At 44.8% G+C, this 111499-nt stretch overlaps 3 protein-coding genes across 3 annotated transcripts; all 3 read right to left on the reverse strand.

Moving 5' to 3' along the window:
* Positions 1–1739: 1739 nt before the first annotated feature.
* Positions 1740–64693, reverse strand: met (MET proto-oncogene, receptor tyrosine kinase). The gene is made up of 20 exons (XM_068603053.1): positions 63467–64693; positions 40983–41186; positions 35450–35578; positions 34553–34729; positions 33232–33389; positions 32644–32758; positions 32413–32549; positions 31324–31488; positions 30182–30281; positions 20434–20643; positions 17201–17350; positions 13501–13654; positions 12913–13047; positions 11429–11689; positions 9043–9123; positions 6602–6783; positions 6371–6480; positions 5736–5901; positions 5502–5638; positions 1740–2844 (listed from the first exon to the last, which is right to left on the reverse strand). The coding sequence occupies exons 1-20, from the start codon at positions 64691–64693 to the stop codon at positions 2496–2498; spliced, it is 4347 nt and encodes a 1448-aa protein (XP_068459154.1). The 3' UTR covers positions 1740–2495.
* A 13766-nt stretch (positions 64694–78459) lies between these two features.
* cav1 (caveolin 1) lies at positions 78460–87150 on the reverse strand. Its single transcript, XM_068603672.1, has 3 exons — positions 86799–87150; positions 85758–85925; positions 78460–79507 (listed from the first exon to the last, which is right to left on the reverse strand). Exons 1-3 carry the CDS (start codon positions 86832–86834, stop codon positions 79166–79168), a joined length of 546 nt encoding a protein of 181 aa, XP_068459773.1. The 5' UTR covers positions 86835–87150; the 3' UTR covers positions 78460–79165.
* Positions 87151–89818: 2668 nt separating this feature from the next.
* On the reverse strand, positions 89819–94669 carry cav2 (caveolin 2). Its single transcript, XM_068604017.1, has 3 exons — positions 94346–94669; positions 94053–94240; positions 89819–92014 (listed from the first exon to the last, which is right to left on the reverse strand). The coding sequence occupies exons 1-3, from the start codon at positions 94514–94516 to the stop codon at positions 91864–91866; spliced, it is 510 nt and encodes a 169-aa protein (XP_068460118.1). The 5' UTR covers positions 94517–94669; the 3' UTR covers positions 89819–91863.
* Positions 94670–111499: the final 16830 nt, after the last annotated feature.

Below are 111499 nucleotides of genomic sequence, written 5' to 3' on the forward strand. Positions count from 1 at the left end.
AAAATGGCTTAAGCCACATTGCCTTTTGACTTAAGGCAGGTCTGAGCAGCTCGTCTTTGAGAAAGAGAAAGAAAAGGATGATGAAGCTCTGATCGTGTAGCTTTATTACGCTGACCAAGTTGATCTGACGTTACACAGGAACATGTACCTTCAGGATTTCTTATATATGTACAACAACATCACACACACAGTGTCACACACAGCGTCACGAACAGACAGAAGTGGCGTAAGAGTCACATGATCAAAGTGGATCGTCAGCGAGAGGCCGATCCCGCTCACACCCGTCGCTTCATATTTACAGAGATGGCAGTGGTTTCGTCCGGGAAACAAAAGAAGATTGATTATGTTGGCTTCTGCTCGTCGATGGCGTTCTCTTCTCCTCTCGCTGCTGGTCTCCAGGTCCAGGTCTCAGGAAAGAGGCTCGTCATCGATACAAAAATATAAAGTACAGCGATTTGTCTTGTCATAGCAAACATTCATACCTGTCCGTCAAATGGCAGCGGTCACATCAGCAGCCATTCAGATGAAATACAAATAAAAAAAACATAATCCGCTGCACAAAGCAGACACACAAAGAGGGCGGGGCTTCGACCTCAGCAGAGATTTGAAAGTTTTAGCACGTTTTGCGACCGTTTAAATTTGCATTACAGCGAACACATGAAATTAAATCAGGATTCGAAGGTTTTTGTGTTCAAAGCAGCCGTCAGTTTCCATTCATTTCCATTAAATATGACGATGTGTGTTGATGGTTATGTTGCATTGTGGGTAATGTAGACTTCGGCGACACAAAAAAAAATTCACAATCACAATATGATTGCGATATGTACAGAGAAAAAAAAAAAATACTGTATATATACATTGCATATACTGTATATATACATACATAGGCATGTATATAGACATACAGTATATGTATTGATGTGAATCTGTAGTTTTAGGATTTTAGTAGTAGATTACTACAAAGTTATGCAAGTTATGACACATGTTGATAATAATGATAAATCCTCAGGGGGTCTATGTCTTTTGTTTTTTATGTTTACATGTGATGAAGTCGTATATTTTCATATTGCGCAGAAATGAATGGAAGTCAACGGCCGCCTGGAACTGAGGAAAAAGAACTGTAAAAAAAAAATATGGTCAGCAAAAGTGCAACTTTTAACACAAGTTTTGGCTTGAGAGGCACATTTCTTTTTTTGCAGAAACACAGTTGGTACATGAAAACTATTTCGGCGCCATAAACATACAGTGATTATACAGCCGAGAGTCACATGACAACACGCTAGCAGATGAACACGGGACCCTTTGAGGTAAAAGTTCAAACATGAAGCCATCAGTGAAAACTTTACGGGACGACGAGCTCTTTGTTGGAATTTTGACGAAAAAGTTATTTAATTAATGAAATGTTAAAGGTGAACTTATAGGTGTCAACCTGCATGTTGTCTGTCAATGAAATGCAAGTAATCTGCCTAAAAAAATATATGTGTGTGTGCACGGTGACTTGAAAGTATGGAAGCCCATTCCCGTCACAAAAAAATAAATATTTTGTTTATTTTTTAGTGGCGGAAATGGGCTTCCGTATGATTGGGACGTTTCAGATAGTAAAAGAAAAAAATATAAAAAAATAAAATAAAAAATAAAAATAAAAAATGAAAATAATAAAAATAAAATTAAAAGAAATAATTAAAAAAAAGAAAAAAAAGAAAAAAAAATAAAATAAGAAAAATAAAAGGCTTGTGAGTCTTCTCACTCGGAAACATCAGGGGTCACAGCGATGCCGCCGGTTTACATTTTTTGGCCCCACAAGCACATCAAAAGGTAAACGTCCCAAAAATGTAATTACACAAACAACGCATCCAGTGAACTGCACACGAGGCAGCGGGTTTTTGGCTCACATCCCACACCTCACACCTACGCTGCCCTTCCTCCTGTCACCAGCACAAAAACGTCCACCTCCACAGCGCCTCGGCTCCACCCGCCCGAGGGTTAGAGCCCAACGCGCACAATGCGCGACCCATTCGTCAAAACGTTCTGCATGACACACGAAGGCGAGAAAGAAAAAAGGGTCCAAGCCCACGATGCCACCCAGAGAGCGGATCCTCTGCCCGTGTGGGCGCAGCGGCAGGCGATGAGATCTCTTCTCTTTTGGTGGTGGTGGTTTCTCTTCTATCCGCAGGGAAGCTTCGAGGAGGCGTTTTTTTAACGCAATCGTCTTGTGGGACGGCTGACCTCACGCTCCCCGGGGACGAGGAAAAGAAAAGGTTCAAGGAAAAAAGGGCCAGAAGAGTCGATGAGGTCGGCTCTATTGTTCACGGTGGACCCGAGTCCTTTCAGGTCAAAAGGTCAGACGATCTATGTACATTGGGCGAACAGTCGACGTGTTTTTCCTCAGCATACAGCGGTCCAGTGTTTTTGGAAAGTTCCATACAGTAGTTCTTCTTCACCTCACTGCTTCCTCCTTCGCTCGCGAGTCTTTTCCACACCTCCGCTCTCCTCCCTCAGGTGCAGCAGTCTCGCTCCGATGGGCAAAAGAAGGGGGAGTGCGGCGGCAGCGACGTAGTGGTGGAGGGGACGGACGAGGAAGACGAGGAGGAGGAGGAAGCGGTGCTGGTGGTGCGGGCGGCGCGGCCGGAGCGGCGGGCGCCGGCGGTGTTGGTGTTGGCGGTGGAGGAGTTGAGGAGCGAGGGGTACGGGCTCATCTTCTCGATGTTGACGTAGGTGGTGTTGAGCAGGACGTAGTGCTCCCCGCTGAAGCTGGAGAAGATGGCGGAGATGCAGGTCTCCAGCTCGGAGAAGGAAGGGCGGCGCTCCGGCTTCGGGTGCCAGCACTCGATCATCACGGTGTAGCTGGAGGGAGACGGGAGGAGGCGTTGTTTATTTAACAACAGCCTCTCAAGCTCAATTTTTAGAGACAATTAATACAAAAAGTAAAGCCCAAGGATAAGCTGGACATTAACGGGTTCATATCATGCTCAATTTCAAGTACATACATGTATTTTAGGTTTCTACAGGAACATATTTACATGCTTTTATGTGTCATACTGTCTGTCTGAATATACCTGTATTTATCTAAAATGCTCCCCTCCAATGCTTTCCTCCCAAAAAAGCTAGAACAAGTCTGCTCTGATTGGTCACAACTTTTCTATTTATACTATTTCACTTTTCTTTTTGAGTGTTTTTGCGGTAGCATAAAGTTCTGTTCCTCCTCTTGTAGAGTTTCTTCATGCAACAATAAATGACCTACGAGCCGCCATTTTGAACCCCGGGAAAGAAAAACAACTAATGTCTTTAACTGTAGCGCAGAGGGGCTTCATTCTGAAACTATAGATATTAATAGTTCCTTTCACCACTCGGTAGTCCACCAACACGCCGTCATTCCTCCCTCTCAAGCGAAAACCTCTTTGTTATTTCAACCTGTCTCGAAGATAACTTTCACACAGACGGTCTCACTTGGCAGAGCCACCGTCTTCATTGTTGAAGACGAAGAAGAATGGCCCCATTACCACACGGCGGAGGCATCTGCCAGCGGCCGCTATCACCAAGAGAACGATTGGGAGTGAAGGATTGCGGGAATGTTTGCCCCCCCCCCCGATGTCTCTGTTTAACTTACAGCTCGGGACCTTCGGGCCTCTGCCTCCCTCACCTGAAGCCTCCCACTCGCCCTGGAGTTTGCTATCGCACCACAGACACGCAGTGGCCCTCGTCATGCTGTCGGCACGCTGTGAGATCGCGCTTGGCGTTGGCTTCGCTGTGGCGGCGAGGTCAGAGTTTAATGGACGGGCAGTTCAGTGAGTAACACTGAAATTGATGCAATATTTTGTGTTGTTTTGGTTGCACTTGAGGCAGAAAAGCCCACAAAAAAAGTTGTGACTGAAGTTCAGTTCAGGAGAGATCTTGTCTGGCAAACTCTCATGTGAACAGATCCAAAGGAAATAAAGATAGATATCAAGAAAAAAAGAGTAACAGAAGAAATAGAATAGGAGAAGACGGCACATTGAAAGAGGGCATTGGTTTAAAAGAAAATTCACTTGTTATGTGAGTGGGGTCTCTAAGAAAGTGAGCGGATGGCTAGCAAGCTAGCTATCTAGCTAGCCGTCCATCCCCGCGTTAGCAAGCTAGCTTGCTAATTCCACTGTGTTCTAAATGCTACACTGGTATGAAGGTATATTTGTGTCTTTTTTACTCAAGAAAATGTCTTGTTTTTTAAGTAAATTATCTCTGAATCTTTGCTCTCAATTCAACCCCCAGACCTCCAAAGAAAAAACGCTCTCAAAACATCTAAAAAAATCAACAAAAAAAGACAACACTCAAAAAAAGGGCTCTAAAAAAAAAAAAAAAAAAAACGCTCTCAGAACACAAATTTGCACTAAAAAATAAAAAAAAATGCTTCCAAAAAAAAATTTGCCAAAAAAAAAATCTCCACAAAAAAAAAAACTTTTTTGTTCTGACAGCATTTTCTTTTCGAGAGCGTTTTTTTTTTTTTTTTTTTTTGAGAGTGTTTTTTTTTCCGGAACAAATGTTATTTTTAGAGCATTTGTTTATTTTAAGATTTGGAGATAATTTAGTGACAAACAAGAAATTTGCTCGGGTAAAAAAAGACACAAATCTACCTCCATACCACTGGTGACCAAAAAATATGTCGATAGCAAAGTGAGAGTAAATGAAGCATTAAGTTGTCACAACACAATGTTACTACTTAGAGTTAGCAAGCTAGCTCGCTAACTCGTGGACGGATGGCTAGCTAGATAAAAAATGTAACCGCTGTGACTTCTGTTTGACCCAAAAGCTGCGACGAGACGCGACGCCCGACCGCCAGAGTGTTTCAGACCGCTCGCTGATGATGGATGATCTCAACTCGAGTGGTTTTTATTTATGACTCCAGTTGCTTATTCTGCTCTTTCTTTCACCTCCACCGGTCCCCCCCTCCACCCCGACTTCAGACTGTAGCTCTTTCCCCGTGATGTGTTTAAGTGCAGCTCCACAGTGTATATCACTCACACTAAGCGAGCCGTAGCACTTTGCTAGAGGAGGCGGATGACAGGTGAGCGCTAGTGTGTATATATATATATATATATATATATATATATATATATATATATATATATATATCAGGGGTCTCCAACCTTTTTTCTTTTTGCCATCTGAGAGCTAATTCGACGAAATAAAAGTGCAGAGAGCTGCTCATAGCGCCCAGTTGCACATCTGAAATAGCAGGCGTAACTTTTGTCTCGCTTTTATGGCGCTTTAATAGCGCCCACGGACATCACATCTTATTAAAAATCACTCAATTGGCGAAGGGATTGTTGTGTTTAAGACTTTCTCGCTGTGCTGACTTTTCTTTGTGGGTTTAGGTAAACAGAAATGTTTTTAGCTTTTCTATTGCTTCTGTTTGAAGACGAAAACCTGACGGAAAAGTCCCATGAAAAGCTGCTGTGGACCTTCGTGAAGTTTACATTTGTCATTCACAAAAGTGTGTGTGTGTGTGTGTGTGTGTGTGTGCTTACAGGGCGTCGGGGCAGAACTCGGGCTGCAGCAGCCTCCTCCCCTGCAGCAGGAACACGGTGATGTCGAAGGAGTTCACGTCCGAGTACGGTGGCGCTCCGCGGGTCATGAGTTCCCACAGCAGCACGCCGAAAGACCACTGCAAGGGGAAAAAAAGAAACAAGAACATTTAACTCTCTACTTTCACCCACGTTATTTACATAACGCTGCTTTTTATTGCTGCCGAGAGCCCTCACCACGTCTGACTTGGTGGTGAACTTGTGCGTCTGCAGACTCTCCAGAGCCATCCACTTGACGGGCAGCTTGACGCCGCTCTTGTTGTGGACGCTGTAGTATTCTTTGTCGTAGACGTCTCGAGCGAGGCCGAAGTCGGCCACCTTCACCGTGTAGCTCTCGTCCAGCCTGCCGGGGGAAAAGAAGGAATAACTTCTTATTATACTATAATTTATATAGACTTATATACAACCAGAGGAGTCACCTCCTGGTGGTCAGGAGAGAGAATGCAGCTTTAACACAAAGTATAGACTTCTATACAACCAGAGGAGTCGCCCCCTGGTGGTCAGGAGAGAGAATGCAGCTTTAACACATGAAGCATAGACTTCTACACAACCAGAGGAGTCACCCCCTGGTGGTCAGGAGAGAGAATGCAGCTTTAACACATGAAGCATAGACTTCTACACAACCAGGGGAGTCGCCCCCTGGTGGTCAGGAGAGAGAATGCAGCTTTAACACATGAAGCATAGACTTCTATACAACTAGAGAGTCGCCCCCTGGTGGCCAGGAGAGAGAATGCAGCTTCAACACATCAAGCATAGACTTCTAAACAACCAGAGGAGTCGAGGAGTCATGTGACAGATAGACGTGAACTCACATGCAGTTCCTGGCAGCGAGGTCTCGGTGGACAAACTTCTTGCTGGCCAGGTACTCCATCCCTCTGGCCACCTGCAGCCCGAAGCCCATCAGGTCCTTCACTGTCGGGTTCTGTTGGTTGAAAACCACCAATCAGAGGACTGGGAGGCAAACTGTACGATGTACACATATATGTCTGTATCAACGTCTCAATACGCATTTCAAGAGCACGCCTCCATCTTTCTGTACATACGTGTCCTTCGTCGCGGATGAAGTTGCGCAGGTCGCCGTGCTTCATGTAGGGCAGAACCACCAGCGGCGAGCCCTCCGGCGGCAGGCAGATTCCCAGGAGAGAGAGCACGTTCGGGTGGCTGAAGTCCTTCATGATGATCCCCTCCTTCAGGAACTGGGACACCTCTTCCAGATCCGTGATGCCTTTCATGAAAAAAAAACAAAAAAAAACATGAATAATTTGTCCGTGAGGAAACGGTGATGGCGTATTGGGTCATTGATGGTGGACATTTATTTTATAAACTACGGAGTTAGGAAAGGCATGGGCTAATAATCAGAGAGAAAAACTCATGATTTCTGAAATTAAAATACCGTAAAAGTCGGGTTACAAGCCGCTACTTTCTCTGGTGGGTGTCCCCACTAGTTCCCCTCTGTAGCCAGCTAGCGCTCCTGCTAGCTCTCCGCTAGCGCTGATGCTAGCTCCACGCTAGCTCTCCGCTAGCTAGCTCTCCGCTTGCTCCTTGACAACCACCGAAGGGGGCAGCAGCAGCAGCAGCAGCAGCAGCAGCAGCAGCGGGGACAACCACGGAAGGTAGGAGCGGCTTGTAACCCGACTTTTACGGTATTCAATCTAGGACACTAATATAGTTCATATATTTTGCACTCGGCTCAACATTGCAGTGTTTAACGATGTGTGTGGTGTGTTTGGGTTTATCCAACTTTGTAAAGCTTCAGCTTAGAGAAAATGTAAAAAATTAAGAAAAATTGGAAGCTGACCACCCATTTTTTTTTACCTAATGGTTTACGTGTCCTAAATAAACAGGTATTTTATTCTAGAGCAAGTAAAGAACAAGAAGAGTTGGCGATGTGGGATATATTATACATAGACATGGAGCAACTCTGCTGCATGGAAGTCATTCCTTGTATACCTTATGGGGGGAAAAAAGGATGATGATGGTGGTAATCAAGCAAAAAATAAATAACATACCCTCACCCGGACCTGACCCACGCCAAACTCCCATTTGCCAATTGCATCCCTGCCCCTGATGTCCTGCACTTTAGCCCCACTGACTCTGCTGTAATCTGGTTAGAGATGGAAGCTCTTTATGCCTGGAGAAACCAGCTGTTTGGCCTTCAGCCCCCCCTCACCCAAAGACAGAAAGAGATGACGTTTGATATCACAGCCACCATTTGAAAGTAAAAGAATGACGTCATATCATAGAATAATCATTCTGGAAATGCGTCTTTGGCTCTTTTACTTTCAACAAATCGTCTTAGTAATATAGATCAGGGTCAAAGCATCAAACTCAACGTCTCAAATCACTAAACTTAATAAAAAAAAGGTCCAAATCCCAGAGGACGAAGCCCCAGCAGGCCGAGCTCATCCCATCCCACGCTGCCGGGCGGCTCTGTGAGCTTTTCCTCCGCATCACTCCGGCATCAATCTCCCCCCGGTGCGACTGACAGGTTACACGATTAAGGGCGACCCTAATGCCGTCCTCACCGCGGGACGCTCGTCCATCACCATCGGCCCCGCCGAAAAATGAAGGACGAGATGAGATCCTTTAATGCTATTGGAGCGCCGTGATATCATACAATAAATACGCATTATAAGCAGATGGAGGATGGAGAATAATTACGGCTGGATGGGAATATGTTTGGACAAGGAGAGAGTGTGTTGACTGGGTGTGTGCGTGTGTGTGTGTGTGTGTGTGTGTGTGTGTGCTCTCAGGTCCCTATATAAGAAACAAACAAAGAATAAAATGTTACGATAAGCCGGACGTCAGGAGCGTTTTTGTTGAACTTAAGCTCGTGACATGAATTTTGGAAAAAAAAAATTTTTTTTAGCACGGCGTCATTTAAAATCTAAACATGGACGCTGTTTTCACGCAACCGGAAGTTAGCGTTGACTAATGTTCACGTACTTAAATTACAAAACTTCCATATTTATATTTAAATCCAACGTTGACTTATTTGTAAGCTTAACTTCCAAACTTAAGTAAAGTTGCCATGTTGCGCCGCCATGTTGCGCCACCATGTTTCTACAGTAGCCCAAAGAGGACAAACCGAACACTGGCTCGAAAGCGAAGCCTTTAGCGCCATTTTTACGTTACCCGGGGACTGCCGCTGTCCTGCGGCACGCATGTGAAACTCGTGTAACGTGAGCTGCAGCGTGCAAACACGGTTGCTACTAATGCTGGTTATTATGGGATGGATTAAAAAATTTAATTGGAGGTATTCATGATGATCAGAAATAATTCTACTTCATCGACCTTTTCAACTTCGAACCCAAATGAAAACTTCAATGCTCTTTGCTTTGTTAAAAGATGCAAAAAGTGATGAATGGGAGGCTGGGCGTGGCTAAAAACAGGTACATACACTCTTCTTTGTGAAGTGGAAAAAGTGTGATTTTGCTTACTTCTAAAGGCTGTTTTCCCTCGTAAGGTCAGGGTTCGTACTTACGGTTCAGGGACTTGACGGCACAGTGCTGCTTCTCTCCGTCCGGCTCCAGCAGCGTTCCGTGGAAAACGCAGCCGAAGTGACCTGCAGGTTACAACACGACGAGTCAACCTCACCTAGTCAGAATCAGCCCATACGAAAAATAAAAGCCTCGATGAGGTCATTCAGGTGAACAATGGCAACCAGGAACAGCTTGTGCTTTGGGGTGTGAACCGACGATTCCTTGTCATTAACGTAGGAAAACCCTCAAGGTATCACAATACATCAATCTGGATATTAATAAACATTTATTCAATGAGCCAATATCATCGCCGCAAAGGGAAAACATTGATAAACAACAAAAAAACCTGAAAAAAACCATCTTCACGCACATTTTTCCACTGGGATATTGCGCAAGACTTTAATCCCATTTTGGCTTGTTGGAGCCCTTTTTAATAAAAAATACATAAACAAATTTCATGACAAGGCCTCTACGATTGAGCCAGTTGGCTCAGGTGAAAATATCTCTCCCTGAATGTTTAGAGGCGTCAAGGTGACGTCATATGTACACAAGTGAAACTGCTAATTCAGATTCTTGTAGCCCTTAAAGCCCTAAACCTAACCCTTAATCCTATTTATGGTTTGAGTTGTGTTTAGAGGTTGTACATGGAGATTATATATTATTTTAGGCGTGATTTTTATGTTTAATTTGATACCAAACATGATTTTTTTTTTTTTATGGGATTCCAACCATGTTTTTTTCTTGATTTGTACTATGTGACCTGATTTTACAAGGTTCATACACATGTTGACCAATGGATTTCCATGACTTTTTTCTTAACTTCAAACCAAATTTCCAGGGCTTTTAACCAAATTTTCACAACTTTTAACCAAATTTTTAGAACTTTAAAACATATTTCCATGATTTTAAACCCAATGTCCATGAGCAAACATTGTGTGAAATGTGTGTGTGAACAGTAAAAAGTGATAAAATGTAGTATTTAAACTAACAATGAGGATTCAAAGCATACAGTAAACCTTAAATGACTCAAATGAATGAAAGACAATAGTTTGATTAAAAGAATAAACATTTCTACAGATGCCTGTTTGTATGCTGCTGATATTTTGAGCCTCTTTCTATTATTATTATATTTCTTTTCAAGGACTTTTCCAGGTTTTCCATGACCGTATGAACCCTGTTTTAAGTTACTTCGCCCTCACAGTGAATCTGCCCCCTCACGTAACCCAGTATGGAGCTTTACTCATGAATGCCCCCACGCCGGCTATTAGCCCAACCTCAACCCCAACCCCAACCCCCCTCCGGACTTTTTCTGCATTTTATTGAATTATATCTCATAAGACGTGAGGGTTTCACCCCCAGACGGGGAATAAAATGAGCGCGGCGTTCTCCCATCACGTCCCCGTTAAAGGTCCGAGGGGGTCGGGTTACAACTCCTCAACAATGGAGGCTGGGAATACTAGCTGTGAACAAATCATCCTACACCACCGCCACCAAATCCAGGCTCTCTTTTCTTCGGGGGGATAATTCAGCCCTCTGGGGGTCTCCCAAGGTCTTTCACCTTCTTGATGTTGAATTTGATCCGTGTCCCTGACTCGCAGACTTTAGGGCGAGCTGATTTTTTTGTGTCTAGCGCTTCAAGCTCGCGATTTTTGATTGAAGCAGTCAATTAAAGCTCCATGTGGGCGACTCTCTTTTTGCAGACCTTTACGTCAATCTCAGATTAAGATTTAGGATTTATCTCAAGCTAAATCCACCATGAATTGTTTACGTGACTAATAATCCAAATCCTTGATTCACGATAAGAATGGGAATTCTTATCGTGGGATGATAGGAATGGGAAATTAAATACTACATTTAATCACTTTTTCATGTTTACGCTCAGATTTCACTACATGTTTGCTCATGGACATCTGGTTTAAAGTCATGGAAAAATCCTGGAAATGTGGTTTAATCCTGGAAAAGTCATGGAAATTGGGTTTAAAGTCATGGAAGAATCCTGGAAATGTGGTTTAATCCTGGAAAAGTAATGGAAATTTGGTTTAAAATCATAGAAATTTGGTTTAGTCCTGGAAAGGTCCTGGAAATTTGATTTAAAGTTGTGGAAATTTGGTTTAAAGTCATGAAAAACTTCTTGAACTGATTTAATCCTGGAAAAGTCATGGATATGTGGTTTGAAGTCATAGAAATTTGGTACAATCATGGAAAAGTCCTCAAATTTTGGTTAAAAGTCGCGGAAAAGTCATGTACATTTGGTTTAATCCTGGAAAAGTCCTGGATATCTGGTTCAAAGTCATGGAAACCCATTGGTCACAATTTGCACGAACGCTGTTTGAAAAAAAATCTATTTTAACAGAGCAGGAAGTGTGTGTGTGTGTGTGTGTGGCCGACCTCTGCCGATGACCTGGTTGAGGTGCAGCAGCAGCTGCTCCCTGGCGATCACCACGTGCTGCACCTCCGTCAGCAGGTCCGGGTGGAGGCAGGCCGGGTCGATGTGGACCGGCGCCGTCAGCAGCGGGGACACCAGCTCGCCCTCCATCCCCAGGCTCAGCCCGCCGCCCAGCCGCCTCAGCCGGGGGGACAGCAGCTCCCCGTTGCCCCCGTACACGGGAGGGGCGCCCCGGCACGTCTCGGGCCTGTCGGTGCCCTGGTCTGGAGGAAGCAGGGGGGTCAAAGGTCAGCGACTGTACCAGGGGTCGGTCAAGGTGTGTCACATGACCAGAGGAAAGCTTGGCGACTCGACGCTGGGAGAAAAAAACTGAAGTCTCAGATTTCTCTCCTCTGCTGCCGTCATCAGTGGACGCTTTAAAGCGACGGCGAAGAAGCTAAAAATATTAAAAAATCTGTTTCCAAAGAAGGGCGGACAGACGTAGCGGTGAGCTCAGGTACAACGTTACACATTTACAACCGCAACCCCCCCGAGGACGAGCGGCAGCTCATTAGTAAGTCTATCTACTCAGATTTTAAACCTTTCAAGGCACTTTCTTTTAAACACTAGAAAATTGCTTTGCCGATCATCCTCAGGGTCATAATACATGGAGACCCCCTCTCTTCCTCCTCCTCCTCCTCTTCCTCACGCCCTCAGGACTCAAGCTTAAGAAAACGAAACCACAGGTGACTCTTAAGATTACATCAAAGTTTTGGGCGGACCGGCCCGTTGGTCAGTTTACGGTTTATTACCAGAAGGTTCCTTTTGGTGCTGGCAGAGCGTTAGATGAGGATTATGAGTCGTTGAGGATGTTTTTTGTGCTGAATTCTTCAGAGAGATGTCAAGAAAAGAGTTTTTGAAGAAAATAGTTTTTGAAAATAGCTAAAACTTTTTAAAAAATTATTAAAAACTCAAAATTAAAAAACTTTTTTTTAAATCATTAAAAAAAATCATTTAACTTAAAAGTACCATGAACTAAAAATAGTTGATTTTTTTTCTAAAATAGAATAAATAAATAAAACAAAAAAAACTTAAACTTTACTCAAATGAAAAAACTTAGATAACTTTAAAAAACATGAATAAATTACACTTAAAAAAGCTTCAAACTTAAAATAATAATAATTAAAAAAAATCATTGTTTATAATTGTTCATAATTGTTTAAAACTTTAAATAAATAAATAACTTAAACTTTAAAACTTAAAAAAGCTGAAAACTTTACTTAAAACAACAAACTTAAAACTCATTTGTGTTATGGACTCTATGCTACACGTGGAAAAACAAGCAACTAAAACAAGTAAAGCCTGTTGTTAGTTCAGAGCATGCATCGCTAGCATAGCGCTAGCATAGCATTTAGCCCCACAGGAGCTAAGCAGGTAAATGGAGGGGGGGCGGGGCTAGAAGATGTCAGGTGAGCGGTTGGGGGAGGGGCTTATCCGGCTGACGTACCCTCCATCAGGGTCGTTCTGTAGTCCACCGACTCGTGGGAGACCATTTCGTTGGTGGGGCTGACGCTCCTCGCGTTAGCCAGCCGGTCCAGATGCTGGATGTGACCCCGGCCATCGTACCACACCTCCGACAGATCTAGAAGAGAGGGAGGGGGAGTGAGAGAGAGAGAGGGAGAGAGAGAGAGAGAGAGAGAGAGGGGGAAGGATGAAGACATAGAGAGGAGAGTCAATTAAATGAACGCTACAACGAAGTGCAAACAAATCTCTTTGCTGTCATATATAACATAATGAGTTCACTGTGAAGACGGTACTTTATTTTGAAAAGCATAAATTGCCGCATTGATGCAAAAAAAAAGTAACCTTTTGGAGGACATCATACGGATAATCGAGACATTTGAAAACGTAACTTTTATTCCATTAGGACTTAAAAAATAGTTCCTTTTCTGGCTCAACGTCGCCGGCCTCGACCCGGCTGGAGAGTCTCACCAACACAATATTTAAAAGCTAGATAACGCTACAAAAGGGAGCTCGTGAACCTCAGATGAAAGGCTGAAACCCTGGGACCCGGCGGCGTTCCCGGCGCTCCTACCGTCGATGTGCTTGTTCCTCCTCCACATGAGCAGCGAGCCCAGCAGCAGCAGCAGCAGGCTGACGCACACGCAGCCCACGATGAGGCCCGTGTAGTCCGGCTCCTGAGCCAGCAGCACCTTGCCCAGGTGCCGGATGGAGTCCGCCTGGCGCCACTGAGAGAAGAAGAAAAGGAAGGGGTGAAAAAGGATTTTAACAACTCTTGATAATTACTTATTCATCGACCCTGTAGGTCCAGTACGGAGGTCAGAGGTCAGACGCTGAAGATCTGGGTTCAAGATTCAATGTGCAAGTTTGAACCCCAGCTCAGGACGTCGTATAGTAACACGTGGGGCACACACACAATCATTTAAAAGGCATTTAGATATATAGCACACACACACACACACACACACACACACACACACACACACACACACACACACACACAGTCTGGTTCCACAGGCTGGAGGCAGATTACATCAGTGATATTGCTTCTGCTCTTATTAGGTTTAGTGGAAATGAGGTTTCTACTGCTGCCTGCTGCTGCCGATGGGATGGTATGTGTGTGTGTGTGTGTGTGTGTGTGTGTGTGTGTGTGTGTGTGTGTGTGTGTGTGTGTGTGTGTGTGTGTGTGGAGCTAAGGGATATTGGCTGACCATCCCCTGAGATACAGGCTTTTCCTCTGAAGGGCGGTTTCACAAGTCAACAGCGATGAGGCCGATAGCGTCCGGGGTCTGGAGGCCGGCGGCCGCCGGGCGATATCTTTAAGAGATTACAGCGTCTGAAATTAGTTTGATCATAAAAGTTGGACGTGTCTCTTAAACTTCTCTCTCCTGACCACCAGGGGGCGACTCCTCTGGTTGTATAGAAGTCTATGCTTCATGTGTTAAAGCTGCATTCTCTCTCCTGACCACCAGGGGGCGACTCCTCTGGTTGTATAGAAGTCTATGCTTCATGTGTTAAAGCTGCATTCTCTCTCCTGACCACCAGGGGGCGACTCCTGTGGTTGTATAGAAGTCTATGCTTCATGTGTTAAAGCTGCATTCTCTCTCCTGACCACCAGGGGGCGACTCCTCTGGTTGTATAGAAGTCTATGCTTCATGTGTTGAAGCTGCATTCTCTCTCCTGACCACCAGGGGGTGACTCCTCTGGTTGTATAGAAGTCTATATAAATGACTCTACTTCTCTCTTGATGTATTCCCTCAGTAAACATTGTAAACATGAGTTTATGTCTTAATCTCTTCAAGTCTTCTTCTATACAGCATGATGTTCATTTAGTACATTATGGTCTGTTAGAGTCAAACAGACCATAAAGCAAGGGACGCTTTAGGGGGCGGGGCTACAAGCTGATTGACAGGTCACTTACCAGTGATGTCTACGACGCGGACGTCAGACAACGACCATAACTCAAGATAACTGCGTCCACTTCTTATAAACAGACGCGTTTGTTGTTCACGCTCACAATGACAAATTTGGGGGCGTGGCTTTGTCCCTTCGTACAAAGCCACGCCCCCAAATTTTGTCCTGAAGGGAGGGGCTGTCAGTGCAAAGCGTCTCCCGAGTTTTATTTGCTGCTCGCTACAAAAAGACTTGGTAAGAGTGGTTCATTTTGGATAAATCTCACGGCCTCTCGCTCATTAATCCAGATTACAACCCCCGACCTTCCAGATGATGGACACGCCTTCCAGAGAGAGCCCCAGGTGCTAAACGTCTATCCCGTCTAAACCCTTGTTAATAAACGACAAAGGCGAGCGGTGAAGGGGGGGGGTCGGGCCCTCGGACATTTCTGCACTGTACGCCTCCTCCGCTCAGTGAATTATAGTCAAGTGACAAGACAGCTGGTTGCTGAGCTCCTCTCACTCAACACACCGAGTCATAAATTCTCCCCCCCGAGCCGGTTTCTCTTTTTCTTTCTTTTCCTTTCCCTCCATGCGGGACTCTGCGCCAGGACTCCAGGGTTGTGGAGGTTTTGCTGTAAACGATCCGGAGCGCTGGAGGAATGTGGCGTTTCCCATTAAAAACATGTTTCCTAGATTGAGAACCAACAGTTACTGTGAGTAACTTCCTGTTTATAATGAGACCTGAGGCTGTTATAAATGTATATTTTTATATATATATGTATACTTCCATGCATCATCACCTTGTGCTTGCTCTTCCTTCTTTAGAATACGATGCGGGATTGGATGAGATTCCTTTTATTGCTGAATCCACCAGTGGGGGTTTCATATGAAGGCTTTATGGATCTCTGGTGTCAGAGTGGATGTTGGAGACGCAACATCTCGTCTGGACTTCAAAGGCTAGCTCGCAACTCTTTACCGGCTAACGGGAATATTAGCGCTCGTAGAAAGAGGACTTAGGGTTATTAAAAAAATACAAATAATAGATATTACATTGAAGCTTCCACAGTTTTTAACTAATATTGAGGCAATGCTTGTTTTTGTGTGAGAAGTTTTCTTAAATATGTACATTTGCATATGCAAATGAGGCATTTTCTTTTTAAAATATGTGCCAATTTGGATGCTTTTCCAGAATTATGCATATTTAAAAAATATTTGTATTTAGAAAAAACAAAAAAACTTTATTTTTTGCTTTTTTACAGTGAACAGAAAAACATATATACAGAAAAGAAAAACAAACAATGATAACTACAATAAAAAGTGGTCTGGTTTGCTGTCATTCAAGTGGTTCTTCTCTTGTTCTCTTGTTGACGCGTCAACATCGTCTGTTCCTCCCACTCGTCACCACGTTGCTCCTCTCGAGCTCTTATTCTGAAGGGTAACAGTTCCATCTTACGTCACAATATTCATCCATCTTGTGTGCCATTTCTTTGTCATATTTTCCTCTGTATAAAATGTTTTTGCCTGTAGAGTCTTTTCTTTTGTCTTTAGAACAAAGGACAGAATCCTATAAATGCTGTAAATTAATTCCACGAGTTTCCAGCGCCGTTGACGTTTGTTTTCAGAATTTTTTATGACTAAAATCGATGTGCCGGTGTGAAGAAAATGAACGATTGAAACGTGCAAATTAGATTTGGATGGAGGCGGGATGATCTCAACGTGTTGGTGTTTCTTTCCGAGAGGTTTTAAAACTCAAACGCCGAATTCATCACTTCATTCTTTTTACAGCTGGAAGAGAAACCTGTTCACTGTGCTTCAAAGAGATAATGAGCTAATCCACCGACGTCTAATTAAAGTAATGTGAGCATCAATAAAGAACACACACACACACACACACACACACACACACAACTTCAAACACACACTAAAGCTTTTCTCTGCTTGGAAGCTAGAACAAGATGTCCATCGGTATTGGTATGAGTAAAGAGTGTGCGTGTGCGTGTGTGTGGGTGTGTGTTTGTGTGTGTGGGTGTGTGTTTGTGGTCAACTGGGTGTCTTTGTTGACTAACTGTTGCACAGGCGATGAAGAGTCGCTGTGTATGTTTGGGTGTGTGCATGCGTGTGTGTGTGTGTGTGTGTGAAGGTGTGTGTCTGTTTATAGGTGTGTGTGTGCCTGTGTGTGAATCTATAAACGTCTTTGTACTGCGTCGTGTTTGAATATGTTGATGTGTGTGTGTCTACACCTCTGCTTGGAGATTCACGACAAAGTGTCAGAAGTTAATCGCAGGAGAAAAAAAAAGGAAATAAAAACAATAAAAACATTCAATTAAAATAGAAACCAGACTGCTGCAAACGTTCCCGTGTTTCTGGGCGTGGCCTCACCTCCACCTGCAGCTCCTTGGCGGCGGCGGCCTGCAGCTCGGTGGGGACGGTGCACTCCAGAGTGTTCCCGATCAGAGTCAGACTCTCGCAGCTGTGGTTGGAGACCGTCAGGACTTGACACTTCATGGCCTCCCGGTCCATGTGGTGACCCTGCAGGGAGAGAGAGAGAGAGAGAGAGAGAGAGAGAGAGAGAGAGAGAGAGAGAGAGAGAGAGAGAGAGGCATTATGGGATGGAAAGCCACGAGGAAAAGGATGGACGTGATGGAAGGAGGAAGCAGATTGAGATGCAGAGGGAGAGGGGGAAAAAAAGAGGCGAGACAAATGAGGTCAGCGGTTGCAAAAGGCTCGAGGTCAAAGGTCGGTTGCTTTATCACATGAAGCTTAGACTTCTATACAACCAGAGGAGTCGCCACCTGGTGGTCAGGAGAGAGAATGCAGCTTTAACACATGAAGCATAGACTTCTATACAACCAGAGGAGTCGCCCCCTGGTGGTCAGGAGAGAGAATGCAGCTTTAACACATGAAGCATAGACTTCTATACAACCAGAGGAGTCGCCACCTGGTGGTCAGGAGAGAGAATGCAGCTTTAACACATGAAGCATAGACTTCTATACAACCAGAGGAGTCGCCCCCTGGTGGTCAGGAGAGAGAATGCAGGTCGAAGACATGAAGCATAGGTTTCACTTCAGATCTAGACGTTGCTTCCTCGTTGATCCGCAGATGGAACAAACAAAATATTGAATTTCAAAATAAATTGGCAAAAAAACTATTAAGAGTGCCAAAGAAAATGTCAAAGTGATGGCTCGTTTTTTTCAGGATTTCAAGGTGAGAAGACTCACGGCTTTGATCCGTCACATTAAAACCTCTTTCTACTGCTGTCAGGTGAAGGTGTGTTCAATGCCTGCGGGAACAATCGGAAGCAAGGAGTGCCCGGACTAAAACTGCAGCTATGAAACAGTGGGCAGCAACGATCCTGCAATTAGGAATACCGGGACGCACAATGGGAAGAGAATGAGAGCAGCTGGAGGGGGAAGCTCTCTGTTATTCGCAGGCTTACGTAGAACTATATTTAAAGTTACGACAAGGAACGCTTAATTTAATACGGAGGCCTCTATATGACCTCCGTACACAAGCGACAAGTCTGGCTATTTCTAATCAGAACCAGGACACGACTCAGACACCTGCTGCAGTCAAATAAAAAAAAATTAAAGTTGTCAAAACGTGCGATTTTGGTGTAAATCAATCGCAGGCCACACACACACACGTGTGCTCGCTGCAGTTTTATAGGCCGGAGTCCTTAAAAAACATTCACACTCTTCAAAAGGTTCTTTTGAAACTATTTATAGGGCTCTTTAAAAAAAAAAAGAGGGTTGACAAAATAATTTGAGTTTTATAGCCCCGGAGCCGCATTTTAGTAGCGACCTCGCGGCTCGTTGAGGACGGATTAGAGATTTGAAGCAGCGGGCTGCTCTGTTTTTTTTTCTGCCGAGAGCTCGCCGTGACTCACAGCGCGAGCAGAAAGCTGTAAGCAGAAAGCTGAAAGCAGAAAGCAGTACGACTCTGCGACTTGTTGAAGGCGACAACGAAACCTATTAGCGATCGACTCACGTGAGTTCTGACGGGAAGCCGAGAGAACAACGAGTCTTTTTACTGACCCCCCCCCCCTTTGTTTTTTATGTTCTCGCTCACGTTTTTATCATTCCTCTGATGCCATGTCTCTCTCTTTCTCTCTCTCTCTTTCCCTCTCTCTCTCTCTCTCTCTCACACACACACACACACACATATAAACACACTTGTTTGAGTGCACTAGAAGGCAATAAAGAGAATGATCACATTCCTTGCGTGACAGCTTGGGATTTTCCAATTTGACACAGAGTAGAGGCTCACACCTGTTCCTCTCTCGCTCTCTCTCTCTCTCTCTCTCTCTCTCTCTCTCTCTCTGTCAAACACACAAACACACACACACACACTACAGCGCAACAAAGACCACTAATTCACTTGCTTGCAATTAAGGACCCACACTAAGACAAACTGACACACACAGAGACACACACTGCGTAAGGAGCATCCTTCATGCAGATCCTGGTCTGCGTACCACACACACACACACACACTTAATACATTGCTGCGACCGCAACATGGAGGCGTCTTTGTGATCTCTGGCCTCGCGCCAACACCAGCAGCCCGGTTCCTTTAATGCGCTGCCTGCTGCCGAGCTGTCAATCACAGAGCATATTCTTGAGTCATCTGATGGTAAAACCCCTTCCTGCTCTGTAAGAAAGCTACAGGGGTTCATCTGGGACGAAGGGGGGTAGAGGTTGGTTGGATTTAGCAGCGAGGCCAAGGTCATGGAAAAGAGAGAGAGAAGAAGAAGAAGAAGAAGAAGAAGAAGAAGAAAAACGGATTCCCTGCTGGTTCAGCTGCCACGAGCCGTCAAGCTGCAGTCAACAAAAAAACGGAAAGAAAGAAAGAAAAAGGTAGAAATATGTTTTTCACAGTGTTGCTGAAAAACATCCTCGGGGGATTGTGGTGGTGGCTTGTTTCTTCTATACAACCAGAGGAGTCACCCCTGGTGGTCAGGAGAGAGAATGCAGCTTTAACACATCTAACATAGACTTCTATACAACCAGAGGAGTCACTTCAAGATGGTCAATAGAGAGAATGCAGCTTTAACACATGAAGCGTAGACTTCTATACAACCAGAGGAGTCGCCCCCTGGTGGTCAGGAGAGAGAATGCAGCTTTAACACATGAAGCATAGACTTCTATACAACCAGAGGAGTCGCCCCTTGGTGGTCAGGAGAGAAAATGAGAGTAAATCTGGAATAAGAGAGAGAGAGAATAAGAAAAAAAGTGATTCCCTGCTGGAGGTTCAGCTGCCACGAGCCGTCGAGCTGCAGTCAACAACAGAAAAAAGAAAAGAAAGAAAGAAAAGGGCAGAAATATGTTTTTCATTGTGTTGCTGAGAAACATCCTCGGGGGATCGTGGTGGCATTAATATGTCAAACGCTTTGACCTCGGGCCGGCAGAACAATGCGAGTCTACGGAGAGAGAACGCACCGCGAGGTGAGCGGTGCAAACGATGGGAAACAGACTCCACTTCCTGTTTTTCTTTCAGTATCGTTTCCTTCCCCGTTCGACAACCGGACCGGGTGGAAGTTGCCGTGCACGCGAAGCGTGAAATGCGCGCCGAGGGAGCCGAGAACCAAGAAACCTTTTTTTTCTACTCGTTACCTTGAGCTCCACGATGCTCTTGTTGTCCTTGGAGGTGAGCTTGGGCCCCTGGAACTGGGGGTCCTCCACGTAGATCAGGTCCCACTGGTCCGTGGAGTAGCCGTCCAGGACGAAGGCCACCTTGGTGACCACGGGCGGCTGCAGGGCCAGCTTGGCCAGAGACGGCGTGGTGCACTGGATGGACGTCCGGTTCTCGCCGTACACGCAGCTCTGGAGCGAGAGGGGCGGTCAGAACGGTTAAATGTTAAAACGTTTATTGAGGAAACACAGAAAACATCAGGCTTCATACACATTGTGACCTGTTCATTTCCATGACTTTAAACCAGTCAAATCTGTCAATTTTAACCCAATTTTCATGACTTTTAACCAAATGTTCATGACTTTTACCCAAATTGTTATGAATTTTAACCCAATTTTCATGACTTTTAACCAAATTTTCATGACTTTTAACCAAATTTTTAGGACTTTTAACCAAAATTCATGGAAAAGTCTTTTTGACCAATACTTTTCTATGACTTTAAACCAAATGTCCATGAGCAAACATTGTGTGAAATGTGTGTGTAAACAGTAAAAAGTGATAAAATGTAGTATTTAAACTAACAATGAGGATTCAAAGCATACAGTAAACCTTAAATGACTCAAATGAATGAGAGACAATAGTTTGATTAAAAGAATAAACATTTATATAGATGCCTGTACGTATGCTGCTGATATTTTGAGCCTCTTTCTTTTAAAAGCAGATTCAATCTTTCAAACTCAGCGTGAATGAACGTCATGAACACATGAATATAACACATTTACAGGACTTTACCCACTTTGGGGACTTTGCTTTCGGTTGCATTAAAAATGAGTGTAAGCCGACAACTTCAGCTGGAACTTCTCTTGTTCCTCGCAAACAACGAACCAGACGGATAACCCAGATATGTGAAGTCGGTCCGACACCTGAAATAGTGTCGTAGGTTTGTGCACAAAGAGACACCGGCACACCTCAACCTCCGGGCTTCCTGCAGGTCTTCCCCTCGGTCACAATGGAGAGCCACCGGCCGGTTATCCTCGGCTTGGCAGCGTCTCTCGTACTCGACACCTGTTTTTCTGCAGTGTTTACGCGCGTGGCCCGAGGCCACAACAGAGTTTAATCCCACGCTGGCTCACTGAGAAGCCTCCAGTGAGAGACAGAGCACTGTTTTATTGAGGCGTTGGCAGAGTTTCATTAGGCCGACTTCTCCCGTTACCTGAGATCTAAAGCTCGAGCGTCTGCACGGAGAGTTCGGATCAGCCTGTAGAGGAACGTTCAGTCCGTGTTTAATGTTCTCACACCAGGGAAATGAAGTCGTGCAGAAGAAGAAGAAGAAGAAGAAGAAGAAGAAGAAGAAGAAGAAGAAGAAGAAGAAGAAGAAGTGTGGTGGAGGTTTAAATATAAGAGATGCCAGCAGCTCAGTGTGGAGCACCTTCATTATGGCAAAAGTCATAGTCAAGATTATTTTTTGTCAGTACTGATTATTTAACACGATTACGCATTTAGAAACATGATGCATTCTTTTTTTAAAAATTTTTCATGACTTTTTAACTGCAGGTTTTCTTGGACTTTAAATAGAATTCAACAACAAAAAAAGATTAAAAAAAATAATGAGAAAATAACAATAAATAATCTATAATACTATGAATTTATTATGACGGCAGATGCAGTTGAGGTTTTTAAAGGATGTGCATTTCATTAGATCAACAGTGGAGAACCGGTGCAGCGTGGAACAGAAACCGTTTAAATCCAGATGAAAAGCTTTAAGTACAAAAGAACTTATTGTTTGCAAAGTAAATAAACAGCAAAGCCATCGAGCTGTCCGGCCTTTCACAAACTAATTATGGGACAGAATATTTGAAGAAAAGAGAGAGCATCTGAACGGGAGAAGTTACTGGGATCCGGATCTGAGGAATATATAACAATATAAATACTTATAAAATAATTGGGTATAATTATGGGAGCACTAACGGATGGGAGCGGTCAGGTCAGGAAATTATCTCGTCACCTTCTCGTTCTGCCTGTCAAAGAGCTTCACTTATCACGGAGGTTGTGTGTTTATTCTCAGCGAGCGTGTGGAGGAGGCGTGAGATTCCCCCACGCAGGTGCTCGCAAACACACCAGACTTGTTTTCGGCGGTACGCCGGGGGATCGATGCCCCGTGTTTGTTTGTTTATCTTTCTGGGCGGCGACAGCAGAGGTGTCCTTGTGGCGCACGAGGGGCCGCAGCTCAGTGGTTCATTACGGTCGTTTGCAATGCTCTTCAGATGAAATCTTCACATAAACGCATACCGTTATGTGGCCTGGGGCACACCTGCTCACATACATGTATATGTGGTCTGGAGCACACCTGCTTACATACCTGTGAATGTGGTCTGGGGCACACCTGCTTACATACTGTGTATGTGGTCCTTGGCACATTTAGTCACATACATATATATGTAGTCTGGGGCACACCTGCTCACATACATGTATATGTGGTGGTCTGGGGCACACCTAGTCACATACATGTCTGTGGTCTGGGGCACACCTGCTCACATACATGTCCTCTGAAGTTAGACCAGCCAGGAACCGGTCTGTAAATTTTCTAACACCCCTGAAAAAAAAAACTACAAAAAAACCCCATAGGCTCAACAAACTGGGTTGATATGAAGCTCTGCAGTAGCAGCAGCGCTGTCGCCGCCACTTCCTCCTACACTTCCTAATCCGCCTCCCCAGTGGGCTTCAGCGGCCCAGATGCACACACACACACACACACACACACACACACACACACAAATGGACGCATTTAAAAATACCCACATGCACGGTGAGTGTGTCCATGTCTGTGTGTGTGTGTGTGTGGGTCGTCTAACAAAAGCAATCCAATTAACCTCCACACACCAATATGGAGCGAGTAGAGCGGGACTGTAGGGTGACCCCCCTCTCTCTCCCCCAACACCCCCACCCACTCCTCCACCCAGTCTCCCACGGGTGCGGCGCGGTCGGAAAAAATATCCTGTGAATTAGTGGAAAAATCAGTCAGTTTCATTGTTCGACGGACGTCTCCTCTTGTTTAAAGGCAGAGGAGGTGAAGGGCTGCAGGTCGGCAAAGCAGCTGTAAATACAATCGCTCGGGGAGCCGGGGTGGTGTGTGTGTGTGTGTGTGTGTGTGTGTGTGTGTGGAGGTTTTTCACTGCGGGGTGATGAGAGAACCAGCGTTCACGTAAAAAAAAAAAACCCTCCGTCGTCCCTGAAGGATCATTAGTGTAACAGCCTGCGAAAAGGGCCAAGTCATAACGGAGCTGCACGTACACAAGTGCCTGTCAAATCTAGAGTGATTTATACCAGCAGTGTTTCTTTTCTTCTTCTTCTTCTTCTTCTTCTTCTTCTTCTTCTTCTCTCTCTGCAGCGTTTCCTACCACGCTGCGTCGTGTTATTGTTGACTTTGGCCCTCAGGCCTCCAGCTCAGCTGCGTCTTTGCTTTATTATCCGTGTTCATTTCGCTCTTTCTTCTTCCTCTTTTGCAACTGCACAAAAATGTGGGTATTTTTTTTTTTTGCATCTTCCCTCTTTGTTTGTTTTAACCGTTGTGGAATCGACCGGCGCCAAACTGCAATCATTAATCATGTAGTGACGCTTCCCGAGTAACTGATTGACATCTGTTCATACAAAACCCCTCCGGCCTTTTTTTAGACTCTCATTTAAGTGAATAAGTAAGTTGGACCAACGGCGCGTGGACACTTTGAACATTTAAAGGTTCACTACGCAGCAATAAGAGAATTCATTTAATTGAGCTCTTTCTCTGTGTGCGCCGTCATCTTAGCTGCTCTGTGTTTTGCTCATGTGACCGTGCAAGCTAACGTTGATGTATTTGTCAAGTAACTTTGTGTTACGGTTATTTTAACTCATGCCATAATATTTTTTAAACCCTCATAGAGTAGTTTCGTGGTCTAAATGTACCGTAAAAGTCGGATTATGTTACCTTCGGTGGTTGTCTCCACTAGCTCCCAGCTGTAGCCAGTTAGCGCTGCTGCCAGCACTCTGCTAGCTCCCCGTTAGCTTCCCGACAACCACCGATTGACCGACTCAGGCAGCGGGGATGCGGAAAATAGCAGCAGCGGGGAGCTAATAGCAGCAGCGGGGAGCTAACCGCAGCGCTAGCTTCCTACAAAGTGGAGCTAGCGTGAGCGCTAGCTTCCTACAGTGGGGAGCTAGCAGCAGCGCTGGCTTCCTAAAGCGGGGAGCGAGCAGCAACACTAGTTTTCTAAAGCGGGGAGCGAGCAGCAGCGCTAGCTTCCTAAAGCGGGGAGCTAGCAGCAGCGCTCGTGAGCTACAGCGGGGACAACGACCGAAGGTAGTAGCGGCTAATAATGTGACCTTTTACAGTAACTGAGTTGTTTCCTGTAAAGACGGAAGTTTATTTTTTAAAAGAGGAGGAGTTAGTTTTTTGTAAAAGATGTAGAGCGTGAGGACAGGTGCTCTGTCAGCCATGTTGAGAGCCGTGTGGAGGCAACGGACCTGCTCACAGACACAAAATGAGGCGTTCAGGTGTCAAAGGGGGAGACGGGAAAGACGCAAAGACCGGGACGAAGCGAGCCGATTGGTGGTTGAGGTAACAGGTGTGCGGACGCGGTCCATCCAGAGCGAGAACTCCACTCCATCTGGTTTGCGAATGATCTGTGAACGTTCACTTTTTTTTATGCATCCCCCCCCCGCCTCCTTTGGCTTCGTGGCAACGCCAGCTTTTCACGACGGATCGTAAAAAAAAAAAGAACCTCTTTCATGTGTGTGGGAAAGCCGAGATTGGCTGAGACCCGGCTTTACTGGAGATCTGAGAGGCAGATATCAAGTCAACACTGGGTGGTTGTTTCTCTCTCTCTGAGACCCCCGAACGTCTTGGGTTCAGGTTCAGAACCCGCAGAGTTCCCCCGTCCCTCGGACCGGAGAACTGACAGCGCCGGCCTGTATTTCTTCGGAGGTTGACGAGGCCGATTGAAAACGTTGGGTTGTGTGTCTATTTCGAAAAGGGGTTAAGACAATAAGACACTCATACAGGCTGAGCCTCAACTCATCCCGTTTACTGGAAGGAATTTAACAGGCGACAGCTGGGGCCTAGCGGGTCCTGATCCCGCCCTAAATCATTAGGAGCGATGGCGGCTTTCATACAGGGCTCTCTTTAGGAAGCTGTTTACTTTGTCGTTCCTCTCCGTTTCTGTTGTTCCAGCTTTCAACAACAGTAAAACGTCTTCGGTAACGCGAGAGCCGTTTAAACTCATCGCGTCTTAACGGAGAAGATAAACGCCCACACCACCCATCCGCTCCAAAAAAAAAATGTTTCGGCCGGTTTGCACGTTTTTTTAAAACGACTTGAAAGCGAACTGGAGCCTGACCGCTGGTGTAGACGCCACAGCGCCAGGTGACGCGTAAAGAGCCCTCGAGCACGCACACGAGTGACCCGCTCCTCTAGGATTACAGGTGACTTTACATCCACTGAACCCGCCTAAATCCTTCAGGCACGACCCAGGGAAAAACAACGGAAAACATGTTTTTGGTCCCTTTTATATTTATCATCCTGAATAAAAAAGTTATTGGTTTCAAAGAGTTAAACCGATTGCAAACAAAGGATTATTTATCACGACTATCCACTGTTTTTCGGGGTAAAATATGTAAACTTCATGCACACTACACTACTTTCTGCACTTTATCTATTGTTTTAATTTAATTTCCAAAATGAATACACTCTGTTTCGGTGTGTATATTGAGTTTTACTGCATATATCTTTCATTCGTGTTGTTTTTGATTGTATTTTTCTGATTGTAAGCTGCTATGACAAAACTAATCTCCCCTTTGGTATGAATAAAGTGTATATCCATCCATCCATCCATATATGTTTAAAAAAAGCACTTTCACATTCAAACAACGCTGTGCTACAAACCTGCTAACATACTAATCTTTGCTTCACAATAAGATGACAGAGCATGTCGTTGCAGCAGCTAATTAAAACTTTGTTGTATTCCAAATTGGATCAAAAATGCACCTTTTCCACTTTTTTTGTACAAATCTTGGCATCACAAAAAGACTTTAAAAAAAACGGGGCACGAAAAAAAAACCCCGGTGCACCAAAACCTCCGGTGCACGAAAATAAAAAACGATGCACGGGGGAAAAAAAACCCGGTGCACGAAAAATCTGGGCAGGAAAAAAAAAAAAAACCCGGTGCACGAAAACCTCCAATGCACGGACATAAAAAACGGTGCACAAAAAAAAAAACGGTGAACGAAAAAAAAAAACGGTGCACGAAAAATAAAAAAACGGTGCACGGAAAAAAAACGTGTACAAAAAAAAAAACGTGTACGAAAAAAAAAAACGGTGCACGAAAAAAAAAACACGGTGCACGAAAAAAAACAACTGCACAAAAAATTGGGGCACGAAAAAAAAAACGGTGCACGGAAAAAAAAACGTGTACGAAAAAAAAAAAACGTGCACAAAAATAAAAAACACGATGCACGAAAAAAACAACTGTGCACAAAAAAATCGGGGCACGAAAAAAAAAACGGTGCACGACAAAAAAAAACCTCGGTGCACGAAAAAAAAACCCCTCGGTGCACGTAAACCCTCTGAGCGCTCGGCTCGGGGTGTCGGGTGAATCGGGGATCCTGCGAAGCGGCAACGCTCGGATCATGAACCTGATCACAGAGCGCTCCGGCTAACGCACGTTTGTGGCGTAACGAAGCCCCCGAGCTCTCCAGAGGCCCATCGAGAGCTGACCCCGAACACAGGTCAATGACCAGGGGAAGGGAAGCTGAAAGAGGAGACATTGCTGGGAGTGTGTGTGTGTGTGTGTGTGTGTGTGTGTGTGTGTGTGTGTGTGTGTGTGTGTGTGTGTGTGTGTGTGTAAAACAGAGAGAGAGAGACAAACAAGGGGAGGAAAGACTGATTGAAGATAAAGCGATGTAGTGAAGATTTGAGATAGAAGTCATACATGATCTGTATCAGCTCACGTGTGTGTGTGTGTGTGTGTGTGTGTGTTTATCCAGCGTGTTATGAGCTCCTGACTGAACCTGCAGCGGCGTGTGACTCAGAACGACAGATAACATCATTACAAAGCTCTGCTTGTTCTCAAACTGCCTGCCGGAGGCAAACAGGACGCCACGCCTTCGTCACCTTGACCAGAGATATTATTCAGAAGGTGAATCCAATTATTTTCATGTCTTTAATTATATTCATTTTGTGAACCACTTTACACACCGCAAATATTTCGTGGCCAAAAAAAGTGACGTCGTCTGACCAGCTCCACTCCTTCTGTTCTTACTTTTCACAATAAAAGCCCTGGACGTATCCACAGAGTCAATGTTTACCAAAGGAAAAGTCAATAAAATGTCTTATAGCTTCGTCTACACAACGGTCAGACGCTGCTCGGTTCCGGGTCGATGACATCCTGCTGGTTTTTACTCCGAATGCATTAATCTATTCCAACCTTTTAATGGAAAAGTGCATTTTACATCTTTTGTGCTGTTCCTTGGCGGCGTGACCCCTTCAAAAAAGGCCTTCAGACCAGACGTTATTAACACTAACCGTGACTATATCTATATTGTTGACAAGAAAAAACACCAGACAATAATGTAGTTTAAAAAATAAAAATGTTTCCCAAAAGAAAAAGAGCAGTAATAACAAGGATTTTTTTTCTACAATGCAGCAGTTTCCCACAATGAGCAGTCAGGAGGACTTAATGAGTTAAAGCTAACAGTGACAAACAACAGCGGCGCGGGAGAAACAAACAATTTGGGCGAGAATGAGTGAAATGTTCAATGCAATCTGATGACCTCGGCGTTTTTATTGACTAAAACTGGACTTATCTTAAATCTAAAATGAGATTTTGACGTTCTAAAAAAGCAGAGAGACAGTTAAGTGTAAAATCAACGACAAAAAAACGTAAAAAACGACTAATGTGAGCGAACAGGTGGCGTCGACCACCTTTAGTCTGAAAGAGGCCCCTCCCTCTCGTCCATATTACAACAAACGAAACCTTTAAAAAACTTTACCACTAAAACCGAGCCCTCTGACTTACGACCTGGACGACAGTTTACACATTTAACATCAGTTTTGAGGCCCTTATATTTAAACTGCTACTACGTTTGACGACCTGCAGACAGCGCGGGAGTAATTTAAAACACCTCCGGGTCGTCGCCGCCGCCGCCACCGCCACCAGCGGCAGTCTGAGGGAGCGATGACACGCTTCCAGCATCAGGATCGTAAGTGGAATAAAGTCTGAGAGCGTCCGCGAGGCCTCGCTCCAGTCAGAGGTGACAGCTGGACTTTTCCACTTCCTTTTGTTCTCCAGTTCGTCTGACACTTTAGCACTTATTCCAAACTCTTTTTCTCCGTTAGCTTGTATGATGACAATACCATGTGCGCGTGACAGCGAGGTATTCGCCTGCTGTTCAAACATGTGTCTAATACCTGCTGGTGTTCTTTTTCTTAAGCAATCCATAAAAGGAGACACAGGAAACCAAACTCGGTTTCCCTTCAGAAGACGTTCTTGGTAATTTGAGTTCTTATAGGTTTCCCTTAAGCGCGTCGTAGTCTACGCTTTAAAGACCTGCGAAAGATTTGGCAAATTAGCTTGCCAACATATGACGTGAGACGGGTTCAGTTTTTACTGCGAAGGAATGACTTTCAGAGGAGGGAAATGAAACAAGGGAAGTCTTCTGTTAGTGTTTGACGGCTTCGTATTTAGAAGATAAGGACGACCGGTCAAATTGTGTTTGACATTTGTGTGAATCTGTCACATTAATTCTTGATTCATGGCCAACAAAAGAGTTTTGTGAGATCACGGTGACATTTGACCACCAAAAATCCGATCAGTTCATCTTTGAGTCCAGGTGGACTATTTTTTATCCTACAGATGCAATTGATTTATGTAAAATATATATATATATTTATATATATATATATATATTTATATATATATATATATATATATATTTATATATATATATATATATATATATATATATATATATATATATTTATATATATATATATATATATATATATTTATATATATATATATATATATATATATATATATATATATATATATATATTTATATATATATATATATATATATATTTATATATATATATATATTTATATATATATATATATATATATATATTTATATATATATATATATATATTTATATATATATATATATATATATATATATATTTATATATATATATTTATATATATATATATATATTTATATATATATATATATATATATATATATATATATATATGGGGACAAATTGCATTCATTTTCATTGTTCAAAAGGCAAAATTGTCAACGATGCAACCAAAAAAAAACACTCGAAAGCAAAATTTTTAAATTCCCTCAATGCGATCCGGAGATGTTGGACATTGGACAACCCAAAGACAAAATTCCTACGGCGACGCCTCTTCAGGGAAACAGAGATAAATGCTCTTCCCTCATCCTAAATCGATACCAGAGGACTTCCTTGTTTTATGAGTGAAGCGGCACCGTGTGTGCGTTGGACCCATCAGTGACGGTCGTCCAAACAAACACCCTCATGAGTTCCTGAAGGTCCTACCTTACTTCCAGAAGGTCCTGCCTCCCAACGAGGGCTCAGTGGACGTCAATGTACGAAGACGCAAACACTCTTCCTTTGCTTCAACCTCAAGCTCAACTCCACACGACTTGCATGTCATCTTTCTCGTACTCACCACGTGGAAGACCTCGGCATCCTGACCCGTGGTGAGGACCATCTGGGGCTGCAGGCCGGACTGGAGGAAGAAGCCGTGAGCCGACACCGTGCATCCGCCGCTACGGTGAAGTGGGGGAGGGAGGGGCGAGAGCGGATGTTAGCGTTAGCATCGCTGACAGAGAGACACAGTAAATCCCCACTGGGAGGGAACTGCTGTTAGCGTTAGCAGTTTAGCCACTCGTCAACTCCCACTCGTTTCCTCCTGCTGTAAAACTCTCTATCTCTTGACGTTGACGAATATCCAAACCATTTTGGAGAAATCCAGACGTGTAAGCGGCTCATTGCTCACAGATGTGGAGGATCCACAATGGAACTCTATAAAAAAAAATGTGGGAACATTTTCTTGGGATTATCTGTATAACATTTGCAGGCCATAAATATACCTTTGACCAATGAGATTTGAGGTTGATCGATATGAATAGATTTCTCAAATGTATTTTCTATCTCAAATATATTCTTCTTCTTCATACCTTCAGGTAGGTTGCTGGCAAAATGGAGGAACGTCTTATCAATTTGGTTTCCCAACACCTGAATAGTTTAAGAGAAACCACCAAAGAAAGGACGACATGCGGCTTGAGGTCGTTCAGCAGACAGGATGCGATGAAGACGCCAATGAAGCTATTATGCTAACATTGTGTAGTTACCGTTAGCCGCCGAGACGTTTTCCGTCTGGACAGTTCTGTATGTGTATACATGCAGGATTTACCTGCACTGTGTTTTTCCAGAAACAGTGTCGACCATTTTATTCATACATTGCACTGCTTTTGTGAAACTAAAAGCCTTGGTTAAACTATTTTCCATCACCAAAATCTCAATACCATCTGAGTAAAGTTATGTTTTCACAAGAGATATGAAGAATTTCCAAAAATCAAGATTCCATTTTTTAGCATTAGAGTCTTATTTTGCCTTCACACGTTTGCCTCATGACAATGTTGCCTCAGTTTATAGAGAACTGAGATTGTTCTGCAATGTATGATGTAACACATGGGTTTGTAGCTTATATGAAAGTGACTTAAAAGGTGAATTTAAGAAATTGACCTCAGGGTCGTGAGGGTTCAGACAGACGCCTTTTTCCCCCCAAATTGAGCGACTATAACCAACCTGACGAAGGAGCGTGAGGGCTGGATGCTGTTGATGATGGGGTCCTGGTTGAAGGTGAAGGGCACGGGCGCGACGCGCTCCACCGAGTCCACCGTGAGCTTCACGGGCTGCTTGGAGGGAACGGCGTGCGGGGGAGTCTTGCAGGTCAGCATGGTGGACGACAGGCTAAACACACAGGACGTGTTGTTGTGTTAGCGTGTACAGTGGCGGCCATTGTCCCCCATTCATACATTGCATTAGTCACGCAGATAATTCCCGATTGAGCGGACGAGGAGACGGGACGAGGGGAAAAAAACAGCAGCGAGAATGAAGAAAGACCTTTGAACCGACTTTGACCTCCGGCTCACAGGAAGAAACTTTCCCAGTGAAATGACAATTTAATGTCGCGACTCGCTTTGAGTTGGTTTAACCGACACAATCCCTCCGCACAACATCATGCGCTGCATTGTCAAACTTGCCAACCTTGAGAATCCCAAAGCGTGGTTCAGTGGGCTCCTTTGTTCGACTTTGCTTCCTGCATTCGGACTTTTTAAAGAATGGAAGTAAGTAAACCCTCTCAAAAACAATGGCACCACCGCTGCGACCTTTGACCCGTCGTTACAAATGTCTTGCGCGAATTTCACGGCCAACTCCCGACCAGAATTCAGTGTGTTTTTGCAGTTTGTTTTTCCGCAGGCGATGACGGCTAAAACGTCTTGATCGCCCCCCTGGTGGCCGGATGTGAGCTGTGCAGCGAGCGAGCATTTCTTTTTTAAACGTCGAAATCACAGTTTTATTGCGATAAGTAGTCAAATGTCGTGATCGCGACTTGTATTTCGATATGTTGAAGCCGTATCGTTGTCCCGAGTGGACACAATGATGCACACGGTGACACCGAAAAGGTGTGAAGATTTGTCGGAAATCGGGAGAAATACGAGCTAATGTGGCGGTGCAGAGTATGCGTCCTGTACAACCTTCGCAATTAATTTCTGGGAAAGAAATAAATAAAACAAGGTAGAGGAAACTACCAGTTTGACATGCATTATTTTCGAAGAGCTTCTTTCCTGTCATGCAGCAAAAAGAGAAAGAAAGGATGAAAGAAGGACTGACCTCTGGATCTTGCAGGCGGCGTTCCCTATCGTCACCTGCCGCTTGTTGCCGGCGTCCAGGAAGGCCCCCCTGATGGTCAGCATGGTGTTCCCGGACTTCGGCCCGAACGTGGGGAAGATGTCGTGGATCGCGGGTTCCTGGACGGACGCAGAAGGACGCGTTCAGAAAACAAACAGCGCTTTGTGACATTTCTCTCCACAAAGCGGGACCCGAAGGGGTCGGCATTCTCACCACGAGAGCGAAGCCCTCCATCGTGGCGACCTTGTGGCCGCTCGTGACCTTCACCGCGTGTCCCGACGGGGTGAAGTTCCCAGTGAACACGGGGGAACACTGCAGCTCAGTCCACCTAAACACACACAGACCCCACATTATACTCCAGCGCAGCCGTCCAGCATTTACTCTAATTCAATGATGATCCACCGCACAAAGAGCCAATCTTTTCTTTCTCCCCTCCAACAGTTTGTAATGCGGTTGTTTGTAGGGCTTTTGAATGGGACCATTAGCTCCAGTGGATTTGGGTGAGTGGAAAAGTTCGGATTTTTTTTTTCCCAGCAATTTTTGAGTTAGGGAAAGTCATGTGTGGAGAAAGAGAGAGTGAAAGGGAGGAGGAGGAAGAAGAGGAGGGCTTCTTAACATTCTTCTTCCAACACAATACCCCCCCTATTAAACTCCTGCCCCGCCCGTATAAGACGCCAGCGTGCGGGTCCCTTTATCTCGTAAACACCCGCTCAAGACGCCGTGGGACTCATTTTCTAAAAAGGTCTGACATGCACACTGACGTCCACAAAACCCACAACACACACACACACACTCACACACCTGTTGACGTTGTCCTGCCGGCTCAGCCTGCATGGAGCTCCCGCCGCCTCCACCGCCACCAGAGAGGCCTTGAAGCTCTCCGTCCTGTCGAAGCCGAAGAAGCTGCCGCACAGCGTCACGAGCGTGGAGCCTCGTATCGGGCCGGAGGACGGGAACACCTGAAGCACGAAGAGGAAGAGGACGCTGACTCTTCACTGAATACGATTTTCACTTCTTTTCCACCATTTTGAGGGTCTTTTGAAGCCGCTTGATTGATGAAGAGCTGCTCTGTAAATCTAATGTATCTTTGATTTGCAAAGGGGAAACTAACAAACATCACCATGAAACTTCACTCATTTTGCAAACATTTCCAAACCTTAAATCTGGTCGAGCGGTGTCGATAACCACTCAGGTTTGATCTCCTTCACATATTTCCTCGAATTACGACTTTTTTCTGCTTTATTCAAGCGTCAGTGTGAAGTGATACGGACGAGTCGAGAACGTCCTGACGCGAGAATAAAGAAAAGTGAACTGTCACAGAGAAGGTAAAAGTTGTAGAAGAAACATCCGAGCTAACTTTCTGCAGAATCCCTCAGAGGAAAAAAGGTGGGTTTCTTTTCTCGTTTCATTAACCTATTTTGTTGAATTTAGGGCAGCGGAGGTAGCCTGGTGCTTTTTTATTTTATATATATATGGAGACAGTCTGACAGCATGGGGTGCAACATTAAAGTGAGAAAGGAATGAACACCACCCACACAGAGCTCAGCGGGAAATAGGACAGTGTTGCTGCTACAAGGCCGCTGACACCGTCGAGACGAATGCTTTTGGAAGGAGGGCAGCGAGTCTGTAAGAGGCGACAGGAAGTCCAGAGAGCCACGACTCTGGAGAAACATATTTTACTGACAATGTCAACTAAACATAACCGAGAAGTTTTGTTGCCCAAACTTTAAGTGATGCCAAGGGATCCAAATCCTAAACTGTATACGTTGTCGTCGGTTTTGAAGCCTTGAATTCTGCATTTTGGCTGCAGCCATTTTGTTTTTTTTGCAACCAGTGAACGTAGTCCACCATATCTATAGTATACATAGACTTCTATACAACCAGAGGAGTCGCCCCCTGGTGGTCAGGAGAGAGAATGCAGCTTTAACACATGAAGCATAGACTTCTATACAACCAGAGGAGTCGCCCCCTGGTGGTCAGGAGAAAGGATGTAGCTTCAACACATGAAGCATAGACTTCTATACAACCAGAGGAGTCGCCCCCTGGTGGTCAGGAGAGAGAATGCAGCTTTAACACATGAAGCATAGACTTCAATACGACTTCTATACAACCCCCGGTTTACCTTCGTGATGACGGGCGTGCAGTAGTCCTGGGTCCAGAGGGAGGAGGCGGGACACTGGTGGGCTCGGCTGCAGCGTCCGTCACACCAGCCGCATTCGGTCACCCGCGACGACAGCAAACAGGAAGTGCAGGTGGTCAGCTGATCACAGCCGGGGCCAATCAGAGGGACCTTGGTGATCTACGGGGGAGGGAAGAGCAAAGACGTGAGGAAAAGTCTGACAGAAATGAGGAAAAACACAACGACACTGCTTCCTCTCAGAGGGAAGTGTTTGGCAGCAGAACCTGCAGGTGAGCCTCCAGGAACACGATTCTCCTCCATCTGCTGGCTCTGATCCGTCTCGATGTTGGTGTTCATCGTCTCAGTAATGGGAGACATTTGCAAAGGGCATAGGCCTTTTTCTCAATTTTACATAATCTCTTTAATTCACCTTTTAAAGGCACTTGCATATAAGATACATATCCATGTGTTACATCTGAAATTGCAGAACAATCTCAGCTCTCTATATAATGAGGCACCATCGCCCTGAGGCACAAGTGTAAAGAGAAAATATGACTCTAAAGCTGAAAAATTAAATCTCGATTTTGTAAATTCTTCATATCTCTTGTGAAAACATAACTTTACTCATGTAGTCAAACTGTTTTGGTTATGGAAATTGGTTTTCCAAAGGTCTTAGGTACACAAAAGCAGTGAAATATATGAATAAAATGGTAGAAACATGTAAATAAATGTCAAAAAACACATTTTTATTATTGTTTTTTGAGTAAAAATGTGGTCTTTCACTTCTTGAATCTGTTCTCTCCGTAGCACAAACCTCTTCCTGGTCTTGTTGATTAAAGAACCTCCTCAGCCCCGCCAGCCCCACAAAAAAAGCTGCATTTTGGTGGTTTCCAGGCTCACCTTGTTTCCCGTCGCCATCAGCAGGGCTCCGGTCGAGCCGTCGGCGTCCAGCAGCGCCACGACGGCGGAGACGGGTCTGGAGTCCAGGCGGACGTTGACGTGCGGGGAGGCGAAGCGGGAAACCTGCACCTGAAAGAGGGAGGAGACTTTAAGGTGATAATCAAAATGCTCCAACAAGAACAATACTTTCAGACTTCGGGGTAACTCGAGTACTGATCTACAACCTTCGATCGCTTATGAAAACAGTGAAATTTGAACGATCGAGTCTCCGAAACATCTCCAGGGAAGACGACGAAACTCGCGCTAAGAAATGTTAGCATCCATGTTAGCATCCACGAGGGCAAACCGAGCTTCCAGGAGGAAAAACTGGAAACCCTTTTGTTTTTTTGCCGCGGCGCCAGCACACCTTGGAGTTGTTTTTCAAGGAATACGATCCAGGATGGTGTCATCGCTTCTTCTTTCACCGGAGCCACAATGTTGCAAAACTACAAACAGTGTTGCACATCTTTCAAACGGGGAATCGCAGAGCGGCAACGTGGTGAAGAAAAATCTTCAAAATGAACCGGAATTGTTTTATTATTTAAGTGCAAACTCTTTTTAAACGCAGGAATTACAATTCCACCATAAAATGTGTAGAAACATAGAATTCAAAATGAGCAAATAGGTCCAGATTCACCGATCCAGACCCGAAAAACGCCTTTAAAATATGTCCAGAGTGTATTCAGTGGATTTCATGCCGTTTGCATTCGACAGATGTTCAACTGCCTGCAGGCACAAATGTCTGACTTAATTGTGTTTCATTAAAAATAAACACAACGTCTTATTAGAACTTAAATAACTCACACCTCTCTCCCACAGTTGATGGTGAGATGACAGACGAGAGACTGGTCTGGCCAGAAACATTGTGTCCTCTGACATGTTGGTAGGTGTTTCAGAGACACACACACACACACACACACACAAACACGCAGTCAACACCTGGAACTGCAATTATCATTTGCGGTTACGCTGCAATTAAAAGCCTGGAAGAAAAACAGAACAGAGTCTCTGATGGGACGAGTTCCAGTTACACCGAGCACCCGACATTACACCACACACACACACACACACACACACACACACACACACACACACACACACACACACAGACACACACACATGCACAGACGTACACACAAAAACAAAGCAGTGACGGGAGTATTGCAGTAGATAACTCCGCATTGTGAACTTTTAAATGTGATTTTTGTCGGTTGGTTGATACCCTGCTCGCTCGCCCCCCCTCCCCTTGGAAAAGGCCTCGCTTTCTTTCAGCGTCGTTCCTCCCACTGCTCGAGCCGTCACGATCAACGTGGGCTTTGTCACGGCGAGCATAATGGGCGGCTTTCCGCTGGGGACGAGGCCATACAACAGGCATCTCTCTGGAGGTAATAGCGGTGTAAATTACAGCTTATTGTATTAAGCAGGCCGGTGGAGGGGGGGGGGCAAACACGGCCACTGTGTTATTCCCACAGTGGCCCAAACTGAAGCCGAGGGAAACACTTCCTGAGCCAGAAAACAATTTCTTTCCCCCGTCTGGACGCCACGGTCCCGCTTGTCTCGTCCCGCTGGGAGCGACCAGGAAGCACAAGCACATGGAGGGTTGACAGGGTCTTTATTTCAAGTTTTTTTTCGCGCCCTGAGAAGGAAGCGAGACCAGCGGCTCACCTCTTTATCGTGGATTATCTTTGGGGGGAGAACAGGTGGCCGGACGAGCGGCAGTTCAGAGCAGAGAAAGTGACCGAAACCGCTCGTTGCGTTATTCCAGATAATCACAACTCGCGTCTTTTGGAGGCATTTATATCCGTTAGCATCAGATGTTAACCAACAAAGTGCCCGTTCATAAGTAATGCAGCACCAAGAGGCGCTCGGTGGGGATAGGAAGGTCCAGAAACACCGGACTTTCACCCAGGAGACCGTCGTTCGTGTCGTTGGGGGAAAGTCAACGTTGGCTTCAACGTCACAAGTTCACCCAAAAGCACGATCATTTCCTGAAGCTAACGGAGTCGTTGTCTTGCCTGAACGGTGATTGGTTAGTTGGAGGTCAAACCAAAATGGAGGCCGTCCCTGACGCGTCCAAAACGCACTGGAGACGGGTACATGATGCATGATAAGATCAAAAGTTAAAAGACTGCAGTTCTACTTGGAAAAACACAACGCTGATCTGCACGAATGAGGATGATGTCACTGAAAAAGAGACTGAAGATCAAAAACAATCATTTCCCTCCAATTCCTTCCTCTGGCTCCGCCCTCTTTCTGTGCACTCTTTTCTAATTGCAAAGTAAAATCTGATCAATTACATTCATATTAGTTTTACCTGTCAGACAGAACCTTGTGCATCGGAAAATCCTGATGCCGCCGCCGGCATGACAGCGTTTGCTAATAACTAATCGCTAATAATGAAAGTCCATAAATGTCAGCTGTGTGCGGTCCAAATTTCCATGACTTTCTACCAAATTTCTGTGACTTTTAACCAAATTTCTGTGACTTTTAACCAAATTTCCATGCCTTTTCATGACTTTAAACCAATTTTTTTTGACCTTTTTACCAAATTTTCATGACTTTTTACCAAATTACTGTGACTTTTCCCCAAATTTCCGTGCCTTTTTATGAATTTAAACCAGATTTTTATAACTTTTAACCAAATCTCGTGTATTGGAAAATCCCCAATGCCGCCGCCGGCATGACGGCGTTCGCTATTAACTAATCGCTGATAATAAAAGTCCATACATGTCAGCTGCGCTCGGTTCCATCACATCTTTGTCTCTTGTGCTCCTCGGTCAGACGATAGGCAGAACATATTTGATAAAATGCAGAGTTTTGCAGAGCAGCTGCTAAAACAATGAGCCTCCTCGGCCAATTCTGCCAACTATGAAAAAACAACCCCAAAAAAAATCTAAAAAACGGAGGCACCCTGAGTGAGGGGTCTGTGTGTGTGTGTGTGTGTGTGTGTGTGTGTGTGTGTGTGTGTGTGTGTGTGTGTGTGTGTGGTGGAGGGGGTGATGGTGGAGAAACACACAGCAACAGCTGCACGGGGACGCTCGGCGAGTAGAAAATACCGTGCGAGTGAACGTGTCAGCGGAGCCGCCGTTCACCATTAACGTGCCGTTCTTCTCGTAAGCCCCCCCCCCCCCCCACGCAGCTGTTGGCTTCTTTTTTCTTTTTTTCCACGTCTCTGTCGCCTTTTTCTTTTAGTCTTTTTTTTCCCTGCGTGTCTTTTCATTCTTGTGTTTAAAAAAAAAACACACACGAGGTGATTCAGTTTTCGCTTTACACGTTTTTTTGCACCGATGTGCCGACGCGGCGCGACTCGCGGCACTTCATTCTGCAGCCGTGTACAGTAAAAACTGTAAAAAACTGCAAAGACAGCACATAAAAAAGGGCGGGAGAGAGAGTGAATCACTGCTGACACGCTGCCTCGTCATCCTGAGGTCATTAAGCGGGACGCCAACATGCTAACGGTCACTCTGATGACTCCTCGAAACGACATCAATGCAACTAACAGACCGCCAATATTTAAACTGCCGGTGCAGAAGCTGCACATGTCTTTCATGTGCCAGGTTAAACACTAATGCCTGCACTTTTTTTTGCAGAAATTCATTTTAACTAAGTAACAAGCAGCAGCCCTGTTTCAAATGTAGTTCAATTACAAATATATATGTTAAAGATCATTGTATGAATAGTTCAAAGAAACTTTTCAGCCTCATTTTGACATCTTTTGACCTACAAAGTCAGAAAATCTGTGCTTACTCGGAGGTCAAATACCTGCAAAAAGGAGGCGTGATCGCTAACAAGACCTGCGTTTCTCTATGAGATTCTTGACCGCCGGCCAAAAGCTCCAGAAAGCGGGTTTTAATGTCAGCGCTGCAATTAAAAGATATCTTGCGATCAAGGCCAGCTGCATCAAGGATGCATATCTTGGAGTGTCACCAAGAGAAAAGCTGCATGTTGATGATGGTGGAGGTGAGTCTGAGTCTAGTTCAGTCTCACAAAAGTAAACTATGGAAATTTCCACTGCTCTTTCATGTATTTTTTAAAGTATTTTATGAGTTTTCCTCAAACTGATCTGTTTCGTTCTCTTTGGCGACACCTGTGGCGATACGCAGTAATTGCAGGTGTGTTTTTTAAACGTGGAAGTTAGGTTCAAAACTTAATATATATAATATACATATACTTGAGGAGGTATACCTTTTAATATTAGCACCTTTTATTATATGGATTGAGCAAAAAATAATGGATTTTCTTGAGAACAGACTGAGGAAACTGAGCTGAACCGGAAGATTAGACCATTTTTATTCCTGTGTCAAAAGTTGATTCCAATCCTGTACTTTTACCTTCTAATATTCATATCCATTCATTCTGTTTTCACAAGTCTTTCTTTAGGGAGGATAAATTTGCCTTGAGGCGGCACTGACAGGTCACGTGTGAGACGTTGAAAGCAGCTGACAAACGATCAGGAGCTCGTAATCCGCTGTTGGTTTGTGCAGCGATAGGCCGAACGGACTGTTTGCTCAGATGGCAGACTGCAGCGCTGGGCCCTTTATGTGGAGGCTCGCTGAGCCACAGGTCAAAGGTAAGCAAAGTGTGCAAACAGAGAGATCCTGGCGCCCGGGTCAGAGTTTCCCACAACCTGCCCTGCTTTAGCGGAGCGGCACCTGCGCTGAGCCTCCAGCAGCTCTCACCGCTCGCATGCCGACATCCTGACGAATTTACATGAGCAATGAGCAGCGAGGGGGGAAGCCTGCGGCCCTCCGCTTTACGCCGAGGGTTTCCCATGCAAATTTTGGTTCCTGCATTGGACCCATTACCTAAATACGTACAAGCAACCCACAACCGTTCGTAACATTGATATTTGAATGATTATCAATGAGGCGATCTAGCGGCTAACTAACAGCACCAGTGAGTCTGATTCAAACAACTACAATAACACAAAATCCTATTTTTCCTCCATTTTTTTAGGGTGATAATGAAAACTTCAGTAGAAGCTTCGAATGTGTAAAACAAATGACATTCAGTACAGCCCCCACAGGGCACCTTTTCAATTGTTTTCATTTAAACAGGGTTTAGTATCCAGCTAGCATTGCTGCTAGTGCCTCGCTAGCTTCCAGCTAAAGCTCCCCGCTAGCTCCTGCTAGCTTCCAATCGTCGAAGGTAGCGGGACCAGCCCCTGGTCAACGGGGACGCAGGCAGTAGCTGCAGCAGCTAGCTGGGAGCTAGCGGGGAGCTAGCAGCAGCGCTAGCTGGCTACAGCGGGGACACCCACCGAAGGTGGTAGTGGCTTGTAACCCGACTACGATATATTTATATAAAACAACAACCTAGGGAAGAAAGACTATATAAATGAACAGTATACAAAGTACACAGTACAAAGTAAGAAAACTCTTTCCTCTGGCGTTGAAAAGAATCATATTTGCGCCAATATTTCACATCAAAACAAAGAAGATGAGGCCCTGCCCGCCCGCTTTGCCCATGCAGTGACCCCTCGTGGTTCCTCTACCTGTATGTGGCGTCCGTCGGCGGTGCCCAGGTACGCCACGGCGCGGCCGTGCACCGACACCACGGCGATGGACGTGACCAAGGTGTCCGTCAGCTCCTTGTGCCAGTACTCCAGTCTCTGCACGAACTGGGTCACCTGCAGCCGGTACTCGCCCTCCTTCCCCTCGCTGGTTCCCTCGTGTGGGCCGCAGTCGTCCGACGAACTCTGCGAAGAGAAGAAGAAGAAAAGGCATCACAGAGAGAATAACACAGGGTTCATACACAGTATGACCAATGGATTCCCGTGACTTTTCACCAAATTTCCATGATTTTCTGTGACATTTAACCAAATTTCCATGATTTTTTACCAAATTTAAATGACTTTTCATGACTTTAAACCAAATTGTTATGACTTTTAACCAAATTTCCATGACTTTCTGTGACTTTTCACCAAATTACTATTGCTTTTCATGACTTTAAACCACATTTGTATGACTTTTAACCAAATTTCCATGACTTTTTACCAAATTACCGTGACTTTAAACCAAATTTCCATGACTTTATACCAAATTTCCATGACTTTTAACCATTTTCACGACTTCAAACCAAATGTCCATGAGCAAATATTGTGTGAAATTTGTGCGTAAAAAGTGATAAAATGTAGTATTTAAACTAACAATGAGGATTCAAAGCATACAGTAAACCTTAAATGACTCAAATGAATGAGAGACAATAGTTTGATTAAAAGAATAAACATTTATATAGATGCCTGTATGTATGCTGCTGATATGTTGAGCCTCTTTCTTTTAAAAGCAGATTCATTATTTATAACTCAGCGTGAATGAACCTTATGAACACATGAATATAACACATTTACAGTACTTTTATTTTTATACTTTTCCAGACTTTTCAAAGGTTTTTCATGACTGTTTGAACCCTGATAACAACATTTACAGCATGAATAACAGCGAGTAGAGCTTCCTATTGCGGCTGCCGGCGTGACATCGATATGATTTAAGGCGCAGGCCAAGAAATGTCAGCAGCGTCGTGTTTTACATCGAAGAACATCCACGTTGAAGTAGTGACTTTTATTTTTTTAACTGGTAATCGCCAGCAAGATCCAGATCTCCTTCTCCAAACACGACCCTCTCCTAAAAAACACTCGTTATATAAGATCATGTTGAGCTATCTTCTTTCATATCTGGCCCCAGCTGGAGGGGAGGGTTAAGAACCGAACCCCTCCTCCTCCCCATAGCTACTCTTTCATCAGGCCGAGCTCGTAATGGAGGTCTCTCGGCGTGATAGCACCTCAGGGGCAAGAGCACGCTTTGTTGACTAGAAGTTTAAGGATTTCATGGGAAGCAGAGAGGAGACTTTCATGGGAGGAAAAAAAAAAAACCTACACCTCGACGTTCTCACTTGAGTTTAGAAAAACCCCAAAAAACCCGTCGGCTCCCTTCTTTGGTCCTCAAACGTCGCTGGGTTGTGCAGATTGTTGTGTCTGGAGCCTTTGGAGCATACAGTGAAAGCACAGACTGGAGCCAGAGCTGGATCAGGGCCTTTTCTACCCCCCCCCTCTCGCTCTCTTTCGCTGCCCTGCTCCGGCTCTTTTTGTGTTTAGTCATGGCCTCCTGTCCCGCCTCAGGTTTCATTAATTATTAATGACCCAGAGGGTGCCGGGCCTCTCGTGGCTCTCAAGGTCCTTGACCTGGCAGCCTGACCAGTCCTGAGCTTTCTGTTGTTTTCTCAGCTTCAGTGGATGATGACCTCTTCAATGGAGGCACACAGTGGTGGTGGGAGGACGAGGAGGACGGAGGGGTGTACAGGTAGAGTCGTTATGAAGACCTGTGGACGGCTTCTTTCAAACGCGCCTCACTGTGACTTTATTGCATGAAGGTTGAGCAGGAAAATACGTTTGTGACCTTTAGTTCTGACCTTTTGTTGTGACTTAAGGGCCTTGACACGCAGACAAACAACCCCCGAAATGCAAAGGGAAAAAAATGAATTATTCAAGTCGAGGGCTTTTATTGTGAAAGGTGAGGACAGAAGGAGAGGATCTGGCCTGTGCTGCCTTTGTCAAGGTTGAAAGGAGTAACATAGTTTACCCTTTAGTTTCAGCGTACAGAGCCACCCTGAATACAGACGCAACAAAAAAAACAATCGGCACATGATTGGTCGATGCCTTTAATCTAGAAATATCCAACTCTTTCAGGAGGAAAAAAAGTACCTTGCTATTTCAGCGTGTATTATTCACATTCAGTCTGAAAGTAGAATCCGAAAAAATATATTGACGTGCAAAGAAACCCCACGAAAGAATCGCCTTCGCTCTTTGAAGGGCGTTAAAGGGACAGTTCACACCCCGAAATTAAAGATACATATACATACATACATAGTTGCCGAGTTTTAAGAGATATCGGCTGTAGACGTGTCTTCTTGTCCTCCGGTATAACTGGACTATAAGGCTCGTGGAGTGGAAAGCGCTGAAACTAATGGTTTCTACGGTAAACAGCTCACAACGAGGTCTGTGCATTATTTTGAGTTTATGCCATGATTGCTTCTGAAGAGACAAAACTGTTGATTTTTGCATTTGGCACCGTTTGCCGAGAGAAGAAAATAGAGTTCGGTGATATGGGATTGAAAGCAGACACACACACAAAAAACACCAGAGGTAAGAGGATAAACATGCACTTTTAATTCTGTGGTGAACTGGCCCTTTAAGGGTAAAAACCGATCTTGTTGCAATAAACAAAAAATGGTTTTAATCCCCGCTTGTGATCTCTTTCTACCTCTGAAAACCCAAAGCACCGCCTCGGCAATAAGGACATCAAATGGTGGTTTCGTGTGCTGCACCATTTGTTCGGCGTAGATCATAAGGCTTTGAAGAAGAGGAGAACAATGGAGCAATAAATCAGGAAAGTTTCTTCCTTGTCGACATCACACAGCTGGGGGAGGAGAAAATCAGAAGCAATCCAGCTAACGGAGTAGCACACTTCAATTTAAACCCAATGTCCTCAATAAAATCAGAAGCAATCCAGCTAACGGAGTAGCACACCTCAGTTTAAACCCAATGTCCTCGAGAAAATCAGAAGCTATCTAGCTAACGGAGTAGCACACCTCGGTTAAACCCAATGTCCTCGAGAAAATCAGAAGCTATGCAGCTAACGGAGTAGCACACTTCAATTTAAACCCAATGTCCTCAATAAAATCAGAAGCAATCCAGCTAACGGAGTAGCACACCTCGGTTAAACCCAATGTCCTCGAGAAAATCAGAAGCTATGCAGCTAACGGAGTAGCACACTTCAATTTAAACCCAATGTCCTCAATAAAATCAGAAGCAATCCAGCTAACGGAGTAGCATTCCTCAGTTTAAACCCAATGTCCTCGGGAAAATCAGAAGCTATGCAGCTAACGGAGTAGCACACTTCAATTTAAACCCAATGTCCTCAAGAAAATCAGAAGCTCTCCAGCTAACGGAGTAGCACACTTCAATTTAAACCCAATGTCCTCAAGAAAATCAGAAGCTCTCCAGCTAACGGAGTAGCACACCTCGGTTAAACCCAATGTCCTTGTGGCCATTGGCAGCAGTTGGGGGACACAGCGGCGCAGTCCAACCCGGGAGGGAAATGTGGAGGAAATTGAAAGCGGGCTGTCAAGGTTGGATGTTCTTAGCGAGTTGGAAGCAGCCAGCTGATCTGCAGTGAATTACTTCGCGGGGTCAAAGAGAGTGCAAACCGGATGGGAAGCGACAGCCTGTGACTGAAGTTGGATAAAGATATGGACACGTAGGACGAGTCGAGGGTCTGATAGAGCCTGAGACGTCTTCACACGTGATGGATGTTTGATGTGCGGAGGACACCTTTAAAATGTCTACCTCCACCCAGAGCTCCGGATTAAAATACAATCCATCGTAACTTTACACTTTTCAGGGCAGAATAAACCCCCTTCACCCTCTCACCTCCTCCCTGAGAATCTGCCAAAACAGATAGAGGCGTCATGGCCGGTGGAGATTACGCCACGCGGCTCGATAAACAGGCCCTGGGCTGATTATTGTCAGAGCAAACAAACAGGACTTTGGGGGAAGTTGTTGGGTTGAAGCGGAGCGGGACGATGATGGGAAGCGGGGCTGGAAAAGGTCTCGGAGGCATTCGCTCTTCGTCTGAGGATCAAGGCAACGGGATCGGGACGGCGGAAAGGTTGTTTTGACGAGACGGAGAGCGAGTTTTAGAGGAAAAACAAGACTTTTCCAGAAAGCAATGACGACCTCAATCGACGCAACAAACACGTTCACAGTGAGGGACGAAATGGTTGCAGAAAAGAACAAAAATAAATATAGTATATTCTTTTCGATGACACAATAATACCGGTCATTAGTAGGAAAGTACCGATCCGACTTTTTCGGACCCAATACGAGGCTTTGTCAGCCGATACCGGCGTCCCACCAATGAGATTATGCATCACTTCCTGGGATCGATCTTTTACTACTTCACTTTGGAAAAATAATGAAATTAAATGTACTGAATTGCTATTTATGGAAAAATACTGAAATACACAATAAAAAAACTAAACAAATCCCATGTGCTTTCACAAAGACTTTTTTAATACTGTTTGCATTGTATTTTTTGGCGGCAAATATTATTAATCCCTGAAGATCTGTCTCAACATTCTTGTCTAATCCTATTTATTGTTTGAGTTGTGTTTAAAGGTTGTACATAGGGATTATATTTTATTGTAGCCCTGATTTTTATGTTTAATTTGATTTATCGCATGTTTTTTTCCTTCATTTGTACCTTGTGACCTGATATAAAAGGCCCCTCCATTTTTCAAAGAGTTAATACCGATTTGAAGTTGACTTTCCCTCTTTGCATTTCATTCGCCTCCTGAAAGATTTACGGTTGTTGGCAAGTGCCCCCTGATGTTCGACTTTTTGTGAGCGTGTCTTTCAGCCGTAGAACAGGCACCGTGGGGCAAATACGTGAAACATCGCACACCTTTTGCCCCGTACTTAACCAGCAGCCATTGTCCCCAAAAACAACGGCGTGGCGATAGGGTTTCGGCGTCGTGGGGCTCCTAAAAACCCCTCGCGGCGCGGCTACGACCAGTCGAGAAGGAGGGTCGGGGGGTGTTTGAAAGGCGATCCGCGGGGTCTAATGTCGTTTTCATACTCTCACTGTGGCCCCTGGGGTCCCGTGTGTGTGTGTGTGAATAGACACACTAACGCCTGAATTACAAACCGGGGGCTGGGTGACTAGCGACCGAGCGTTTTGGATACAAACACCGTCGAAAAATAGCGGCGAAGGCGCTGCCGCTAACGTACGGAAATACACGCGTCGTGCGGCCGAGGCTTAGCCCGAGTTAGCGGACTCACACACACGCACGCGAGTGTGTCTCGCCGTCGAACTGCTCGGCTGGCTCCGCCCACTGGAATGACTGACCTTTGACCCCCAACGTCCATGGGTGGGGGGGGCGCTCGTGCGATCGCGACATCTCCGGACAGCGGCGAGGTTCGGTTGTCGTCGGGGTGTGTGGAAATGCAATTTTTATTTTAGAGGCGAGAGAAAGTGAAACGCAAAGGAATGCGGAGTGCAGAAATAGGTCTGTGTGTGTGTGTGTGTGTGTGTGTGTTGTTGCAGGACACACAATAAGAGTGCTCCACCTGGACTCGGGGTGCACGTACCTCTGCAACCTGACTCTCAGTTGTTGTAATGACCGTGACATGTGTGTGTGTGTCTGTTCGAGTACGCAGGTGTCCGGTCGCACCAAGTGCATGGAGCCATGTGTTAATGTGTGTGTTGTGTGTGTGAGTTGCTGCAGGGGGCTGTCAGGGTGTTAGGGACAGTTAAGGGAGTGAGAGAAGCTGACAATAAGGCGAGGACACATTCGAGTGCCCCCCACACACACACACACACACACAGACACACACACACACACACACACACACACACACTCACCCTGACAGACGCCAGCCAGGTTCGTAACGGCCTCACACACAAACAGGTCCGACTAACACGTGTGTGAGATTACAGTGAAATTACACTTTGGGAAATGTGACGCGACTTTAAAAAATGACTAAAAAAAGTTAGGAGTGTGCGGAAATTTTCATTCCTTGACATCTGGACATCGGCGTTTTCACGAGCTTGTGGTGATGTCGTGCTGACAAGGTCGATAAATAATCGACTCACTTCATTCCAAAGTTCAACAAAAAAAACACCAAAGTATTTGTAGGCCATTTTTCTCGAAAATGTCATCCCCAAATTAAAAAAGTGTGTATCTTTGCAACCACTAGAGCTGTTTGAATAATGTTGTGTTATAATAAAAGGTACACATTAATATCAGTCTATATGTTTCTGGTTAAGAGGAAATGAAGATGACACACAGGAAGAAATGAAAAGGTTTCAGGTTTGCTTTAAGGTCCAACTCTAGAAAATAGTACGCAGACTGGAGTAATTCTTTATGTTTCCAACAGAAATCACTTCCTCCTGACCAACGCAATAATTCTCACGCATCACCGGCAGAGAGATATTCTCTTGTTCACCACAGAAACTGAGGATAAGTTCATAAGAAGTTGTTGAAAGACGCTCCTGCCTCTCCTCCCGTGAAATGTTCCCCTTTGCCCACCTGCTCCAATTCTTCTCTTGAAGAACCACCTTCCTCTCTTCTTCTCTGTTTCCTGTACCTCCCTGCACACACACACACACACACACACACACAAACACACACAACCCATTCTAACACTTAACTAATCTGTCTATGTGTGTGTGTGTGGCTCCTACCACACAGGAACAATGCAGCTTCCAGTCTCTCAGCGCCACTAAATCACCCGACCAGACTGTGTGAAGGACAGCTCTGCATCCTCCGTCTCCTCCGCCTCCAACCAGAGACTAAAAATATCATCTCTGAGAACACATAACGGGTATCAGCATCATTCTTCACCACCGCTGGTCTGGATTCATGCGATTCAAAACACGGTGGAAGAAGGATGGCGGCTCAAGACGAGCTTTCCAGAGGAAAAATCTGCACATTTTTGGGTCGGACTGACACAGTAGCTGAAGCTACGCTCTGCGGATCAAAGGGAATTAGAGCGAGCTCGACTCCTTAATGCGTTCTTACATGCACAGGTTGAGGTGAGGTATGAGGAGGGAATATTTTATCACGAGGGGAGAAGGTTTTCGGAAGGGCCAATTTCTGTGGTATTCGCTTTACAGACGGGTCCTTTTTTTTGTTGTTGTGATGATTGATATCGGGTTTCATCCATGCAGCTTCTTCCCCGAGGTGTTCCATAAAAGCTCCTGACATATGAGACACGTTACACCGCATAAAAGCTTCGTCAGGCTGCGCTTGCATTTTTTCTTTTTCCTGCATTAAAAACGTGCAGCAAAGTGTCCTCACGGACTCGTGCTAACCCTCCCCGGCTAACGGAGTAACACGCCGTTAGCTGGAGGGAAACCCAATGTCCTCGCGGGACTCGTGCTAAGCCTCCCCGGCTAACGGAGTAACACACCGTTAGCTGGAGGGAAACCCAATGTCCTTGCGGGACTCGTGCTAAGCCTCCCCGGCTAACAGAGTAACACGCCGTTAGCTGGAGGTAAACCCAATGTCCTCGCGGGACTCATGCTAACCCTCCCCGACTTGTGGATCAGGAAAGTTTCTTCCTTGGCGACATAACACAGCCGGGGAGGGGGGAGAGAAAATCAGAAGCACAACAGAAGCAGCTAACGGAGTAAAACACCGTTAGCTGGAGTTAAACCCAAAGTCCTCGTGGCGAAAACGCTGAGGGTCACGTTGACAGTTGTGACGTCTGCCGCAAAGGATGCTGCGGCAGAGACCCTCGTGATGCTTCTGACAGCCAGACATTTCTATTTTTAACTATCACGATTATATTATGTCATGTACGCCTTTTTTTTTGGGAAGCGTTAGCTAGCATACGTGCCCGTTTTGACCGATTCCAGCAACGTGATTGCGTGTGATGGCATCCGGATACGATTTACATTGGAATAAAATCAAATTATTTCTCTTGAATTATCATCCAGTCATCTGTCAAAATGTAATTTTCCACCACCAGGAATTAGGGATACGTGTCATTCGTCCTCTGACTCACACACACAAAATAAATGTATTTTCCTCACAGTGTGAGCCTCAGATTATATCTCCAATCTCAATCTCAAACTACCTGCATGTAGATAGGCCCACATGCGCCGGAGAAAGCGTGTTTTTGTTCACTCGCGTGAACCCAAACCTTTAAATTGAGAATGTTTACATTCACACGAGATGACCGGCGCTGATAGAGCTGCTTTTTTTAAAAAATATATCGTTCCCGAGGGGTGAGCATGACAAATATGGACGTAAACAGCCTCAAACGCCATAACTTAAGACTTTCCCCACCGCTCTGGCGCTCAATGAGTTGTGACTTTTCAGGCTGCGAGTGAGCGGCAACGTCTTCCTCTGCTTCCTCAGCCGGCGCATCACTCAGTCAGGACGTTATTGTGCAGCATTAATGTCTTCCTGAGGTCAGATCCATCTCCGATCTGGCAGCAAAGCGCCGCGATCCGTCCTTTCTCGCTGCCCTTCATACACATGCTCTCAATTACAGAAACACACACATGTGAAAGGGGGGGAATTTAGCGTTGAGGCTGCTTAGCACCAATCATCTATCGCATGACTTTGTTAGCGTTAGCGTAGCCCTCTCCCATTGATTGCTACAGTGTTGGGAGGGGGTTAAAGGCGCAGCTGTGAAATGATTGTCCCTCCATGCCAAAGAGGACTGCATTCAATTTGAAGCTCACGCAATGTGCAGGTATTAAAAGTGACATGATACGTACAACCTTTTGCAGAATCTTGCTACCAATTTGAAGCGTCTGCCTTCACGACGAAAAGCGTCTTTTTCGCCCCTTTTTTTCCTTCTTTTTGCAGATCCAAGGAGCAATTTCATCCTTTTTGAAAACAGATTGAACTGCAGGGGCCTCGCGGAGAGGAGGGGGGTTTAGTTGGGACAGCTGGAGAGCTCGCAGCCCAACAGCAGCCGTTGAGGAACAGCCAGATAACCTCGGGTTGTAAACGGCGGCTTATCAACCTGAGGGCCAAAACACGAGGGCCGATAAAGACTGGGCGTGGATCCCGGATGAGAGGAGGTCACCGGCGGGAAACTTCTGTGCTTCTCGCGGGTCTCAGATCGGAGCCAGACGAGAGAAACGAAGCAAAAATAAAAAATGACCCTCACAGGGAATGTGTTTTTTATTACTTTTCATATTTGTCCCCTTTTTTTTTGCATGGCACAAAAAAAAGAGAAGCAAATGTAATATTCCTGCAGCTTTGCATGGAAATCAAACGGAGATAAATATAACGGGGAGCTCCCGCGGACACGCAACCAGCTCCCGAAAAACCTCATCAAAACCTCTTGAAACCTCTTTTTATAGACGCAGATCTTTATGAACTCGCCATAAAATGAATTCACTGCGTGTCGTGACAGCTTGCAGGTGGCGGAGCAAACAGATTGCTCTTTTTTTTTCCTCTCTTTACAAGAATTGCGCTCCGTTTTTTTCTGCAAACTCCTGGAAGTTGAGCTTCTGGCGTTCGGCGGCGCGTCGCTCGACCTCCTCCTCACTCACGGACGCACAGACATCAGGAGGTCTTCAGGGGGGACCGGGGCTCTGAATAATTTTGCTGCATCTGCTCGCACTCGCTTCCTGAGCCAGGAGCCAGAGTTTCTATTACCGACTTCTTGATGTGGTTGTTTTTTTGCTTTGGAAAGTGTGCAGGCGGTGCAGCCGCACTGTAACAAAAGGTTTCTTGACCTGAAACAAACTCCTGATCCTTTTCCCACCAAAAGAAATACACAACTTCTGCCTGCAAACTGCAGAAAAACTGATTCTGCGTTCAAATTAAGTTATTTTAAATTGTTTTTAAGCCATCTTGGAGTCCAGCTGCAGACAAAAGAAGGTTTTTACCGTAAAAAAAACGCAGCGTTCACTTCCGAGAAAAGCCAGTCATTCCTCTCAGGTGTGAGCAGGATGATTCAAGACGGGATCACCGACCAGGAGGTTAAGATCAAAGCCCGCGGAGACAATATCTGCCGTGTCGCGGGCTTCGACTTGATAGCCTCTCTGTTTTCTGGGGCATTGTTCGGAGCGGACATGGAGGGAGGGAGGCTCTTCTCTCTTTGCCTCCATTACTTGAGTACACAGTCGGGAGCAATCCTTTGCAGGGCATTGTGTGGGGATTACTGGTTGAATGGGGAGCTTGGGGTGGGGGGGATTAGACCTCATCTAAGGTGAGACCTTGCCCAAGAATGACGCTTTGTCCGCTTCCATTTGGTTAAGAAAATGTAGGTTTTCTGTGTGTTGGAACGGTTGATAGAGACGGAAATGTGACGGAAAAATGTCCATGAGAGGAAAAACTTAAAGGGCCAGTTCACCCAAATGACACTTAATCACTTCATTTGGCTAGTAAATAAACACGATGGTTTCGGTTTCGTTTGTCCAACTTTTGAGACGAATACAACGTAAATCAAGCTGCAGAGATTTGTTTTGTTTTGCCCTCTTTAGGGTGATAGCAGGTCGACAGGGGATGCCAAGTAAAAAAAGAGATGTGAACATTATTTTGCGATGCATTTCAGTCCAGTATGTCAACTTTTTCCGGTTAAAAATTATTAGCTGAAATAATGGCGAGGGATTAATAAGCTTGTTTTCTGGGCTGATAGCGTTTGTTACATAGATTTTGGTGCTAAATATTAAAAATGTCCACCCGAAAATGGATTAAAATGTGCAGTTAGATGGTTGAAACTGCCCCTTATTGTCTAAATATGTAGAAAAGCCTACAACCCCTGAATGCCACATGTCTCTAGGTCTTTTTAAAAATATCCACCAAAGAAATGGCCTCTAACATCATCACACGTGAATATAATTGGGCTCATTGGATCTCAACTTTCCAGTTATACACAATTTAAGCAATTTCAAGACTGTTTTGTTAAGAAATATTCAAATACATCAATTCCAGAATAGGTCAAAAACATCTCATTTATACTTCATGCAAAGATCTGCATGCTTTCTGCCCTGAAACCTGCGTCGTAAAGCGTGCATGCTTGTGAAGCGGAGACTCGTGTGAACCAGAGAAGCTTTTTTCCTGAAGCGAGAGATCAATGGACCCCTGTGAATGCGGCCATTTCCAGGACATGATCGGTACCGTTCGGATCCAACGGCGTCACCCGGCTCATCGACCGGCACCTTCCCTCCTCAGAAGTGCAACAACTCGAGAAGTATGGAGATGAGGTAAGACTTCCTCGGCGTCCGCAGCCGGGAGGCCCCGCCGGGACGATTTGCCGCTCCGGTGAGCTTCGTGGTTACGAGCGTCGAGGGGCCAGACTGAGAGACCTCATGACCGAGCTGCGAGGACCCGGAGCCAAAAGGAAATGAGAGCGATCTCGGGGTCGAGGTGAGGCCGCCGCTCGGGACGGCAGCGGGGAGGTGGAAGGAGATTGCTTTTTTTTTTTTTTTGTCCTCCTTCATTCGGAGACGACGGATAAGCATCCGCACGCCTCGTTCCAGTAGCAGGATATCACCATGTGGTGAAATAGAAGAGGAGGAGGAGGAGGCACGCCGCTGATTGGGAAATAGCTCGAGGTGGTGGGGGAGGGGGGGTTCGGGGGGGGGGGGTGACTCATAAGCTCAGCGGAGCGAAGCTCCTTTATATTCAACACTAAAACAAGTGCGCCGCCAGTAGCTCCTGGCTCTGCTGGCAAACGGCTCCGTGCCGGCGAAGGAAAGCGTTTTAGGAAATCCAATCAGAGACGAGACTCTTTCATCGAGCTCGCCCTGAAAAAAAAAAACGCCTGGAAGACGTCTGGAAGATCTCGATGTGTGTCTCTGCGTCACTGTCAGACTGCAGAGTGTTTGAAGGCTCACCTATTTTGAGACCTTTATAAAAAACTTTTCAGGGAGTGTTTCTGCAGATCTTGCCTCAGGGAATTACCCACAATTCATAGCAATGCGACGGTAAAACCCGGAGTCACCAGCCGGCACGTGGGTGTTCAGCCTGACTACACAGAAACATTATAGGGATTAAAGATGGGACATAAAACACAGCAGAGATTATATGAGACAGATTATCCATCAAACATTTCACTTGGTTAAAATGTTTGAATCGGGGTTAAAAAGTATAAAATAAATAACCACAAGTGTACATGAGTGCTGTTCAAATGGTATTTACTCCATTTTCCAGGTGACGTCAGTATAATCCATGAGGGTTCAGGGTCTAAGGCCTTCGGGGAAACTTTGGCGATCGGGCCAAAGTTTATTTATTCACCGGCCGACCACGGGCGGAAGGATCGATTTCCAAATTCCCCAACAGAAGTTTGGATGTTTGCACCTCAGGAACTTCCAAAAAGAGGCTTAGTTGACATTTTTCTGTCCCGTTAACACTCAAAAACGCCCCAAAAGATAATCAATAGCGTTGATGCAAAGAGAAAAGCCGCCGTGATGGCGTTTATCTGCGAGGTGGGAATGTATCAGCATTTGGCTGCTGGTAGTTTCCCAGCCGGCTGCTCATTGGAAGACATCTTGCAGGCGCTGGCTGGCGGTTTGCATGTTTACTGCTCCGCTCTTTATCTCGGGAACAAAGATAAGATGTGCACACAAAAGCTTGTGCAAAAGGATTTACACACACTTTCAACTGGCTTTCAACCTAAACAACAACCCCCAATAAACAGAAAACGGACTCCCGGGCTAATCATTAACACCAATATTGAGTGAAAAACCCGTCCAGGAAATGCCTGCAGGCACCGAGCTGCGTTAGCTTCTGTTGTTCCGTTAGCTCCAGAGATTAGCGATGTTACTGAAACCTCCCACACGAGCGCCACGACGCCGAGCAACAGCAAGTGTGTTTGTTCCTGACGCGCCGCGTGCAGCTGGATGATGCGCTGACCGAGCCGCTCTCCTCACGCACAGGGGCACGCCCGGACACGCCCGACAAGGTGACGCAGCCGCACACCTGAGGGCGAGGAAACTTCGCCTCACGGGGAGTCGGACTCTTCCAGGACGTCGAAACATGCAAACAAGTACTCGCTCCCACTGAGGAGGCCGATGTTGCACCGAAGCAACCAGTTGCATCATTATTATTATTATTATTTACATTTCAACAAGAAATGAACCATGCGTCTGGCCAAGAAGGGCCGTAAAGAGAAAAAATAAAAATGGTACGTTTGACACGATTTTTTACTTATTTACTTCTTGATTTTTGTTTCCCAACGTTGAAACTCTTCTCTGGACTCCAGATTGGACAATGAAAACCATATTTAATGGCAGAAACAATGGCGTCATTTCAAGACCATTTTATCCCGCCGATACGATGACGTCATCGTAAAATAATGCGAGCGCACCCTTTAAATTTAGTTTCATTCCTATTCTACTGTTTATTTCTATTACTTGATTTTTATCTTTATTTACTTGCTGCTGTAATCCTGTCATTTCCCCACTGAGGGATTATCTTATTTTAAGAGCAATATCACTTTTAATTCATTAAAAAGTGACCACACAAATAACATAAAAGGTAAAGATGGACCCTCGGCTCTGTTGACAGGAGTGTGTAACGTCTGCACGCTGCTCTAATAACGGTGTGTATTCTGGCATCAACAACGTGTTCATGCAAACAACACAACGTCACGTCTGGATGAGTCGACAAAGTCACCACCATCACGCACGTTAGACACCGCAGTGCAGTCAATGAATTGTCAGGTCACTAATTTAAACATTTTGCATTAATTGATCATTAAAATCTCGTGTTTATTTTCAGTTAATGAAGTCTTGGATTGAATCAACTAATTGTTTCAGCTCTAGAATATTCAGCTCTGCTGTATGTGTGTGTGTGTGTGTGTGTGTGTGTGTGTGTGTGTGTGTGTGTGCACACGTGTGAAGCGTGTGGTACAGATGAGATGGATGCAGGTTCATAAAACACAGCAGATCTGATCTCCTGACAAACACACACACACACACACACACACACACACACACACACAGAGTAAAACAAAGGTTAAAACAGGACGAGGCGGGACGGGAACATGGTGTTTTAGTTCTGCGGGTTCTGGGGCTCACAGGTTCGGGCATGTGGGACATAATCTGTGGTGGAAAGAGACGGCAGCGCGTGATTTTCATTATTTTTATGTTTGTGTCGATTTTATCTGAGGTCGGATTAACTTCTAGGACATCAAATCTGACAGATTATTTCACCGAGATATATATATATATATATATATATATATATATATATATATATATATATATATATATATATATATATATATATATATTTGTTTGTTTTATTTTTTATTTATATTACATATATGTTACATATAGTTTTTATTAAAGAAATATTTATATATATATAAATACAAATATTTATTAAAAATACATATATATTTAAATATGTTAAAATACATATATTTACATTAAATGAATATTTCTACACACATATATATACATATATTTGTATATTATATATATATACAAATAGAAAAATAAATATATGTATATATTTTTTCTTTAAAATATAAAAATATATATATATATATATATATAAATTTAAAAACATCTATTCACATACACATATATGTACGTATATATAAATATATAAAATAACTGCCTGATTTAAAATCAGGTAATCAAGGACTATTTTTATATCACTGAAAAACAGACGTACATATCGGATTACATATTTTATTATTTTTTATGTTTTGGAATAGTAATAGTTCATACGTGACAAATATTTTTACAAAATCCTGTTTTTTCTCTGGTCTGAGTGCAAACACGTGTGCTGCACGTCAACCACGTCATGTTCCTCCATGCTACTGCTACTTCTACACTCTCCTGTCACTCCACATGTATCCGTCTCCCTGGAGAAGGGAAACAGAAAAACAGTTTGAGAGCTTAATCGACCGCAGTGAAGTGACACAATCAGTAGATTTCCAGTGATGGCATGTTTAAATACTGTATCATATCATAAAGTACAGCCTACAAAGCTAATATTTGTTTAGCGGCACCAAAAAAAAAAAAAAACGAAAAGGAAAAAAAGAGGGGATATAAATATTCGAGGTGTCGGTGTGGTGTTGGCGCTGAGCACCTGGCTGCAGCAGGAGAGTTGAAAGCGAGCGCATACCAGCTCGGTGATGGCATGAGCAGGCTCGGGCACGCGGCTGAAAGACATGACGTCCACAGCGGGAACCCGTTGAATCAGCAGCTTCACCCAGACTCTCGCCTTCTCCCATTGTCACCCGGCCGCTGGAAAACTACCACGAAATGCGTAAAATATGAGGGAATTAACGGTGAGGATGGACGGATCTGTAATCGGTGTTATTACTGCACATCTCTGAGTGATGGGGGGGAATTATGTGTCGTAAAGACAACTTATGCAAACTCCTGCATGTCAGAAAAAATAGTATAGCGATGAAGCAGCGTGACCCGCGTGGTATTTGCGTGACACGATAACTTTGCGCATGTTTTTATCGCGAAGCTCCTTCGCAGTCGCCATTTTGAAAAGTGCACGGCGAGAAAAGTCGACTCTAAAAATTAGAGAATAAATACACAGAAGTTCTTTTGACGCTTTTAGGGGCGCTTTGTCCTTTTTACCTGACCATTAGAAGGAGTTGGGTTTAAAAAAACAAAAGCTGCAACCAAGTCATTTCCCGCGTGGTATTTCCGTGACACGATAACTTTGCGCATGTTTTTATCGCGAAGCTCCTTCGCAGCCGCCATTTTGAAAAGTGCACGGCGAGTAAAGTCGACTCTAAAAATCAGAGAATAAATACACAGAAGTTCTTTTGACGCTTTTAGGGGCGCTTTGTCCTTTTTAACTGACCATTATACATATAAAGCATCTGCGTTAGTAGGATTTAAAAAAACAAAGCTGCAACCAAATCATTTCCATTTGTGGTATTCCCGTGAAATGATAACTTTATGCATTTTTTCATCACAAAGCTACTTCGTAGCCGCCATTTTGAAAAGTGCACGGCGAGTAAAGTCGACTAAAAAGCTGAGAGTAAATGCACCGACATACAGAAGTTCTTTTGACGCTTTTAGAGGCGCTTTGTCCTTTTTAACTGACCATTAAACAGACAAAGCATCTGCATTAGTAGGGTTTTTAAAAAAAAAGCCCTTTCAATGCATCCTGTGAAACTCCTCATGTGCAAGTAAATTTAAATCATATCTTATGTTTTGACCGAACAACTGAGGCAATATGTATCTTGGAAGTCACATTATCTTTTTTATTGCGTTTCATAATCAGAAACTAGAAGGAATTCTTGAACACGATAGCATAAAATCAATGTGCAACTATGGCTGCTTTATTTTAAAAGCGCGTTCATTAAAAAAACGGCGGGCTGATTATAATGGCCGTCGGTCAAAAAGCGCCTCCCGGGCTGGAATTATATTACGCGCGCCGCAATCAATCAGGCCGAAGATTCGATTTAAAAGCAATCAGCGTTTGGTTGGTTTTTCTGGAATCGATGGTAATCCGATGATAATTTTGACCCGTGACTGATCTTTATTTTATTTTTTTTGGTCTCAAAATGTTCCCGCCGCCTCAGTAGACGGACGGGAATGCGGGCCGCTACGCTAACCGTTAGCCGGGGGGAACGCCGGCCTCGCTCGTCCTCCTTTAAGCGACGCCGTGGAGCCAACGGCGCATGCAGGGAGGTCGCGGTCGATAGTTTTAAAAGAGCGCTTCGGGATGCGAGAGGGAGGTGAGCTGGAACAGTTCACATGAGCTCTGACGGTCGTGCTGGGAAAATATTTAGTGATCACACTGGAAGAACTCTTGTGGTCTTTGGAGGGAACAGAATGGATTCACAGAATGGATAACTAAAATCAGTTCTCCTTTTGCTCAAAATCGACAACTGATACCTTTTTTTTTTTTAATTTTAACCATAGGAACTACTTTCCTTTTATAAATGCTGTTTATCTCAAAAGCAAAATCATTAGAAATACATGAATAAACTGTTAACTTCACTTCGGGAATCAGTCGTCACGAGGATTTATACACATTCTGACCAATGGATTCCCATGACTTTAAACCAAATTTTTATGACTTTAAACTAAATTTCTGACTTTTAACCACATTTTCATGACTTTTAGCTAAATTTCCATGACTTTTAATCAAATTTTCATGACTTTTAAACACATTTTCATCACTTCTAACCAAATTTCCATGACTTTTAATCAAATGTCCATGAGCAAACATTGTGTGAAATGTGTGTGTAAACAGTAAAAAGTGATGAAATGTAGTAATTAAACTAACAATGAGGATTCAAAGCATACAGTAAACCTTAAATGACTCAAATGAATGAGAGACAATAGTTTGATTAAAAGAATAAACATTTATATAGATGCCTGTATGTATGCTGCTGATATTTTGAGCCTCTTTCTTTAAAAAGCAGATTCATTATTTATAACTAAATGAACGTCATGAACACATGAATATAACACATTTACAGGACTTTTACACAACTTTTGGGATTTGTTTTTGTTTTTCAATGACCTTTCCAGGCCTGGAATTAACCATTTTAATAATGTCTTTGACTTTTCCAGGTTCTCCATGACCGTAGGGACCCTGACTCACGCTCGACGTCTCACGGTGAAGAGCAGAAGAACGACTACGTCTTCATTTTCACGCTCCACAGCAGATTTGATCCATCACGAGACAGCCGGAAAAGAGAGCCACTCGTCCTTACATCATTTATCATATCTCACTGCCTAAACTGGAGTTAAGAGGCCCGTCTGAGCCGAGCTGACAACCACCACTTAAAAGAAGAACTTCAAACTTCAAACGGGCTCTTAACGCTGAGCTTTCAACCTCTTCCAGCTCCCTATTGGGAGCTTTCCGTCAGAAACACACACAGTTTCATGGCGCGAACGACCAAAATAACCTCCTGTTTGCCTTTTTTTTCCCCTCCACCTTTTATGAATTTATGGCCACGTTTATCTCCGGCAAAGCACACGACAGCAGAGCGTACAACCTGCCATATGCCGTCGAACATGAGTCATAAATCTATTAGGAACGGCTATGATTCGATCGCTGGACTCTCGGGCAAATCAGACGGACACTTGTTCAACGGTCTCCAGGCGCTGGAGCTTGTTTCTCAAACCCGCCAGCGGAGGAAACACGTCAGCAATAAAAGAGAAGTTTGGAGAGAAGGAAGAAAACGTCTTCACAGTCGAGATAAAAGCTCTTTTGGCTAGGCAGCACTTGACCTGCTGCGTGTTTGAAGGGGTTCAAACTCAGACAAAATTTGAAACAGAAGTTTTTCTTGTTGGCCATTTGTCCTGCGGAGCAGACGGTGGGGAGGGGGGGGAAGAGAAAGACAGCGGTCTGTTTTGGTTTTGAGGAACTAAAAAAGTGAGGCTAGAATAAAAGAATGAAGTCAGCTTTTAAATTGCACTGTTTGCAGACACATCAAAGCTGCTCAGAGTTGCCGTGCAGAGTTTTCAGGAACAGAAGGAACTGTACGGTACTAATACAGCGCGGAGATGCTCCTGCACCTCCTGCAGAAAAAATAACATGAAGTCATGCCTCACGCCGACCCGGCAATCAAGTGAGTCAGGAGGAAAGAATGTCAAATAATGGAAACACACTCAGAGGGATCAAAACAATAGTTTTCATACCATCAGACGATCAGTGTTTGGGGTTTCAGGAAAGAACGGATTTCCCAGCGTTCGTCTATTTCTATGATACCGCGCCGGCAGTCTTTTTTTTTGGCAAATGACAACAGAATATTACATTAAAGGAGACGAACCGCTCTGAAGTTGTAGTTCACAAAAGCGCCGTCACTTCATCTTATCAGAAAATTGCGTTTAGTTGTCGTAACTTAACCCCTTCACTAAGCCCCGCCCCCCCCCAACACTGTCGCTAACTGCATTCAGAAAAGGTCCACAGTAAGTGTTGTATCATGTGGATGTCAAAACTGATTCAGCAAAGGAAACTCTCTGCTAGCACTAGCTCCACGGGTTGTTTTATAAGCTAGCATCTCCTTTCAACCGCTCCAGGGTCATTAGCATCACTGTTACACAACGTTTAACCAGGACGAGCACCAAAAACAATCCCCAGCACCAGCCTGAACACGAAGAAAAACTGAAGCAATTTAACGAGAGAGACGTCGGAGCTGACCGACGGCTCGCTACGCTACGATTGGCCGGTTTGCCTTCGATGGGCGGGACTTCAAAAGAGTTGACTGGGAGCAGTGACCTTGACCTTTGCACATAGAAATATAAGCAGTTCTTCCTTCAGTCCCGTTGCACATGTGTGCCAAATTTGAAAAGAATTCACTCCAGTTGTTCTTGAGATTTCATCTTCACAGGAAATGGACGCACAACCCCCAAAACCTATTAGCATTATCAGTATTATTCTACTCTTTCTACTGTTGCTGTGATTTTTAGTAGTTGTAACTTTTCCATCACGCGTACTACTTTCATCTCAAGAGTTTCTGTCATATGCATTGGATGTACAACATGAATTAAATTGAACATAAATATTGTCCTAAGAGATCGAGGCAGAAGCTCATCGTACAAAACCTTTTTTTCACCGAGCATAAGCTAATAAGCCGCTCATTCACCACTGGGTTTTGGATTTTACGAAAACATAAAGTGTTATGACAGTTTGAAGCCGGAGAATGAGGCGTCAGTTGTCTGATTTCCAACGGGATGATTTGACACTTTGATCCGGCAGCTCAACAGGCTCTGAAAGTAATCAGTTTACAGCTGAGGACACACACACACACACACACACACACACACACAGACAGACACACACTGCCCGTGAGCACAACATGTGTGTCCTGTTAAAGAACCACACGAAACACAGAGCTTCAGCATCTGTTCATCTCACACGCTTTGAGCCACAAAAACTTGTCCACCGGCTCTAATTTGTAAGAGTTTCGGTAAAAAACTCGCGCCGTCATGTCAAGTGGCGATGCCTCGATGAAAACCGCTAGAAGATCAAACTTATTTGACGCTCTTTGGCACTTCTCCGCGACTTCCACTTGTTTTTTCCCACAGGTGCTGGTAACAGGTGGAGGTCGTGGGGAGCGGAGACGATGAGGCCCTTCGCCCAGCGTGGCCGGCTGCCACAGCGGGTTGGGGCGTGGGGGGAGGTTGGGGCGGGTGGGGCGGGTGGGATCATCTTCCGCCCAGCTGCTGATGCCCTGTTATCCCCGAGCCATTCATCACGGCTCGCTGAGAGTCAGATATGCGCTGCCCTCAACCCCAACCCCAACCCCAACCCATCTCAAGCTCCCAGCATTCCTCACTTTCCCCTGTGGATCTCCGGCCGCTGATAGCTGTCAGGGCTGTGCCGTCGTACCCAAACACCCACCCACCTTGTATTCTGCGTGTATTTGCTAGGGGCTGCTTTTGAAACCACACGTCCGTCGGAGTCTCTGCACGTACTCTTGCGCTTTTGCCAACCAATTTGCAATGCATGCCGCACAGTTTTAGATCCGTATGGTCTTTGCACGCAGCCAATATTTTCCATTATGTTCTGTGTAGTTAGCTTGAGTTGCGCTCATCCATCCAGATCCCAGTTTATTCTTTCTCTTGTGTTCCAGGAAGATACACAAGCGCCCTAAAGCGAGGACATATGGGTCATGCTTTTCCACTTATTTCATGGCAGTAGCTCAACAATAAAGAAAAGCAGGGAAGAAGAAGAGATCCGGCCGATATGCATACATCTCACTATAAAACTAGGAATCTTTAGCTGTCTGTCTCCTGCGCATATCTCGGGAACCATTCCTCCCACCGACTCCATGTTGGGTGGGTGTGTTGTCGGGTACGCAGAGGAAAGAGACGTCAAATTTGGTGCAATTTGGAGGTGCAAAGCGTTCAATATCAATGAAAAAGTACAACGCTGCAGCTGAACTCTTCCTCACCTGGTTTGAAAACCGAGACGCTTTTCTAGTCCAGCGGTTGTGGTGCACGCATGTGATCTGCTGCCAAGCAACAACAGCAAATATATGTTCCAACAATGAAGGCGCATGCAGCAGTGTTTAAACTAGTTTCTAATACAAAAACATTGTAACACACACACACACACACACACAGTGTGTCTGTGTTTAGACAGACGTGCGCTGGTGCTACTCCTGTATGTGCTTGCCCCTTTGAAAGCATATTCAGTGTATTAAAAAAAAAGACCACGCTAATCTGCTGCCTGACTGATGCGGAGGTTAAGTAAAGATGAAGTCAGAGGTGGGCGGCGGTTAACTGCGTGTCATTATTGATCAGGTGATTCAGCCGATTGATTGAGTCAATGTTGATGGATTGGAGGTAAGTGACCACAGGCGAGGTAACAACTGCGGCAGCAGTGTGTGGGGGGAAGGTTACTTCAGAGAAATGCTTATGATATTTAACACAAATCCAACAGCAGAGGTTTGCGATCTCCCCCCCCTCCCCCCCCCCGGTGCTACTTAGATCATCTTAACCTTCAGCATGTTAAAACTGGAACCCATAATGATCCGTTAAATTGAGGTCAGGTGACCGCCTCAACCAGTCAGGACTCTCACCACCGGTCTAGGATGAGGCTCTTTGTTCGGATACTTGTCCAAATATGGATGTAAACGGCCTCAAATTGGAGCTGATAGTCTGCTCTCTAACCTCCAAAGGCACTGGTCCATTTTGTGTCCGACGGGCCGAGACGAGACAACCATGAGAATGCAAAACAGGCATGTAAGGATCTTTGAAAGCACCTAAAAAATATATACTAATCCCCCTACGATCAGGAATTTGGCTCCTCACATCTTGTACGAATGCTCTGAGGGGTCAGAGGTCAGGAGCAGGTCACGCTCCATTGTCTCGCTCAAGGACACTTCAACACAATGGCACAAGGACACAAAAGGAGTGCAGTAGACACACACCGGTTGCCTGGATCTGGAGACCGACAAGTGCCTGAGACTGTTTCCTAGCCAATAAATAATCATGAACATCCGAGGCCTGTAACTTTAAAAGATGTTTAAAAAAGCAAGCCATGCATATACAACAAGCCGACTGTCAGAGGCTTATTTTATGTGTCGTGAAACCACATCACGATGACACTCGAACTGTTTCTGATCCACAGAGACTGTTGACTGGTACTCGATGAACATCCCTCTGACGTTGGAAATAATATAAGAAACATGGAGTGTTGGATATTATTTTTTCGCATGCTGAGATTAACCCAGTTATTTCATTTGCAAAGCTATGCACCATCTCAGCATCAGTAGTGCTATGATATTGGATGTTATATGCATTATAATAGTTCATGCATGTGATTTACTACTAAAATTAGATTTGTAAAAATACCGGCAATCCTTAAAGTATCGCGATACATTGTGATGTATTTTATCGTCGCCTCTGTATCGCGGTTCGTAATCGATACGCTGCCCTTTAAGATACAGTCTTGACCATCTTTCTTGCACACAGTCTTCTGGTTTAAATATAACGTTTCTTTTGACAATGGCGCCCTGTAAACGACGCCCACCCTCTCTTTCCCCCCCTCGGCTCTTACCACATTGTAGCAGGACTTCTTGTCCGATCCAGTGAAGTGATACGGGTCGATCGTGCTGCACTTATCCATGTAGTTCTTGAACATGAAGTTTATGTGATTCAGGGATATGATGCAGACGGCGGAGTTGGCGGTCGGCTCCGGGGAGTTGGGCTTCCCCCGGGCGAAAGCGGCGAACAGCACGTCATCGTCCTTCTCCACTTTCAGCTGCTTCTGCAGCTCCACGTTGTTGCCCACCTTTGTGACGTGGGCCGCCTGGAGGATGTTGAACACGTTCACGTCTTCGGCGACGCGCCGCCGCCGCCGCCTCTTGTCGGTGCTGATGCACTCGAGGGGCATCTCCACGTAGCGGCGGATCTCGAGGTCCGCGGAGCACATGCGGACGATGCGGGTGTGGTAGGCCTCGGATCCGCTGCTCACCTGCTGCACGGTGAGGAAGTAGGTGAAAGGCCCGCTGTGGAAGGAGTAGACGTAGCGCAGGTAGTAGCGTCCGCGGAGGGACGGGATGAGGTCCATGTGCGAGCGGGCGGAGAAGAAAGTGAAGCCGTTCTGGCTCGACTTCATCTGGTGCAGAGCGAAGGTGTGGGGATGCGGCGCGGCGCCCGACGCGTTCCCTTTGCCCGGGATCTCCGAGTTCCCGACGAAGAACTTGACGAGGTTGCTTTCCACGTTGAGCACCTGAGAGTCCGAGGTGCTGACCACCACGTCCGAGTCGCTGGGCTGACCCCGGCGCTGCCGCGGCCTGTCGCCGAAGCAGGACACTTGTTCGTCCACGGTCTTGGCGCTGATGTCGTCGTCCAGGACGTGACGCCGGCAAACGCCGTTGTCCGCCGAGCCGCAGCTGAACAGCCCCTTGTCGTAGAGGTTCTCCACCACCAAGGCGATGTTGTGGTTGTCCACCCTGCCGCCGCCGCCGCCGCCCCCGCCGGCGATCGCGCCCGTCAGTTTCTGGCCGCAGGTCTCGTTGGCGAGCAGCGGGCCCGTGCGGTACTCCGACAGCTTGGTGAGGTTCGGGGCCAGCGCGTAGATCCTGTTCACGGCCCCGACGTAGATGACCCCGTCCAGCGTCACCATGTTCTGGATCGGGAAGTCGGCGGCGAACGTCGGGAGCTCGTAGGAGACGGAGAGGTCCAGCGCGACGGTCTCGGACGATCGGTCGCACTGGGCCCGAGCGCCGGCGCACAGAGCCCACAGCAGCACGACGGCGGCACCGAGCGAGCCGAGAGTCATCCTGTGGCCGGGAACAAACAAGAAGACGTCAGAAGTCAGTTGGGTGAAACATCCACGCCGGGAACACAGAGAGAATGATATCTTTTGAGTAGGTGCCCTCAATTGTCTGGAGTGGGAATGTGTGGGAGAGAGAAGGCTGTGCTGAATAGGAGCCGCGGAGGAGAAAATAGAGGGCAGGCACAATCCCTTTTTAGACTCATAAATGAAACTGTGTCAGGGTTGGAAACCAGGCTTTCCACTCACTCCACCACAAGCAGTGAAAAGCCATTCATACTGAAGTGACTGCAGCCTCTGCGGTCGCACAAAGCTTTAGCATCGGCCTCCTAATCATCAGCGCTGCAACTTCTGACTCCACTGACCCGAGACAAACCTCCAGAGCCAGGGTGAGCACTTCTGCGTCGCTTCCCCCCCCCCACCCTCAACCAAAAAAAAAGAGCGACCACAGCGGGAGGCGGAGCAGCAGTGAATCACCCAGAGAGCAGCATCGCCCGCCACAGGACTAAGTTTAGACAGCGAAAAGGGCCCCGAGGGAGCACAAGATAAACGCAATTAAAACAAACGAGGCTTGAGGGAGAAGGCGAAGGAGGGAGGGGGAGCATCCTGATGATAAATAACACCAGCAAGCTAAATGGTAATCCACTGGGAGATGCTTTTAGTGGAGATGGGATGGGGGAGGAGAGCAATCGGAGAATTTGCAAAATGTGCATTTGCATGCTTTAGGGAAGCATGTAAATGCACATTTTGCAATTTACATTTCCCTATCCGCATGCGGTTACACCACGATCACTTGCAACCAAAACAAGGCGAGTGCATGCACACAGTGGGGTTGTTGGTTCTTCATGCATGCAGCACAGTGGAGTTGTTGGTTCTACATGCATGCAGCACAGTGGGGTTGTTGGTTCTTCGTGCATGCAGCACAGTGGGGTTGTTGGTTCTACATGCATGCAGCACAGTGGGGTTGTTGGTTCTTCATGCATGCACACAGTGGGGTTGTTGGTTCTTCGTGCATGCAGCACAGTGGGGTTGTTGGTTCTACATGCATGCAGCACAGTGGGGTTGTTGGTTCTTCGTGCATGCACACACAGTGTTGCATAAACTCACTGAGATTTAATGCGCGCACATCTGACTTTATTTTGTGTGTTCTAGAGTTGTGTTTTGTCTTATCAGTGTTTCAGGGAGAAGATATAGAGACAGACAAACAGGTGTTTAAAGGCATAAATCACTAATATGTGCCAAAGACGTAACATGAGCTAATAAGGCAACACTTTATGGAGATAATGCTGATATAGTGGAAAGTAAAAAAAGTCTAAATTTGGAAGCCAAGTGTATGTAAATGAAGAATATATGACGCGTTATTTTTTGGTTTAATAAAGGGTATGGTGAAGGGGGTTTATGGTCTTATGAGTAAGAGAGGGCACATTGTTGCACCTGCAGCCGACACAATACATCGCTGTTGTTCTCAAACGGGACAAAAGGCGGGTGGGAAACTGTGGGCATGTTGTCGCGTTTGAGAGGAAAGTGACTCATGAGTCCGAAAGGTCTCCGAAAACACAACGATGTGGAATTGTGTTCAGGGGCCAGAAAGAAGAAGAAGAAGAAGAAGAAGAAGAAGAAGAAGAAGAAGAAAAAACACGTTTCAAAACTGCAGGAGGAGGAGAGGAGGGAGCTTTAGGGTCTGCGCGTTTTTACGCGTGGAAATGAGATTGAGTGAAATGTGAAATTAAAAGAGAGGGAAGTTGGGATAAAGTAGAGGTAACACAGCTCACCTGTTCGCGGTGTTTGTCCCCTCTCGGTTCAGATCATGTCCCGCTGCTCTCTCTCTCCGGGAGCGGGACGGCTTGACTTTCTCATCCAAACCCAAACGGGACGCTGCGGGTTGGTTTTTCTTTTTCCTCCGTGAGAGGGAAAGAGAGAGAGAGAGAGAGAACAAAAACTAAGAATAAGTCCAAGAAAGAAAGGAAAAATAGTCCGCGTTGCTTCCCCCTCTCCTCAATCTGTTCATCCAGCGGTTACAACTCGTGTTTTTTTCCTGAGCGACTCAACACGGACTGACTTCATCCAGCAGGGACACGCTGCTGCGCGCTGACATCTCTCTCCCTCTCTCTCTCCCTCTCTCTCTCCCTCTCTCTCTCTCTCTCTCTCTCTCTCTCTCCCTCTCTCTCTCCCTCTCTCTCTCCCTCTCTCTCTCTCTCTCTCTCTCTCTCTCTCCCTCTCTCTCTCCCTCTCTCGCTCTCTCTAAGCCCCGCCTCTTTCTCTCCCCCCGTGACGCGTCCAGGTGCCGCCGCTGCGCAGGTGAGGCGCATTAATGATGAGCAGTTCCAGGTAATCACGACGCTCAGGAGGTGAAATTACAACAAAGACTCCCACGACGCGCTGTTTCACATTTTATTGTTTTATGTAATGCTTCAATTTATAATGACGTCATAGAACTTGAATCACTTTGTTTGTTTCGTGTTTTGCACATTGATATCCCTTTTTATGTAAATGCATATATATATATATATATGTGTGTGTGTGTGTGTGTGTGTGTATATATATATATATATATATATATATATGTATATATATATATATATATATATATCATATATATATATCATATATATATATATATATATAATGTAGATTTTCTATACAAATTATGGACAACTTTTTCAAATATTTCATGGCAAAAGAGTCATAATATCTATAATAAATTCATATGCTTATTCTACGTAAAGAAAAAACAGAACCATTAAATTTGAATTAACAAAAGAGCACGTAGACATGAAAGGATGGATGTAATGATGCCTTTCAAACATTAAAGCGCCGGGCCCCTCGTGTAATAACATCACACCGCCGCCCTGAAGCATTAATATCACATATTTTAACCATCACAACTCCATAAATGTTAAAAAATAAATCAAAAGGTCACAAAGGGAAAGTCTGTCTTTCTTCACCTGACTCCTGCGCTGTGACTCAGACGGATGGTTGTCGTGTTGAAACGGCTCACTCGGCCTTAAATAATTAGCTTTTAACGGCTAACCCAACTCTGTGTGTGTGTGTGTGTGTGTGTGTGTGTGTGTGTGTGTGTGTGTGTGAGTCTCAGCCATGAATAGCAGTGGCGAGCACGAAAACATTTCTTTTGTCCCACTTCCTGAAGGAGGGCAGCAGGAATGAGGACTGTAAACCCTGATAACAGAGTGGATGTGCCGCTGCCAGCCGGCTGCTAGCCGGCTGCTAGCCGGCTGCTATCCGGCTGCTAGCGCTCGCGTTCTGCCGCGTAAGGGTTTGACGAGACGCCGGCGGGACCTGTGACATCTTCCGTGTGAAGCTGTGGACATGTTGAAGGAGAGCTTCCTGTCATTAACGGCTCGGCTGGTTTTCACACGTCTGCCTCGGTCGTCTTTGGCTTCTTTTTTTTTTTGTTCTGGACGTGCGGCTGAAATGCTTCGATGTTTTTCCGCTCTCAACGCGGCGGCGGCCTCTGACATCACACCAGAGGGCCTTCAAGCGTCCGCCCAATCGACGAGGAATCTTTATGTAACAAACGTGATGAGCTGCAAAACACAAGAAACTGCTGCAAATTGAAATCTGAGCACTGATTCATGAAATCAGAAGAGGAAGAGATCGAAGTTTATTGACTTTCTTGCCTTAAGAGTTTGTTTAGTTTAGCATAAAGACTGAAAACCTGCACAAAGAAACATGAAACCATAACAAAAAGACACAAAACAACTACAAAGAGACACAAAATAACTACAAAGAGAAACAAAACAACTACAAAGAGACACATATCAACCAACAGGACAGGTGGTGGGGCCTTTGTCTGTGCCTCTCCTTGACTCCTTCCCTCCTTCCCTCCTTGACTCCTTGACTCCTTGACTCCTTCTCCACTCCTGTTGGACTCACATGGGATTGAGAGCATCAACTACACAAAAGTAAAAGCACTTAAAAGCTCAACTTAAATGTTTCACTGCTGAACAACACGTTGCACAACGCTTGCTTTTGCTTTACCTCGGGGCACTTCTGACACGGTTGCCAAGGAGTTGTGTCTGACACAGGGTGTGTGTGTGTGTGTGCGTGTGTGTGTGTGCGTGTGTGTGTGTGTCTGACTGTAGTCCCGATGGGTGTGTCTGTGTGGCTCCTGTGGTGGTAAACTACATTTTGGCTTTGAGCCTCTTGTCCTGACGGGGAGGAGGAAGAAGAAGAAGAAGAAGAAGGAGAAGAAGAAGAAGAAGAAGAAGAAGAAGAAGAAGAAGAAGAAGGAGAAGAAGAAGAAGAAGAAGAAGGAGAAAAAGAAGAAGAAGAAGAAGGAGAAGGAGAAGAAGAAGAAGAGGTCGTGTGGTGAACCTCTCCCTGACCTCAGGGTGTGACTCGCTGCAGGAATGATCTGCATCCTGCAGCCACAACACCTGCAGCGGCCGCCATGTTTACTTCCTGTGAGCAGTTGTGGGTCAGGGAGGAGTTGTGTCTTTAAAATCTCTCTGCAGCAGCAGGGATCTGACCCCTGGTGGCGCCATCCAGTGGTGCACGAGGGGAACGGCACTGTGAGTCTCCAGAGGGAGGCGGCGGCTTCAGGTCAGCTTTACAAACTACTCGGAGGGTTGAAGAAAGAACTTTGATCGTTTATTTGAGTAAAAGTTGCAGAATAAAAGTTCAGAATATTAGTTATTATTTCAGTGGTTCATAAATGGGATCTAAAAGTGAAACAAAACAATTCCCAAAGTGCCACAAAATAACTAAACTGATACCACTGACTGCTTTTAAATCTAAAAAAAATATATTTTATTCAATATTTATTAAATAACAAAGGATTTTGGGTAAATTGTGAAAATACATCGTCCTTGAAATGTATTTTGATGTAAAGTAACTGAAACTGTCCGATGGATGTAAAAACAAAAAGTACATTATTCCTCTCTGCGACGTGGAAGTATGAAGTAGCAACTACAAAGAGACACAAAAGAACTACAAAGAGACACAAAACGACTATAAAGAGACACAAAAGAACTACAAAGAGACACAAAGCGACTACAAAGAGACACAAAAGAACTACAAAGAGACACAAAACGAATACAAAGAGACACAAAGCGACTACAAAGAGACACAAAAGAACTACAAAGAGACACAAAACGACGACAAAGAGACACAAAACGACTACAAACAGACACAAAAGAACTACAAAGAGACACAAAACGACTACAAAGAGACACAAAGCGACTACAAAATGATACAATACATGAAAGTGACTCTGAAGCTCGTGCTCGCCGCTCCGCTGGAGGTGATCTGTCACCGGCGGGTCGATGCAGACGGTTTCTGCTGACGGGCGGTGAACCTGACGGATGCTCTGAGCTTCATTCCCTGGATGGACTCTTCTACCTGTGAGCAGCTCGCTGGTGATGGAGCGTGTCGTCGTGGTGAGCGTGTCATCGTGGTGAGCGTGTCATCGTGGTGAGCGTGTCATCGTGGTGAGCGTGTCATCACTCAGCGCCTCGTCAGCAGCATCGTTACAGCTGCTGACGGCTCACAGGAGGTCACATGACAGTGATGTCAGAGGAGGCGTTTTGTATTATATGTATACGAGAGAGAGAGTTCATGATCAAGGAGAAAAACTATGATTGTTCTTCTCGTGGGAAAAGATGCAGCGGCTGCATTGCATTCTGGGTATTCTTGGTTTCTGCTATCAACTTCTAATATAAGTAAAACTGCAAAATAATATAAGTAACTACAAAGTGATACAAAAGAACTACTAATAGAAACAAAACAACTACAAAAAGACACAAAAAAACTACAAAGTGAAACTGAACAACTACTAAGAGACAAAACAACTCTACAAAGTTTCTAAACAACCACACAGTTGGTGTATCTTGCTCCTACAGGACAGGTGGTGGGGCCTTTTGTCTCATTGCATTCTGGGTATTCTTGGTTTCTGCTCTACAGGCGACTCTTCCCGTTGAACAAGTCGACGGTTGAATATTCGCCAAGATGGCGGCTTCGCTCTTTTAACTCGAAGCAGAGATACACCTGACCTTTAAATCCACGAGGTCAACACAACCCCTCTACACAACCCCTCTACACAACCCCTCTACACAAACCCCTCTACACAACCCCTCTACACAAACCCTCTACACAAACCCCTCTACACAACCCCTCTACACAAACCCCTCTACACAAACCCCTCAACACAACCCCTCTACACAAACCCCTCTACACAACCTCTCTACACAAACCCCTCTACACAAACCCCTCTACACAAACCCCTCTACACAAACCCCTCTACACAAACCCCTCTACACAACCCCTCTACACAAACCCCTCTACACAAACCCCTCTACACAAACCCTCTACACAAAGCCCTCTACACAAACCCTCTACACAAACCCCTCTACACAACCCCTCTACACAAACCCCTCTACACAACCCCTCTACACAAACCCCTCTACACAAACCCCTCTACACAAACCCCTCTACACAAACCCCTCTACACAACCCCTCTACACAACCCCTCTACACAAACCCCTCTACACAACCCCTCTACACAAACCCCTCTACACAACCCCTCTACACAAACCCCTCTACACAAACCCCTCTACACAAACCCCTCTACACAAACTCCTCTACACAACCCCTCTACACAAACCCCTCTACACAAACCCCTCTACACAAACCCCTCTACACAAACCCCTCTACACAACCCCTCTACACAAACCCCTCTACACAAACCCCTCTACACAAACCCTCTACACAAAGCCCTCTACACAAACCCTCTACACAAACCCCTCTACACAACCCCTCTACACAAACCCCTCTACACAACCCCTCTACACAAACCCCTCTACACAAACCCCTCTACACAAACCCCTCTACACAAACCCCTCTACACAACCCCTCTACACAACCCCTCTACACAAACCCCTCTACACAACCCCTCTACACAAACCCCTCTACACAAACCCTCTACACAACCCCTCTACACAAACCCCTCTACACAACCCCTCTACACAAACCCCTCTACACAACCCCTCTACACAAACCCCTCTACACAAACCCCTCTACACAAACCCCTCTACACAAACCCTCAGGAGGTTTGTTGGATGGCAAAAAGGAAATAAGTAGACTTGTGTTCTTTATTAGAAATAAAACTTTTTTCCATATTGTTTCCTGTATCGACTGAAACCTTTTGTCACTTTTCCTCGTCCTCGTCCTCTCAGGCAGAGCTTCCTTTTCTCCGGCGTGTCGGACGGCGTCGCTCCGTAATGAAAGAGGAAATCAAAAGATTAGCATCTCGTGCTTCACAGGAAATGGTTTTCTCTCTGCAGACGGCCGAGAAACCGTCCGGCGATGCGTCCGAAGCAGCAAGTCAGACACCCCGAGGCCGGAGGAGGAGTGTGATAAGAAAACAGGACAACACACACACACACACACACACACACACACACACACACACACACACCTGTGATGGTTACAGATACAGCAGAAGATTTAATGAGCTTTAGTTTCTGTCTATTAGACGCATGATTAATATTTGAATGAGGAATTCTGACACTGCAAATCAACTTTCAGAAACATCTGGCCATGTTTTATGGAGCAGATTTCATCATAAGACATCTGATTTGGAACATTTGGAACAACTCGCCGACACATTTACGGTCTTTGTCTTTGACCCCGCTGCCCTCTGAGTTTATGACGTAATCAAATATTATTCTTCGCTAGAATAAAGAAGTCTCGGCTCCGTTTCGCTGTGTCATCCTGGTCTTGATCGGTTTCGTGAAGCCCTGCAGAGCTCCCAGACTCTCCGGTTGTTTAACTGTGGAGAAGCTTCGGCTAAGATAAACCAGTGAAGTGTCTTTTTGTGTGCAGACTCTATAAACTGTGTGCGTGTTGTTAGCTTCGAGCTCGTACTGCAATTCTGTTATTGAGGGATTGTCTCCACGTGGCTCTCAACATGGCGACGGCAGAGCAGCCAGCGAGCTAACGCAGCTATCGGAGCTAACAGTCGGTCCTGTCTGCTTCCTGAGAGCTCTTTGTGTTTAAGATACGATGAAACAGGATCAGATTAGTTTAAATTTGTCTCCATCGATCCCCACGGGGCCGAAATGTGTCCAGATACACAAAAGATCCACACAAACAAAGAGTAGAATACAAAACATGGATTGAATGTGACGCACAAGCGCAGGCAGGACTCGTGCTGAGCCGTGTGTGTTCCTGGAAACACTCGTCACGTTTCCTAGAATGAATATTCTTCATGGGGTTAATCATTATTAATATTTCTGTTGAGCAGAGCGGCGGCAGGAAGACAGAAAGACGTCTGAAGGTTTCAATCACAGAGATCGATGGAGCAAAACTACATGTCTGAAAAACGCACTTTTTAGTGAATAAAAAGTTTATTGTTTTCCTGCAGAATGCTGTTTTCTTTAAGGATACACAATACAAAATACAAAATAATATTAACAATGGAAAAAATAAAAATATAATAATGTTAATTTTCTTTTTGTAATTAGAAAATACAAAAGTATGTATATATATATATATATATATATATATATATATATATTATAAATAAATAAATGAACAATAAATAAATAAATAAAAATAACAAAATAATTATTATACTTTTTTTACATTTTATATATTTTTTTATAAATTTTATTTTTGTATTTTTTCATATATTATATATTTTGTATTGTTGAGTATTTTATTTTTACCTAATATTTGTTATTTTGTTATAACAAAAATGACACAAAAAATAATGTAAAATAAAATACAAAATATATAAACAAAGAAATACAAAAATAAAATATATTTTTAAAAAATTAAAATGTAAAAAAATAAAATAATAATAAAACAATAAAATAATAGAATAAAAATGAAAACCTTCCCTGGATCCTTTGCAGACAGGAGGTTTTGCACTTTGACCGTCAATGTGTTGTAATTGCACTGGACGGGTTGCCTGGTTGGTTGGTTGGTTGCTTGGTTGGTTGGTTGGTTGGTTGTCTCTGAGCCGCCCAGCAGGCCAGACCAACAAAGGGAAGATGTAACAACACCGTGTTGTGTGTTGTGTGTTGTGTTACACGTCTGCAGCAGAAGTGGTGAGCGTGACGCATCCTGTCAAAGAGTGAACACGACTCACGCAGAACCAGGTGCTGCCGACGAGGAACATCTGGAAGAGGAACATCTGGAAGAGGAACATCTGCCGGATCCGAGCCACACGTTGTCATTACGTCACCACACAGCTGACAGTGAGGAGCAACCTGTTGGGAACGCTGCGTTGGGGTTTCCCTCTCAGGTTTCTACTTGTGTGATAAAGAAAGACTCACTTTTAAAGGGTCCTCTCTGGAGAAACATGGCTGACCGTGTGCAGAGGACTTTCAAGCTAATGAAAGCACAACACTTCTTGGTTTCAGGGGATCAAACACTAAACTGATCCCTGGAACGCTGCGCGCTGGCCCTTTAAGAACGAGAACATACAAAGAAGCAGGTACAATAAACACAAGATAAGACAAAGATGATGCTTTCTATTGATTTCTGTGTGAAGTCAGACACGATGGCCTGCAGGCAAACAGCCCCGTGTGTGTGTGTGTGTGTGTGTGTGTGTGTGTGGGTGTGTGAGCAACATGTCCCCCGGCCGTCCGTCTGTTCACCGCTCGGCTAGAAAGCAACAGTGGGGTCAGAGGTCGGGCCTCTAAAAGGCTTCACACAGCTCACAGGAGCCGAGGTGACGCAGACGTGATCCGTCCGCCATCTTTTAAAGAGGAAGCTGAACGACGTCTCCTGACGGCGGCGAGTCTCACGGAGACGTCTCATCAGCCAGAGGAAAAACATCTGCCGGCTGGTTTTAAGAGCCACGATGTTCACGTCACCTCTGACTTCACCCTCCTCCTCCTCCTCTTCCTCTGACGCCACCTGAGTCACTAACATCCAGATGTTGGGCCTCACCTGCCGGCTGCATCTCCTGTCACGAGACGCTTGTTCAAAGCAAACGAGTTCACGTGTTAGAGAAGCGTTACGTTCAAGTCCAGAGACGCCAAATAAAAACGCTCAGAGGAGGAGAGGACACGCAGTGAACATGTCGGAGTTGATTTATCTCCGTTAAATACAGGAAAACCCCGTCAGGGTCATGTGATGCAACGCAGCGACGTCACAGTCACCTCCAGCGACCTCCATCGACCTTCAAGTACATGAGACAAACAAGGAGTTAAATACATGCACAAAATAAATGTACAGAATAGTCGGGAATGTGATGGCTATATATATATTTATAAATATGTTAATGAAAATAAAACAAGTCACATGTCCTGTAAGTAGTAAACAATACACATAGTGCAAAGAAATACATATTTAAATAAATAAATAACAATTTTTTTTATCATTTCAGATACATCTTCTGAATTAAAATATGTAAGATCTAAAAGATTGTTTTACAATCTTAATAAAATACAAATAAATTCATATGAAATACATATATATATATATATATATATATATATATATATATATATATATATATATATATATATATATAAATATATATATATAGATATAGATATAGATATATATAGATATATATTTAAAATCATGCACTTCTCATCCCTGCCCACCAGAGGGAGCTGTTGCATCGCCAAAAAAGACTCAAAACCGGCTCAAAAAGTGAGTCAGGAGAACTCATAAAAGATCATTAATTTGTTCTATTCATATTCACATGATGGAGGAAACTTTCCCAGCATGCACCTCAGCAGAACAACACCTCGGATAAGCCCCTCCCCCTGGATCAGACTCAGCACGCACGTCTCAGACTGTGATATTCTGATTTATCACCGTCTCACAGAACATGCGAACACAGCAGAGAACACGATGGAGTGAGAACACAGACGTGTATAAAACAATAAAGAAACACATGAACATCTTACTGCGCATAACAACGAGAGGCTGCAGGAGAGATGCGATCCTCTGAACGCAACAGCGCCCCCTGGAGGAGCTCTGCGCTGCTGCAGCTGCTCCTCAGGTCGCATCAGGTCACCGACCGACTCACATGGAGGCGACACAGCGTGGCTCTCCTCCTGTTGAGGCTGCTTCTTCTTCTTCTTCTTCTTCTTCTTCTTCTTCTTCTTCTTCTTCTTCTTCTTCTTCTTCTTCTTCTTCTTCTTCTTCTTCTTCTTCTTCTTCTTCTTCTTCTTCTTCTTCTTCTTCTTCTTCTTCTTCTTCTTCTTCTTCTTCTTCTTCTTCTTCTTCTTCTTCTTCTTCTTCTTCTTCTTCTCCTCCTCCTTCTTCTTCTTCTTCTTCTTCTTCTTCTTGCTCTGAGCATCGCCTGTCAGGGTCAAATGTTTCCTTTTGTTTATGACAAAGTGCTTCTTCCTTTATGACTTTATTAATAATAATAATTTCGACTTTTTAAAAAAATCTCATAATGACTTTTAATCTCATGATTTTTAATCTCATAATTTTAATTTATTATCTCATAATAATGACTCTTTATCTCATAATTTATGAAGGTAGATTTGTGTCTTTTTTACCCGAGCTAATTTCTTGTTTGTAAATAAATTATCTCCAAATCTTTTTGAATTAGAGCAAAAACTTACAAACAAGAAATTTGCTCGGTAAAAAAAGACCCACCTTTATAATAATTATGATTTTTATCTCAATTTCGACTTTATTATCTCATAACTATAATTATTTTTTGTGGCGTGAATGGGCTTCCGTACTTGACTTTATGTATTTGATGTGCACATCGTGGTTTCATTGCACACATCTGTGCACAAACAAACAGACGCAGTGTGTTGAGTGTGTACAGACACACAACTCATATATATTCTGCTCAGCTGGATCAAAAAGCGTCGCAATGACCACAAATCTATTTTTAATGTGCAGCAGATGGATCATCATTCATATTTTTTAGACAGAAGAGTCTTGGACACACACGTTGTGTACTTATGTGGCCTCAACACTTAAACAACAATATTCTACACAACATACTACCTGACCGGAGCAAAACCCCTGCAGTCTGGGGAGGGAAACCCTGCGGCTTTTCAAACCCCGTCCCATCTGGTTGTGGGTTTCTGTGTCGGTGCCCGCGTACTTTTTTACACATTTCCCGTGACTCATGAGCCTCATAAGGACTCGGCTGTTGCTTTAAATCGAGTTACCGTCCCTTTGTTTCTTCTTCCATTGTTGCCTCCGTGTCCTTGAGTCGCCCTTGAGCAATAAACAATTAAACAATGGACGCAGTGTCCAGTCGACTGTTACAAGTGTTACAGTGGAACGTACGAGAGAGAGTCTGCTCCTGGAATGAAGTCCAGAGACTCGACTCCGGTCTCGTGAGGCCCGGCTCAACATTTTGATGTGTTTATCGCGTGGCCATGGAGACGTGGTACCCGGCGCAGGGAGGGGAAGAAGAAGAAGAAAAAGAGGCCGTGAGCAGCACTGAAGGCATTCACGGGCTGGGATACCACCACCGCTGCTGGAAACCACTCTTTTTTCCACCAACACATGAATGAAAGCAGTCAGCGAGCGTCCACAGTGAGTCACGACACCGTGAGACGCTGTGACTCAATATCACAAGTGAAGAAGTGAAAAAGAACAAAGGACCTTCTGTCCAAGAAACAAACAAGATGCACACTGGATTATATTAAATTTTAATGTGCACAGCGTGATATTGTACAGTAAAAAGCAAGGAGTGGGGCGGCGGGGGGAAAACACATTTTCTTATAAAAAAAACACACACATCACCTTTGGAGCTTAAAAGCACTCGATTCAAGGAGCGAGCGCTGTGATGTCACCGTCACTGTGATGTCACCGTCACTGTGATGTCACCGTCACTGTGATGTCACCGTCACTGTGATGTCACCGTCACTGTGATGTCACCGTCACTGTGATGTCACCGTCACTGTGATGTCACCGTCACTGTGAGGCGGGAGGCGACGGAGTCAAAGCGGAGCGTCTCAATGACGCGAGAGCATCAGTTTGATGCCTTCAGGGTCGTGTCCACAGTCAAGAAAGCGGGCGGCACAAATGTACTTTAAGGTGTGTAAAAAACAAACAAGAAAAGGATGGATGGGACGCAACATGACGACCGGATAACGGCAAATAAAATCACACATTTCCATCTCACATTATCTTTATTCCAAGGCATTAACCTGTGCAAAGTATCGCGGCGCGTAAAGAAACATCTCCGCAAAGTAAACTGCTATAAATCCTCTGCAAAGACACAACAGACTTTAGTGCTGCTCTCTCTCTCACGATACTTTCCCAGAGGTCATTGCGCTGGAACGAGGCCTCGGCTTGTGGAGTCGACTCCCGCACAGCACACACACGGGACGTTAGAACAACGCGTACGAGTTAAAACCCCTAAAAGTTCTTCATATTCATAGTGTAGGAACAATAACATGTTTATAAAGCATTCACTATGGGACTGTGGTGCATTCAAGAGCTTCACTGGAAACAATTGGGGGGGAAAAAAAGGCGAAGTCGGTCGTCGGAGTTCACAAACAATACTTATTTTTGGTAAAAAAAAAATACAATGCTAACATTCTCACTCACACACACACACACACACACACACACATGAGGATGATGGTGATGGTGATGGTGATGGTGGGAGATTTGAGGAGGAGGAAGCAGGAAGCAGAGCGCGGCGGCGTGAGGCGGTGGCGGACGGCGAGGCGACGCAGGTGCATGCAGGAACGAGGGCGAGGTTCAGTGTGTCAGACTGCTGGGAGGCCGGGTGGAGGAGGAGGGGTGGAGGGAGGCGGGGAGGGGGGGGGGGCGGAGGTCACGGGCGGCGGGGGGGGGGGGGGGGGGGTCGGGGGGTGTTTTTCAGCTTGTGGGATTGTTTGGATTTTGCTGAGTCAGATAGAATTTGGCAGCACTCACTCGTTCTCATTGACCCCCGAGTGACCCCCGCCCTGCCCAAACGCTCCGAAAACACACACACACACACACACACACACACACACACAGACAGACACACACGAATAAGCGCGAGAGAAGACAGTGATGCCCCCTGACATCCCCTCTTCACATGAACCACTCAAAAGTGAGAGAAGCTCTCCTCCGCAGGAAAAGAATGGAAGGAGTTTTACATCGTTTGGCAAAAAAAAAAAACAACACAAAAAAAAAAAAACGGAAACGGTGCTCGGTCCGGCTCGCTCGGTAAAAAAAAGAGAAAAGAAAACACAAACAAAACAACAACAACAACAACAAACGCGTCGAGAAACGACCCTTTAGATTTCCCCGTGCCCGCCCGTTTGTTAGCGGCAAACACTGGAGACAAAAAAACACAAAAAAAACAGGCTGGTGGACAAAAAAAAGAAGGCGGGGCCAGGTGCCGTGTGACCACGCCCCCTCACGCCCAGCTCTGGAAAAGTCTCACCACTCGTTTCCCAGACGTCTATTTGACTTCTTCTTCTTCTCTGATGTGACGTTTCACCCTCCCCTCTTTCCGTTAATCCTCCTCTTCTTCTTCTTCTTCTTCTTCTGGTTCTTCGGCGGCGGGCCGCGCCGCTACACCCCCTTGGAGGTGCTGATCCGGACGCTGCTGAGGCACTTGCCCATGGCCTCGAACAGCGGGTCGCAGAAGGTGTGCACGCAGATGGAGTACACGCGGCTGACGCAGTGGATATCGATCAGGTAGCTCTTGACGCACGGCACCACGGCCCAGATGTGCAGGAAGGACAGGATGGCGAAGAAGATCCCCCACATGAGCGCCAGCGGGATGCCGACCAGCGCCGTCAGCAGCCGGTAGCACCAGTACTTGGTGACGGTGAAGGTGGTGAAGCTGGCCTTCCACACGCCGTCGAAGCTGTAGGTCCCTGCAGGCTCGGCGATCACGTCCTCGAAGTCCACCTGGAGAAGAGGGAGGAGAAGAAGAAGGGTAAGAAGAGGCGGGCAAAGACGGCGTTTTGTCGGCCGCCATCTTGTTTTTCTAGAAGAGACACGAGAGGGCGGAGCTGAGGACGAGCAAATACTGGAGAAGACACTTTTCGGCGACCAAAAATGTGTGAACTAACTTTCATAAACTGAAAGCACACAGTGCACGGGTTAAAGCGACCGCGCTGTTTTAGAGACCTGTCAATCACCTTGTAGCCCCGCCCCTAAAGCATCTAGCCCCGCCCCCAAAGCGTCAACTGCTTTATGGTCTGTTTGACTCTGAATGACCGTAATTTACTAAATGAACAGAGAGAGAATGCAGCTTTAACACATGAAGCATAGACTTCTATACAACCAGAGGAGTCGCCCCCTGGTGGTCAAGAGAGAGAATGCAGCTTTAACACATGAAGCATCGACTTCTATACAACCAGAGGAGTCGCCCCCTGGTGGTCAAGAGAGAGATAATGCAGCTTTAACACATGAAGCGTAGACTTCTATACAACCAGATGTATTTTTGCAGCCGGAGGTATGTACACAGAGACAGTCAGCACCACCGTGTTCACATCAGATTCTTCGTTATGACTCGTTGAATATTTTCTCCCTGATGCAGGTTACACACACACACACACACACACACACACACACACACACACACACACACACGCTATCGTCTTGTCCGTGTTATTTCCACATAAATCAGCTTCACTCCCTCAGAGCATGTCAGCACTTTCACATCTCTGACTGGTACAGTCTAATGAACACACACACACACACACACACACACACACACACACACACACACACACACTATATCTCTGGTATCTCCTTCTCTATCTGCAAAAAGGATTTTTGTCTCTTTGTTTCGTTTCTTAAAGCTTTTAGTCGTTGTAAACACTCGCTGTGTGGTACGTCTGCGTTCTTCAGAAAGAATTCTGCGGTGCAAAGGATGTGATGTGTTTCACGTGTGTGTGTGTGTGTGTGCGTGTGTGTGTGTGTGCGTGTGTGTGGAGTAAACAGAAGTAAAACTTGTACAGTTAAAACAACCTGTAGAAACTCAGCGTTCATCTGCAGGAAAACTGAAAGACGGAGAACATCGTGGCTCTCTGACCCGTCAACGACATCTCTCAGGCTTTAATGTGACATGTGACAGTACCTGCAAGTGCCTGTGACCTGGGTACTCTCTCTCTCTCTCGCTCTCTCTCTTTTTATCCCTCTCTCTCTCCAGAGTCAATATTTATCTCACTTCCTTGGAGCCTGTGTCTCGTCTAACCGGCTGGTTGAGACCGACGTTATTCAGCGTTTCCTCGACGGCGAAGTGGAAAAGTCCGAAGTGAGATACGAGCCACTGTTTGGACGACGTCGCGCCTTCTTACACAAGCTAACAGGTGGCGTTACAGACCAGCGCGCCACGGTGGACTTCATTTTACCATTCGAGATCTCGGAGAAATAACCAGATCGTTATTCAAAAGGCTAACTGAGCCGTTAATGGACGAGTTGGACGTTTCGGAAAGGAACGCTCGTTTACTTTCTTGCCCAAAGTTAGAGGAGAAAGATTAAGATAACTCTCAATTAAATGCTAAGCTGCTAGCTTTGCTTATAGCGGCATGCAGCCTGCGGGTAACACGCGGCTAACGAGCTAGCTCTGCCTGAAGGTAACCAGCATCTCTCTAACACAAATGAACAGCTAGCTAGCCGTGTGTTACCCACATGCTGTATGCTGCTACACGCTAAGCTAGCTGGCTCTGCCCGAAGGTAACCATCATCTCTCTGACACAAATGAACAGCTAGCTAGCCGTGTGTTACCCACATGCTGTATGCTGCTACACGCTAAGCTAGCTGGCTCTGCCTGAACGTAACCAGCATCTCTCTGACACAAATGAACAGCTAGCTAGCCGTGTGTTACCCGCATGCTGTATGCTGCTACAAGCTAAGCTAGTTTAATAATATTTTATAGAAGTTGTACGTCGATCTTCGGACCAGATTTCCCAAATAAAATCAGGAAAAACAAAGCATTTGAAGAATCTTTAAGATGTGAAACAAGAAAGAATAAAAGAGGTAGCTTCACTAGAATTACGTGCATTAGTGTTCACTTAATAAACACTTTTAGGAACAGTTTTCCCTTGCAGACTATGAAATCACTTTCGTCCGGTTGTTTACCCTGGAAGAGTAAATATGTTGTTTTTTTCAACCCTGGATTTCCTATTTCGTGCCGGCGTCTCTTCACGTTTGCTCCATCTGAGTGAGTCCTCAGCTCCTCGACTCTCAGCAGCATAAAGCTTCTCTCACAGCAGCAACTGGCAGCACTCTCACGACAGACCCCGTAATATAAACCTGGCTGCGGTCCACAAACCCAGCGCGGCGGCGGCCATTACATTTTTCCACGGCTACAACATTTTAAAGTGGAGCCACTCCGCTGCAGTTTCCTGCACTTTTGATTGCAGAGCGGCACAAACACGAGAGAGCGCCGACTTCATGAGAGTCAAGCTGCTTTTGAATAAACAACAACAAAGTTTTCTAAAAGGTTTCTGTTTGCAACGATTTAAAGGAGAACCGTGAAGTACCGTTAGCTAAAGTTTGGCTAAAGAGACGCATTCAGATTCTACTGTGTGGTTTGATGTTTTTTTCCCGCTACTATGGAGGTCAAAGGGTTTTATTTTGTGACGCTAACATAAAGAGTATCACCCAGAAATGACTGTTTTCTTGCTTTTGTCTTCATATAGCCTTCATTACTGGTTTGCAACAAATTATAGGAGAACCATGAAGTACCGTTAGCTAAAGTTTGGCTAAAGCGACGCGTTCAAATTCTACTGTGTGGTTTGATGGTTTTTCCCGCTATAATTTCTGCTTCTTTCCTCCAAATTGTGCAGTTTCTGAATCAAGAATTTTAATAATTTAGACCCTCACAGTATAAAAAGTACCGTTAGCTAAAGTTTGGCGAAAGCAACGCATTCAGACTCTACTGTGTGGTTTGATGGTTTTTCCCGCTACTTTAGACTTCATCACCCAGAAATGACTGTTTGCATTGTTATAACAACACAAAAGTCCTCAACTTCCGCTTCATTCCTCCAAATTGTGCAGTTTCTGTATCAAAAACTTCAATACTTCAGACATCTACTGTATAAAAACACTAAATACTGTGTACTTTTTGCGGCAGCGGCCCGGTTACGCCGGGTCGACGCCTCCATCAGAGGAGTCTCGGGGTCGGCATGTGACCGGACGGCGAGGCGGCCGTATGATGGAGCGAATGAGGCTATTTCCAGATCTCTGTCTTCTGGCGGTCGTCTGTGCCTGAATGGACAAAGCGGGTCGCTGGAGGAGGAAGAGGAGGAGGAAGAGGAGGAGGACGAGGATCAGAGCGGAGCTCATTAAAGGACTCCTCTGTTGTGTGTGAGCGCTTTGGTGTTTTGGGTTTTGGTTCAGGAGAGATTACGGTGATTGGACTGCAGGCGCATGTCACTCATCCACGAACTGAAGAAGAAGAAGAAGAAGAAGAAGAAGAAGAAGAAGAAGAAGAAGAAGAAGAAGAGCGAACTGCCTGATGTCAGTATGGAGCTGGTTTGATGTGGCCAGGTGATTGAGGCCAGCTGCAGCGGCAACAAGAGCTCAGCTTGTGTTCCCTTTCTTACAGGAATGCAGAGTGTGTGTGTGTGTCTGTGTGTGTGTGTGTGTGTGTGTGTGTGTGTGTGTGTGTGTGTGTGTGTGTGTACTGCATGCAGCATGTTTGCATGTGTAGGCGGCGGTTAGCTGGAAGGGATTCCCTGCGTGTGCTTTTCATTGGGGCAACGAACACACGCGTCCAAGTTGGCAAAGACGATTCAATGACCTCAAAGCACCTCAGTGAGGCTGCACACAGCAACACAACACACAGCAACACACAGCAACACACTGTAACACACTGTAACACATCAGAGTTAACTGAGATCTCGAGTCAGTGAGCATCTTTGTGTTTTTTCTTTGTTTAGAGTTGTGGTGGGTGCAGTTTTCAGAGCCTTTACTTACTTTCTTTAGTGTGTCATCACATGGAAAAAAGGAATAGTTGTGTCTTTGTAAACTTAGAATTTTATTTCTACATGCTATACTTTTCTTAAGTGGTCGCAATCTGCAACTCCACCACCAGATGCCGCCAGATCCTGCTCAGTAGAGCTTTAAAGGGAACTGTGAGGCTTGTTTTCAGGTTCATAACTGTACTTTTTTTAAACAAAATGATTAACACGCTTTCATTTTTAAAAGAACAAAAACATTTTCTCAAACTGTTTGAATACATCTGTAGTCGCTCTCTCTGAAAAGCTCCGCTTTACTGCCTGTCCTTTTAAGCCCCGCCCCCTTCTGCTCCGATTGGCTGACGAGAACAAGATGGTGACCCTTTACAAAGGTTCTTCTCTCTCAAGCCAGAGAGAGACTCAGAGATCCAAGACGTGAGGTTTTAAGATACACTTAAAGAGTCAAAATGAAAAGTGTTCATCAAGTCAACAGGATGAAACTTCAGTGTTTTATCGACATTATTGATCACATTGGATTCTCACCCATGATGCATTGCGTTGTGAGGGCTTAGGGCGCGGCTACACTCGACAGCTTCGAGCTACAAGGTCACACGCTTCTGTGCACAGAATAGAATGAACACAGAGAGCTAGCAGCTAACGGCGTTAGCAGCTAACGGCGCTAGCACAGACAGAGCGAACAGTAGTCGAGATGGAGCTTGACATCCCGTCAGCTGCTTTTAAACCAACACCATCAGGATGCATTGTGTCTAAAATGCTTGTTTTAAAGGAGACGGATGAAGTTAAATGAAAGTAAAGGCTCTTTCCTGAAGCCTCAGGCTCTCACACATCCCGCCTGCAACACTTTTACAGCGTAGACGCGCATGTGATTTGGATAATTTCGCCAGCCTGGTTGAGTTGATTAGAAAAGGGGCGGGACGAGCGCGAAGCTGCTTTCTATTCTGAGACTGGAAGGAGAGTCTGACTCACTGTCACACTGCAGGAGAACGAGGGAGGGAGAGAAGGAGAGAGAGAAGGAGAGCTGGACGAAGCAGAGGCAAAGTCTCTTTGGTGAAACTGCTCATGTGGCACAAGTGGAAGAAGGATATCCCACATGCCTTGTGGGGCATTTTCTCTGGTTTTCATACTCACAGTCCAGGAAATACTTTTCCTTTCCAATAATAGAAAAAGAATAGAACATTTTCCACATATTTCCCTCGTGGGAAAGAATTTTGATATTGGCACACGTGGTTTTTGGAGACGCGTTCACATGTCGGATGTTTCAGATGACAGCGTTGCACGTTATGATGTCACCTTCAGGCTCACGTGGGCCAGGAAACAGGAGCGTTGGTTCGAATCTCTGCATCTTTCTCCAATCAAACCAGTTGAATAATGTCAGACAGACAGAGATGATCTGGTGTCTGAGGCAACACGTGCTCTCACACAGCCAAAGGCATGTAGGGAAGAAGTGAAGAAGAATGGGAGGAAAGGAGGGAGGAGAGATGAAGGAGTGGTGAGGGATCTCCCCCGCAGACATGACCACCACTCTGGGGTGTTTCCCTTGTTTTAACAAGGCCGAGGTCAGAGGCGTTCAAAGAGACGACCACTCCTGTGCCCACAGAGAGAGAGAGAGAGAGAGAGAGAGAGAGAGAGAGAGAGAGAGAGAGAGAGAGAGAGAGAGAGAGCAGCTCATGCAGCTGCTGCACCAGCGTCAGGTGGCTTCCATGCCCACCTCTCTCTCTCTCTCTCTCTCTCTCTCTCTCTCTCTCTCTCTCTCTCTCTCTCTCTCTCTCTGCGCTAAACTCCATAAAACAAAAACAAACCCTCGCGCTGCTCCCTCATGGAAAGAACTCCAGACTTTCCCAGCACAAAGTCATTCGCAACATGTGGGGAAAGTAGCGTATAGCCTCTCTCTGCTGGTGGAGGACACACACACACACACACACACACACACACACACACACACACACACACACACACACACACACACACACACACACACACACGCCAAGTCTTTTCCTTATAGGGCCAAGTCACCGAGGGAGAACGCACAATGCCGCGCGCAAGGAGCTGCCGCGCGTAATGGCACAAAAGCGCAGTTTCAGTTGATTTCAAAGTGCAAACTCTGCAGCAGGTAATCTGGTGGAGTTCATGGGTTCGGTTGTCCCCGTAAAAATCGTGGGAATGCGCTCATTGTCTGCACGTTTAACCCCAAATATCTCTATCTACACCTTGACTGTGGGACTCACCTTGACCACGTCGTCGTTGATGCGCTTCGGGTCGCGGTTCACCAGGTCGATCTCTTTGGTGTGAACGTCCTCCATCGTCTTCTCGTTCATGCTGTCGTTGTCCATGTCTTTGTTGTTGGGTTTGTAAATGTTCCCTTGTTTTCGGATGAACGGCGAATGCAGAAACTCCTGCGGAGGATCCGGAGGAGACAGAGAGAAAAAAGGAAAGAGAGTGAAGAGGAGGAGGAGGAAGAGGAGGAGGAGGGAGAGGAGGAGGAGGGTTAGCGTGCGGCGCGCTCAGAGTGGGAGAGAGGACTGGAGCTGTGCGTTACCAGCCTGCCTCACAAACAGGGATGGGTTAAGAATGAAGAGAGAGAGTGGAGCGCCACACCCACTCCATCCAGCCGCAAGGGGTGCTCACCACCCGGAGAGGAAACTCTGATGTCCCGGCATTCAACGCGCCCTGAGGGCACGGCGACGTTTTTATAAGAAATGCGTCAAGGAGAATCCTCCAAACGTGAAATACTTCATTAAAAAAAGCTTTTTCTAAATATAGTTGTTCTCTTTGTTGTTCAAAAATCAATGATATCAACCATATTTGCTGTTAACACATGGGCACTGAGTTACGTTTCCGTGTCCATTGTGTGCGTAAAAACACCCAACTGTCCCAACAGTACTCTGACCTCAGTGCATCTTTAAGATTTAACCTTCTCACTTTGACATTGCTTCATTATTTAGTGTTAAAATATGTTCAGGATTTTTTTACACTAAAATCTGACAAACAAGGTTGTGGGTTTCCTCTCCACGGCGCTTTTACGCACGAGTCCGTGGTGCGTAAAAGCCATTCTCAGTTTGTGTTGTTTTTCCAGGTTTTTTAGCAGGTTAACTCTCACACCCACGTGCTAATGCGCCCTCAACAGTCCGTCACATCCCCGCTCTGCGTGTGGGAGAAGAGTTCACGAGTAGGTGCCAGAGAATAAGTTAAAGAGAGGACGAAAAAACCCCCACTAAGAAACCAAACGTCCTTCACTGAGGAGAACACTCGGCTGAGCCATACTGTACCTCTTCTGTCTCGCCGTCCTTCAGTCCTCCTGTCATGCTGCTCTCACGTGTGAGCGGATCAGCGCCGTGGAGGAGCGCAAGTGGAGACGCGAGAGGAAGCGGAGCAGGAGGCGTGGAGGCGGAATGAGAGGACCGGGGACCCGAGTGTGCTCATCAGACTCCTGCCCTCTTCCCCTGGACGTGACTAGAATGTTAATGGAAGGTGGGGAGGGGGGACCTCGGTGTTTTTTGCCTCTCTCTTCCTTAATCTCCGGATCTCCCAGAGCGCGTCCCCGCGGTCACCTGTGAGCAGAGACACGCGGGGTCCCGCCCGAACTGACGCGCGCTCGAGCTGAAGGAGTGGAGTGACTTCATTCAGGGATCGAGGCATGGAGCATAATCACCTTTCTGTTCATGCCAAATGTGGGCGTTAATTGGGAACGACAAGGTGTGTGTGTGTGTGTGTGTGTGTGTGTGTGTGTGTGTGTGCCTGAGGGAGACGCGTTCAAGTAGCCGAAGAGAGCGAGGGAACATCTCAAGAGGAGTGAATAAAGAAGGGAAGTAGAGGAGAAAACTGAGCCGATGTATTGAACTAGTTCTTTGAAAGCCTGTCATCCTCTCAGCTGCTGCTGGTCACGCTGCTTTGTTTACATTCCTCTCAGCTCACCTGGAGGGACAGCAGCAGCGCGCGCAGCTGTTTTCTGTCTGTGACGAGGGCACGTGATGCGTTCAGGTGTCAGCTGGAAAAGCTTTTGGGGTTTCAATGTGCTTTTTTTATGATTTGAGAGCAACCTGCAGAGAGGTTGTGTTGGTGTGTTGTGAGCTTTGTGTTGGTTGACGACTCTGGTGTCACGTGGGAGCTGAACCACGTGACACCACGTGACTTATGACATCTTAATCTGCGTTTCTATTCTCTCTAAACCTTTTTGCTTTAAAGTCGTTGAACTGTAAAGACCTGGAGCTGCACTCTGTGGACGACTTCGGCCAACATACGTGTGCGTGTTCGTCTCCTCCTGCAAGTCCACACACGGACACTGAGCTCGCTGGAAGCTTTAAGACTCTAATGGTCTTAGTTAATCTCTCTCATTCTGCTGGTTTTAATGCAGCAATTAAATAACAAAGAAATCCTTTCTAGTCAAGTGATCTGTGACATCAGCTCTTGAAAGTTGCTTCATTCGTTATAGTTACTCGTCTTTACTTTAGCAGGTGTGGCTCTGATCAAAAGAACCAAACAGAAAAAAACCTGTTTCTAACAAAGATGTGTTGCTGTCAGCAGTTTTAGGACATTCTCTGTTTGAGAAGCAGCAAATGAAACAGCTGAAGGATTCAAAAAATGTGGGAAAAGTATTTAAAAAGTGTCTAAATGTCAACATGTGACTTCTGCAGAGGCCTCGACCTGCTGTGTGTGTTTCAGGGCAGATTCTGTCAGGCTGCAGGACGACGACCGCTCGACACAGAGACGACCTTTGTGACCTTTGAAAAGAGCGACGCCTGCTCTTTCAGAAGGGATACCCCACTCCTGAAGTGTTCACTCATATCTCAATCACTCGCCTTTTGTTACCTTGAATTAGTGAAGAAACTCATGGCTGCACAGAGGAAGCGTGAGCCGCGTCTAACAACAGCAAAACAACACAGCTGTAGTACAACATAGCTGTAGTACAACATAGCTCTAGTACAACATAGCTGTAGTACAACATAGCTGTAGTACAACATAGCTGTAGTACAACATAGCTGTAGTACAACATAGCTGTAGCACAACATATCTATAGTACAACATAGCTGTGGGACAACTTAGCTATAGTACAACACAGCTGTAGTACAACATAGCTGTAGTAAACATAGCTAATATATAGTACAACATAGCTGTAGTAAACATAGCTAATATATAGTACAATATAGCTGTAGTAAAACATAACTGTAGTACAACATAGCTGTAGTAAACATAACTGTAGTACAACATAACTGTAGTACAACATAGCTGTAGTAAAACATAACTGTAGTACAACATAACTGTAGTACAACATAGCTATAGTACAACATAACTGTAGTACAACATAACTGTAGTACAACATAACTGTAGTACATCATAGCTGTAGTAAACATAGCTGTAGTACAACATAGCTGTAGTACAACATAGTTGTAGTAAACATAACTGTAGTACATCATAGCTGTAGTACAACATAACTGTAGTAAAACATAACTGTAGTACAACATAGCTGTAGTAAAACATAACTGCAGTACATCACAGCTGTAGTAAAACATAACTGTAGTACAACATAACTGTAGTAAACATAGCTATAGTTCAATCAGGAGAGACTTGTTCCGAATAAACAATGCATTTATTACATTTGATTTAACAAAAATAGTGCAGAGTCTCTGCTTCTTTTGGCGATCGGACTCTATCCTGAACCAGGATCAACAGGCGGCAGAGACTCTGAGTTCTGACTCGGCAGATTCCCCCTGGAGTCCGGACTCTGGTGGTGGTGAAGAAGAGAGTCGCTGTCGTCCATCGATGACTGAGGATTAAGACTGGCTGCTGCCTGGTGGTGACTGAGGTGGAGGAGAGTCGCCTTTGTTTGCTGAGAATGACAGCGGACAGCAGCAGAGCAGAGCACACGTTTAAACTTTGACAGCAACGATGTGATTGGCTTAGAGACAGTGATGCTTTTGGTTGATTGCTTCCACTGGGACGCCCCGAGCTCAGCTGCTACGTCATGTGATTCAACTGATATATATGAATAACCGGTAGTGTAGGGTCTTCCTTCTTGAACTACCGCTTAAGCTCCATTACAACATAGCGGTAGTCAACTCACCGAGCTGTATAAAATCTACCGTTAGCTAGTGACTGTGCGCTGAGCGACAGGCGGAGAGGCGTTGGAGCCTCGGGTCACGCTCGCTCGACCCCACAACTCATCTCCGCGGAGGAAAAAGTGTCTTCTGCAATCTGGGCAACGTGATTTACGAGGCGTCTCTGTGAATCCCCAGAGCGTACATCTTCCTTGTGACAGAGGACCAAGAAACCACACGCAGAGCAACGAAACCTCGAGGGGGGAAACAGCTTTATTTTTGGTCACGAGGAAAAAAAACATTAAGGGTTGAAAAGCTCCAAAAACGAGTGTGTCCACAAAGAAGAAACAGTTGAAAAACGAAATGCAGACAAATAAAAGCATTTTACAGACAAATATACATGTCACGTTGGGATTTATTTGCCTTAATGGATACGCTGCGGTTGATTAATGGTTGTTCGGATTGCCGAGGGCAGAAAAAAGATCCGGCCACACACCAACTGTTGCACAACCAGCACGAACTGCTGTTTTTTTCTGCTGTAAAAGTTCAGCGGCTGCAATGTTGAGTCACTATGAGATTGGATGTTACTTTACAGCTGTAATCCCGCTTGATTTGCTCCTTTTTACCTGGAAAGTATGGATTAGAACCATAACTACATGCTGTAACTGTCACAGGCTTTGTGCCCACTTTGGGACAATCTGAGTTTCACTTTCCACTTCCTGAAATCTTACGTTGGAACAACACCCAGCGACACGAGACGTTGAGTCATGAAAATTCATGCAGCGGCGGCTCGAGTCATGAGTTCACACACCGTACGCTCGCAGCGATGAACGTGCTAAAAAAGCAAGTAGCTAACGTTGTCTTGCGGTTTATCAGAGCTCGTTTTTCCATAGAGCCATAGATGTCTGAAGCGGCGGGCGGCGGCCATTTTCAGAAACACAAGCTCTGATAAACCGCGAGACAACGTTAGCTACGAGCTTTTCTTTCTTTTATGTCTCTCAGGAGTGATTTAGGATGATGGAAACACTTCAAGACGTGTGTGTGTGTTCATCAGAGGTGGGTTTGCATTCATTTATGTGAAATCGGTATGATTGTGTTCCCGACTCTCATCCCCGAAGTTGTCACACTTCCTGTCTTTATAATCGCCTTCCAAAAATTTCAGATTGTACAAACGAGTGTGAACCGTGCAGGCTTTGTACCTCAAACCCAACTAAAATCAAAATCTAATGCAAAAGCCCCGAAATAAATCCCCTCTGGCGGTAGAAATGTTAAACCTAGCGTGCTAACTAGCATGCTAACTAGCGTACATGTACCGGAGTCTCAGCTTTAAGCAAGCACAGTACGAAATGTGAAAGTTATTACATAGCGGCTAATGGTGAGAAGTGTTTGTTGCATAAATAATAAATTAAAAAGCCCCTCCCTCCCCTTCCCCGTCGAAAAATATCTGACTTTTTAAAACAACTATATTGCGTTCGAATGCCCAATATCATAGCCGATGCACTGTGACATCATCACAGCAGATTAGAGTACAAATAAGCCTGGAAATGTGCAACAAGCTGCATTTTAGCGTTTAATAATCATATGAAACTCCTCTCAGACTCGGTTCAATACGTTCAACCTCGAGCCGAATCTCTTGCAATATATACAATATATGAAAAAGCAGAAATATTACATCTCTCAGCAAGTCAGCGGCCACAAGGTTTAGTGTTTTCACAACTCTATTTTGCATGAGCTTTTCAAAAAGTCACAAATGGTTTCAGGAACATTTACTTTCCTGTAGCGATGAGACTAGTAAACCCTGAAGGCCGCCGCTTAAGATTGAACATTGAAATAGACGTCTTTCCCCTGCAAATGATCAAATTAACACTTAATGCAGACCGAAGCTCATGCTTTTATGTCTTTAATTTTAACCCAGTTGTCTGAAATAAAAGTTAATATTGTGGGTTTCTGCATGCAACACAACAGGATATGTTTCTGACCCCAATTTTTTGTGGAGGTAAATATGTTTCATATCAGCAGAAACGCACAATGACGTCGTGTTTTAACGCTGTGAAGCGATTGACAAGGTTTACTTTTGGTTTCCCGCAGGACACACAGGTCTCCTGGGTGAACGCCTTGTGTCCTGACCCCCTTAAAGGACTGTAACTGTCATACCAAATATGAATTCAAAGCTATTATTATTCAGTACTTTTGTGCGGCACTCTTCAGGGTTTCACATTGGACTTGATGAAGAGCTCATGTATATGTTTCCCACTACAAGTCGCTCCTTTCGTCCTGCGCTTGCATGCAGGAGTCCTCTTCAGCACTCGGTGGTCTCCACCTGGACCGAGGACAAGCTCTTCCCCGCGCTGAGGGAGAGCGGCGCCACGAACATGTCCATCAGACTCCTCCACACCACCCGGGCCGACGGCAACAGCATCACCAAGCTCTGGATCAGCGGCATCACCAACCTGTTGGGGGCGAGGTGGAACGGTCACTTCAGAACAGACGCTGAGAAGTGATGCGTTCGGTTGTTTGATTTGGACTTTTCTATTCGTGTGAATCCTCTTTCCTCGTTACACCTTTTGAAGATGGACTTAGTTGATTTTCAGGTTTATAAAGAGTACAATCAGTTTGTTTCTGCCTGATCCATTGAGCTCTAATCTGCAGGGCAACTGAGTTTGCAGGATATTGAGATGCAGAGGAGGTTCTGCATTTTACAGCCTAGTGGCCAGAAAACTTGTAGCAACTTTTATGTAAAATAAGTTGACGTAAACGTGACATAAACAACTTTAAGGTACAACTACTTTAACGAAAATCCACTGAACGTACAACAACATGACGTACAACAACTTTATCATAAAACAACTTGAACGAAAATCCACTGGACGTACAACAACTTTAACGTACAACAGCGTGACGTTCAACAACTTTAACGTACAACAACGTAATGTACAACAACTTTATTGTACAACAACTTTAACGTACAACAACTTTATCGTACAACAACTTTATCGTACAACAACGTAACGTACAACAACTTTAACGTACGTGACGTACAACAACTTTAACGTACAACAGCGTAACGTACAACAACTTTAACGTACAACAGCGTAACGTACAACAACTTTAACGTACAACAACACACTTTTTTCTCTGGAGACCGGGCTGAACTCTAATCCTGAGAATCCGGTCAACAGCTTCTCCGTCAGCCGCTTTAACTCTTATGACTCTGTGACTTCACTTTCATCCAGTTTCATGGATTCGCTCTCCTCACACTCGGAGCCGTTGTGCTGCCGTCTCTAAACGTCTCGTACATAAAGAACTGGATCACGTGGCTTCATTCCTGCAGCTCGTTCCCTCTGATGCATGACATGAAATAAAAAACAGGCGTGTTGTGAAAGCTGCGTCCTCCTTTGAAGCAGCCCCTCTCCGTGTGTGTGTGTGTGTGTGTGTGTGTGTGTGTGTGTGTATTGACCATCGCTCAGTCTCTTCTATTGATACCTGCGGCGGCTTGAAGGAACCGCCCCGAGCTCGCGACCTCACCTCGAGGTGAAAGGTCGCTTCTCAACCTGCTCCTAAAGAATGTCTCGCTCTCTGCAAACAGGTCTGTTGCCGCCAGATATCCAGATATCCAGATATCCAGATATCCCCCCACACACTTTCCATCGAGCGTTAATGAACAGACTTTGTGGGTCCTGGTTTCACTTGATGCAGCCGCGTGACATGACATGACATCACCGGCCAAATCAAAGTATAAAAACAAGATTTTTTTTACGTCATACTACGCTTGCCTGTGAAAATAACTTCAGTGTTTGCCTAAAAGGGCCAGAGCGAGTATGCTGGCAAGAGGGGGAAAACAGTTCCCACACACTTTCGTGCACAAAAAAAGTGCCATTTTTGTACTGAAATAGATTGTTGCGTCACTGTAATATAATATGATTGTTTGAATTGGGGCATTCATATATTTTGTATCACAATATGATGTTTATTGGAGTTTTTAATCTTCTGACTGTGCCCTGTACACACATTTTTATTTCTACTAACATTTTTAAGCGGTCATTACTTTTGATAGTTTCATGTTTTGTCATTGCTAAAGTGAACTAACGATTTTGAGTAAAGTGAACTAACGATTTTGAGTAAAGATTACTAAACTATGAATGTAGACTTTTCTATGTCTACTGCAGCACTTGAAGGTTCTAAGTTGACCCAACTCGACCTGTTTAGTTCTTCCGGGAAGTTCTAACGGGTTTCCACGGAAATTCAACTAGTTCGGGCTAAAAGTGATGTGTTTATTTTGTACTAAAAAAAGCACATTTTATGTCATGGCATGCCTAGAATATGATATATATGAGTGCATATACCGTACTAAATATTGTCCTTAACAATGAACAAGTATTGAGATGGACAACATTTGGCACTGTGCCACATGCAGAAACGTGCAGGTCGAGGTGTGTGTGTGTGTGTGTGTGTGTGTGTGTGTGTCTGTGTGCGTGTGGGTCTCCATACCAGATGTGGATGCAGCTGAGCACCGCGAACACCAGCCCGAAGATGAACGCCATGGGCACGGCCAGCAGCGTGGTGAGCACGCGGTAGAAGAGGAACTTGACCAGCTCGAAGGCGGCGTGGCTCCCGATCCACACCGAGTCGAAGCTGCGCGCGGACGCGGGCTCCGCGATGACGTCATCGAAGCCGACCTGTTTGGTGGCACGCAGCGAGCTTTTTGTTTTTAAGCAACACAACAACGACACAACGCAACAACTACCGCGCGTATGGTTTCACTTTCGGACGGAAGACTTTACCTTCAAGTGCGCGTTGACGTCGTTGGGATCTCGGTCCGGCGCCTCCACGCGCGCGCTTCCCTCCTTTTTCTTCTTCTTCTTCTTCTTCTTCAGCATCGGCTCTATCGACCTGTTGAACTCGTCCTCGTCCATGATGATGCTGGTGTCCGATTTTTCCCTCTCCAGACCCATGTTGTTGTTGTTGCTGCTGCCTCTCGGACGGGACAGGCGGAGCAGCAGCAGCCGGTGACGGAGCAGTCAGTGCGCGCTGCCGGCGCGCCACCCCGCCCCCAGCGTATGGAGAGCAGCGCAGCGTGGGGCCGCGGACACGCACACAGAGCTCCAAGTCACTAACTCGGGGGCCCTTGGTGATGATGACTAGATCCACTGTCACGGGGCCACGGACACCCAGGAGCCCCCCAGGGGGCCAATACACCAAACCTCCTCATGTGCTTTAGCGTGATTAGAACTCAACCTGCAGGCTTCCCCCCTATTTTCACCACTAACAGGGTTCTTAAGGTCATGGAAAACCTGGAAAAAAAGTCATGGATTTTTAAACTGGTTATTTACAGGCCTGGAAAAGTCATTGAAAAAAACATAAAATCCCCCAAAAGTGTAGTAAAAGTCCTGTAAATGTGTTATATTCATGTGTTCATGACGTTCATTCACGCTGAGTTATAAATAATGAATCTGCTTTTAAAAGAGGCTCAAAATATCAGCAGCATACATACAGGCATCTATATAAATGTTTATTCTTTTAATCAAACTATTGTCTCTCATTCATTTGAGTCATTTAAGGTTTACTGTATGCTTTGAATCCTCATTGTTAGTTTAAATACTACATTTTATCACTTTTTATTGTTTGCACACACATTTCACACAATGTTTGCTCATGAACATTTGGTTTAAAGTCATAGAAATTGGGTTAAAAGTCATAGAAAGCCATGGAAATTTGGTGAAAAAAAAAGAAATTTGGTAAAAAGTCATGAAAATATGGTTTAAAGTTATGAAAAGTCTTGAAAATTTATTGAAAAGTCATAAAACTTTGATGAAAAGTCAAAAGATTTGGTGAAAAGTCAGGAAAATGAAGTTTAAAGTCATGGAAATTTGGTGAAAAGTTATTAAAATCTGGTTTAAAGTCATAAAAATCCATTGGCCAACATGTGTGAACCCTGGACTAATCTTTAAAAACATCTTTTGACATATATCATGAATAAATAGTGATGTTTGAACCCCCGCTCAGGCATTTAGTTTGTGTAAAGAAACACCCAGATGTTTATTCTCACAACAGCTTGACAGTTTAAAAGCTCAATATTGTTGCTGTGCAGCTGCACACACGTCTACCTGTTGAGAGGATTTACAGTTTCTCTGGCTGCTTCGTGCTCTGAACACGACAGCCGACATTGTTGGAATAGCTGCAGGTCCTCAGAAGCCAAAAACAGGAACCACAACAGGAAGCCATTGTCATCGAGCTGCCCGGCCCGGTCCATGGACAACACAACTTGTGAGCAGTTTAGGGTTGATGTTAACGCACACTTGTGAACACGATATGCAACCCCTCATCAACCTCTATGCAGATGATGTGTGTCAACATGAGACGTTCTCGTTGTATCAAACAGACTGTGTGAGGTCATAAGGTCGCCATACTAAATGGTATATTCTCATGTTTGTGCTTGACACATGCAGAATGAGACGTAGTGAGAACGTCGTCCTGTGTGATGTCATCATGTCATGTGACATTAAACTGTGTTTCCCTGAAGTTCCTGAACAGTTTGGAGTTACTCCCACGTCAATGTCATTGTTACGGCTCTCATTTTGTATTCGACGTTATTAAAAAAGTCTTTAAAAAAATGAAAAACAGGAAGTACTTTAACAGAGATGAACAGAGAAGACCACGCCTCTTCATTGTTTTTCTATTATGTAAAATACAATACATATGTAAAATAAAATACAAGCGGCTCAAGATAATAGAGACGTGGAAGCGTTTTCCACAAAGACAAACTTCACCTCCACAAAGATTTTCTGAGGACAAATTGATGAAGTTTTGTCTTTTTCACATGGGGATGACCGTTAAAGTTAAAGTTACGCCTCACGGTAGTTAGTTACCGGCTCACGGTAGTTAAAGTTACGCCTCACGGTAGTTAGAGTTACCGCCTCACGGTAGTTAGAGTTACCGGCTCACGGTAGTTAAAGTTACCGGCTCACGGTAGTTAGTTACCGCCTCACGGTAGTTAGTTACCACCTCACGGTAGTCAGTTACCGCCTCACGGTCGATAAAGTTACCGCCTCACGGTAGTTGAAGTTACCGCCTCACGGTAGTTAGAGTTACGCCTCACGGTAGTTAGAGTTACCGCCTCACGGTAGTTGGAGTTATCGCCTCACGGTAGTTAAAGTTACCGCCTCACGGTCGATAAAGTTACCGCCTCACGGTCGATAAAGTTACCGCCTCACGGTCGATAAAGTTACCGCCTCACGGTAGTTGAAGTTACCGCCTCACGGTAGTTAGAGTTATCGCCTCACAGAGGTTAAAGTTACCGCCTCACGGTAGTCAGTTACGCCTCACGGTTTTTAAACCTCCGCCAAGCTGTTGCATCCGTGTCCGTCCAAAAGAATCCCATTACTATACAAATAGCTGACGCTTTTATCCAAAGCGACTCGGAAACAAACTCGGAACAACAAAGAACAATTTCTTCAAGAAAGTCAAACTACAAAGTGCTGTCAGTAAAATAAAGATGATATTTGTGATAAATTATCTCCAAAATCTGCCACAAACAACGACATGAAGAGCAGTTGCGTTTGTATTTATTCACGTTTCTTCCAGTTGGAGCTCTGTTTGCTTTACATGTTTGTGTTTACTAAAGAAAGGGCCGGCCCGCGTGCGACCCCCGTGACCTCCGCGTCTCATTTGTTGCCGCATCCTGTAAACAACAGCGAGCTCTTTTGTGTACGCGGCCGTTGCCCTGGATGGACCCACGGAGACAAAACAAGTGGGTCAGGACGTGACGAGTGACAGCGAAGCAGAAACGCAGCGGGGCAGAACAAGAGGCTTTTCAGAGCCACCGGGCATCGGACCCCCGGGATCCGAGAGCGGCGACAATACAACGACACAAAAAAACACTCCTGGATTAACGCACAGAGAGAGATTGTGACGGACGAGCATCCAGCCGTTAGGGGTTCATTTTTTAACCGAACGACAGTTTTTTTGACTGAAACTGCTTCCTAACAAACCAATACGTTGATTTATTGTGAAGCCTTTAAGGGGAATCTGGCTCATATCATGTCAATTTTATTACATATTTATATATGTTATCACTTTTTTAACATATTTATATTTTAATCATAACTATGAACATCCAGTTCATACTTGTGATCAAAATATGTTATAAAAGTGTTTTTTTTTGTTGAAAATCTAAAAAAAAAATCTGAAAATAATATAAAATAACACAAACTCATTCGGGGTTCATAGAACTACTTGAACATGAGAAACAAGAGGTACAGGAACCCCAGAAGGTGTATGTATATATATATATATATATATATATATATATATATATATATATATATATATATATATATATGTATATATATAGTATATACATATATATATATATACATATATATATATATATATACATATATATATATATAGTATATATATATATATGTATATATATATATATATATATATATATATATATATATTAAGCAATAAGGCACGAGAGGCAGTACTATATCGTCAATAATGTACAGTTCAAGTTGACGTATGTCTAAAAGTATTGAGTATAAAAAAAATCGTGACACAACAAACATCCTGATAATTTTACTTTGTTTCCAATTTTCTGAAAGTTGATCTTTCTACTAATTTGTTTTATTCGATATCTGTTTGCAGTATTTGTCCTGGCCTCCTCTCGGTCCTGCAGGTGAATAATTTAATGAATTCACCAAGCGGCCACATTCCAGGACATCCCGGCCGGCGTTCCCTCCCGGAGGAGCCGCGTCCTGAGTTTTCCAACGAGGGAACAATGATCCGAGCGCACAGGGACTTCCTGTTCCACCCTGAAAAGGGCCCTCATCTCCGCGGTGTGCAGCGCACATCACCTTCAGGGCGTGTTAGGGTGTTGCACATTGCACAGATTCCTTCGCTCTCCATCTGATTTTGTTTTACACTCAAATGTGTGAAAAAGCGTGAACTTATTCTCAGAATTCCAGTTTCCAAAGGAACAACAACACACAATAGAAGGGCAAGAAACAGGGAAACAACAGATCACATTGTGGTTCCACAGATTTGATCTTATCGGAGGGAAAAGCCTGAAAAGTTTCCAACCACATCATGTAAAACTATTTACTCGGACAAGCAGATCTTAAGGTCTGCCTTCACGATGAAACAGTTCCTCCTTTATATGAAAAAAGCCTCTTTCCTCTTTGATACTTTGAGTATAAAGAGGGTTTTGACCCCAGAACACTAACGTTGGGTATATTTCACCCGATACAATGTATACTTCTCATCAAAGTATATTAAAATACAACAATACAAGGCAAGTTGAAGTACTCTTCTTTCATTTTACCCAGTAGAACTTCTCATAAAACCATTAACAGGTGAGGGGACCCTGAAAAAAGACTCAAAATCGGGTGAAAAATCTTACCGCCTCACGGTAGTTCGAGTTACCGCCTCACGGGTATATTTCGCCCAATATAATGTATACTTCTCATGAAATTATATGAAAATACAACAATACAAGGCAAGTTGAAGTACTCTACTTTCATTTTACCCTGTAGAACTTCTCACAAAACCATTAACGGGGGAGGAGGACCCTGAAAAAAGACTCAAAATCGGGTTAAAAATCTAGGAATTGTCAATAAAATATGATTCAAAATATTTTTAAAAATTCACCCGACGTTAGTGTTCTAGAGCTTTAATGGACTCAGGGAATATGTGGCATTCAGTTCAAATAATTAGGTGGGAAAAGGGAAACGAAAGTGTACTATATACTCGCAGGGTCAACACAGGTGTGATAGGAACTTTAATTAGGGCCCCGTTCCATTTAGGTGGAGTTACATGTGAAAAGGGTTGAAAACATGCTTAAATATTAGCATTTGTCGCTATCTAAAGCATTTTTTTCCCCCAGACGATGGAGGGAAATCACTCCCCAGACGTCTGTTTATTGTAGAAAATCAACTTCATCGTTGAGCCCTTCGCACCACGATCGCTCTGTCGGCAATAAATCGTGGATTTGGCTCGCCGACTGACAAACAAGCGGTCCTAATGTGGCGAATACAGATAAAAATGTAAAAAGCAGAGCTTGTGTGATGGTCCGTGTATAAATACACGCGTGTGTGAATGTCTGTTTTGTACAAACATACACAGACACACGCACAAACACACATATGTTCTGTGGTATATTTATCTTTATCCGTGTTTGTACGAGGTCGTCTGTTTAATGTAAATTCCCTCGTGTTCAGTGTGTATTTATTTCTGTCCTGAAACCCTGAAGGGTCACGGGTTCGATTCCCACCTGAAGCAATTGTTTTCAGGGGTTTTGGGACCAGAAGAGGACGGAGGGTTTGGGGGTGAACCATCCATCGTCTGGCATTGCCCTTTTTTTTTCCTTCTTTCTCTCTCTCCGGTGCTGCGAGTGACTCACTCACATTCTTTCCAGTAATAATGAACACTGCTTTCTGGCGCTGCTGGGGCAGCCGGGCAAGAATTTGGGTCTGTTAAACGAAGAAAAATGACCCGATGGCTAAATCCAACCAAGGCCGATGGAGCGAGGCAACTTCCAAAGTGGAATCAAGTGACTTGAATCTCATTTAGAAAGATACAAAAGAAACACGAGAGCTGCAGAGGAATGCAGATAACTTACAGAGGCCTGTGATAACTCCAACTCCTTTCTTCATGTTAGAGAATCAAACACATACAGTATCACTTTCTTCTCTGGCGAGCAATAACTAACACTGTGAACCTGCGGTTGAGTCAGCGGGGCGACGCCCAGGTAACCTGAGGAAAGAGGACGCTTGTATTTCACGGAGCAGACGCTGAACACACGAACGAGCAAGAAAACAACATTGCAGGTGAGAAGAGTTTACGCGAGGTTGAACATTAAACCCAACATGCCTGTTTAAACATGTTTACTTTGATGATATTTTCTCACATTCTAATTCATAAAAGCGCAAAAGAATCAGAACTGGAGACGACTTTTACTGGATAGTTTGCTTTAAGAAGCTGCTGATTGTTGTTGTCAAAGTACTGTTTTTTGTTGTCATTGTTGTCGACACAAATTTATGTTGCATATTGATGGCCTAATGCTGCGTTCACATCAAAAGCGTTGCAAACCAGAAGTGTCAGTAGTGGGTGGAGCTAAGAACGTTCTCACGCAACCAAAATGTTCCAAATAACTTTTATGTACTGAAAACACACTGTAAAAAGGGTTTAACACATGAAGCATAGACTTCTATACAGCCAAAGGAGTCACCCCCTGGTGGTCAGTAGAGAGAATGCAGCTTTAACACATGAAGCATAGACTTCTATACAACCAGAGGAGTCGCCCCCTGGTGGTCAGGAGAGAGAATGCAGCTTCAACACATGAAGCATAGACTTCTATACAACCAGAGGAGTCGCCCTCTGGTGGTCAGGAGAGAGAATGCAGCTTTAATACATGAAGCATGGACTTCTATACAACCAGAGGAGTCGCCCCCTGGTGGTCAAGAGAGAGAATGCAGCTTTAACACATGAAGCATAGACTTCTGTACAACCAGAGGAGTCGCCCCCTGGTGGTCAGTGAAGAGAATGCAGCTTTAACACATGAAGCATAGACTTCTATACAACCAGAGGAGTCGCCCCCTGGTGGTCAGTGAAGAGAATGCAGCTTTAACACATGAAGCATAGACTTCTATACAACCAGAGGAGTCGCCCCCTGGTGGTCAGTACAAATAATGCAACTTTTCAGCACTTTAGCATTCGCTTCACTTTTCAGAAGCGGAGGTTGCCGCTTGGTGTTAAGTCTCTGTATCATGAAGAAAACTAATTTTTACCTCCTTGAATGTGCCCCGTATTTGATGCTTCAGGTAACATCTTAGTCGACACACACCTAAATTAAAGTTAAGTGACATACTTCAGCAGTATAAGTACACACAGAGCTCCCCAGACTGAATAAATAGAGGTGCATGTAGTATTCACACCGTTGTCTCCGCTCCCTCTCTTCCTGCTCAGCCTTCAGATGTGGTGGATGGATGGAGGGATGAGAGGGGGAGAAGGAGGATGTCGGGTTTTGGGAGGGAGGAATGTCCTGACAGGCCCCGACATACTGTGAGGCACTGACTGTCACATTTGTTCCAGGCAGTGGAAAAAAAACATCGGCAACAAGCTCTAAAGCCCCTCTAACCATTTTCCAAAATAGCCCAGATGTGTCTCGCAACGTGTTGGAAGCCATCTGGAAACCTTATCAGCATCACCTGTGGATGCGCTGGCCGGTCGAAGACAGGACGGGTTTCAAGTGCGTCGCCACATTTGAAAAGCAAACAAAACTTCATACAAAATGAACCGCAACTTGACGCCGATGACGAGTCCTGATACTGAAGAGATCGGGTCGAAGGGGAGGCGGAGAACGCCACAACGTGAGGCCATGTTTAGCTTCTGAGGTGTCCAAATGTTAGAAATAACTCATTTTAGGCTATGCTATTATAGTCCTGAACCAGGTAATAGACCATATATTTAATTAACACTTTAATAACCACCTATTTTTAGGCCCTTTTCCTCTAAAATGCCCCAATGGCTCCAATGGAACCATTGGGGCTATTTGAATTTTCTCATGTATCAAACCATATATTTCACTTGTTTGTACTTATGGTGTTCAATACATCCAATTACAGCAGTTTGGGGCTTTTTTTCTTCTTGATTTACAGTTTTATACAACAATCGCTCAGTCTTTCAAGTGGGATTGTTTTTAAATTCTTTCATGAACAACGATTGGACTATTTCTAGACAAAATACAATTAATACGGTATTCTTGTAACATTCCAGTCTCAGTCATCCTGCTATCAGCTGCTTCCAGGCTGGTGCAGGGAGCCCAAAACAAACATGCAGGCAGATGGGAGCAGTTTTCTGCTGCATTGTATTTTAATAAACCTGCGCGCCTGTCACACAGTAAGTGAAGCATGAAGCAGGTAGAAATCCCATCGCCTTCAGAGCGAGTGGGTTTGGTAACAGCGGTCGCTCAACTCAACCAGAGCTAATTCGTTCATAACCAGTTTGCCACATGTTGACAAGTCGGACACCTCAGGCCTTGATCGTGGGTTTCTGTTGTAGTGGTTTACAGAGAAAGCAACTTTTCTTCTGGGACATGGGACTGAGAGGTTTTGGACGTTTTCCCACGTCGTCTGACTGGACAGATTGTCTCTGAGAGTTCGGTGTGTTTGTCGAAGCTGTCGGTGAACTTGGGTGCGGCCCAGAAAAGAAGTTTCTTATCAAACGCAAAACACAAACAGTTCTAATGGTTTTACTTCCAGTGAGGTTTGTTTCTTGACAATCGTCCACTGCAGTTGTAGATTACAGATCTTCTCTGTAAAGCTTTGATCACATGGGACACTATTGATGCCAGAAAAACACCTGCATAGCGTTCTGATCACCTCTCATAAAGCCACCAGAAAACTGCCTCTTGTGTCGTCATGCGCCGGGTTTATAACCGTAAAAAAAGAGGGAAATATGACCTCACGCTGAGCAGGAGGCCTGCGTGCACCTGCCACTGCTTTTCTTCTATTCATCTGAACTATAAACACCAAAATCAGCCCTTGTGTCTGTGGTTGTTTGGTTTATTTTGCTCGTATTTAGCGAAAAATACAAAGTTGCTAATGCAAGCGCGGCTCTCAAAGGCATCATCAGAGTGTAATTTGCGCCGCGCCACCTCTAATCTTTTTGGTAACACCCTGTCATCCCGGGACCGATAGAGATTTCACGCCTCGTGCCAAGTGGATGTAAAATCCTCTCACGGATGGCAGACAAACTCAGCATCGCTCTCCTAAGTGAGGAGTGTTGGCTCCGACCAGGTGTGAGACACCGATGTTTTTTTTCTCCCACGTCTAAAGTGATTTTGGATCACGTGATGAGGATGACAGCACTGGAAGGCATGCGGAGCAGCTGTCGGGTCATGCACAGTACCACACTGGTGCAGTGTGTCTAGTGTTGAGTCAGCTCAGATCTGACAAACCCAGCGAGCAACTGGCAAAACATTGTTGTTGGGAAAAGCATTTCGGCATGGAAACAAAAACGTCACAGAGTGTACTTTCATTCAAGTCGACCTGAGACGCAGATGTTGTTGTCAGATAGCTTCTTTGTCTGGTTATGAAACTCTTAAATTCAGAACTGATGCATCTATATGACCTGAATTAAATGAACAAGGCCATCGGAGAGAAGATCGGCTATTTTCTTCTTAACCATCGTCATCGTTGCCAGCGGATAAAATTTGCATGCAAAGTCCAATAAATTCATACAGGTCCACCTGAAACTCTTTCAACGCAGACGCTGCCGGAGACCTGGGCCGTATTGTTGGGCCCGCTAGAGGGATTAGGAGGCAACGGCAGAACCAGAACCAGGACTGTCGAGGACAGACTGTCAGTAAAGTGAGACGTTTTCTAAAGGGACCCTGGTGATAAACAAAACACTACCGCTTTCGTCCACAGGGACCGCCAAAGCCAACGCAAAACAAAAGCTTCTCGTAGTAGCTTTAAAGTCAATTTTTAACAGTTCAAAAGTACTCAACATTGACAAAAAAAGGTCTAATGTAAAGCACAACTATGTACATTTTGGAAGAAAAATAACACGATTATCCTGTTGGCGAATGAAAAGTTGAAATCATAAGCAGTGAAACACTCTATTTACTACTCTTTACACACAAGAGTTTTGTCAGAGAGTGTTGCACATCTTTATCAAATCAAGTCTGATCAGATAATCTCTTCGTTCCTTTAACTTTGATCAAACTTGTTTTCTAATACAGAAAAAAACAAAGCTCGCCGATGTCGAACTTCGTGTCCTAACAGCAGCAGTCAAGCCTCCGTGAAATCTCGGCCGAAGGGGAAAGTGTTTGTGAAATCACTCCACGGAGCAGCTGCACATTTTCACAATACCAGAGACTTAAATGTCGCCCAGTGTCTTCACACTTGTTCCACATCACTTATTTATTCCACTGTTAGCGAAAGACACAACGCTCAGATCCTCCTGACCGTTCGTCAGTCTGTCCTCGTGTTGGACGAAATGTCTTCATCGCACAAGACGAGCGAGAAATCAGCCCCAGAGTCTCAGTTTCCAGTGGCGCAATTACAATAAGTAAAGTCGGTATTTTACTACGATTTACAAACATTATCTCGCGGATAAGATGTCAATGCGCCGCGTAACATTCCCACAGGATTAAGATCGCAATTAATACAAATTACAAGAGGTCCGCAGGTGAAAGTAGCCCGAGTGACGAAGGCTTTATGGCACTGGATAATAAGACATTGTACTATTTGGTCGGCATGTTAATTCAAGACAGCACAAAGCTTCTTGAATGGAAATAAGTAAATGTATGAGACCCAAAACTAACACTAAGAATGTTTTGCTCCCTGCTCTAAGACTTAACATCACAGTTAAAAACAACAATCAGTCCATATATCTTTCATCACTTCAATTATTTGGTGTTTAATGATGCCAGATAAAAAATATTTCCTCTGCTGCTCCGCGTACAGCGGAGCTGTTGTTGTTGGACGCGCTACAGCAAAGCGGTTCCCGATGGCCACAATATATTCATAGTTTATGTAATGAAGTCAATCAGCTTTTCATCACCCACTTAGCTACGTGATCTGCTGCGTTGCCTTGAAAGTAAAGGTCGCTAATGTTGCTCATTAGCGGTGTTAAGCTAGGGGGTCATGGCTTTAGGATTAAGGTTGTAACTTTAGGAATCACAAGCGTCCATTCAATGAACTTACAGGGCGGAAATGATGCATGGACCATCAACTTTAAATGTATAACATTAATAGAAAATGTGTCACAGCGTAGATTTTTCTTTTCTTCCAGGAATAACGGTCGCATGAGCTCCGTCGCTGAGGAGATTCCCGCTTCTTCTAACCACGAAGCTTTACTCATGCTTCCAACCCTTGACGCAAATTTTGGGCTGGGTTTGACACACCCAGCTCCTCCATGAGAAGGAGCACCTCCTCCACACACACACACACACACACACACACACACACACACACACACACACACACACACACATCTGTACCAGCCCACATATCCCAAACCACAGCAGCTCTCTGACTGGAAGCTCTGAATAACTGTTTAAAGATGTCTGCTTTTTTTTGTGTGTGTGTGTGTGTGTTACCCTGAATGCTCCATCACCCTCCATCAGGCGGAGGAGGAATGCGAGGGCTTGGCTTTTACTTGGCAAAAACAAGATTTGTGAAAGTATGCAACTGAACAGAAATAGCAACGTCTTCCTCACAGATGTGTTGTCATGCTGCTCACCTCCGTGTGAAGGGAAAAGAAAAGGTTCAAAGGATAAATCTGCAGACAAACCTTAAAGACTGCAGAGCCTCTGAGAGCAATGTCAGCTTAAGCATAACTAATGTGTTGAGTTGCTCAGTGTCTGCGTTGCCGTTGTGACAAACATTGCTGCTATGGCGATAATAAAGGGAACTGGCCTCACTGGCTTTATAAACCTGCAGATAAACCGTTAGAAACGCTGACTGTGCTGTCTTCTCTGTTACCTCTGGGAGCAACATCCAGCTTGAATGAGATATGAACACATCAACAATGTACTGATTGTTTCTGTGACCCCCCAAAATGCTGATATCAACCAGAGTTACCGGGTCAATAAATACTGATAAACCTTTAAACACACATTCTGTATCGAGTGTGTGAAAGGTTACCAGCTCCCAGTGTGCTGAGGTCGTCTCATTCCTGAGCTACCTCCACACCTGACACACACATGGAGGGTGTGGCGGACTGAGGAGCCACGAGCCAATAGACATGATGGCTCGCTCACACACACACTCACACACACACACTCCTCGGTAGTTTTCCACAGAAAGCCAAGCCTGGGACGTGAATGATGCTTTCACACAAAATGGCCACCGCACTGGACGGCTTTCAAACCGGCACAGAGCCTCCTTTTAACACACACGTGGGGAATTCTCCGGTTTTAACGACACTACTTAGTGGCAGGGTTTCCCCCCTCAAGACAGACCACGCGGCCGGGTCCACTTCCACAAAGACAGCGCCGCATTGTCCGCACACGTACTCACTGTGTACTTTGCTTTATTAATGGTGCATGAATTCTGAGAGATTTGCTCAAAGCATGTGCAGGAATGTGTCTTTACAGAACCTTTAACACATTGATGAAGAAGATAAAGCCTTTAAGGCCATGACTCTGTTTAATTACGTCGCATTACTTTCATTTCACTCACCTCTCTTCATCCAAATACAGACACTCCACATCCTGAGATGAACTCTCCAATGGAGGTTTGAGTTGGTACAGCATCAAAGTAAATTATTCTACCGTAAAAGTCGGGTTATAGGCCGCTAATACCTTCGATGGTTGTCCCTGCTGAACCCAGCTAGCGCTGCTGCTAGCTCCCCGTTAGCTGCTGCTACTGCTGGACGTCGAGACGGGGCTGGTCCCGCTACCTTCGGTGGTGTTCGGGGAGCTCGCGGAAAACTAGCAGCAGAGCTAGCTAGCTACAGCGGGGAGCTCGCAGAAAACTAGCAGCAGAGCTAGCTGGCCACAACGGGGAGCTCGCAGAAAACTAGCTGGCCACAGCGGGGAGCTCGCAGAAAACTAGCAGCAGAGCTAGCTGGCCACAACGGGGAGCTCGCAGAAAACTAGCAGCAGAGCTAGCTGGCCACAGCGGGGAGCTTGCAGAAAACACAGTTCTACATACCTGTCACCTTTCTTACAGTTGGTGGACGTGAGGTAAAAGTGACGTACAATGAATGAGGCGTCCTTAAAACGCACCGGGATTGATTCTCCTCTGGGTTTTTAATACGGCCATCAGTGGAAAAACACTGTGTTGGAGGTTTGAACTTTGGCTACAGTCGTCTGTATGTCAGTACATCCGCTGCGTATTTCCACGTTCGGTTCCTATGGTATCACGATAAACGACAGGAGTCTGCTTCCCATTTCATCGAAATGAAACTGAGGAATCTCCCTTAATCCGCCAAGTGGTTGCCATGTTGGGAAGCAACCACTGTTGGGCCAGTCAAACAAACATCCCTTTTCTGAGTCACAGGCCGCCTCCCACCTCCTTCCTCCCACCAGTGCAAGGGGTTCCCTCGCTAAAAGAAATCGCCCTGACTTTGCCGTTAGTCTGTAATTATGTCTGATTTCTCACTTTCAGTTCCTCTCTCTCTCTTTCTCTCTCTCTCTCTCACTCTCTCTCTCTCTCTCTCTCTCTCTCTCTCTCTCTCTCTCTTTCTCCAACCACACCGGCTGAGCCCAGACACTGCCCACTCTGTTACCCTCTCTCTGCCCCTTCCTGTTCCCTCCACTCGCGCACCTCCAGGCTTTTGACAAAGCGGCTCCTGGGTGATATTTTTAGGGGGTTATTTTCTTCCCACCTTGTTCCACAAACAAGCACTGCGCTCCCCTTCTGGAGGAGGAGAGCTCAATCCGCTCACTTCTTTACGGCCTCATCACGGCTGACCGAGTGCACGCCGTTTGTTTTGCCTCCTTCGTGCAGCGTTGGCAACACAAAGTCCACATCGGAGAATCGTGGAACCACGTCCAAAGAGAATCCGCCTGCATAGAGACTAGATTCACATATTATCCTTTCACACGCATTATTTCCAGTGGCTTGCATTCCAAATCTGACTCAAGTAAATCTTCATGAACATTATCAGCAACATGAAGAGTGAAATATGAAACCGTGATTGGCCTGAGGTATTGCTTTCTCTGCTCTGTTTCTCTTGTGGTGCATTCAGATTTTAGCATTCATGCCGCTCTCAAATTTTTGTATAAAAAAACTGAAAAACCTGATTTTGTACTGAATCTATAACAAGGCTGCCTTTAAATAACAGTCTGCTTTCAAATAACTGTTCATATTTTTAACTAAGTAAGAAAAAATGCCTCAAAAGCAAATGTACTTAGTTAGATTTCAAGTTTTTGTCAATTTTTCTCTGCCATGAAGCCATCTTTTTTTATGTCAGTAAGGTGATCAGTGTGTTAACCCCGGTCAAAGGTCATGGGGTTAAACCAGTTTGCACTCGGCCGCGCTGTCATACCAGCTTTGTGTTGGAGGGCGTGGCTCCGGCCTCCTGGCTCTCATTGTTACGTCGGACATAGACGAGGAACATTCTTGGACAAATGGGAGTGTGAGTGTGAGCAGATATCGGACCACACGCTTTCGCTCTGTTTTGGGAACGCAACCCTGCGGCGCTGGTGTGGGAGGATGGGCTCGGCTCAGAGGTTAAAGGCCCGAAGCTCGGCGGTAACTCCTTTGCCGGAGGAGGAGAAGAGGGGTGTGCAAGGTGTCTGGGGACAGAAGCTGGAGAGAAGAGACAAAAGACAAAAGACAAAAGACGAGAGTTGATCCAAAGTATAGAGGCCATTTAAAGGCTGGAAAAGAACCCAAAAAAGTACATTTGACTGTGGACCCTGGCTTCACCATCTTCACGTTTCTAACGATGGAACTGTCGATAATAAAGAGAGAGCAGGAGAGGGAAAGGATGAAGACATCGCTAGCAGCTAAGCTAAGAAAAGTAGCTAACGTGAACAAGTGAATAGGTTAAAAAACAACAACAAAAGGCAACCGAATCAAAATGAACATTTTTACTTTTCTAATAATAATTATTCTAATTGACTTTCCATATATATATATATATATATATATATATATATATATATATATATATATATACATACATATATATATATATATATATATATATATATATATATATATATATATATATATATATATATGTGTAATCTTTTTCCATAATAAAGCACAAAGTAAAAATGTTTTCTGGCTCTTTTTTAGGTCAACGGATAAGAAGTTCTGGTTTAATGATGACACTTTTTTAATTGATTTTCTTTATTTAAAAAATAAAATAGCCATAAATCACACAGTAAACCCCTCAATCTGGTCCTTTATTAAAAAAAAATAAGTTTCCAATCTTTATCTCAACTATCATATATTTTGTATGAATAAGTCCTCACGGATCATGAACCAAAAGTCCAAAAGTTACCGTGACTTACCGTGTCACGGTAAGTCATGGCAGTAGAATAAGCCCTCATGGACCATGAACCAAATGTCCGTTACCCGGTAAGTCATGACAGTAGAATAAGCCCTCATGGACCATGACTCAAAAGTCCGTGTCACGGTAAGTCATGACAGTAGAATAAGCCCGCATGGACCATGACTCAAAAGTCCGTGTCACGATAAGTTATGATAGTAGAATAAGCCCTCATGGATCATGAACCAAAAGTCCGTGTCACGGTAAGTCATGGCAGTAGAATAAGCCCTCATGGACCATGACTCAAAAGTCCGTGTCACGTTAAGTCATGACAGTAGAATAAGCCCTCATAGACCAAGCACCAAAAGTCAGTGTCACGGTAAGTCATGGCAGTAGAATAAGCCCTCATGGATCATGAATCAAAAGTCCGTGTCACGGTAAGTCATGTCAGTAGAATAAGCCCTCACGGATCATGAACCAAAAGTCCGTGTCACGGTAAGTCACGGCAGTAGAATAAGCCCTCACGGATCATGAACCAAAAGTCCGTGTCACGGTAAGTCACGGCAGTAGAATAAGCCCTCATGGACCATGAACCAAAAGTCTGTGTCCCGGTAAGTTACAGCAGCAGCAGCAGCAGCAGTCTCAACCCCTCAGGTATGAGTCGTCTTTGTCTTTCTATTATCGCTGTTTTCTTCCCCTGACTGGAAGCTTTTGGCTCGCCGCTTTTGTTGCGTCGGCAGGTTTTGTAGAGTTTTTGAGGGAAACGACAGTTTCATAAATGAAAATAATCACGGCCTGAAGATACGTCTGCAGGTAATTTGGCAGAACTGTGCTGACAAGTTGGGTGGAGGCGTGCTGACAAACAGAATGAAGAAGTAAAGGGAGAGAGAGCTGTGTGACACACAGGGCGTGGACGTTTACATCCAGCACAACCACAACCTTTCCACGCTCGGGACCTGAATATGTAAATAATTGCAGTTCTGGGAAAAATTCATACAAATGTTTGAGTGAAGCGCTTCCTGTAGTGCTGTTTAAAAAAAATAAATCTAATTATGTCTTTGTATAAACGCAATTACTTTACGTCAATGTTTTGTCTTGCCGAGTCATGCAGGGACACATGATTGTGTGCGTTGTACATAACTCCCCCCGAGCATAATGTACGCTTACTTCATCAAACCGGCATCGTTGCAGGTCTCGAATGGAAACTATGTGGCTATACTCTGCACACCTGGAAGAGAAGCAGCTTCTATATGGAAACACCTCATCGCTCTCTGATGGCTGGCCAATAACCAATAGAAACTCCTGCATCATTCAGTACCGCATGTCCTGCCCACGACGTCAACAACTCAATTTGTAACTTTTCGGATTGAGAGCACAACTCAAAAAAGCGATCAAAAAAAAAGTGCTCTAAAAAAAATTGAGAGCACTTTTTTTTTTTTGGAGCGCTTTTCTTTTTTTAAACAAATTTCAGTTCTGAGAGGTTTTTTTTTTTTTTTTTTTTTTTAGAGCAATTTAAAATTTTTTTTTTTTTAGCAAATTTGAGTTCTGAGAGACTTTTTTTTTTAGAACAAATTTTTTTAGGGCGTGTTTTTTCGAGCAAATGTGAGTTCTGAGAGTGCTTTTTTTTTTAGAGCCCTTTTTTTGAAAAAAAATTTCAATGCTTTTTTTAGAGGAAATTTGAGTTCTGAGAGGGTTTTTTTTTTAAGAGCAATTTTTTTGAGAGAGAGCGTTTTTTTTTTTTTTTTGTTTTGTTTTTTTAGCAAATTTGAGTTCTGAGTGCTTTTTTTCAAAGCATTTTATTTTTGGAGCAAATTTTTTTGGAGAGCGTTTTTTTTGTGAGAGCAATTTTTTTTCGAGCGTTTTCTTTTTTTTTTACAGCAAGGTTTTGTTTTGAGAGCGTTTTTTTTGGAGAGCGTTTTTTGGAATTGAGAGCATAGATTTGGAGATAATTCACTTACAAACAAGACATTTGCTCG

Source organism: Clinocottus analis, unplaced genomic scaffold (assembly GCF_023055335.1).
Source record: "Clinocottus analis isolate CAN_PGR_092001 unplaced genomic scaffold, fCliAna1.0.p SCAF_6, whole genome shotgun sequence".
NCBI lineage: Eukaryota > Metazoa > Chordata > Actinopteri > Perciformes > Cottidae > Clinocottus > Clinocottus analis.

Coding starts and splice junctions, on each gene's coding strand:
- met (XM_068603053.1), bottom strand. CDS start 64,693: ATGACTCTCGGCTCGCTCGGTGCCGCCGTCGTGCTGCTGTGGGCTCTG. Junction 34,730..35,449: donor TGATGGCGACGGGAAACAAG/GTGAGCCTGGAA, acceptor CCTCCCCCGTAG/ATCACCAAGGTCCCTCTGAT. Junction 30,282..31,323: donor CCCTCACGCTCCTTCGTCAG/GTTGGTTATAGT, acceptor ACTTCACCGTAG/CGGCGGATGCACGGTGTCGG.
- cav1 (XM_068603672.1), bottom strand. CDS start 86,834: ATGACAGGAGGACTGAAGGACGGCGAGACAGAAGAG. Junction 85,926..86,798: donor AGGACGGCGAGACAGAAGAG/GTACAGTATGGC, acceptor GATCCTCCGCAG/GAGTTTCTGCATTCGCCGTT. Junction 79,508..85,757: donor TCAACGACGACGTGGTCAAG/GTGAGTCCCACA, acceptor CCTCTTCTCCAG/GTGGACTTCGAGGACGTGAT.
- cav2 (XM_068604017.1), bottom strand. CDS start 94,516: ATGGGTCTGGAGAGGGAAAAATCGGACACCAGCATCATCATGGACGAG. Junction 94,241..94,345: donor ACGTCAACGCGCACTTGAAG/GTAAAGTCTTCC, acceptor GCCACCAAACAG/GTCGGCTTCGATGACGTCAT. Junction 92,015..94,052: donor CTCAGCTGCATCCACATCTG/GTATGGAGACCC, acceptor CGCCCCCAACAG/GTTGGTGATGCCGCTGATCC.